Here is a 142188-nt window from a genome sequence, read left to right on the forward strand (position 1 = left end):
CCTGGAAGGAAGCTGAACAACAAAAAATTTTTTTCCTCTTTTATATTCACAAGAGATAAAACCATATGCATTATTTGGTAGTCATAGAGATGAGGAAAGTACAATGTTTGTTATTTTCTTTCTCCACCATATAAACATCTCATGTCTAGAACACGAAGGGTAAATCTTTTGACGGTTGTTCATAAACTGTTGATCCAGCAAGCTGACGGCTGCTTAGATAAATGGAAATCTTCAAAAAGAGAAGGGAATAATGTACCTACAGAATTAAGTTAACTCCTCATCTTTTTTTTTCTCCCAAACATAAATTACACACAAACTAAACCCAAATCCTATTGTCAGACTTGAACCAAAACTCCTACCATGATAAATTTCTCATATAAAAGATTCAAGGTCTGGTCAATAACAACAAAATAAATTCTTGAGTATGAGTGGAAGTGTGTGTTGTTGTTGAATGTCAAAGAATGTCCAAACAACTGATTATACTCAAAAAAAAGAAAAGAAAGAGAGCCTAAAAAAGGGGGAAAGAAAGACTGTCTATCAAGGTTTATTAGTGATTAAAACTTATGTGTCAAGAGTTTTTCCTTTTTGTTTGAATATTTGGTATACACACGCCCATTGTGAGACTTAAACCAGAACCTCACATTAGCATAATCCTCTAGTAGCCATTGAGGTAAAGGCCCAGTCAAATTTATTCGCTAGCTTCTTTAAAAAAATATTTCAAAACAAAGTCATCTTATGTATCAGAAGACATAAACAGATATAATCCAATTTTCTATTGCCAACCAATTGCACTATCCCACCACCATCAAATGGATCCAAGAGAAAAAAGTGATAAATTTGCAGGTCTATTAGTATCATTGCTTGAAATGATCTATGTTCTTTCATTGACATTGACCTGTCTCAACTAGTATATTAACTTCAAAAACTATTGTGGAATCAATATGGGAACAATTTTATCCTGCACATAGCTTATCAAGGACAAAAAGAATACCCATATACCCCACAAGGAGGAGACCAACCTAAAAGGAATTTATTAAAATCTCAGAACAAAAAAGAAATTTATATTGCAACTATATAAGACCAAACCGAACAAATAAAATGTTTCATAAGAACGTAGAAGTGGTTTTGAATACAGAATTATCAATGAATTTCAAATTAAAATACAAGAGTTTGAGTCATACCAAGCAACGCAAATTGCCCTCTTTCCATCATACATTTTCTTTTAAAGTGTGGAACTTCACAAGTTCACTCCAATGAAGGAAAGACCACATAGTGAAACAAGGGAATTACCTAATGGAGGAGATAAGAAAGAAGTTCAAAACAACTTTCTAAAATATCCAAGGAATCTTCTGGATCTTTCTTAAACTTAATAATTTCCTAAAATTTTGAAACTTCTGGAGAACTTCTAACATTTTTTGGGCCTATCAAGAGAATTAGGTGGCGTAAATTTTGATTTGTTAGGGCATTTGAGACTTTTCTAGGATTTCTAGATGTGTTTCTGGAATTTTCAGAAGTTTTTAGTCATTCTTTTGAATTTTCTAGATAATTGTATAAGAAAAAATTATTGAAATTCAAGATGAACTTTTGGAAAAAGTAAATTTCTGGAAAACACTGTCTAGAAAATGATACTCTGTAAACATGATTTCATGGAAAACAAAATTCTAGGAAAAATCAAGAAAAGAGAATGTTGAGAAAACAGACTCTTTAAAACAGGAAAAGAAAATATTCCCTAATATAGTCATACTTAGGAAACAAGCCATCTAAAAAAAATTGGATACATTTCACTACAATGTTTACAAATTTTCGATATGGATTTGTAAAAAAAGAATTTATTATATTAAAATACGAATTATGGCAAACCCAACAATAGATATTGAGCAAGTGTACAGATACAATATTTTATGACATCATATTTTGCAGCTTCGAGTTGAGCCCTTAATGAATTGATTTCCTGCAAGAAAATTCAGAAATCCTAAACTTGATTTAAATACATTTTATTTAGTAATGGACAATTTCTATCATACCTAAAACATTTTCTACAATATTATCAAATTCTAATTGGCGGCGAACACAGAGTTTTCTATTTTCTATTTTCAAATTTCTACGTTTATACTAATTTTTTCTAGTTTCTAATTCTTATTCTAATTTTCTAATAATTCTAAATTTCTAGGTTTTTGTAGGAAATTTTTATTTAAACGAAAAAATGACATGGATGGAAATTTCAAATATAAATTATTAACACATATTTTGGTAACACATACGAATTCCCAAGCAAAAGTGCAACAAATATTGCTAAGTTTCGTCACTTCATGCCTTCTATGCTATCTAATTTGTCTTTTTAGTGTGAATCCTGTCAATTAGTTACAGTATTGAACTAAAAAGAAAGCATGAGTACAAGGGATGAATATATTTTTGACATCGGATATCCTCAACAAAAAATGGATACATTTCACTGCAATGTTTACAATTTTTCAATATGGATTTGTAAAAAAAGAATTTTTTACATTAAAATACGAATTATGGCAAGCCCAACAATAGATATTGAGACAAGTGAACTGATACATTATTTTACGACATCATATTTTGCAGCTTCGAGTTGAGCTATGACATCATATTTTGTAGCTTCGAGTTGATCCCTTAATGAATGGATTTCCTGCAAGAAAATTCAGAAATCCAAAACTTCATTTAAATACCATTTATTTAGCAATGGCCAGTTTCTATTATACCTAAAATATTTTCTACAATATTATAAACCTCACCCTGTCAAGTTTGTCAGTAAGATTAGAAGTTTCTGCACTTTGATTGGCAAAAGCCCTCTCGAGATCATACCTCAATTCACCCCTTGATGAATGGATTTCCAGCAAGAAAATTCAGAAATCCAAAACTTGATTTAAATACTATTTATTTAGCAATGCACAATTTCTATCATACCTAAAACATTGTCTACAATATTATAAACCTCACCCTTTCAAGTTTGTTTGTAAGATTAGAAGTTCCTGCACTTTGATTAGCAAACGCCGTCTCGAGATCATACCTCAATTCACCCCTTAATGAATGGAATTCCTGCAAGAAAATTCAGAAAATCAAAACTTGATTTAAATACCATTTATTCAGCAATGGATAGTTTCTATCATACCTAAAACATTTTCTAAAATATTATAAACCTCACCTTGTCAAGTTTGTTAGTAAGATTAGAAGTTTATGCACTTTGATTGGCAAACGCCCTCTAGAGATCATACCTCAATACACTACGCATCTTGTCAAGATCATACCTCAATTCACTGCATATCTTGTCAATATCGCCATGTAGTTTCTCTGTCTCACATTATAGCAATGAAAAAAGGTGCTCCTATACAAAAAAAAAAAAAAAAAAAAAAAAAAAAAAACAAACGAACCCTTGAAAAATGTTATTGTTGCAAACATCACATAGAAGTTAAAAAATGTTATTATTTCAAAGAATTGTATAATATAAACAAACAAAATTCCTGTTAAAATTGATTCAGAAAAAAATAAATTAATAAGTGCACAAACCAGTTTATCCAGTCAATTAGTTCCACTAGGAAAGTAGATATTTGTTGACCTTGGCAACTAGTGTGAGTTCATATCACCAATTATATTAAAGAAAAAATTGGCTTATTAAGGACATATGGCTCCAACAACTATGTTATGTGAATCAGTGATGATCTTCTAGTAAGTTTGTTATCCTTTTATGTATGAAGGCTTTAACTTTGTATATGAATTGTTTGCTTGTGACTTCATTCCCACATGGACTTTGTTTGTCCTTGGGGAGTTTGGACATTGGAAAATAAAAATAACAAGGTAATGGAAATTGTTACTGATGTGTGAAGTTTATGGTTCTTTTGTAAGCTCTATGTTTCATGTCTTGGTAGGAATACATGCAGTACTATTGTGACCCTCCAATCCTTATGATATTTTTTTTTTTGGTATCTCCTCTTTCATTTTCTCTTTAAGAAACATGACAGATATTTAAAGATATATTGATGTCTAGCTGACAAGACTTCAAAAATCTTTCTAACTTTACTGATGAACTGATGAAATTGTCTATCTGGTAAAGTAAGGGGGAGGGGGGGGTTCTTCTCCCCCCCTCTCAAATTTTTTTTTTTTAAGAACAACTTATTTTTTATTCATTGTCTACTTGTTATGAGTTTTAAATGGCCGGAAGGAGGAAAGGTAAAGACAATATAGATAACACTACAAAGAGGTCATACGACACATCGACGTTTGACGAAGACTGTAAAATGCTTGATTTGCTCATTGAACAAGTAAATTTGGGTAACAAATTACCCAATGGAGTTTGGAAACACGAAGTTTTCAACGATTGTGTCAGTATGTTCAATTTGGACGCAGTGAACCAAAAAATAGTAGAACAATTGAAAAACCGCGTGAGGACTTGGAAAAGAATGTATATGGTTGTGAGTACATGCCTAAACACTAGCGGCTTTGGGTGGGATCCAACAACCCAGAAAGTCACTGCTAGTAAGACAGTGTGGCAAGACTACATAAAGGTTTGTAAATGTTACATAGATTGTTATGTTTCTTGCTTTATTAATCATGTTTTTTAGTATTTTAAACGTTAACTTTTCAGATAGATGCATAGAGAAGCCAACAAGTATAGGCGGAAAGGTTGTTCGCTCTATGAAAAATTGGCTATTGTGGTTGGAAACACTATGGCCGCGGGGAAAACGAGTAACACAAGCGTAGAGTCAGATGATAATCTTTCGAATTTTGTAGAAGGGACAATGATTGAGGACATTGATGAAGATGATGCAATCAGGGAGATCCCAGTACCCAACATTACAGAATCTCCAAGTGATGCACCTCTAGAAAGCAAAGCACCAAGCAATGATCGGGATAGAACTTCTTCTATTGATGATATCTACTGATATCATCAATAAACGAAAGAAAATACTTGTAACCAAACATGCTAATCATTGGACAAGGACCCCAAACATCAAAATGACCAATGTCAAATAACTGACTGCTCTTGGAACGACTTAATGGAAATGGTGTCTTATGATGCATGCCTAGTTGGCATGAGTCTCACTAAATTGAAAGAGGAAAAAGTGAAACCAATTTTGTTGGAGAAAGGTGACCTAACCGTATGTGCCATTGTAGAGGTGAACCTGTAGAGTCCATAGCATGTAGTGACTGCTCTATGAGTGGCTCGCTAGATAATATAATTCACCTCTCTCATGTGTGGAACCAATTGTCTTGCTCGTCATAAGATCCTGAAACACAGAATGAGAAGGATAATATGTAATGGAACAATTCATATACTTTGTGAGTTGACCAATATATAACAAATTCAAAGGAAATTTAGGAACATATAGCACAAACTGAGGATAATGAAGGAGGCTAAGATTAAGGTGTTGACTCCTTGATCTGATGAAATAGAACAATTAGCTAAGATGACGTGTTTAATATTAGAGGACTCTTTCAAGTTAGAGAACAAGGGCGACATACCTGACATGTGGGTAGTGGTACCTGAATGAAGAACCCAAGTGGATGATGGACACACATGAAGAGTTGATGTACCTGAACTCACAAGAGTTGTTTTAAGAGTGGAACTTTGAGTCATAGATGTCGGGAAAGAGGCAATGGTCGACTGAGCCCGTTGTACTAGTTGGTCTATTTCATCAAATGATCCTTGTATAATATTTCTTACCACCTCAATAGGAGTCTCAGTGTTCTCATGAATAGTCGAGTTCAAGCATGTTGACTTACCAAACTTGATCAACACTTGTTTGAAAAGTGGTTGAATTTGCCACAAAAATTACATTTCCTCTCAAATTTGCAATCACCTTGGCTTCGACGTTGTCCATGTCCATCTCTACCTTTGCCTCTACTGATACTCCCATGACCTCTAAAAGATTCTATGGAACTAGAAGTATTATGTACAGAAGGATTAACCATCTTAAGTCCTTTACCACCTCTGGGTACAACAGTAGTTTCAACACACATGATTCTATTAAATGTTATAGACAAAGTAGGTACATCTGATGCAAGTAATTGTGCCTTCATCCTATCAAATTTTGAACCCAGATCATCAAAAAATTTAGCAACCAACAAGTGGCTTTGTTGCTTTCTTAATTCTTGTTCATGAGTAGTGAATGGGTGATATACATTTATCTCTTGCCACGCCCCTAAAAATTAACGGTAATAATTTGCAACAAGTTCTTGAAGCTAGAAAAATTGCTATATATCTCATACACTTGAAATGAATTACTCTCTTGTCATACAAGGATTCCACGGACTTCCACATCTCTTTTGCGGTCTCATAATTCATAAGTTGATTCCTCAATTTGGAATTTACGCTTTATCGTCCATGTCATAACCTGACAGTCTTCTGCCTCCCAATCATTATTCATAGGCATCGGGGATCATCTTTGATATAGTGGCATGGTTGTTTCATTTCTAGGTGCATTAATCAAGAAGGAAAATAGAAAGAAAATTATCTGAACATCATGTTACCTGCACTTTATAATTCATAGTTTTCAATTAAAAAAATTCATTGTTTTCTGAATTGGAAGTTTTAAAGTTAATCCTTTTTGACTGGTCCATCGCTTGGTTATATACCTTTTGCTCTGCAAATTGTTTGCAGTTAAGCTTGCAGAGGAGGGTGTGGACCTCCACTCTTTCCTTTCCTAGTATTCTTCTTTGTTAGTGATTGCTTTCTGCATAGTTTTTATTGGTGAAGATGAGAAAGTTTACTGAGCAACAAAGCACCTAACGGCAAGAGGAGATACACATGTTTACAAGAACAATAAAACAAGAAACAAATTAGAAACCAAAAGTACATTGACATAGTAAATCCATAAGACATGAAGAAAGCTAGGAAAGTCAGCCCACCAGAGGAATGAATCTCCTACAGCAATGCTTTGATGGAGGACCGCATCCTTTGCGAGGGAGTTGGCCAAATTTGTTCTCAGCATATTTGGTTGATTGGTTATGTTGCTTTTGTTTGTTCATCAATCATTCCATTACTTTATGTTTTAAGAAAATAAAAGCTATTCCTGTTTGTTGTCCTGTATAAAATTCTAACCTAATTAGGAATCATGGAAATTCCTTGATAATGAGCAGGCCTAAATAAATTTTTGTTTCTGCTTATTTGATTATTTATATCCTTTGCATTAGTATTTTTTTTAAATAGTGAAGACAATATTCAGAGGAGGTGCCTAATTGTTGTTTCAAACTTCCTCTCCCCTTTGCAATATTTTGAAGCTGAAACTTGCTTGTTGAAACTTACATCAGGTAATTTACTTTTTTTTTTCTTTTTGATCAACCATTTTAGGTTTGGAGAAAACTTCATTCAATAGGCAAATCTCTCTTTGACCATGTATTTCTGTTGCCAAATCTCGACTCGATGTTGAAATAATAAATAATCACTCACTAAATAAGAGGGCATTCAGTGACCTCTTTGAAATTCGTATCTCTTAGGAAAACCCATTAACCAATTATCAGTGATGATTGAGTCGGATGCATTTTTACAAGGTCGAAATGACGAGACTTTCCAATTGATACGGGATGATTGTTTTCAATCAGTTTTCTGTGCTTTGTTTTTGTTTTTCTTGTAATTCTGTTTGTTCTTTTCGTCTTTTAATGAATTCCCATCATATTTAGGAAAATATTTTTTGATGAAAATATGCTATTCATTGGGAGAGCTAGAGGAAAAAAGATACTGAATCCAGCTGGATCTTTGTTTAAGAAATTCAGACATAGATTCAGCAGGATCTTGTTCTTTTTGGAACAAAGAGAACATGTTTTCTAATTTTTTTTCTGGAGTATCAATTATGGTTAATTGTTTTACCAATAAAACATGGCCTTGGCTGGTTGACCTGTCATTTTCCACAAGACTACTCCCCTATCCCATTTGGACAACTTAATTTGTACTTGAGTATATGTTTTGCAACTAACATCTTGCTATCTTGGAGGTCAGCTACTGGAGCAGGACTTACTGGGGCTAAAATGGCAAGAAGAATAGGAAACATAGAGGAGTTTGAATTTATTTCCATAGGAGAAAATCATAATCAAGGGGTGAGTTTGTCGTCTTGTTGAAAAATTATTAAGCAATGTTAGAACACCATTGATTATGTCTTACTATCAGAAACTATTCTATGTATTGATAGATTCATGCATCCTTATTGTCTTTTCCTGTTTCCTCCCTCAGCGCCTAGCAGTTGGTATCTTCATCTCTGGTTTGGTTTTTGAGCAAGAAGATTTCAGAAAGCCTTGGGAGGGACGAGAGGACAAATTGGAAAAGTACATCTCCCTTTACTATTCAAATTTCAAATGAAACCTTTAAGTATAAGAGCATTAAAGATAATACATAATGTTTGATCTAGTTCGTTTGCACCTCAATAGTATTCTTGTTGCTTCACCATATTTGTATTTAGGTTCTGGCCTTTACTTCAAAGTCGCTGACATTTTTTAAGGTGTAATGGTATTAATTTAAACAATGTTGTATCCTATTCCTTTGACATCCAAATTCTTGATGATGACCTGCCTGAATTGTTAGGTACGTGTTACAGTGGGAGTCAGAAAATTTAATTGCAATTAGTACTGCAATTCAAGACTGGATCACATCAAGTAATTGACCTAAACCTTTGATTTTTCTGGTATTAGTTTTCTTGTACAACCTCATTATATGCCAATAATATTCCCTGCCTTTCCCTCTTCAGAGATTACAATCGAATTGATGAAGCAGGGTGCTATGGTGACTGTCTTGAGTTCACTATTAACAGCATTGTCCTGGCCCACAACAATACTTGCTGCAACTGATTTTATTGACAGCAAGTGGTCAATTGCCATTGACACGTTCCCCAACTGGCTTATTCTGGAGGACATTCTAGATTTTTGAAGTTGTAGATTTATGAATGATTTCCGTATTTAGTCTTGAAAAAGATGAGAAATGAGATTTCAATAAAATAAGAGAGACAGATAGTATACATCAACTCCTTAAAGAAGGGACATCGAATAATTTAAAAAATAAAATACAATAATAAGGAACCACGTTTCTGATAGTAATATGACATTTGGTAGAATCTGATTTTTTTGTGACTAATTCATTTGGGTATACAGGTCAGACAAGGCAGGAAAGCTCTTGGCGGAAGTGTTGATTAAGGGATTGCAGGGAAATAGGCAAGTTGGTTGAAAAGCTATATTTTTGTTTTAAGGAGAACATATTAAATGAATTTAGTGATTTTTTCTTGGGTTTGGTGGACCTTTTCAGGCCTGTTACTCTTTGTGGGTTTTCATTGGGAACATGAGTAATATTCAAATTTCTGCAGCATTTGGCTGAAGTAGGAAGTAATGGTAACATATGTATCTCTTCTCTATCTCTACTTCTGTGCCTTTTAAAATATCTTGCTAGTCGCATTGTATTGGCAACATGCAATGAAGTAATGACCTCTGAAATATTGACATGTTTTGAAGATCGTATAGTCTATAATCCTTAGCTTCTAACATTTATACAACTTGTATCATTCACATAATAGACTATATTTGAATGTTTTAATGGTATACATGCCTAAATATGAATGTTAATCATATCCATAGAAAAACTTTACAATGTGACATGATTCATGAAAGCTTCAAAGAATGAATCTTTCTCACTCACTTTTCTCTCTCTCTCTCTCCCACCTCCAAGCCCAATCTGAGGCTCTAACCTCACTTATGTACCTCTAAGCAGAAGCACAAAAAAAAAAAAAAAAAAAGCACTACAGAATATGAGGAGTTTCATTTATTTCATGGAGGGTACAAACAGGCTTATTGTGAAAAGCATTCCTTTAAGAGGACTGTCGAAGTCTTTCCAAGGGAAATTTTTATGTGAATTCAAAAAAAAGGAAATATAATATTTAATTAGGTAAACGAAAAATATTTTCTCAATTGAATAGCGAGAGGGTTAAGGGTATTTGCTAAGTGAGATTACTCATTTGTCTGTTTTCCTGCTTGCTATTGAATCTTTACAGAAGGCATTGTGGAACGTGTTGTCCTCCTTGGAGCACCAATTTCACTGAAATATGAGGATTGGGAGAGTGTGCCAGAAAGGTATTTCATATTTGAAGCATATTATACTCTGGAAGATATAGTTAGGACACTGAAAAACTGTTGTCGTCATGAAACTGAAGGCTCTTTAAAATCTCATCTTGGAACTTGACTGCAGAAGCACAAAAGTTTGTTTTTAATGTAGTTGATGTCTTGCCAAGAGGTGGTTGTTACTGGAAGTGTGAGCATGGTACCTTAACTTACGAAGGCTAAATGTTTTATTTCTGTATGTAGTCCATCTGGAATTACTGGTGCCATGAATGAGCAAGTCCAAAGGTTGCCATGTACTCCATTTTTTATGTCATAACATAACTAAACCTTTAAATATCACAGAGACAAGATGATTTATATCTACAAGCCACATAATTCATTCTAGATGATACATATTTGGTCTATTAGACTTTTTACTAGCTTAAACATTTAATTATATATGACATCCTGTTCTTCTATCTTTTATCCGTGCACAATTTAGTCTTTGTGACTAGAGTGAGCTTGAATTTCTCGGCCTCCTACATGGTTTCTAGCTTTATCCTGGCAGATTTTAGAGCCTCTGCTTATGGAAGGGTATTTGGTAATTGCAGTTGCTGGGTGTTTAGGAAGGTGGTTTGCTCTTGGTGTTTTTAGTGAGAACTGGTGACCATCCCTTACATCCACACTCGTAGAAGTTTATCACCTGGAGCACCTGGTTGATTCTTGGCTAGAAATAGTTATCTTGCAATTACACCTTGGTGTGGAGATTCTATCCTCTTTAACAGCTTTTCAGTTTTGACTTTGCACCTCCCTCTGTTTATTAGCTTTTCTTCTTCCTTCTACTTGTACTTTTTAGAATGTGTTGTGCCTTTCTCCTTGTAATGAAATTTTATCCCTGCTGATTGGAAAAAGATGCACTTGTTCAGACCACATTTGAAGCTGGCCAAATTGGTAGTTTGGATCTAAGACAGTTGGGTATACAGTTTAGAGTAGTTTTTGAGACTTGCACTTTGGATTTAGTACCAAAATACCTGTGCAATTTTATCCATCTTCATCTCTACCTAATTGTGGTTCTTATCAATGTTATAAAATCTGTCCTGATGGGTGATCGGTTCATCTGGGTTTAACCGGGTTTGACCTCCAGTCGACCTGGTATAATATTACTTAGAAAAAAAAATTCAGGAGGAAGAAAGCTTCGTTTTTGAAAAAGCCCTCCCCTTGGAGCCTCCTCCCCCTAGGCTTTTTTTTTATGCTTTTTTAATTTTTTTATGTGGGAGGGATTCCCTGCGTTTTGGAAACACTAAATGAGGGGTAGAGGGGGAGGGGGGCCACCAACCCACTCATCTGCTTCTTTGGTGCAGCTGAGGAGCAGCACCCACTCTCCTGGCCATCATGGCGGGGAGGGCCATGGCTCCACCCCCCGCCGTTGCAGAAATAGAGGGGTGTTCTGGTGTGCATGGGGGAGAGCAACCCGGCTTACCCAGTTGCCCTTCCCCAGGGTTTCCTCTTAAGCAACTCGGATAGGGGGTCAGGTCTGGTTGTGGTCCAGTCCGGGTTTCATGACACTGGTTCTTATCCTGTTTGCGATAAATGGTTTATGTTCTGAAGTCTCTCCCCCTTTTCCCGTACACAGTTACTGGTGGTTCTTATTGTATTTATGAACACTATTATTTTTATCCATCTCTTTCTCTCTGTATCTCTCACACACGCACAGACACTCCCAGCATGTTGAATCTTCCATGTGATTGCAGATGGTGGCTGGGAGATTTTTAAACTTCTATTCTGGAAAGGCTTAATCGATAATTAGAAGTTAGAATTTTTTAGCTCCTGATGTGTTATTACTATTGTTTTATTATTTTATATTATTTTTTCCTGCAGTCTCCTAAGTAGAGGATTAGCTGGGATACAACCGATTGAAATTACTGGTATTGAAAATATAAGCTCTCTCTCTCTCTCTCTCTCTCCAGCTCTCTCATTTTTGCGTTAAAAACTGAGAGAACTCTTCCTACCTATGGGCCACGGGAAAACTCCTAGAGTTGCTGCAACTGGATGCTGCTCATCCCATTTTCCCTAGACCTCCCTCGAAGACCCCATAGGAAGCCAGCCACTTTTGAGCCTGTTGATTGCAGCGGGGAGTGAAGTTTTTTTTTCACCAACCACAGTTTTCTTAGACATTGCATGCTACTCTCTTTTTGTTCTTACATATTTTAGTACATGACTGCGTTTGATAGAAGCAGTTTTGCAGAATTACAACGCTATAAGGTTGGCGTTCAACCGAGACGAGATAAGCCTTCTATTGTTATAATAATTACAACAATTGGAAATTGGAATGATAGATTAATGGTAACATACTCTTTTTAAGTAGCCCCTTTCTATGCTTTTACTCTCAAAACGACTTAATTTGATGCAATTGTCTCAAAAAATGTCAAGTATGTCTGTTGCAATTTGAATATAAAGTGTTCTAATTAACTATTTTTAACTTTAGCAAGGACAAATTTCTCAGGAACTGGAGCAGTTTCAAGTAGCCAATAAACTGACTGGGCGGCAGAGCTGGTTTATTGGTTTCCTTCAACCCAGAGGCCTCTTTCCCGAATATCCTAAAGCTTGTTGGGTTATTGTCTAAGAGAGCCATTTCACATACATTACGAAGTATAGAAATTTGGAATAATATCCGATGGAACTACATGAGAATATAACCTTATTTTCTTAAAAGAATTTATTACATCAAGGCATATTCTGACAGAAAAACCCTCAAGAACGGAAAAAATAAGGGAAAGAGGATGAAGCAGGGCGACGCCGTAATCGGCAAAATCCGGCAAAAGGGTGGTCAGGGACGGCCAGAGACGGAAGAGCAGCGGCGAAAAAAACAAAACTCTGGTTTTACAACCCTTTCCACCAGGCGAGTTCTTGAACAGGTGACCTCACTCTAAAATCCCAGCAAGTAACCATTGCACAAAAACATTCTATCCACAAAATCCTCAAATATTCTAAACCAACAAATTTGGGAGGCAAACAAATCATTAGAGATATAATAATGGCTATCAGATCCAAAGTTGGCACTCATCATCTCTTCAAGAGACCTCCAAAGAGTCAGAAGCACTCGAAACTGTAAAGACTCTTTTCTCAATAATCTCCATTTACTGTAAGTGGGCTCTTCAATAATTCACACATTCAATGACTTGGATTCACAATACAAATACCTTACAGTACAATGCACCTCCAGTTACTGTTTGGCCGTGCTTCTGTGGCTACCACCCACGAAAGAGCCTGTAGCAATTACATATAAAGAAATCATCTCCATACAATATAGTTTCAGACTTTGCTTAATCTTGGGTGAAATCCCCACCTATTTCATGCCATAAAAACTGATATTATAGCAGGATAGTGATCCTTTGTCCCCATAAATTTGATAACTTTGCCACATAATTGAAGAAGTTAGGAATGAGCAGGGTTGATAGGGTTGGTTCATGGTTTTCCTTCCTTTTGCCTGGACTTAGTTCAAGCTTTCAATAACAAAAAAGAAAGAAAGAAAAGAGAATCATCAAGCATGTGTTCTTGTTTTTGCAATTTTTAATATCAAGGACAATGACCTATCGATTTCATTGTCTGAGTAGGGCCAAAGTCACATTCAAGGGAGTTTAGCTGCCCACATATCCCAATAGCTAGATTGCAAAGTGATTCTGATTTGACAACATTTAGATCCAGGAATGATCCTTGAGAGGAAAAAAGATTTAGATATTGGAGATGGAGAATGCTCAGCTGACGACCCCAAGTAGTCAGTCTGATGCACCAACTTTCTCCTGTAGATACGCCTGCTTCATGGGTTATAAATAAAAGATCATGTTTAAGCTCTGCAATAAAAAACTCTCCAAAATAATCTGAAAATTGGCGTCATCATCATCATCATCATACTCTTATCCTTATTTAAGTAGGTTATCAGTCTGTTGATCTTTCATTAGTTGTATCTATTTTCTTCAAATCTATCCACGGGATTATCCCTGGGTCCTTCAACCAAAAATAGTTTTACTCAACCAAATCCAGTAAATCTTGCTGGTTTTCTTCAGTACTGAGTATCAGCCATAGCACGAGTACGATGAAAAAGAGTTGAGGGGAGAGTTTCTTACTCACAGGAGCTGCTTGGACTCTATGAGGTAAATCTTCAAACAGTTGTTATCCTTAAGCAGGGCTGGGACGACAGCAAAGAAATCCTTCGTCGATAGGACAATATAATGACCCCGCTTGCACCCGGGATGCACCCAACTGATCCTTCCAGAAAAGCTTCATATGTGTTGTTGGATAGAGCAAATTGATCTTCTGAACACCAACTGGTGCTTCTGCTTTGAACTGGGCAGTCGTTGGTAGTGGTAGTAGAAAGTGGTTCCCGAGGTTTTAAGCCCCAAAACCCGACTTTTCTGCAATCTATGCAAGGAGGGAGACGACAATCGAAGTAAACTCGATCTCATTCTATAGCTAGCCATCCTCCCCCGAGTGCACCGATATACCTGTTTCGCACTTGTTTTCATCTGTTCTTTCATCTAAGACATCCGGAACCTTTCTCTACTGTATCATTCATAGCCGATTCTACAAGAAATTCAAAGTTCTATTGGCATCTAGGAATGACTCAAGTTCTTTTCCCTAGTTCCAAAATATGATGGGAAAGGTGACTTTATAAAAAGTTTGATATGAAACACTTTGATCAAAGTTTACAAGGGTGTGGAAAAGGTCCAAGAGCTCCATCTTCAGAATTTGATCCAATAGTTCAAGCTCTTGTAGCAACAGTTTGGATGTCATATTCGATTTCTTTACCAAATTTGGATTCATTATGACTGTCATTATCGAACTCTGATACTCCAAACTCGTAAGCTTTAAAATATCATTTTCTTTTCGAAGGGTTCCAAATCATGGCTGCCGGAAGAACTCCCACCTCCCAAAACAAACAGGAGGTAGAGAGGACAAAGAAACTCCACCTCATCTGTCCACGGCCACGCATCTGACTGGCCAGGCTCATGCTTCAAATGAAAGTCAATGTGCAAAATTATCAAATCTTTCGGCGGAAGAATTTACGCACTGGGTGGGTCGGAATCAAAACAGTGGGATGGAGACCTACAGATTTCAACAAATTGTCGCCCTTATTCGTTGTTTCAACTTTTCACCAAATAAAAATGGACAGTATTTGAAGGAGACTTCGAGAGGACTCAAGGGACTGATTTGGCTTCTTCCCTTTTCTGGTTTCTACTTCTTTCTTGTCCCACCAACCCATTACTCCTAGTTTTTTGCCTGTGTTCTTGTCGCCATGGTCCGTACTTCCATTAGTATGTAGGCTTTGCTTCTGTTCAGACTTGAAGTTAGATTTAGAAGTACGTTTGTCGCTGCTCAATGTAATTTCAGTAACCTCTACCAGATTAGGAAAAAAGGGAATCAAGCATAACAAATACAACCGGTGTGAATCACCTAAAACTAATATAAAGAAGTTTAATCTTTCACAGTTTTCACAGTTGTAAGAAAGAATCAGCTAGGGAATGATCTAAACCTCACGTCATGAAGATGCAATGCTCCTAAGAGGAAAGGAATGAGGTGACAAGGACGGTTTCCCACTACAAATTTAGTCTTCCCCACTATCAGATCTTCGACCTGGCTCATTACGAGAAGACTTGTCTTTTTCTTACATGTTTTTTTTTTTTTAATTCCGTGATGAGATTTCAGATCCATGGAGATAAGCCCTGTTGTCAGTTTGTCACCCTCTCACGAGATTCCCTCGAATGAATGAGACCCTCACCAACCAAATGCTGATTCATAGTTTTTTATTCAGTTGATGGAGTAGGAGAAGACAACATTTCCATGAGTATTACTGCTAACACAGTGAGGTAGGATTTACTTGGGAAGACTCACTTTGTCTCTCATGCATGAATCAGGTTTCCTGTTCAAGTTCTCGGGGGAAAAGAAAATTTAAAAACGGTGGCAAGTTCGGATCGATACTCACTTCTAAAAGAGATGAAATCTTTGATGAGAATCATGTTTTCAAAACATCTGGGTACATGATAAGTTTGCATGATCAATCTTATTTTGATATGTCTATGGGGCTTTAGTATGAGATATGACATAACATTTTGTGGATCAAATATTATCAAATTGGCATTAACTTGCTATATCACAACCTCTTATGATTCGTGTAAAGACAGAGATACTTTGACTTTGTATACATGAATTTAGCTAATTAGTCGAGTTTTCCATAAGAATAGGACTACTTTGAATCACCTTCTGTTTATGTGATTGTTGTTGTAAATCTGTATATAAATATGACTTTATATTAATACAAATCGTGGTTTCGTTCAATCAATAGTAGTATCTAATATGGTATCAGAGTAGCATATTAATCCTCTTCTCAGTATTTGCATTCTTCTGATTTTTTTATTTTTTTTTTGAGATCTCTTGTTCTTCCTATCCGCCTGTAGCATCATCTATGAACCCTTGACACTTCATAGTTGTATTGAACTTTAATTTTAACAATAGGAAATTTGTGTTTAGTTTCTTTTGTATTGATAAAAGAAATTACAAAAAAATATTATTGTTAGTTAATATTGTTTAGTGCTTTATTACTCCTATACTAAGGGCATAGCTTTGTTAATACAAGTGAGTGTATATTAAACTTGATTTACTAAAAAATCTGGGTTGGCTCACCCTCTGGGTTGAATACAACTTGCCCATCTCCTCTTTTTTTCCAAATAAAACCAAATATTATAAAATAGAGGACTTTTTTTTTCTTCTAAATTATGGTTTTGAGATTGAACCATTTGCTAAGGGAACATATTTTGATGGTGATATGACAAAGAGGGGAGGAGGGTCTTGGGGACAAGCATAAAGTGGTCACAAGTGGGTCTCCTCATTGCAAGTGGTGAAGACTATTTTCCTTATGCAAATTAATGTAAGCTTAATCAAGCTTTTCACTTGTCTGCTCAAGCCACATTAATCGGAAAAATAAGTTCTTGCTTAGTTGGGAACAAATGCGACTCAACGGACCAGCCTTTGTCAACAAGTTTGAACTACTAGTATGGTCCAATTAAGTTCCCTAGTCACATCGACCTGCTTTATGGTTGAGTACACTCCAGTGACCTGTGGACCCCAGACAGCGCAATGTCTATTTTGAATGCCAATCTGGCTGATTCTCTCCTCACTTGTAATTCGTATTGGTTTTTATGGCTACAAAAGTTGTTACACGTTGAAACGGGCAAACAAAGAAGAGATGTGAATGCAAATATGCCAACACCGTGCACGTACTCCAATGTGCCTATCTTTGGAGGCAAATCACGCAAGAAAAAGAATGCTCGACATCGCTCTGTTGTGGCCAATGGCCAATTCGTCAATATCGGTGGAACCGGACCTATATGGACATGTCACTTTAAGTGAGGCAAAATGAAGAGATTTAAATCGAATGGAAGGGTATCACTAGGGAGGAAATAGCTAGGTGCTACAAGTCCCCCTGTCAGTTCAATTCAAATTGATAATTTCTATCAAGCGTACGTTGAATATGTTCACTCAGTCTCCACTAGCAATGGAAACATTTTTGGGAAACATTTCAATGCAATATTTACAATTTTTCAATATGAATTTGTATTACTTTAAAAAACAAATTATGGCAAACACAACACCCATTGAGACACATGAACCCACAAAGTATTTTATGAAATCATATTTTATAGCTCGGACAATAGCTAGGACATCAGATTCTGAAGCTTTGTGTTTAGCATTTGATGCCTCAATTTCCTGCAAAAAAATTTAGAAATCCAAAACTTGATTTAAATATAATTTATTTAACAATGCACAGTTTCACCTAAAACATTTTCTACACTATAAACTTCACCTTCTCAAGTCTCTTAGAAAGAATAGAAGTTTTTGCCCTTTGATTGATAGACTCAACTTCGAATTTAGCCCTTAATATATGGATTTCCTGCAAAAAAATTCAGAAATCCAAAACTTGATTTAAATACCATTTATTTAGCAATGGACAGTTTCTATCATACCTAAAATATTTTCTACACTATAATAAACCTCACCCTGTCAAGTTTGCCAGACTCAACTTTGAATTTAGCGCTTAAAGAATCGATTACCTGCAACAAAATTCAAAAATCCAAAACTCGATTTAAATACAATTTATTTAACAATGGACAGTTTCTATCATACCTAAAACATTTTCTACAATATTATAAACCTCACCGTGCGCATCTTGTAAATATCGCCACGTAGTTTATCTCTCTCACATTGTAGCAATGAAAAATTGTGCTCCTACAAAAAAAAAAAAAAAAAAAAAAAAAAAAACAAACTCTTGAAAAATGTTAGTGTTGCAAACATCACATAGAAGTTAAAAAATGTTATTATTTCAAAGAATTGTATAATATAAATAAACAGAGTTTTTTTAGACAATAACAAAAGAACAAATAAATATACACTAACAAAAAATCACTATTCTTGAATATAACTAAGATGAGATCAATCATCATACAGAGACAAAATGGCAAAAAAAAAAAAAAATTATTTAAAGAGAAAAGTAGAGAACTTGTTTACGATCATGTTAAATATTAACAACATTATTCAATTAAGTAATTCCAGCCACTCACTCAACAAAGTAGTTACTAAAAATGTAATGATCCAAACCAAGCAATATAGTAATTTGCACTTGTTAGTGAAGGTAGTGAAGCCCCCATGAAGAAATTTGTGCATTGCCAACATTTAATTGAAGCCTAGAAGGAAGCTGAACAACAAACTCTTTTTTTCCTCTTTTATATTCACAAGAGATAAAACCATATGCATCATTTGGCAGCCAAGTTCCAACAAAAGGTTTGAAAGGTGGTTGGCTAGATGGAAGGGTAAGCACCACTACATGCCTAATATGGCCAACCTTTTCAAATCAACTCAAACTGGGTGCCGAATCACTCATTGTATTTTTATCCCCAATTGGCAGGTTTCATCTCAGATTTGAAGCCATGCAAAAAAGACCAAATAATTTTGGTACCTGCTTCTGTCATGTGAATACATATGTAAGAGGAAGAAGATTGTAGATGGGGAGTCACAAGTCTTAAACTAGTTAGCTCCACGTGTCTTAGCCTAATGGCTAAACAGGTTTACATCTAACTGCCTTATGGAGGTTGTTTGTAGTAACCTAAGAACAGCCTCTACCTAGAAACTGGACCCATATCAATGTTCCTCTATATAGTATGCCAAGACTTTGGCAAGCAATCTGTAGAAAACAGCCCATTTCAGTAGCAAGCTGAGATATCAAGTAAAAGGATGACAGTTAAATTCTGGATTAGATCCAATCCACTATGCAAATTCTTCCTAAGGCTATTAAGATTTTCCCAGGTTCAACACGTACTCAAGGGCAGCCTAAGACTCATTCACAGGATGCCAAATCTCAGAAAAACACTGAATGAAGGTGAACCAACAGATGGCTAGGCTCCTAGATTATCTTGATAAGATTTACATAAGTGAAAGAGGTTCAAACTGAGCAATCTGGAGCACATCTACTTCTGGGATGTTCTCAGTTCCATCGTTCTATGACCTTCTAGCACCTACTTTTCCCTATGATTAGCATCATACATCAGCCTTATTTGGAAGCTTTGTCATGGTCCTAAAGTTCATTTGACCAGTAGTTCACAAGATAATAGTTACCTAAAAAAAATTGAGAAAAGAAGGTGTTAAGTAATTAACAGTGTATGCAACCTATGTGGTGAAATAGAAGAACAGGCCAAAGTAAACTCCTCCACTGCCCATTTAGCTTCTCGATGAGGGGAAGGTAATCGGTTTAAACTGCAACTAAAAATTGAGGACATACACAAAGTTGCATTCCCCAAAATTTTATACCTTAGATTTTGCAAGGCAACTAACTCTCTTTCCATTAATACTTCTGTTCTTTTTCATATCTATTAAAGTATCAATTCCGGGTTATTTTGGTCATTTGTTATATTGTGTTTTATCCTAGCTTATATCTGTTGGATAGACAGTGTTTTCATATGCCTGTGGTTCAAATTTCATTCAATTTAGAGCTGTATTTTAGAGATATATGTGATTTTATGTAAGTAGGGGTATTTCTGTCTTTTTGCAATTATCAGTTAAACCATGAAATAAAAAGAGGAAGCTCATGCCTTTCTGGCATGAACATCAACGCAGACAAGGCTGCTTGCTTCCTTTTTCTCCTCTCTTATTTCTCTCAATTTCTTCCGCAAATTTCTTAATTTTCAATATCTACTAAAATGAACACAACTACTTTTAAGGACTCGGTCACCAATTTGCCTACTAGCTTAGTTTTTATGAAAAATAGAAAACGAAATCTAGTAATTACTTGGACTGTTCCTGAAAAAAAAGCACAAAGAGCATTTGAAGGTATGAGCCGCTCTATCGAAATATTGGTGGTCAGCCTTCTACTCTCCTCCTCATCTCAACCATCCCTCAGTCCTTGGTCTTCGGTTGGAAGAATGGCTGAAGCTAAAATTTGATGACAGCGATAAGGATAGTTCTTACTAGTGGTGGTGATGTTATTAGGGACACAATGCAAAGCATTCATTTGATGTCCTTTTTTGCCCTTTGGCATTGCAACTCCGTTAAGGGCCCTTATCCAAGTTTGTTGAGGCACAAGCGGCATCGATTTGCTCACCCTCTTGTGGTGGAAGGTAATTCTATGATTATCACCAGCTTGGCATCAAGGAAAAAACCTCCCAACAAGCTTCTTGCACTTATTAGATAAATTAGAAGACACTTCAAGGAACTTGGTTATACCTTCAGCATAGATAGGCCAAAACACTAATAGTACAGCCAACTCATAATCTGGAAGAGGTGTGGCCCACCAACATCTACTTAAAGTAATTCTTGCCAGATGGACAGATGACCTTTGTATTCTTATATGTTCTTTGTAAACTTATGTTCTTGCTAGTCCTTTTGTCACATTGCTATGTTGTTCCTCTTCCTCAAATAGCTTCTTAATATAAACTCCTTCAATACCATTAGAGAAAGAGGGAGATTTTTCCGACACACCGTACATTTTTGTAATTTTAAGTAACAGATTTTAAGGGCGGCTTGGGGCTTGGGATCAATAGAGACATATTGGGGGTTTCTAAAATGAGGTAGTGGATTCAAGTCTCACCAACAGGGAAAGGTAGGAGAGTGTGCATCTTTAGAACGACAATTAAAAAATAATTATAATAATAACAGATCTAACAATACTAAGAAGAGAAGCTAGAAAAATTGCATAAGCTGCAAGTTTTTTACATAAAATTTGGCAGAATGTCATTCGATTCAAAACCAAATTATTCTCCTTCAAAGAGTCATTTTTTCTGTTTTACACAATCAGGGATGCGTCATGTTACTCATGGTCCGTTATTAGATGGTTAAAATGAAGCCAATTGTAGTGAGGGCAAAACACGCAAAAACAACATCAGACCATCCATCTATTCTGGCATGGACTCAAGAGAAAAAGGAAACATCCATGAAAGACAAGCATAGCATATATGAGCATATTGAAACGAACATGTGGGAAACAAGGTGCAAAAATGAACTGTTGCCAATAGCTTGTTAGTGTAGATTGAGAAACTGGAGAGCTGTAAAGAAGGCAGCCAAAATGACAGTTATGGAAGTATTAATCTGACAGAGTGCCAATAACATGTTGATATCAACCAAAAGAGCAACTACTGCATATTCTTTTTCCTAATATTACCTAGTTCAAAAGTAAAGAAGTATGATACCTTAATTTGGATGGCCAAACCACTACATCTTTATAAACAAATTTGCAAGTTATCAGACAAAAGGTAATAACTCAGTTCATACAAACATATATAAGAAGTCTAATATAAACCTCCTAACAAACAAAAGCCTCACAAGAAGTCTTAGGTGTGAAAGGATAAGCTTCTTCCTTCCATTCTAAATGATATAAACAACTATAATGTTAAATGTAGGGGTATTTATCTTTCATGCAAACAAAAACTTTAAAAAGCAAAAGAGAATGTAATACTAGACTTCAAAGTAATTAAACCACTTGAAAGAATTCCAAAGAAATTGCAATAGCACTTAGCATAAGAAAGCACCTATAAGATATCCCACTAGCAAAAGAAAGTTGCTATTTAAGTTATTTCCATGTTTCCTAATATGGATGACACTTTATTATAGATTTCAGCAAGTATTTAGAGGATTATTAGTTGTGAATTCGTAATCCACTATAGTTGGCTCTACAGCATTATAGAAGTAATAGAAATCACACACATGCCACTTAACCTATAGTCTTTCACCCTAAATTGCAAATATAATTAGATACATATCAATACCATTCTTGCAAACAGCCAAAATTGCAAAGTATGGAACTGGCATTAGGAGTAATATACCTGAGAACTATTTGCTTCAGATATAAACTTGGAAAGGTTGGCATCTTGAATCATTTCGCTCTGCACCAGCAGATAATTTCAATTTTAAAAAAAAGAAAAATAAAAAAACTTCACATCTAATATGGCAAGATTTAGACAACAACATTCATAGATAACTACATAACTTAATAAATTAAATAAGGTTGTTATTGTTACCATGTTTAAATAAAAATATTTAAAAAATGACTTGCACTTTTAAGTATATAACAAGAAAATAAAAAATAAAAAATCCAATGACTGACATAGGTATACCTTCTGCATTTGCCCCTTTGAAACAAATGATTGAGCCACATTTTCCAAACTATCATTCAAGACCTCAGTTATAGCTCCAGTAATTGTCTCAGCTTGTTTTGATGGTACACCCTGGGCTTCCAATCTCCTAACCTAAAGTTTAGTAGTAATTCAGAAACGAGGCCTGAGCTACATTAGTTAAAATAAAACGATAAATATGAACATTCTACTGGTTAAATTACCAGAGCTAAAGTATCAACATGAAAGGCTCGTTTTCCATTGGTTTTAACAAGATCTTGTATGGTTCTGAACTCAGATCTATTATATGGGGGATTCAAATGTGACAAACAAATTGAAGACCGGAAGAAGTTGTTGTCTGTCAACTTGTTCACTCTCAAAGCACCCCCAAGTTGTGTGAGCACCAACCGTCTATAAACAGCAGCTGCCATTCACTAGAAATCAAAGCTCTTGCAAGCAACCTGCAACGCAGGGGAAATGAATCAATGACTAAGGATTTTCTGCCAAGTCAATTAATAGCCTGGGTCTAATATCCTTATATGCTCATCTTTTACAATCCTTTTATGGAAGACAGGAAACAAATAAACAAGTTTCACAAACTACTCTTCTTTCTCATCTTCACACAAAAAAATGGATAGATCAGGAATGTGTGACAGATGTGAGGTGCAAAATTTCGAATAATACAAGACAGTTCCTGAAATGTAGAAAATGAATAAATATTGCAAGTCGATTGAAAAAAAAAAAAACGATATAAGAATCTACTATGAAAAAAATGACAAAGAGAGTCTTCCAACGTGCAGGCGACTCAACCTAGTTTGAACTGGATCCAACCTATTCTTAATCAGATTCTCTACCCATCCCTAGGGACGATTGGAAACTCAATAAAATATAGACAAAAAAAATACCATGTGGTGGTTATGTATAACACCCGAAGCTCCTCACCACATGGCAAAATCATTCCATAACACTTCAAAATTATTCAACAACATTCTACAACATTTAAAAATTAATCAAACTAATTTTATAACAGATGACTAGTCTTAACAATGCAAAAACACACCTAAGTCCAAATTCCCCGAACACCCCTGGTAGAGGCCCCATATGACTTCGCAGTCACTACGAACCGTACCTCGTCAGTGATGGGGGTCGGGTTTCGTTGGCTAATGGACGCCCGTGCAGGCAACTCAGCCTAGTTTGAACTGGACTCAACCCACTTTGCATTACCCAACCTACTCTTAATCAGAATTTGTACCCATCCTAGTAACTAGGGCAAACATAAGAAAACATAAAAAAACAAAAAAAACCATATGGTGGATATTTATAACACCCAAAGCTCCTCACCACATGGAATGATCATTCCATGACACTTCAAATTTATTTAACAACAACTAGCAAGTAAAAATCCTGCAAATCTTATCTCAATAGAGTAAAATGCAACTTCATAAATCAGAAAATTAAACGAAATTAACTAAAATTAAATTAGCAACTTCAGAAAATACAACATTCAATGGCATAGGAATCCATAAACTAAAATACAGCAAATTATACAGAAAATCCATAAACTAAAATTAAACTTTACAATAATTTTAAATTATATGCAATTGACAGAAATTACAAAAAAATAAACACAGTAATTAAACACCTAAATTCAAATCAACATTATAATTAAACACAGTAATTAAATTCAATTAACAAACGCCGTAAAAAATCACCTTGCTAAATCGGCTTCTGAAATTCAAATTAGGGTTTGGAGGGTGAGTAGGGCTTCAGTTTTGAGAGAAGGGGCGGCGAGAGAGTGAAATAATAGGGTATTAAGAGAGGGGGCGCTGAGAGGAAATTATAGGGTTCGGTTTTGAGAGAGGGGGCGACGAAGAGATGAAATGATAGTTTTCGGTTTTGAGAGAGGGGGCGACGAAGAGATGAAATGATAGTTTTCGGTTTTGAGAGAGGGGGCGACAAAGAGATGAAATGATGGTTTTTGGTTTTGAGAAAGGGGCGGCGAGAGGATGAACGAAGGGGAACGGAGAAGAAGAACGAGAGATGAGGCAGAGACGAAGTCTGGGTTGAGACGAAGAGAGAGCGGTTGAGAGGGGGGCGTCGAGGGCAAGGGCGAGGCCGAGCAGCGGCAGCAGGGGAGCGGCCGAGGCCGAGCGGCGGCGGCAGCAGGGGAGCGGCGAGAGGAGAGGGGCCGAGACGAGATGCGAGGAGAAAGATCGAGGAAGAGATACGAACGAAAAACATAAGTGAGGGTTTACTTGGCGGGCGCTTACGTGGCCTTAGATGACAGGGCAAAAAGAAGGTAATATAAAATGACATGGCAGATTATATGTGGTAGATGATGTGTTGGGATAATAATGTGGCCGCCTATGTTTTAATATACTCACGTTACAATGATGATGTGGCAACACGTAATGCCTTTGACTATACACGTTGTCTTTTAAAATATGTTTTTTAAACCGTTATTTGTTAAAAAAACTCTTTATTTTTTCGAGATCTCTAATTCTTCCTATCTGCCTGTAGCATCATCTATGAACCCTTGACACTTCATAGTTGTATTGAACTTTAATTTTGACAATAGGAGATTTGTGTTTGGTTTCTTTTGTATTGATAAAAGACATTATAAAAAAATATTATTGTCGATTAATATTGCTTTGTGCTTTATTACTCCAATACTAAGGGCATAGCTTTGTTAATACAAGTGAGGGTCATGCCAACCAGCCACCAACCTTCTACTTCAACCAAACACGTACACACATACATATATATAAACACAAATTTAGAAATTGTGGGAATGACATAGCCACATTCCACCCCAAATAAAATTGTAGCAATGCTCTTATTCATACATGTTATTAAAATTAAAAACTATTAAAAATGAGACAATGTTTTAGGTCGAGTGCATAGAAATACTAAATGGGTCGCGTACTAACTAAAAAAGGTTTCTATAATACTTTTAATTATTTTTCTCGTGTGTAAATATAAGTTAGAAGTCGGAAAGTGACATTATTTTTTTCCCTTGAATCTTAACACAAAAAATTCAAGATTAAATTATACAATTTGTGGGAGATTAAGACAAACTATGTTCACAAGTCAATTAGATATGACTTTAGATTTTATATCAAGAAGGTCCCTAAGCTGAATATGGGTAAGCATGAAGTTAGAATATAGTGTCAAGGTGATGCCAATCATCCACTAGAAAATTAATTCTTCAATATTTAGAGTAATTGATCTTTCATACTCATGAACAAAATTTCTTCTTTTCTACAATTTAAATGTAAATGTTTCACCCTACACAGGAATAGGGTGGGAAAAGGAATGTCATAGTGACAAAAATGAATTATAGTTTCTTCTTAACACTATATGTGTGAAGACTTTTTCATATAAAAGCAAATGTTGATTTTTGTTCTCTATTTTCCTCCTTCATTGTCAATCAAAAAGTTGGTTGGAAGAAAGCTAATTGGAAGGTCATGTTCTATCAGTTTTAAAATTTTAATGCATTGTTAGTGCCTTTTTCACAAAACGTTGGAAATACATTTCTAGTAAAATAACCATTAGTGCCTCATGTTTCTTGGAAACACTTTTTTAGTTCGAGATTTTTACCAGAAAAATCATATAATTTTCCAGGTAAGATTTTTCAACCAAGATGGGTCGAAAAACCATATGGAAAAATTTCTAATAAGTATTTGACAACTGATGTTATAAAACTTTCGCAACTTTTCATGACAATTTTATATTTGATATTTTATTTTACTAAAAATTTATTGGATAAGTATGATAATGTTTGAGATTGATTATTAATTTTTATTTATTTCGTTGGAAAAAAGTACTAACAGGTCCATTAAATTTTTCATAGAGAAAAACACAACAGGAGGGACCTTGCTCTCCTTATAGTAATACATAAATTAGACTAAGTGGGACTTTCTTGTGGATGTTGGTGATGGGAAGGGCGGAGGCAATTTCTTCAAGGAATACGTTTCTAAACCCTAAACCCTAAAACCAATCTTTATAAAAAAAACATGGATCAGATAGATATAGTTCATCTAGATGCAATCCCTTTTCCAGTTCTTGAAAGGTAGCCAAGAGAAAGGTCAAACCCTAGCCAACTTACTCGATTTGGACACGATTTATTTCAGAGACGAAAAGCGATAATATTTGCGATTCCTCGTTGAAATGCAAAATCGAACACAACGATCTCAATCCCCCTAAAAGTTGGCGAACAACTGTTGAATTATATGATTACCCGAGCTCTAATTTCCTGTATTGGCATCAAAATCTTTCAAGTACAGGTACAATGATACAACTACGGACAACGAACCGATCTAAACGTTTGAAGCACATTTATGAACCTATTTTGAAAGGAAATAACTGCAAGGGGGTCAGCGACATGAATCACAATAATTAAACGAAAAATGCCTCTGGATTTAAAAAAACCAAACTCCACCTAAATTCTCACCCAGAAGTCGCAACGACAACTGGAAACAGCAGCATCAGGGACAACTTTCATCTTTCGTAGTAATCAATCTTGCTCTTCCGAAACCCGCATCGCCCACCAAGCCATCTACAGAGAGAAGCCGCTCGCCATGATTCTTTCCCTTGTGGATGGCAAGTTCGCTCTGGGATAGAAAAGTGCGGCTCATGCGTGGTGATTCTTCGCCGTCGAAGACGAGGTGGTTGCTCGCCATTGGAAGGTTTAAACAAATGTCTTATGATGCTTGTCTAGTTGGCATGAGTCTCACTAAATTGAAAGAGGAAAAAGTGGAAGCAATTTTGTTGGAGAAAGGTGACCAAACCGTATGTGCCATTGTAGAGGTGAACCTGTAGAGTCCATAGCATGTAGTGATTGTTCTATGAGTGACTCCATAGATAATATAATTCACCTCTCTCATGTGCGGAACCAATTGTCTTGCTCGTCATACGATCCTGAAACACAGAATGAGAAGGATAATATGTAATGGAACAATTCATATACTTAGTGAGTTGACCAATATATAACAAATTCAAAGGAAATTTAGGAACATATAGCACAAACTGAGGATAATGAAGGAGGCTGAGATTAAGGTGTTGACTCCTTGATCTGATGAAATAGAACAATTAGCTAAGATGACGTGTTTAATATTAGAGGACTCTTTCAAGTTAGAGAACAAGGGCGACATACCTGACAAGTGGGTAGTGGTACCTGAATGAAGAACCCAAGTGGATGATGGACACACATGAAGAGTTGATGTACCTGAACTCACAAGAGTTGTTGTAAGAGTGGAACTTTGAGTCATAGATGTCGGGGAAGAGGCAATGGTCAATTGAGCCCGTTGTACTAGTTGGTGTATTTCATCAAATGATCCTTGTATAATATTGCTTACCACCTCAATAGGAGTCTCAGTGTTCTCATGAATAGTCGAGTTCAACCATGTTGACTTACCAAACTTGATCAACACTTGTTTGAAAAGTGGTTGAATTTGCCAAAATGATTACATTTCCTCTCAAATTTGCAATCACCTTGGCTTCGACCTTGTCCATGTCCATCTCTACCTTTGCCTCTACTGATACTCCCATGACCTCTAAAAGATTCTATGGAACTAGAAGTATTACGTACAGAAGGATTAACCAACTTACGTCCTTTACCAACTCTGGGTACAACAGTAGTTTCAACACACATGATTCTATTGAATGTAGTAGACAAAGTAACTACATCTGATGCAAGTAATTGTGCCTTCATTCTATCAAATTTTAAACCCAGATCATCAAGAAATTTAGCAACCAACAAGTGGCTTTGTTGCTTTCTTAATTCCTATTCATGAGTAGTGAACGGGTGATATACATTTATCTCTTGCCACGCCCCTAAAAATTTACGGTAATAATTTGCAACAAGTTCTTGAAGCTAGAAAAATTGCTATATATCTCATACACTTGAAATGAATTACTCTCTTGTCATACAAGGATTCCACGGACTTCCACATCTCTTTTGCGGTCAACTAATTCATAAGTTGATTCCTCAATTTGGAATTTACGCTTTATCATCCATGTCATAACCTGACAGTCTTCTGCCTCCCAATCATTATTCATAGGCATCGGGGATCATCTTTGATATATTTTGACTTTCAGCTGACCTTTAAATACATCTGTACTGATTTAAACCAGTTAAGATAGCTCTGCCCAGTCAATTTAATGAAAGTTATCGTAATGGTATTTTTTCCATCAAAATAAACTACCTCTCGTAAGGGGGTATATATCTCACCGGAATCAGCCATGAGAATCACAAAACAATCAAAATTCAACATCTAAAGACTTCGTCTAACAAGCTAGGTAGCAAGATAGGTGGGTCCCACTTCACAAATAATTAAGATTTTTATGCATTGTTCGCACAAACCCAAGTTGACCCAATTTCACCAATATAGAGTTACTTCACACTCAAGAATCACACAAGACTGCAATCCAGGGTTGAGGTCACCTTTTCAGAAGGTGATGCAGTAAAAAAAACCCGGTATAGGGTTACACACCAAGCAGAGAGGGAGAAACCCTCAACAATGACTCCTTCTAGGGCTCTATATCCTAATTAAACTAATTAAACTGTACTAAAGGCAGTAAAAACCAACAACCCTTGGGTTATGGCAGAAAAAAGAGGGAAAAAGATGAATATTTTTCCAACGAGTGGGGCACACACTTCAAGAACCCTTCCTTCTGAAGTTGCAGTCATTAATAGGGGTTAGAACACAAAGAAAAAGGGCTATGAAACCAGGATTCCCTGCTTTGATACAATGAAAAAAGGTAAAAACTCACGAAGAGAGAGAATTTGAGAGAAAAGAGAGAAGAGAGACAGATGAATGAAGGGACTTCTAGAAAAGAGTCTCCTTAGGGGTCATACATGATCTCATTCCCCCCTCTCAACACTCCCCCTCACATCCAGACTTACACATAATGAGTATGAGATGTGCGCGCAAACTCCTAACTGAACACATAAAACACAAATAATCCGATTCTCACTTCATAGACCCACAACATAAAAATGACCTAGGGGGTAAAAATTGGGCTTCATCCTACACATACATCCTTCTCCCATACCACTACTAGGTTGAGCATGTTCCATCCTGAAAAGATTTGTTACTTAGGAGGCCTATTGCGCACTCTCACAATCTATGAACTTTCTTAACACTTTTCAGTGTGGGACTTTTCTGAGAATACCAGAGGTTACAATCACATTTAAACAGAAGGCAACACACGCTTTAATTAGATCGTACTATGTAGTACACGTAAAACAAAATGTTATTTTTTTTTTTTTGTGGGATTGATCACAGCCTAAAGGTACAGAAAGTAGACCAAAAGAGCGCCCCAAGCCAAACTTGAAAACTTCATAAAAACCTAACTAGTTCGAAAATAGCGTAATCCAATCCTAATCAGAGTCAAACGTGACTACCTAACCTAATCCAAACCCTAAAATCATGTAAGCAAAAACAGTTCAACGACGATGAACAAGTCATGCTTCAGAGGACTAAAGACAAACAGATGAAAGAAACTCACAAGAACTCAAATACAGAACAGAAGAAAAGAACGATTGAACAACAGATGAAAGATGGGCGAGACGAACCTTCAAATCGGTGCCGCCGAGAGAATCCTGGCTCTCAGTGTCCTCCGCTTCAGTTTTGTGATTCAAAAGAGGCTTTTAGGGCTTTTGTGAACGCGAGCTAACGTTCATAACGCTGCTGTTACACCACCGTTACTTAAATAGTCGCGCGGGACTTCAGTATGAAACACGAGCGGTGCAGCGCCGTGGTCCTGTTAGGCATCGTGAGGGAAATTGAGATTGAATTCTAATTGAACTCCAATTATCCAAAATCGTAGTTTGTACCACGAGAGTGAAAATGAATGACCTATGTAATTCAATTTCACTCAATTCCCATATAAAACAAGTGAAAGTGAAATCCGATTGTTCACCCCTTGAATTCACTTTCACTCGCTCTTTCTCAATGCTCCTCGTTGTTTCCCTCTCAACCCTCGTCTCTCTCGACACTTCTCTCTCAGTTTCCCTCTCAACCTTCCCTCTCTAAATGTTGTTCTCTCTGTTTCCCTATAAACCTTCGTCTCTTTCGATGCTTCTATCATGAGTCAACTAAGTCGGTTCAAATTGGAGAGTGAGTTGTGTTATAGTGAGTCATGATTTGACTTGGATTCTCATGTATATAAGTCCGATTCTGAGCTCAAATCAGAAAATCCTATTCACAATGCAAGTAGGGACGAGTGTCCATCGGATTTTTAGAAAATCCATCCTCCTTCTATCAACCTTAATTGGGTTTCAAGTCAAGTTCAAGGATAAAATATAAAAAATAATAAATTTAAAAATATTTAAAATCTACAATAACTTGTTGTAATAATCTATAGATATCATTAAATTATTCTCACAATAATTAATATAAAAAAATTATTTTTTAGCTTCATAATGCACATTTAATCATTTATGATATCAAAATACATAAACAAAAAATGCAATAACCTATGGAGTAATTAATAGTTTACATGTTATATATTTATATATGGAATGAAATTAATTCTAATTATTTCCAATTGTGAAAATTAACAAATTTGCTTGTACCCCTATGGAATATTTAATCACATCTCGCTGGTACTAAACTTTGAGTTTGGAGATAATACTCACTATAGAGTAGTCAAGTCCCATGGGGATCTTAGTCTATATTTGGTCATAATATATGTAATCATGATTCACCATTAACAAAATCACACAACTCATTGATTTGAAAATGCAAATCATCCAAGGTAGAGAAATTATCATTATTTTAGATGTCAAAGATTTAAGTTCTTTTTATAGGAACCCACTTGTGAATGGTTCTTATCTTTTCTTAAAATTGAAGGAAGTCTTAAAATCTATGGAATGCAATTACGCGAGTGATTTTATAGATAATTTTATTTCTGAGAATGAAATAATATATAATAACATTAAAAAGGGCCTAAACCAAAGTTCAAAGCTGGAGAGTAGCTACTGGGGATGGGAGACTCATCTCAAAGTGTACTGCCGTCTGACATTCCTATGAGAATATAAGGAGGAAGTTTCATCATAGTAATGCTTAAATTTCCATGAGTAAGGCCTGCAATTTGCAAACCATGAGATGTCCATTGCAGAGTCACCTTCTATGATTACTGGAGCTGATAATTTCTGAGTATAGAGATGAACAATTTCTAGAAGGGCTAGAAATTCTGCTTCTAGGGAGTTACGAAAGCCTGGTGGAAACGAGAAGATTAAGAGAAGTGACCCTGATTTGTCCCTGATTGTACCTCCTAAACCAGAGGGGCCAGGGTTCTCAACACTGCTGCATCAAAGTTTAATTTCAGATAATCTAGAGGAGGCTGCCAAGGAGGGGCTTCTTGAAGTCTTGACTTCTACAATGGACACAATAGATCTCCAATTTCTGCGGCCGGTTTCTTGCCCGAGAGGAAGGGCTGCACTAGAACTGAAAGATGTAGCTTGAGAAGTGACTTGGGACACATGCTTCAATACCAAATTTAGCAAATGTAACCCTAATCCCCCATGATGAAACTCCTTGAACAATGCGGCGACATGCGAGAAGCTGTCTCCTGCATGGAGCTTCATAGTTTGCATACGTTACTTACCAGTGGGCAACCATTTTTCTCTAGTTCACCAAATGTTAGCATCTTACCATGGAAAGCAGTCCAAAGGAAGTGTAGGACCTTAGGAAATCTTTGATTAGGAAGAAAATGTGGCTATCTTCACCTTGATTAGGAAGAAAATTTGATTCAAGAGAGAAGGCTTGACAACTCATTCTTGTCTGCATCTGAGAGGGGTTTTCTAAATTTGAAATTCGTTTCCCCTGAGCTTCTAGATTGAATCATTGAGATGTTTTTGTCTTGGGCCAATATTAAATTATCGGGTAAAAGCAGCTTGTAGAGTAGAGTCACCAGTCTGTCCAGAAAGTTACATTTACCCCTTGTTGCATGTGAAATATTAGGTTTCTGATTTGGAGTTTTTTCTGATTTGCAGTGACTCTCCATAGACTAGATCTGCTGATACGAATGTCCTAGGGGTTCCAATTTCAGAGTTAAAATTGTAGATAAATTAGTAATCTCCGTTGTGCTGATTCCAGTAGAGAATCTCCATAACCATTTAGTCAGAAAGGCATTATTTATTGCTTTCAAATCTCTAATTCTAAAACCTTCTATTTTTTGCTCTGAGAAACCTTTTCCCTCCTCTCCAATGGATACCGGAATTTGTCTTGAGAGCCCCACCATAGAATTCCATTGCTTCAAATCTTGGCAAAAACACTAGCTCGGCACAGTAATGAGAGGTAGTTGTTGGGTAAGCTGCTAAGGTGGATTTGATGACCGTAACTCTTTCGCTAAGGGGAGCAACCTGACTTTTCATGAAGCTAATCTGTTTTCAAATCCTTCTAATGTAGGAGAGTGGGGCTGCTTGACAGATGGCCGAAAAAATATATGTAGACTTGAATGTATACAATCATATTAAATGCTAGCCTCTAGGACCATTTTAACTTGCTGATTTATTTATTTTTGATGACTTGGGTCTGTGCTTAATGGTTACTTGAGGTGGTTTCTTGTATGAGGTGTAAGAACTAAGTCTCACCAGGTGTTGTTTTTTTTTTTTTTTTTTTGAAATACTCACCAGGTGTTAAAAGGAGAGTCAACAAAATGCACAAAAAAAAAAAAAAAGATTTTTTTTTGTGCAAATCCTGACTTGCCTCACTTTACTTTGTCCTGACACATTTTCATTGATTTTGTGTAAAATCTTGACATTAATCTCTTGATCGTCTAATTCTTGCTAAAGATGATAGTTCCTTACCTTCAGAAACAATGATAGTGTCGCAAATTGTAGCCAGGGAATGTGCATGGCTGAAACTAGCCAGTCATCCATTTTGTTTCCCAGTGAGAAATAGAGAAGTCATAACTTACATTCACCAAATTGAAGAGGAGGGGGAATAGAGAGTCCCCGTCTGATCCCTCAAGAGCTTTCCAAGATAAGTAGTTTAATGATAGGATGATTCTTTTTATTCATAGAAAATAAAGATTCTGTAGTGCTTCAGTAAATGTTTTGTGTGCATGTTTTTCTATCTGTTTTCTATGGTTTTGTATGTGTTTGTGAGCCAATGCGGCCTCTTTCAAAAGAAAAAAAGAAGTGTTTTTATGATCTTTTTGCTTATTTTGTTTTTTCTTAACAGGTCTAGCAGCTCCTGCAATTGCTGCAGGATTTGGTGCTTTGGCTCCAACATTAGTCACCCTAGTCCCTGTAATTGGAGCAAGTGGCTTTTGCAGCAGCAGCAAGTGCTGCTGGATCTATTGCTGGTTCTGTGGCTGTTGCTGCGTCATTTGGAGGTAAAGAGGTGGCATGGTTGTTTCATTTCTAGGTGCATTAATCAAGAAGGAAAATAGAAAGAAAATTATCTGAACATCATGTTACCTGCACTTTATAATTCATAGTTTTCAATTAAAAAAATTCATTGTTTTCTGAATTGGAAGTTTTAAAGTTAATCCTTTTTTACTGGTCCATCGCTTGGTTATATACCTTTTGCTCTGCAAATTGTTTGCAGTTAAGCTTGCAGAGGAGGGTGTGGACCTCCACTCTTTCCTTTCCTAGTATTCTTCTTTGTTAGTGATTGCTTTCTGCATAGTTTTTATTGGTGAAGATGAGAAAGTTTACTGAGTAACAAAGCACCTAACGGCAAGAGGAGATACACATGTTTACAAGAACAATAAAAGAAGAAACAAATTAGAAACCAACAGTACATTGACATAGTAAATCCATAAGACATGAAGAAAGCTAGGAAAGTCAGTCCACCAGAGGAATGAGTCTCCTACAGCAATGCTTTGATGGAGGACCGCATCCTTTGCAAGGGAGTTGGCCAAATTTGTTCTCAGCATATTTGGTTGATTGGTTAAGTTGCTTTTATTTGTTCATCAATTATTCCATTACTTTATGTTTAAAAAAAATAAAAGCTATCCCTGTTTGTTGTCTTGTATAAAATCCTAACCTAATTAGGAATCATGGAAATTCCTCGATAATGAGCAGGCCTAAATATTTTTTTTTTCTCCTTATTTGATTATTTATATCCTTTGAGATAGTTTTTTTTTTAAATATTGAAGACAATGTTCAGAGGAGGTGCCTAATTGTTGTTTCAAACTTCCTCTCCCCTTTGCAATATTTTGAAGCTGAAACTTGCTTGTACTTACATCAGGTAATTTACTTTTTTTCTTTTCTTTTTGATCAACCATTTTAGGTTTGGAGAAAACTTCATTCAATAGGCAAATCTCTCTTGGACCATGTATTTCTGTTGCCAAATCTTGACTCGATGTTGAAATAATAAATAATCACTCACTAAATAAGAGGGCATTCAGTGACCTCTTTGAAATTCGTATCGCTTAGGAAAACCCATTAACCAATTATCAGTGATGATTGAGTCGGATGCATTTTTACAAGGTCGAAATAATGAGACTTTCCAATTGATACGGGCTGATTGTTTTCAATCAGTTTTCTGTGCTTCGTTTTTGTTTTTCTTGTAATTCTGTTTGTTCTTTTCATCTTTTAATGAATTCCCATCATTTTTAGGAAAATATTTTTTGATGAAAATATGCTATTCATTGGGAGAGCTAGAGGAAAAAAGATACTGAATCCAGCTGGATCTTTGTTTAAGAAATTCAGACCTATATTCAGCAGGATCTTGTTCTTTTTGGAACAAAGAGAATGTTTTCTAATTTTTTTTCTGGTGTATCAATTATGGTTAATTTTTTTACCAATAAAACATGGCCTTGGCTGGTTGACCTGTCATTTTCCACAAGACTACTCCCCTATCCCATTTGAACAACTTAATTTGCACTTGAGTATGTTTTGCAACTAACATCTTGCTATCTTGGAGGTCAGCTGCTGGAGCAGGACTTACTGGGGCTAAAATGGCAAGAAGAATAGAAAACATAGAGGAGTTTGAATTTATTTCCATAGGAGAAAATCATAATCAAGGGGTGAGTTTGTCGTCTTGTTGAAAAATTATTAACCAATGTTAGAACACTATTGATTATGTCTTACTATCAGAAACTATTCTATGTATTGATAGATTCATGCATCCTTATTGTCTTTTCCTGTTTCCTCCCTCAGCGCCTAGCAGTTGGTGTCTTCATCTCTGGTTTGGTTTTTGAGCAAGAAGATTTCAGAAAGCCTTGGGAGGGACGAGAGGACAATTTGGAAAAGTACATCTCCCTTTACTATTCAAATTTCAAATGAAGCCTTTAAGTATAAGAGCATTAAAGATAATACATAATGTTTGATCTAGTTCGTTTGCGCCTCAATAGTATTCTTGTTGCTTCACCATATTTCTATTTAGGTTCTGGCCTTTACTTCAAAGACGCTGAAATTTGTTAAGGTGTATATGGTATTAATTTAAACAATGTTATATCCTATTCCTTTGACATCCAAATTCTTGATGATGACCTGCCTGAATTTTTAGGTACGTGTTACAGTGGGAGTCAGAAAATTTAATTGCAGTTAGTACTGCAATTCAAGACTGGATAACATCAAGTAATTGACCTAACCTTTGATTTTTCTGGTATTAGTTTTCTTGTACAACCTCATTATTTTCCAATAATATTCCCTGCCTTTCCCTCTTCAGAGATTACAATCGAATTGATGAAGCAGGGTGCTATGTTGACTGTCTTGAGTTTACTATTAACAGCATTGTCCTGGCCCACAACAATACTTGCTGCAACTGATTTTATTGATAGCAAGTGATCAATTGCCATTGACAGGTTCCCCAACTGGCTTATTCTGGAGGACATTCTAGATTTTTGAAGTTGTAGATTTATGAATGATTTCCGTATTTAGTCTTGAAAAAGATGAGAAATGAGATTTCAATAAAATAAGAGAGACAAATAGTATACATCAACTCCTTAAAGGAGGGAACATCGAATAATTTAAAAAATAAAATACAATAATAAGGAACCTCGTTTCTGATATTAATATGACATTTGGTAGAATCTGATTTTTTTGTGACTAATTCATTTGGGTATACAGGTCAGACAAGGCATAAAAGCTCTTGGCTGAAGTGTTGATTAAGGGATTGCAGGGAAATAGGCAAGTTGGTTGAAAAGCTATATTTTTGTTTTAATAAGAACATATTAAATGAATTTAGTGATTTTTTCTTGGGTTTGGTGGACCTTTTCGGGCCTGTTACTCTTTGTGGGTTTTCATTGGGAGCACGAGTAATATTCAAATGTCTGCAGCATTTGGCTGAAGTAGGAAATAATGGTAACATATGTACCTCTTCTCTATCTCTGCTTCTGTGCCTTTTAAATTTTTTTCATATCTTGTTAGTTGCATTGTACTGGCAACATTCAATGAAGTAATGACTTCTGAAATATTGACATGTTTTGAAGATCGTAACGTCTATAAATTCTTAGCTTCTAACATTTATAAAACTTGTATCATTCACATAATAGACTATATTTGAATGTTTTAATGGTATACATACCTAAATATGAATGTTAATCATATCCATAGAAAAACTTTACAATGTGACATGATTCATGAAAGCTTCAAAGAATGAATCTTTCTCACTCACTTTTCTCTCTCTCTCTCTCCCACCCCCAAGCCAAATCTGAGGCTCTAACCTCACTTATGTACCTCTAAGCAGAAGCACAAAAAAAAAAAAAAAAAAAAAAGCACTACAGAAGGATATGAGGAGTTTCATTTATTTCATGGGGGTTACATACAGGCTTATTGTGAAAAGCATTCCTTTAAGAGGACTGTCGAAGTCTTTCCAAGGGAAATTTTTATGTGAATTCAAAAAAAAGGAAATATAATATTTAATTAGGTAAACGAAAGATATTTTCTCAATTGTATAGCGAGAGGGTTAAGGGTATTTGCTAAGTGAGATTACTCATTTGTCTGTTTTCCTGCTTGCTATTGAATCTTTACAGAAAGCATTGTGGAACGTGTTGTCCTCCTTGGAGCACCAATTTCACTGAAAGATGAGGATTGGGAGAGTGCCAGAAAGATATTTCATATTTGAAGCATATTATACTCTGGAAGATATAGTTAGGACAGTCAAAAACTGTTGTCGTCTTGAAACTGAAGGCTCTTTAAAATCTCATCTTGGAACTTGACTGCAGAAGCACAAAAGTTTGTTTTTAATATAGTTGATGTCTTGCCAAGAGGTGGTTGTTACTGGAAGGGTGAGCATGGTACCTTAACTTGCAAAAGCTAAATGTTTTATTTCTGCATGTAGTCCATCTGGAATTACTGGTGCCATGAATGAGAAAGTCCAAAGGTTGCCATGTACTCCATTTTTTATGTCATAACATAACTAAACCTTTAAATATCACAGAGACAAGATGAATTATATCTACAAGCCACATAATTCATTCTAGATGATACATATTTGGTCTATTAGACTTGTTTACTAGCTTAAACATTTAATTATATATGACAGAATGTTCTTCTATCTTTTATCCGTGCACAATTTAGTCTTTGTGACTAGATTGAGCTTGAATTTCTCGGCCTTCTACATGGTTTCTAGCTTTATCCTGGCAGATTTTAGAGCCTCTGCTTATGGAAGGGTATTTGGTAATTGCAGTTGCTGGGTGTTTAGGAAGGTGGATTGCTCTTGGTGTTTTTAGTGAGAACTGGTGACCATCCCTTAAATCCACACTCGTAGAAGTTTATCACCTGGAACACCTGGTTGATTCTTGGCTAGAAATAGTTATATTCCAATTACACCTTGGTGTGGGATTCTATCCTCTTTAACAGCTTTTCAGTTTGGCTTTGCACCTCCCTCTGTTTGCCAGCTTTTCTTCTTCCTTCTACTTGTACTTTTTAGAATGTGTTGTGCCTTTCTCCTTGTAATGAAATTTTGTCCCTGCTGATTGGAAAAAGATGCACTTGTTCAGACCACATTTGAAGCTGGCCAAATTGGTAGTTTGGATCTAAGACAGTTGGGTATACAGTTTGAGTAGTTTTTGAGACTTGCACGTTGGATTTAGTACCAAAATACTTGTGCAAGTTTATCCATCTTCATCTCTACCTAATTGTGGTTCTTATCAATGTTATAAAATCTGTCCCGACCAGGTATGATATTACTTAGAAAAAAAATTCAGGAAGAAGAAAGCTTCATTTTTGAAACACCCCCCCCCCCCCCCCCCCCCGTGGAGCCTCCTCCCCCTAGGTTTTTTTTATGCTTTTTTAATTTTTTTTTATGTGGGAGGGATTCCCCGCCTTTTGGAAAAACAAAATGAGGGGTAGAGGGGGAGGGGGGCCACTAACCCACTCATCTGCTTCTTTGGTGCAGGTGAGGAGCAGCACCCACTCTCCTGGCCATCATGGCTGGGAGGGCCTTGGCTCCACCCTGCCGTTGCAGAAATAGAGGGTGGGATGTTCTGGTGTGCATGGGGGAGAGCAACCCGGCTTACCCAGTTGCCCTTCCCCAGGGTTTCCTCTTAAGCAACTCGGATAGGGGGTCAGGTCTGGTTGTGGTCCGGTCCGGGTTTCATGACACTGGTTCTTATCCTGTTTGCGATAAATGGTTTATGTTCTGAAGTCTCTCCCCCTTTTCCCGTACACAGTTACTGGTGGTGCTTATTGTATTTATGAACGCTATTATTTTTATCCATCTCATTCTCTGTATCTCTCACACACTTATGTTCACTCCCCTCACACACGCACAGACACTCCCAGCATGTTGAATCTTCCATGTGATTGCAGATGGTGGCTGGGAGATTTTTAAACGTCTATTCTGGAAATGATTGGATGCTTGGAGTGTCCTTTCGTGCTAGGTATGATTAATCGATAATTAGAAGTTAGAATTTTTAGCTCCTGATGTGTTATTACTATTGTTTTATTATCTTACATTATTTTATCCTGCAGTCTCCTAAGTAAAGGATTAGCTGGGATACAACCGATTGAAATTTCTGGTATTGAAAATGTAAGCTCTCTCTCTCTCTCTCTCTCTCTCTCTCCATCCCTCCAACTCTCTCATTTTTGCGTTAAAAACTGAGAGAACTTTCTCATTTCTGTGAGCTAGGTTGACGTAACAGATCTCATTGATGGACACTCTTCCTACCTATGGGCCACGGAAAAACTCCTAGAGTTGCTTCAACTGGATGCTGCTCATCCCATTTTCCAGCGGGGAGTGATGTTTTTTTTTTCACCAACCACAGTTTTCTTAGACAATGCATGCTACTCTCTCTTTGTTCTTACATATTTTAGCACATGACTTCGTTTGATAGAAGCAGTTTTGCAGAATTACAACGCTATAAGGTGGCGTTCAACCGAGACGGGTGTTATAATAATTACAATAATTGGAAATTGGAATGATAGATTAATGGTAATATACTCTTTTTAAGTAGCCCCTTTCTATGCCTTTACTCTCAAAACGACTAAATTTGATGCAATTGTCTCAAAAAATGTCAAGTATGTCTATTGCAATTTGAATATAAAGTGTTCTAATTAACTATTTTGAACTTTACCAAGGAAAAATTTCTCAGGAACTGGAGCAGTTTCAAGTAGCCAGTAAACTGACTGGGCAGAGCTGGTTTATTGGTTTCCTTCAACCCAGAGGCCTCTTTCCCGAATATCCTAAAGCTTGTTGGGTTATTGTGTAAGAGAGCCATTTCACATACATTACGAAGTATAAAAATTTGGAATAATATCCAATGGAACTAAATGAGAATATAACCTTATTTTCTTAAAAGAATTTATTAGATCAATGCATGTTCTTAAAAGTATTCTGACAGAAAAACCCTCAAGAACGAAAAAAATAAGGGAAAGAGGATGAAGAAGGGTGACGCAGTAATCGGCAAAATCCGGCAAAAGGGTGGTCAGGGACGGCCAGAGCAGGAAGAGCAGCGGCGAAAAAAACAAAACTCAGGTTTTACAACCCTTTCCCCCCGGTGAGTTCTTGAACAGGCGACCTCACTCTAAAATCCCAGCTAACCATTGCACAAAAAAGATTCTATCAACAAAATTCTCAAATATTCTAAACCAACAAATTTGGGAGGCAAACAGATCATTAGAGATATATAATAACGGATATCAGATCCAAAGTCGGCACTCATCATCTCTTCAAGAGACTTCCACCATTACAAAAGAGTCAGAAGCACTCGAAACTGTAAAGACTCTTTTTCTCAATAATCTCCATTTACTGTAAGTGGGTTCTTCAATAATTCACACATTCAATGACTTGGATTCACAATACAAATACCTTAACAGTACAATGCACCTCCAGTTACTGTTTGGCCGTGTTTCTGTGGTTACCACACACGAAAGAGCCTGTAGCAATTACATATAAAGAAATCATCTCCATACAATATATTTCCAGACTTTGCTTAATCTTGGGTGAAATCCCCACCTATTTCATGCCATAAAAGCTGATATTGTAGCAGGATAGTGATCCTTTGTCCCCATAAATTTGATAGCTTTGCCACATAATTGAAGAAGTTAGGAATGAGCAGGGTTGATAGGGTTGGTTCATGGTTTTCCTGACTTAGTTCAAACTTTAAATAACAAAAAAGAAAGAAAGAAAAGAGAAGCATCAAGCATGTGTTCTTGTTTTTGTAATTTTTAATATCAAGGACAATGACCTATCGATTTCATTGTGTGGGTAGGGCCAAAGTCACATTCAAGGGAGTTTAGCTGCCCATATATCCCAGTAGCTAGATTGCAAAGTGATTCGATTAGACAACATTTAGATCCACCTGGCAGTAGAGAATGATCCTTGAGAGGAAAAAAGATTTAGATATTGGAGATGGAGAATGCTCAGCTGACGACCCCAAGTAGTCGGTCTGATGCACCAATTTTTTCCTGTAGATACGCCTGCTTTATGGGTTATAAATAAAAGAACACGTTTAAGCTCTTCAATAAAAAACCCTCCAAAATAATCTGAAAATTGGCGTCATCATCATACTCTTATCCTTATTTAAGTAGGTTATCAGTGTCTGTTGATCCTTCATTAGTTGTACCTATTTTCTTCAAATCTATCCATGGGACTTCGTCCTTTAACCAAAAATAGTTTTACTCAACCAAATCCAGTAAATCTTGCTGGTTTTCTTCAGTACGAGTATCAGCCATAGCACGAGTACGATGAAAAAGAGTTGAGGGGAGAGTTTCTTACTCACAGGAGCTGCTTGGACTCTATGAGGCAAATCTTCAAACAGTTGTTATCCTCAAGCAGGGCTGGGACGACAGCAAAGAAATCCTTCGTCGATAGGACGATATAATGACCCCGCTTGCACCCGGGATGCACCCAACTGATCCTTCCAGAAAAGCTTCATCTGTGTTGTTGGATAGAGCAAATTGATCTTCTGAACACCAACTGGCGCTTCTGCTTTGAACTGGGCAGTCGTTGGTAGTGGTAGTAGAAAGAGGTTCCCGAGGTTTTTAATTTTTTTTTTTAATTCCGTGAAGAGATTTCAGATCCCTGGAGATAAGGCCTGTTGTCAGTTGCTCACCCTCTCACGAGATTCCCTCGAATGAATGAGACCCTCACCAACCAAATGCTGATTCATAGTTTTTTATTCGGTTGATGGAGTAGGAGAAGACAACATTTCCACGAGTATTACTGCTAACACAGTGAGGCAGGATTTACTTGGGAAGACTCACTTTGTCTCTCATGCATGAATCAGGTTTCCTGTTCAAGTTCTCAGGGGAAAAGAAAATTTAAAAACGGTGGCAAGTTAGGATCGATACTCACTTCTAAAAGAGATGAAATCTTTGATGAGAATCATGTTTTCAAAACATCTGGGTACATGATAAGTTTGCATGATCAATCTTATTTTGATATGTCTATGGGGCTTTAGTATGAGATATGACATAACATTTTGTGGATCAAATATTATCAAACCGGCATTAATTTGCTATATCACAACCTCTAATGATTCGTGTAAAGAACAGAGATACTTTGACTATGTAAAAATTTGTATACATGAAATTAGCTAATTAGTCGAGTTTTCCATAGGAATAGGACTACTTTGAATCACCTTCTATTTATGTGATTGTTGTTGTAAATCTGTATATAAATATGACTTTATATTAATACAAATCATGGTTTAGTTCAATCAACAGTAGTCTCTAATATGGTATCAGAGTAGCATATTAATCCTCTTCTCTGTATTTGCATTTTTCTGATTTTTTTTTTTTTTTGAGATCTTTTGTTCTTCCTATCCGCCTGTAGCATCGTATATGAACCCTTGACACTTCATAGTTGTATTGAACTTTAATTTTGATAATAGGAAATTTGTGTTTGGTTTCTTTTGTATTGATAAAAGAAATTACAAAAAAATATTGTTGTCAGTTCATATTGCTTAGTGCTTTATTACTCCTATACTAAGGGCATAGCTTTGTTAATACAAATGAGTGTATATTAAACTAGATTTACTACAAAATCTGGGTTGGCTCACCCTCTGGGTTGAATACAACTTGCTTAGTTGGGGACAAATGCGACTCAACGGACCAGCCTTTGTCAACAAGTTTGAACCACTAGTATGGTCCAATTAAGTTCCCTCGTCACATCGACCTGCTTTATGGTTGAGCACACTCCAGTGACCTGTGGACCCCAGAGCGCAATGTCCCGTTAGATATTTTGAATGCCAATCTGGCTGATTCTCTCCTGTAATTCGTATTGGTTTTTATGGCTACAAAAGTTTTTACACGTTTAAACGGGCAAACAAAGAAGAGATGTGAATGCAAATATGCCAACACCACGCACGTACTCCAATGTGCCTATCTTTGGAGGTAAATCACGCGAGTAAGAGACTGCTCGACGTCGCTCTGTTGTGGCCTATGGCCGATTCGTCAATAATATCGGTGGATCCGGACCGATATGGACATGTCACTTTAAGCGGGGCAAAATGAAGGGATTTAAATCGAATGGAAAGGTATCACTTGGGAGGAAAAAGCTAGGTGCTAAAGGCCCCCGTGTCATTTCAATTCAAATTGAAAGAGAATTTCTATCAAGTGTACGTTGAATATGTTCACTCATCTCCTCTCCACTAGCAATGGATACATGATGATATCCATGTTAGTTACATTAAAATACAAATTATGGCAAACCCAATACCAAATATTGAAACAAATGTACCTATACAGTATTTTATAAGATCATTGTCTGAAGCTTACTTGAGCTTGGACATCAGATTTTGTAGCTCTGAGTTTAGCACTTAATGTCTGGATTTCCTGCAAAAAAATTTAGAAATGCAACTATACAGTATTTCTATACAGTATTTCCTGACTCAGCCTAGTTTGAACTGGACTCAACCCACTTTGCATTACCCAACCTACTCTTGATCAGAATTTGTACCCATCCTAGTAACTAGGGCAAACATAAGAAAACATAAACAAAACAAAAAAAACCATATGGTGGATATTTATAACACCCAAAACTCCTCACCACATGGAATGATCGTTCCATGACACTTCAAATTTATTTAACAACAACTAGCAACTAAAAATCCTGCAAATCTTATCTCAATAGAGTAAAATGCAACTTCATAAATCAGAAAATTAAACGAAATTAACTAAAATTAAACTAGCAACTTCAGAAAATACAACATTCAATGGCATAAGAATCCATAAACTAAAATACAGCAAATTATACAGAAAATCCATAAACTAAAATTAAACTTTACAATAATTTTAATTTATCTGCAATTGACAGAAATTTCATTAACATAAAATCAGAAATTAAACAGTAAATCACAAAGAAATAAATACAGTAATTAAACACCTAAATTCAAATCAACATTATAATTAAACACAGTAATTAGATTCAATTAACAAACGCCCTAAAAAATCACCTTGCTAAATCGGCTTCTGAAATTCAAATTCTGGGTTTGGAGGGTGAGGAGGGCTTCGGTTTTGAGAGAAGGGGCGGCGAGAGAGTGAAATAATAGGGTACTAAGAGAGGGGGCGCTGAGAGGAAATTATAGGGTTCGGTTTTGAGAGAGGGGGCGACGAAGAGATGAAATGATAGTTTTCGGTTTCGAGAGAGGGGGCGACAAAGAGATGAAATGATGATTTTTGGTTTTGAGAAAGGGGCGGCGAGAGGATGAACAGAGGGGAACGGAGAAGAAGAATGAGAGATGAGGCTGAGACGAAGTCTGGGTTGAGACGAAGAGAGAGCGGTTGAAAGGGGGGCGTCGAGGGCGAGGCCGAGGCCGAGCAGCGGCAGCAGGGGAGCGGTGGCGGCAGAAGGGGAGCTAGCGGCAGCAGGGGAGCGGCGAGAGGAGAGGGACCGAGACGAGACGCGAGGAGAAAGATCGAGGAAGAGATAAGAACGAAAAACAAAAGTGAGAGTTTACGTGGCGGGCGCTTACGTGGCACTAGATGACAGGGCAAAAATATTGTAATATATAATGACATGGCAGCTTATGTGGCATATGATGCGTTGGGATAACAACATGGCAGCTTATGTTTTAATATATTCACGTTACACTGATGATGTGGCGATACTTAAGCAGTCAAAGCTTATGTGTTACCTTTGATAGACACATGTATAATTAATCGGTCAAAGTTCGGTATTTTTTAAAATAAGTTCTTGCGTCGTTGTTTTTCAAAATATATTTTTTGAAACCATTTTTTGGTAAAAAACTCTTTATTTTTTCGAGATCTCTTGTTCTTCCTATCTGGCTGTAGCATCATCTAGTTGTATTGAACTTTAATTTTGACAATAGGAGATTTGTGTTTGGTTTCTTTTGTATTGATAAAAGACATTACAAAAAAATATTATTGCTTAGTGCTTTATTACTCCTATACTAAGGGCATAGCTTTGTTAATACAAGAGAGGGTCACGCCAACCAGCCACCACCCTTCTACTTCAACCAAACACGTACACACATACATATATATAAACACAAATTTAGAAATTTTGGGAATGACATAGCCACATTCCACCCCAAATAAAATTGTAGCAATGCTCTTATTCATACATGTTATTGAAATTAAAAACTATTAAAAACGTGACAATGTTTTAGGTCGAGTGCATAGAAATACTAAATGGGTCGCGTACAAACTAAAAAAGGTTTCTATAATATTTTTAATTATTTTTCTTGTGTGTAAATATAGGCTAGAAGTCAGAAAGTGACATTATTTTTTTCCCTTGAATCTTAACACAAAAAGATTCAAGATTAAATTATACAATTTATGGGAGATTAAGACAAACTATGTTCACAAGTCAATTAGATATGAATTTAGATTTTATATCAAGAAGGTCCCCAAGCTGAATATGGGTAAGCATGAAGTTAGAATATAGTGTCAAGGTGATGCCAATCATCTACTAGAAAATTAATTCTTTAATATTTAGAGTAATTGATCTTTCATACTCATCAACAAAATTTCTTCTTTTCTACAATTTAAATGTAAATGTTTAGCCCTACACAGGAATAGGGTGGGAAAAGGAATGTCACGGTGACAATATTAAGCTCAATTAGAGCGCAATTATTGTTTCTTCTTAACACTATATGTGTGAAGACTTTTTCGTATAAAAGCAAATGTTGATTTTTGTTCTATATTTTCTTAACACTAAGGTCATGTTCTATCAATTTTAAAATTTTAATGCATTGTTAGTGCCTTTTTCACAAAACGTTGGAAGTACATTTCTAGTAAAATGACCATTAGTGCCTCATGTTTCCTCGAAACACTTTTTTAGTTCGAGATTTTTACCAGAAAAAATCATATAATTTTCCAGGTAAGATTTTTAAGCCAAGATGGGTTAGAAAACCATATGGAAAAATTTCTCATAAGTATTTGACAATTGATGTTATAAAACTTTCGCAACTTTTCATGACAATTTTATATTTGACATTTTATTTTACTAAAAATTTATTGGATAAGTATGATAATGTTTGAGATTGATTATTAATTTTCATTTATTTCGTTGGAAAAAAGTACTAACAGGTCCATTTGATTTTTCATAGAGAAAAACACAAAAGGAGGGACCTTGCTCTCCTTATAGGAATGCATAAATTAGACTAAATGGGACTTTCTATTGGATGTTGGTGATGGGAAGGGCGGAGCAATTTCTTCAAGGAAAACATTTCTAAACCCTAAAACCAATCTTTATAAAAAAAAACATGGATCAGATAGATATAGTTCATCTAGATGCAATCGTTTTTCCAATTCGTGAAAGGTAGCCAAGAGAAAGGTCAAACCCTAGCCAACTTACTCGATTTGGACACGATTTATTTCAGAGACGAAAAGCGATAATATTTGCGATTCCTCATTGAAATGCAAAATTGATGACAACGATCTCAATCCCCCTGAAAGTTGGAGAACAACTGTTGAATTATATGATTACTCGAGCTCTCGTTTCCTGTATTGGCATCAAAATCTTTCAAGTATAGGTACAATGATACAACTACGGACGACGAACTGATCTGAACGTTTGAAGCACATTTATGAACCGATTTTGAAAGGAAATAACTGCAAGGGGGCGGTGACATGAATCACAATAATTAAACGAAAAATGCCTCCGGATTTAAAAAAACCAAACTCCACCTAAATTCTCACCCAGAAGTCGCAACGACAACTGGAAACAACAGCATCAGGGACAACTTTCATCTTTCGTAGTAACCAATCTTGCTCTTCCGAGACCCGCATCACCCACCAAACCATCTGCAGAGAGAAGCCGCTCGCCATGATTCTTTCCCTTGTGGATGGAAGTTCGCTCTGAGACAAAAAAGTGCGGCTCTTGCGTGTTGATTCTTCGCCGTCGAAGAAGAGGTGGTTGCTCGCTATTGGAAGGTTTAAACAAACGTCTTATGATGCTTGTCTAGTTGGCATGAGTCTCACTAAATTGAAAGAGGAAAAAGTGGAAGCAATTTTGTTGGAGAAAGGTGACCTAACCGTATGTGCCATTGTAGAGGTGAACCTGTAGAGTCCATAGCATGTAGTGATTGTTCTATGAGTGACTCGCTAGATAATATAATTCATCTCTCTCATGTGTGGAACCAATTGTCTTGCTCGTCATACGATCCTGAAACACAGAATGAGAAGGATAATATGTAATGGAACAATTCATATACTTTGTGAGTTGACCAATATATAACAAATTCAAAGGAAATTTAGGAACATATAGCACAAACTGAGGATAATGAAGGAGGCTGAGATTAAGGTGTTGACTCCTTGATCTGATGAAATAGAACAATTAGCTAAGATGACGTGTTTAATATTAGAGGACCCTTTCAAGTTAGAGAACAAGGGCGACATACCTGACATGTGGGTAGTGGTACCTGAATGAAGAACCCAAGTGGATGATGGACACACATGAAGAGTTGATGTACCTGAACTCACAAGAGTTGTTTTAAGAGTGGAACTTTGAGTCATAGATGTCGGGAAAGAGGCAATGGTCGACTGAGCCCGTTGTACTAGTTGGTCTATTTCATCAAATGATCCTTGTATAATATTTCTTACCACCTCAATAGGAGTCTCAGTGTTCTCATGAATAGTCGAGATCAACCATGTTGACTTACCAAACTTGATCAACACTTGTTTGAAAAGTGGTTGAATTTGCCACAATAATTACATTTCCTCTCAAATTTGCAATCACCTTGGCTTCGACCTTGTCCATGTCCATCTCTACCTTTGCCTCTACTGATACTCCCATGACCTCTAAAAGATTCTATGGAACTAGAAGTATTATGTACAGAAGGATTAACCATCTTAAGTCCTTTACCACCTCTGGGTACAACAGTAGTTTCAACACACATGATTCTATTAAATGTTATAGACAAAGTAGGTACATCTGATGCAAGTAATTGTGCCTTCATCCTATCAAATTTTGAACCCAGATCAACAAAAAATTTAGCAACCAACAAGTGGCTTTGTTGCTTTCTTCTTGTTCATGAGTAGTGAACGGGTGATATACATTTATCTCTTGCCACGCCCCTAAAAATTAACGGTAATAATTTGCAACAAGTTCTTGAAGCTAGAAAAATTGCTATATATCTCATACACTTGAAATGAATTACTCTCTTGTCATACAAGGATTCCACGGACTTCCACATCTCTTTTGCGGTCTCATAATTCATAAGTTGATTCCTCAATTTGGAATTTACGCTTTATCGTCCATGTCATAACCTGATATATTTTGACTTTCAGTTGGCCTTTAAATACATCTGTACTGATTTAAACCAATTAAGATAGCTCTGCCTAGTCAATTTATTGAAAGTTATCGTAATGGTTTTTTTCCATCAAAATAAACTACCTCTCTTAAGGGGGTATATATCTCATCGGAATCAGCCACGAGAAACACAAAACAATCAAAATTCAACATCTAAAGACTTCGTCTAACAAGTTAGGTACGCAAGATAGGTGGGTCCCACTTCACAAATAATTAAGATTTTTATGCATTGTTCGCCCAAACCCAAGTTGACCCTATCACACAAGACTGGCAATCCAGGGTTGAGGTCTCCTTTTCAGAAGGTGATGCAGTAAAAAAAACCCTGTATAGGTTACACACCAAGCAAAGAGGGAGAAACCCCCTCAACAATGACTCCTTCTAGGGCTCTATATCCAAATTAAACTTATTAAACTGTACTAAAGGCAGTATAAATCAACAACCCTTGGGTTATGGCAGAAAAAAGAGGAAAAAAAATGAATATTTTTCCAACTAGTAGGGCGCACACTTCAAGAACCCTTCCTTCTGAAGTTGCAGTCATTAATAGGGGTTAGAACACAAAGAAAAAGGGCTATGAAACCAGGATTGCCTGCTTTGATACAATGAAAAAAGGTAAAAACCATGAAGAGAGAGAATTTGAGAGAGAAGAGAGAAGAGAGAGAGATGAATGAAGGGACTTCTAGAAAAGAGTCTCCTTGGGGGTCATACACGATCTCCTTCCCTTTTACTAAGTGAGATAGATACAATTTATAGAAATACCCCTATTCACTTAAATAGACTTAATCACTTATATCTCCTAATATACATGCTCAATTATATGAAAATGAGTTTAGTGACACATCTATACATATTGATTGAGATAATGTAAACTATAGATACTCCAACGTATCTTGAAAGGACGAGATTACCCTTCACTATTTTTTAACAGGTTTCACCTTATTAATACACGGATTTCTTTCTCATTATGGAACTGGTATCAGTTTAGAGTTTGAAAATGAGAACTTCACTTGTGGGGGTATTTTAATTTTTTTAGTTGAGCTAACACTAGATGACTAAATTTGTCTTCTTTTCTTTTTTCTTTCATCATTCTTCTTGGGTTGTCTTCCTAATTTCTTTCCTCTTTTACAGGCTTTCTCCTTTGAGTTAGATAAGGAAAATTACCATAAACTCTGTTATCAGTCATGATAACTGTTGGTTGTGCCTGATTCTATCCCAAAATGACTAACTATTTAAGATATCTATTGCTCAACCTTATAAACCATTAACTTTTCTTAACATTTCTCAATGTGAGATTTCCCCCCTCTTAACACTCCCCCTCACATCCAGACTTACACATAATAAGTATTAGATGTGGGCGCAAACTCCTAATTGAACACATAACACACAAATAACCCAATTCTCACTTCATAGACACACAACATACAAATGACCTAGGGGGTAAAAATTGGGCTTCATCCTACACATACATCTTGCTCCCATACCACTACTAGGTTGAGCATGTTCCATCCTGAAAAGATTTGTTACTTAGGAGACCTATTGCGCACTCTTACAATCTACAAACTTTCTTAACACTTTTTAGTGTGGGACTTTTCTTTAAATTACCATAAAGTTGTTATAGTTAATTGTTTTAATGACAGATAATTTTATTTCTGAGAATGAAATAATATATAATAACATTAAAAAGGGCCTAAACCAAAAGTTCAAAACTGGAGAGAAGCTAGTGGGGATGGGAGACTTATCTGCCGTCTGACATTCCTATGAGAATATAACGAGGAAGTTTCATCATAGTAAGGCTTAAATTTCCATTAGTAAGGCCTGCAATTTGCAAACCATGAGATGTCCATTGCAGAGTCACCTTCTATGATTACTGGAGCTGATAATTTCTGATTATAGAGATGAACAATTTCTAGAAGGGCTAGAAATTCTGCTTCTAGGGAGTTACGAAAGCCTGGTGGAAACGAGAAGATTAAGAGAAGTGACCCTGATTTGTCCCTGATTGTACCTCCTAAACCAGAGGGGCCAGGGTTCTCAACACTGCTGCATCGAAGTTTAATTTCAGGTAATCTAGAGGAGGCTGCCAAGGAGGGGCTTCTTGAAGTCTGACTTCTACAATGGACACAATAGATCTCCAATTTCTGCGGCCGCTTTCTTGCCCGAGAGCAAGGGCTGCACTAGAACTGAAAGATAAAGCTTAAGAAGTGACTTGGGACACATGCTTCAATACCAAATTTAGCAAATGTAACCCTAATCCCCCATGATGAAAACCCTTGAACAATGCGGCGACATGCGAGAAGCTGTCTCCTCCATGGAGCTTCATAGTTTGCATACGTTACTTACCAGTGGGCAACCATTTTACTCTAGTTCACCAAATGTTAGCATCTTACCATGGGAAGCAGTCCAAAGGAAGTGTTGGACCTTAGGAAATCTTTGATTAGGAAGAAAATTTGATTCAAGAGAGAAGGCTTGACAACTCATTCTTGTCTGCATCTGAGAGGGGTTTTCTAAATTTGAAATTCGTTTCCCCTGAGCTTCTAGATTGAATCATTGAGAGGTTTTTGTCTTGGACCAATATTAAATTATCGGGTAAAAGCAGCTTGTAGAGTAGAGTCACCAGTCTGACCAGAAAGTTACATTTACCCCTTGTTGCATGTGAAATATTAGGTTTCTGATTTGGAGTTTTTTTCTGATTTGCAATGACTCTCCATAGACTAGATGATCTGCTGATAGGAATGTCCATGGGGTTCCAATTTCAGAGTTAAAATTGTTGATAAATTAGTAATCTCCATTGTGCTGATTCCAGTAGAGAATCTCCATAACCATTTAGTCAGAAAGGCAAAATTTATTGCTTTCAAATCTCTAATTCTAAATTTTCTATTTTTTGCTCTGAGAAACCTTTTCCCACCTCTCCAACGGATACCGGAATTTGTCTTGAGAGCCCCACCATAGAATTCCATTGCTTCAAATCTTGGCAAAAACACTAGCTCGGCACAGTAATGAGAGGTCGTTGTTGGGTAAGCTGCTAAGGGGAGCAACCTGACTTTTCATGAAGCTAATCTGTTTTCAAATCCTTCTAATGTAGGAGAGTGGGGCTGCTTGACAGATGGCCGAAAAAATATTGGTAGACTTGAATGTATACAATCATATTAAATGCTAGCCTCTAGGACCATTTTAACTTGCTGATTTATTTATTTTTGATGACTTGGGTTTGTGCTTAATGGTTACTTGAGGTGGTTTCTTGTATGAGGTGTAAGAACTAAGTCTCACCAGGTGTTGTTTTTTTTTTTTTTTGAAATACTCACCAGGTGTTAAAAGGAGAGTCAACAAAATGCACAAAAAAAAAAAAAAAAAGAATTTTTTTTTTTTGTGCAAATCCTGACTTGCCTCACTTTACTTTGTCCTGACACATTTTCATTGATTTTGTGTAAAATCTTGACATTAATCTCATGATCGTCTAATTCTTGCTAAAGATGAGCTTTTTGTTTCGCAAATTGTAGCCAGGGAATGTGCATGGCTGAAACTAGCCAGTCATCCATTTTGTTTCCCAGTGAGAAATAGAGAAGTCATAACTTACATTCACCAAATTGAAGAGGAGGGGGAATAGAGAGTCCCCGTCTGATCCCTCAAGAGCTTTCCAAGATAAGTAGTTTAATGATAGGATGCTTCTATTTATTCATAGAAAATAAAGATTCTGTAGTGCTTCAGTAAATGTTTTGTGTGCATGTTTTTCTATCTGTTTTCTATGGTTTTGTATGTGTTTGTGAGCCAATGCGGCCTCTTTCAAAAGAAAAAAAGAAGTGTTTTTATGAGCTTTTTGCTTATTTTGTTTTTTCTTAACAGGTCTAGCAGCTCCTGCAATTGCTGCAGGATTTGGTGCTTTGGCTCCAACATTAGGCACCCTAGTCCCTGTAATTGGAGCAAGTGGCTTTTGCAGCAGCAGCAAGTGCTGCTGGATCTATTGCTGGTTCTGTGGCTGTTGCTGCGTCATTTGGAGGTAAAGAGGTGGCATGGTTGTTTCATTTCTAGGTGCATTAATCAAGAAGGAAAATAGAAAGAAAATTATCTGAACATCATGTTACCTGCACTTTATAATTCATAGTTTTCAATTAAAAAAATTCATTGTTTTCTGAATTGGAAGTTTTAAAGTTAATCCTTTTTGACTGGTCCATCGCTTGGTTATATACCTTTTGCTCTGCAAATTGTTTGCAGTTAAGCTTGCAGAGGAGGGTGTGGACCTCCACTCTTTCCTTTCCTAGTATTCTTCTTTGTTAGTGATTGCTTTCTGCATAGTTTTTATTGGTGAAGATGAGAAAGTTTACTGAGCAACAAAGCACCTAACGGCAAGAGGAGATACACATGTTTACAAGAACAATAAAACGAGAAACAAATTAGAAACCAAAAGTACATTGACATAGTAAATCCATAAGACATGAAGAAAGCTCGGAAAGTCTGTCCACCAGAGGAATGAGTCTCCTACAGCAATGCTTTGATGGAGGACCGCATCCTTTGCGAAGGAGTTGGCCAAATTTGTTCTCAGCGTATTTGGTTGATTGGTTATGTTGCTTTTGTTTGTTCATCAATCATTCCATTACTTTATGTTTTAAGAAAATAAAAGCTATTCCTGTTTGTTGTCCTGTATAAAATCCTAACCTAATTAGGAATCATGGAAATTCCTTGATAATGAGCAGGCCTAAATAAATTTTTGTTTCTGCTTATTTGATTATTTATATCCTTTGCATTACTATTTTTTTTGAAATAGTGAAGACAATATTCAGAGGAGGTGCCTAATTGTTGTTTCACACTTCCTCTCCCCTTTGCAATATTTTGAAGCTGAAACTTGCTTGTTGAAACTTACATCAGGTAATTTACTTTTTTTTTTCTTTTTTATCAACCATTTTAGGTTTGGAGAAAACTTCATTCAATAGGCAAATCTCTCTTTGACCATGTATTCCTGTTGCCAAATCTTGACTCGATGTTGAAATAATAAATAATCACTCACTAAATAAGAGGGCATTCAGTGACCTCTTTGAAATTCGTATCGCTTAGGAAAACCCATTAACCAATTATCAGTGATGATTGAGTCAGATGCATTTTTACAAGGTCGAAATGAGGAGACTTTCCAATTGATACGGGCTGATTGTTTTCAATCAGTTTTCTGTGCTTCGTTTTTGCTTTTCTTGTAATTCTGTTTGTTCTTTTCATCTTTTAATAAATTCCCATCATTTTTAGGAAAATATTTTTTTGATGAAAATATGCTATTCACTGGGAAAGCTAGAGGAAAAAAGATACTGAATCCAGCTGGATCTTTGTTTAAGAAATTCAGACATAGATTCAGCAGGATCTTGTTCTTTTTGGAACAAAGAGAACATGTTTTCTAATTTTTTTTCTGGAGTATCAATTATGGTTAATTGTTTTATCAATAAAACATGGCCTTGGCGGGTTGACCTGTCATTTTCCACAAGACTATTCCCCTATCCCATTTGGACAACTTAATTTGCACTTGAGTATATGTTTTGCAACTAACATCTTGCTATCTTGGAGGTCAGCTACTGGAGCAGGACTTACTGGGGCTAAAATGGCAAGAAGAATAGGAAACATAGAGGAGTCTGAATTTATTTCCATAGGAGAAAATCTTTATTTCCATAGGAGAAAATCATAATCAAGGGGTGAGTTGTTCGTCTTGTTGAAAAATTATTAAGCAATGTTAGAACACCATTGATTATGTCTTACTATCAGAAACTATTCTATGTATTGATAGATTCATGCATCCTTATTGTCTTTTCCTGTTTCCTCCCTCAGCGCCTAGCAGTTGGTATCTTCATCTCTGGTTTGGTTTTTGAGCAAGAAGATTTCAGAAAGCCTTGGGAGGGACGAGAGGACAATTTGGAAAAGTACATCTCCCTTTACTATTCAAATTTCAAATGAAGCCTTTAAGTATAAGAGCATTAAAGATAATACATAATGTTTGATCTGGTTTGTTTGCACCTCAATAGTATTCTTGTTGCTTCACCATATTTCTATTTAGGTTCTGGCCTTTACTTCAAAGTCGCTGACATTTTTTAAGGTGTATATGGTATTAATTTAAACAATGTTGTATCCTATTCCTTTGACATCCAAATTCTTGATGATGACCTGCCTGAATTGTTAGGTACGTGTTACAGTGGGAGTCAGAAAATTTAATTGCAATTAGTTCTGAAATTCAAGACTGGATCACATCAAGTAATTGACCTAAACCTTTGATTTTTCTGGTATTAGTTTTCTTGTACAACCTCATTATTTGCCAATAATATTCCCTGCCTTTCCCTCTTCAGAGATTACAATCGAATTGATGAAGCAGGGTGCTATGGTGACTGTCTTGAGTTCACTATTAACAGCATTGTCCTGGCCCACAACAATACTTGCTGCAACTGATTTTATTGACAGCAAGTGGTCAATTGCCATTGACAGGTTCCCCAACTGGCTTATTCTGGAGGACATTCTAGATTTTTGAAGTTGTAGATTTATGAATGATTTCCGTATTTAGTCTTGAAAAAGATGAGAAATGAGATTTCAATAAAATAAGAGAGACAGATAGTATACATCAACTCCTTAAAGAAGGGAACATCGAATAATTTAAAAAATAAAATACAATAATAAGGAACCACGTTTCTGATAGTAATATGACATTTGGTAGAATCTGATTTTTTTGTGACTAATTCATTTGGGTATACAAGTCAGACAAGGCAGGAAAGCTCTTGGCGGATATGTTGATTAAGGGATTGCAGGGAAATAAGCAAGTTGGTTGAAAAGCTATATTTTTGTTTTAAGGAGAACATATTAAATGAATTTAGTGATTTTTTCTTGGGTTTGGTGGACCTTTTCAGGCCTGTTACTCTTTGTGGGTTTTCATTGGGAGCATGAGTAATATTCAAATGTCTGCAGCATTTGACTGAAGTAGGAATTAATGGTAACATATGTATCTCTTCTCTATCTCTACTTCTGTGCCTTTTAAAATATCTTGCTAGTTGCATTGTATTGGCAACATTTAATGAAGTATTGACCTCTGAAATATTGACATGTTTTGAAGATCGTATAGTCTATAATCCTTAGCTTCTAACTTTTATACAACTTGAATCATTCACATAATAGACTATATTTGAATGTTTTAATGGTATACATGCCTAAATATGAATGTGAATCATATCCATAGAAAAACTTATGTACCTCTAAGCAGAAGAACAACAAAAAAAAGCACTACAGAAGGATATGAGGAGTTTCATTTATTTCATGGGGGGGGGGGCGGTACAAACAGGCTTATTCTGAAAAGCATTCCTTTAAGAGGACTGGCGAAGTCTTTCCAAGGGAAATTTTTATGTGAATTCAAAAAAAAGGAAATATAATATTTAATTAGGTAAACGAAAGATATTTTCTCAATTGTATTGCGAGAGGGTTAAGGGTATTTGCTAAGTGAGATTACTCATTTGTCTGTTTTCCTGCTTGCTATTGAATCTTTACAGAAAGCATTGTGGAACCTTGGAGCACCAATTTCACTGAAAGATGAGGATTGGGAGAGTGCCAGAAAGATATTTCATATTTGAAGCATATTATACTCTGGAAGATATAGTTAGGACAGTCAAAAACTGTTGTCGTCATGAAACTGAAGGCCCTTTAAAATCTCATCTTGGAACTTGACTGCGGAAGCACAAAAGTTTGTTTTTAATATAGTTGATGTCTTGCCAAGAGGTGGTTGTTACTGGAAGGGTGAGCATGGTACCTTAACTTGCGAAAGCTAAATGTTTTATTTCTGTATGTAGTCCATCTGGAATTACTGGTGCCATGAATTAGAAAGTCCAAAGGTTGCCATGTACTCCATTTTTTATGTCATAACATAACTAAACCTTTAAATATCACAGAAACAAGATGATTTATATCTACAAGCTTCGTAATTCATTCTAGATGATACATATTTGGTCTATTAGACTTGTTTACTAGCTTAAACATTTAATTATATATGACAGCATGTTCTTCTATCTTTTATCCGTGCACAATTTAGTCTTTGTGACTAGATTGAGCTTGAATTTCTCGGCCTCCTACATGGTTTCTAGCTTTATCCTGGCAGATTTTAGAGCCTCTGCTTATGGAAGGGTATTTGGTAATTGCAGTTGTTGGGTGTTTAGGAAGGTGGTTTGCTCTTGGTGTTTTTAGTGAGAACTGGTGACCATCCCTTAAATCCACACTCGTAGAAGTTTATCACCGGAGCACCTAGTTGATTCTTGGCTAGAAATAGTTATCTTGCAAATACACCTTGGTGTGGAGATTCTATCCTCTTTAACAGCTTTTCAGTTTGACTTTGCACCTCCCTCTGTTTATCAGCTTTTCTTCTTCCTTCTACTTGTACGTTTTTAGAATGTGTTGTGCCTTTCTCCTTGTAATGAAATTGTATCCCTGCTGATTGGAAAAAGATGCACTTGTTCAGACCACATTTGAAGCTGGCCAAATTGGTAGTTTGGATCTAAGACAGTTGGGTATACAGTTTAGAGTAGTTTTTGAGACTTGCACGTTGGATTTAGTACCAAAATACCTGTGCAATTTTATCCATCTTCATCTCTACCTAATTGTGGTTCTAATCAATGTTATAAAATCTGTCCCGATGGGTGATCGGTTCATCTGGGTTTAACCGTTTGACCTCCAGTCGACCTGGTATGACATTACTTAGAAAAAAAAAAATCAGGAGGAAGAAAGCTTCATTTTTTGAAAAAGCCCTCCCCTTGGAGCCTCCTCCCCCTAGGCTTTTTTTTATGCTTTTTTAATTTTTTTATGTGGGAGGGATTCCCCGCCTTTCGGAAAAAATAAATGAGGGTAGAGGGGGAGGGGGGCCACCAACCCACTCATCTGCTTCTTTGGTGCAGGTGACGAGCAGCACCCACTCTCCTGGCCATCATGGCGGGGAGGGCTCCACCCCCCCCTGCAGTTGCAGAAATAGAGGGAGGGGTGTTCTGGTGTGCATGGGGGAGAGCATCCCGGCTTACCCAGTTGCCCTTCCCCAGGGTTTCCTCTTAAGCAACTCGGATAGGGGGTCAGGTCTGGTTGTGGTCCAGTCCGGGTTTCATGACACTGGTTCTTATCCTGTTTGCGATAAATGTTTTATGTTCTGAAATCTCTCCCCCTTTTCCCGTATACAGTTACTGGTGGTTCTTATTGTATTTATGAACACTATTATTTCTATTGTTATAATAATTACAATAATTGGAAATTGGAATGATAGATTAATGGTAATATACTCTTTTTAAGTAGCCCCTTTCTATGCTTTTACTCTCAAAACGATTAAATCTGATGCAATTGTCTCAAAAAATGTCAAGTATGTCTATTGAAACTTGAATATAAAGTGTTCTAATTAACTATTTTGAACTTTAGCAAGGACAAATTTCTCAGGAACTGGAGCAGTTTCAAGTAGCCAATAAACTGACTGGGCGGCAGAGCTGGTTTATTGGTTTCCTTCAACCCAGAGGCCTCTTTCCCGAATATCCTAAAGCTTGTTGGGTTATTGTCTAAGAGAGCCTTTTCACATACATTACGAAGTATAGAAATTTGGAATAATATCCAATGGAACTAAATGAGAATATAACCTTATTTTCTTAAAAGAATTTATTAGATGAATGCATATTCTTAAAAGTATTCTGACAGAAAAACCCTCAAGAACGGAAAAAATAAGGGAAAGAGGATGAAGAAGGGTGACGCAGTAATCGGCAAAATCCGGCAAAAGGGTGGTCAGGGACGGCCAGAGCAGGAAGAGCAGCGGCGAAAAAAACAAAACTCAGGTTTTACAACCCTTTCCCCCCGGTGAGTTCTTGAACGGGCGACTTCACTCTAAAATCCCAGCCTATAACCATTGCACAAAAAAGATTCTATCAACAAAATCCTCATATATTCTAAACCAACAAATTTGGGAGGCAAACAGATCATTAGAGATACATAATAACGGATATCAGATCCAAAGTCGGCACTCATCATCTCTGCAAGAGACCTCCACCATTACAAAAGAGTCAGAAGCACTCGAAACTGTAAAGACTCTTTTCTCAATAATCTCCATTTACTGTAAGTGGGTTCTTCAATCATTCACACATTCAATGACTTGGATTCACAATACAAATACCTTAACAGTACAATGCACCTCCACTTACTGTTTGGCCGTGCTTCTGTGGATACCACCCACAAAAGAGTGTGCAGCAATTACATATAAAGAAATCATCTCCATACAATATAGTTCCATACTTTGCTTAATCTTGGGTGAAATCCCCACCTATTTCATGCCATAAAAGCTGATATTATAGCAGTATAGTGATCCTTTGTCCCCAAAAATTTGATAACTTTGCCACATAATTGAAGAAGTTAGGAATGAGCAGGGTTGATAGGGTTGGTTCATGGTTTTCCTTCCTTTTGCCTGGACTTAGTTCAAGCTTTAAATAACAAAAAAGAAAGAAAGAAAAGAGAAGCATCAAGCATGTGTTCTTGTCTTTGCAATTTTTAATATCAAGGACAGTGACCTATCGATTTCATTGTCTGAGTAGGGCCAAAGTCACATTCAAGGGAGTTTAGCTGCCCATATATCCCAATAGCTAGATTGTAAAGTGATTCCGATTAGACAACATCTAGATCCACCTGACAGTAGAGAATGATCCTTGAGAGGAAAAAAGATTTAGATATTGGAGATGGAGAATCGCTCAGCTGACGACCCCAAGTAGTCAGTCTGATGCACCAATTTTCTCCTGTAGATATGCCTGCTTCATGGGTTATAAATAAAAGATCATGTTTAAGCTCTGCAATAAAAAACTCTCCAAAATAATCTGAAAATTGGCGTCATCATCATCATCATCATACTCTTATCCTTATTTAAGTAGGTTATCAGTCTGTTGATCTTTCATTAGTTGTATCTATTTTCTTCAAATCTATCCACGGGATTATCCCTGGGTCCTTTAACCAAAAATAGTAGTTTTACTCAACCAAATCCAGTAAATCTTCCTGGTTTTCTTCAGTACGAGTATGAGCCATAGCACGAGTACGATGAAAAAGAGTTGAGGGGAGAGTTTCTAACTCACAGGAGCTGCTTGGACTCTATGAGGCAAATCTTCAAACAGTTGTTATCCTCAAGCAGGGCTGGGACGACAGCAAAGACATCCTTCGTCGTCGATAGGACGATATAATGACCCCGCTTGCACCCGGGATGCACCCAATTGATCCTTCCAGAAAAGCTTCATCTGTGTTGTTGGATAGAGCAAATTGATCTTCTTCTTGCTGAACACCAACTGGCGCTTCTGCTTTGAACTGGGCAGTCGTTGGTAGTGGTAGTAGAAAGAAGTTCCCGAGGTTTTTCAGCCCCAAAACCCAACTTTTCTGCAAAATATGCAAGGAGGGAGACGACAATCGAAGTAAACTCGACCTCATTCTGCAGCTAGCCATCCTCCCCCGAGAGCACCGATATACCTGTTTCGCACTTGTTTTCATCTGTTCTTTCATCTAAGACATCCGGAACCTTTCTCTACTGTATCATTCATAGCCGATTCTACAAGAAATTCAAAGTTCTATTGGCATCTACGAATGACTCGAGTTCTTTTCCCTAGTTCCAAAATATGATGGGAAAGGTAACTTTATAAAAAGTTTGATATGAAACACTTCGATCAAAGTTTACAAGGGTGTGGAAAAGGTCCAAGAGCTCCTTCTTCAGAATTTGATCCAATAGTTCAAGCTCTTGTAGCAACAGTTTGGATGCCATATTCGATTTCTTTACCAAATTTGGACTCATTGTGACTGTCATTATCGAACTCTGAAACTCTAAACTCTAAGCTTTAAAGTCTCATTTTCTTTTCAAAGGGTTTCAAACAGACCGCAAGGGATAAAAAGGAAGGACCTTAGCTTCCCAGAGTAAAAATGCGGTCCGAACAATGTAAATGTTCTCATTTTTGTCATTATAAGGGGTGGTAGGAGAGGGGGTGGGGAGAATAGCATACATCTCTCTGCCCTCTTGTCCGATGGCGGGTAGAATAGCATACCTCTGTCTTCCCTCTTCGCCGGTGGCGGGGGGAGAGGGCAAGAGGCCCTGCCTTCCCTTTTTCTTTATATAAAGAAAGGTTGGGGAAGGGGGGGCCCTTCCTCCCTCCCCTATAAGTAACAACCTTGCTATTCTATCAAAACAAGGGGGAGGACCCACTTCACCCTTTACACTTGTATAAACAACAAAGAAACAAAGAAACAAAAGAGTGTAGGGTGTTCTCTTATCATTTTGCTAGAGAAATTGAAACCATCTTTAATGCATCATCAACAACTGATATGTTACGGAACCACTCTCCATCAAGAACAAACTCGTCATCTCGTACCCGTTTGACGTTTTGTCTCTGAGAGATCGTTTCCATGCAACAGGAAAGCAGTCGTCTCTGTAGCTCCAAATGGGAGAAACGAAGTCCTGCTTCGAGACCCTTTCGTATTACATTATATATAATATTGTTTAAACCAGATATGATCAAACACCAGTTTGAATCATAATGCGGAATTCCTGATATATCAGCAGTGACAATGGGAATTTTAAAACTAACATTTTTTGCTATATGGAAAAGAGACGAAGGTGAATGACTTGGTTTTATGGATTCGAGTAGATAAGTAGAATTATTTTGAGGAAAATGTAGGCAAAAATTAATAAGTCATTTTGTTCTATTCGTTAAGTTGTGGAGTTTAATCAACGCCTTACGTTGAGTCATTACATGGATCAACCTTTGCGGTAAGGTTACCCAGGGGTTGGAAGGGGTGTTGGGAACCCCCATCAGGTCCACGATATATTAACTATTAAGGGCAATTTGGAAATTTTAATTTTGTATTGAGGTTACCCCTAGTTTTCTCTGTATATTTTGGGGTGTTAGGGTTATTATTCATCACCGAGAAGGATCACCACTTAGAGGTTAGAAAAGCGATTTCTCTTGTAAATTATTTCATCTTCATTGTGAATTACTATAGTAAAAAAAAATATAACGTAGTCTCACCTTGAAGTAAACCTGTATAAATCTTATTTATTTCTTCATAATTGATTTTTCTTCTTCTATAATTAATATTACTTTGGATAGTTTTGAATTAAGCCTCTAATTCTTAACACTACTTTCAGGCTTTCATTATGATTTCTGTTTGTCCCATCCTTTGTGTCTCCAGTTTCTTCGGTTCATTTACCTCTTCGTGGAGACAACCAGAAGCCTTATTGCTTTTCCCTGTTTGAATAAACACATCTGTGTTTACATTTGTTTTGAACACGTGTTGTTTAAAGCAGTTTGGATGGCTCACCATTCAACCACGGCAACTCTAGGGTTTAACCATAAAAATCAAGAAAAAACAAAACAAACCAAGAACAATGTTACTCAAACTTCACTTCGTACTAGGTCAAGAACCTGTTCACAAGAGATTTTTTAACTCACAGATCACAGAGCAAAGTGGGACAAACCGCCCATCAGCAGCACCGTTCTAGACAACCAGAAAACAGGACCAGATGCCATCAATGTCTCGAAGCAAAAAGATCCACTGAAGATTGCTTCCTTCCCCAGGCATCCTGGACACGAAAAATCTACACAACCCACTACTTCGTCAACGGCGGCAAAGAGCTTTCACAAATATCCGCCTTTCATGGCTGCCGGAAGAACTCCCACCTCCCAAAACAACAGGAGGTAGAGAGGACTAAGAAACTCCACCTCATCTGTCCACGGCCACGCATCTGACTGGCCAGGCTCATGCTTCGAATGAAAGTCAATGTGCAAAATTGTCAAATCTTTCGGCGGAAGAATTTACGCACTGGGTGGGTCGGAATCAAAGCAGTGGGATGGAGAACTGCAGATTTCAACAAATTGTCGCCCTTATTCGCTGTTTCAACTTTTCACCAAATAAAAATGGACTGCATTAGATGGCGACTTCGAGAGGACTCGAGGGATTGATTTGGCTTCTTCCCTTTCTGGTTTCTACTTCTTTCTCGTCCCACCAGCCCATTACTCCTAGTTTCATTGCCTGTGTTCTTGTCGCCATGGTCGGTACTTCCGTTAGTATAGGCTTTGCTTCTGTTCAAACTTTAAGTTAGATTTAGAAGTACGTTTCTAGCTGCTCAATGTAATTTCAGTAACCTCTACGATTAGGAACAAAAGGGAATCAAGCTTAACAAATTCAACCGGTGTGAATCTCCTAAAATTAATATAAAGAATCAGCTTAGGTTTTTACAGAAAGAGAAAGAAAAGAATGATCTAAACCTCACGTCATGAAGACGCAATGCTCCTAAGAGGAAAGGAATGAGGTGACAAGGACGGTTTCCACTACAAATTTAGTCTTCCCCACTATCAGATCTTCGACCTGGCTCATTACGAGAAGACTTGTCTTTTTCTTAAGCTTTTTTTTTTAATTCCGTGATGAGATTTCAGATCCATGGAGATAAGCCCTGTTGTCAGTTTCTCACCCTCTCACGAGATTCCCTCGAATGAATGAGACCCTCACCAACCAAATGCTGATTCATAGTATTTTATTCAGTTGATGGAGTAGGAGAAGACAACATTTCCACGAGTATTACTGCTAACACAGTGAGGCAGGATTTACTTGGGAAGACTCACTTTGTTTCTCATGCATGAATCAGGTTTCCTGTTCAAGTTCTCAGGGGAAAAGAAAATTTAAAAACGGTGGCAAGTTAGGATCGATACTCACTTCTAAAAGAGATGAAATCTTTGATGAGAATCATGTTTTCAGAATATCTGGGTACATGATAAGTTTGCATGATCAATCTTATTTTGATACGTCTATGGGGCTTTAGTCTGAGATATGATATAACATTTTATGGATCAAATATTATCAAACAGACATTAACTTTGTATATCACAACCTCCAATGATTCGTGTAAAGAACAAAATTACTTTGACTATGTAAAAATTTGTATACATGAAATTAGCTAATTAGTCGAGTTTTTCATAAGAATAGGACTACTTTGAATCACCTTCTATTTATGTGATTGTTGTTGTAAATCTGTATATAAATATGACTTTATATTAATACAAAATCGTGGTCTAATTCAATCAACAGTAGTCTCTCATATGGTATCAGAGTAGCATATTAATCATCTTCTCTGTATTTGCATTCTTCTGAATATTTTTTTTCGAGATCTCTTGTTCTTCCTATCCTCCTGTAGCATCATCTATGAACCCTGACACTTCATAGTTGTATTGAACTTTAATTTTTGACAATAGGAGATTTGTGTTTCTTTTGTATTGATAAAAGACATTACAAAAAAATATTATTGTCAGTTAATATTGCTTAGAGCTTTATTATTCCTATACTAAGGGCATAACTTTGTTAATACAAGTGAGAGTCATGCCAACAAGCCAACCAACCAACCAACCTTCTACTTCAACCAAACAAATACACACATACATACATATATAGACACAAATTTAGAAATTGTAGGAATGACATAGCCACATTCCACCCCAATAAAATTGTAGTTATGCTCTTGTTCATACATGTTATTAAAATTAAATAATATTAAAAACGTGACAATGTTTTAGGTTGAGTGCATAGAAATATTAAATGGGTCGCGTACTAACTAAAAAAGGTTTCTATAATATTTTTAATTATTTTTCTTGTGTGTAAATATAGGTTAGAAGTCGGAAAGTGACATTATTTTTTCCCCTTGAATCTTAACACAAAAAGATTCAAGATTAAATTATACAATTTGTGGGAGATTAAGACAAAGTATGTTCACAAGTCAATTAGATAATACCTTAGATTTTATATCAAGAGGGTCCCCAAGCTGAAAATGGGTAAGCATGAAGTTAGAATATAGTGTCAAGGTGATGCCAATCATCCATTGGAAAATTAATTCTTCAATATTTAGAGTAATTGATCTTTCATACTCATGAACAAAATTTCTTCTTTTCTACAATTTAAATGTGAATGTTTCACCCTACACAGGAATAGGGTGGGAAAAGGAATGTTTCTACAATATTAAGCTCATTAGAGCGCAATTATGTGTGAAGACTTTTTCATATAAAGCAAATGTTGATTTTTCTTCTCTATTTTCCTCCATTGTCAATCAAAAAGTTGGTTGGAAGAAAGCTAATTGGAAGGTCATGTTCTATCAGTTTTAAAATTTTAATGCATTGTTAGTGCCTTTTTCACAAAACGTTGGAAATACATTTCTAGTAAAATGACCATTAGTGCCTCATGTTTCCTGGAAATATTTTTTTAGTTGGAGATTTTTACCAGAAAAATCATATAATTTTCCAGGTAAGATTTTTCAGCCAAGATGGGTCAGAAAACCATATGGAAAAATTTCGAAAAAGTATTTGACAATTGATGTTATAAACTTTCGCAACTTTTCATGACAAGTTTATATTTGACATTTTATTTTACTAAAAATTTATTGGATAAGTATGATAATTTTTTAGATTAATTATTAATTTTTATTTATTTCGTTGGAAAAAAAGTACTTACAGGTCCATTTAATTTTTTCATAGTGAAAAACACAGAAGGAGGGACCCTTGCTCTCCTTATAGTAATGCATAAATTAGATTAAGTGGGACTTTCTTGTGGATGCTGGTGATGGGAAGGGCGGAGGCAATTTCTTCAAGGAAAACGTTTCTAAACCCTAAAACCAATCTTTATAAAAAAAACATGGATCAGATAGATATAGTTCATCTAGATGCAATCCCTTTTCCAGTTCTTGAAAGGTGGCCAAGAGGAAGGTCAAAACCCAGCCAACTTAGTCGATTTGGATACTGTTTATTTAAGAGATGAAAAGCTATAATATTTGCGATTCCTCGTTCGAAATGCAAAATCCGAAGACAACGATCTCAATCCCCCTGAAAGTTGGCGAACAACTGTTGAATTATATGATTACCTGAGCTCTCGTTTCCTGTATTGGCATCAAAATCTTTCAAGTACAGGTACAATGATCCAACTACGGACGACAAACCGATCTGAACGTTTGGTTGTTTTAAGGTTTGAAGCAGATTTATGAACCGATTTCGAAAGGAAATAACCGCAGGGGGGCGGCGACATGAATCACAATAATTAAACGGAAAATGCCTCCGGATTTAAGAAAACCAAACTCCACCTAAATTCTCACCCAGAAGTAGAAAACGACAACTGGAAACGGCAGCATCAGGGACAGCTTTCAGCTTTCGTAGTAATCAATCTTGCTCTTCCGAGACCCGCACCGCCCACCAAACCATCTGCAGAGAGAAGCCGCTCGCCTTGATTCTTTCCCTTATGGATGGCAAATTCGCTCAGGGACAGAACAGTGCGGCTCCTGCGTGGCGATTCTTCGCCATCGAAGACGAGGTGGTTGCTCGCCAGTGGAAGGTTTAAACAAACGTCATTAATTATGGGAAATAGTTCGATAATTTTCTGTCGAGGAAAGGAAGTGAGAGGATTTATACCGTATATTTACAGTTAATCTCCAGCAAAGTTGGAGTTCTCTATTTTATTTTTTTAAAGGTAACACTGTTAATTAAAATTTAATGGGACGTCGTCTAATTGGAAGCTGCATGCGTACAATAAAACCAGAGAAATACTGTCCACTGTTTCTGGGCCGAGAGAATTCGAATTCAAAGTTTCAGTAGAAACCCAATTAAGTATGAGAAGATATTTACCATAAGCGTTCCTTTATTTTCGCGTTTGATTTGATTTCCTACCTTAAGAGTGACTGATGTAGTGGTGATCGTGCACCAGTATAAATCCACCACGGGCAGAGCCTTATCTTCTCAGGACAGTCCTCTGCTTCATTCGAGTCTGGTTTCAGAGAAAAAGGATGTGCTCGTCGGTGCTCATGAACTCGCTCCTCAAGGATTCATTGTCGCTGCCTCTTTCGTATTTCATCGTCTTTTCCTTGTCATTCTTTTTCCTGTATGGGTTTCTTCTCCGGCGCAGGAAGCTTCCGCTGCCACCCGGCCCGAGGCCGCTACCCATCATCGGCAACATGTTGCTGATGGATAAGCTGACTCATAGAGGGCTGGCGGAGCTTGGGAAGCAGTACGGAGGGTTGGTTCATCTTCGGTTGGGAGTGCTCCACAACGTGGCAGTTTCGACGCCGGACATGGCTCGCCAGGTGCTTCAGGTCCACGACAATGCCTTCTCTAATCGGCCGGCTACTGTCGCCGTTCAGTATCTAACCTACGACCGGGCAGACATGGCGTTCTCCCACTACGGACCCTTCTGGCGCCAGATGCGCAAGCTCTGCGTCATGAAGCTTTTCAGCCGCAAGCGTGCCGAATCGTGGGCCTCCGTTCGGGACGAAGTGGACGCCATGATCGCGGTTGTTAACGAGAGCTCTGGCAAGCCGGTTAACGTCGGGGAGCTGGTCTTTGGCTTAACTCGTAACATCATATACAGGGCGGCCTTCGGGTCGAGCACACACGATGGGCAGGAGGAGTTTGTCACCATCTTGCAAGAATTCTCGAAGCTCATGGGCGCCTTCAATGTCGCAGACTTCATCCCGGCATGGCTGAGATGGATCGACCCCCAGGGTTTCAAGAAGCGTCTCGCCACTGCTCGTGGCTCTCTCGATCGATTCATCGATAAAATCATTGACGAACACATAGCTAAACGTAAGGAAGGCCGCATTGAAGAGGATTCAGATATGGTGGACGATTTACTAGCTTTCCTGGACGATGGACAGGCCGCCGGAGGCTACTCAGATGACCTTCAGGTCTCCCTGAAGCTCACCAGGGATAACATCAAGGCCATGATAATGGTACTATTCTCATATTCTTTCGATTATTATCTCTTTTCCTCTTAAAACATGAAAATGCTCGACAGAGTGATGATCGATAAGTGGGTTTTCGACAGGACGTGATGTTCGGGGGAACAGAGACGGTCGCGTCGGCGATCGAGTGGGCGATGGCTGAGCTGATGAAGACCCCGGAGGAACTCCGGAAGGTGCAAGCGGAACTGGCAGATGTGGTCGGATTGGAGCGGAAGATGGACGAGAGCGACCTCGAGAAGCTTCCCTACCTGAAATGCGCAGTGAAGGAGACCCTTCGCCTTCACCCGCCCATCCCTCTCCTCCTCCATGAGACCGCTGAGGACTCCGAGATCAACGGCTACTTCATCCCCGCCTGCAGTCGCGTCTCCGTCAACGCATGGGCCATCGGTCGCGAACCCTCCGCCTGGGAAGAACCCGATACGTTCAAGCCCTCACGGTTCGTCAAAGAGGGCGCCGTCGACTTCAAAGGCAACTACTTCGAGCTCATTCCCTTCGGCTCCGGCCGGCGTTCCTGCCCTGGCATGCAGCTCGGCCTCTACGGCCTGGAGCTAGCCGTGGCCCAACTCTGCCACTGCTTCAAGTGGGACCTACCCGACGGGATGAAGGCCGTCGATCTCGACATGAGCGACGTATTCGGCCTGACCGCGCCACGAGCCCACCGCCTAATCGCCGTCCCCACCCCGCGGCTCCACTGTACCGTCTCCTGAATCGGCTGAAGTCACCCGCACGAGTGGCATGGGGAGAGTGTGGGCCCCACTTGATTTGATAAGTGAAAAATGTTTTTTTTTATTGAATTTGGGTTTTTTAATGGAAAGTGTATATTAAACTAGATTTACTGCAAAATCATGTGTCAGAAGACTCAGATTATGAATAAATAAAAATAAATTTATTTACCAAGATTATACCTACTTGAGTTAGTTGGAGGTAGCTTGGATTCTGTTGCTTATCGACCTTTAGATAGAGCTTGCTCCATTGGTGGGCCCTCCACCGAACCTTCTAAAACCCTAATGCTTTGATTATGACAGCCATTTTCATTACATGGCCACACTGAGATCCACATTTACAACCACCCAAAATATTGAACCGACTCGGATTCAGGATTTGACTCGGTGTCCATGAAATCTGGGTTGGGGATTAAGAAAATCGATCTTTTGTTAAGGTAAAGTCGATGCATTTAAAAAATAATGATAATAAAGACTATAGTTACTCTTCGAATTGAGTTGAGATTTATAGACTTGTGTAAACGGCGTACCTAGAGACCCAAGAATTGAGTAGCATGCCTACCCTTGACTTAGAGTTGGTTGCGAAAGAGGTGAGAATAGTTATCTCCCACATGCACTAAGGTCCTCCCTAACTTGGCTAACAACATTTAAGAAAAAAATTGTTTTGTCTCAACATCTATAAAAACCTCAAGGAACAAACTTGCCTCAGCGATTAACACCCTGTGGAGTTAATAGTGGAGCCTTTTGGTTTTTCCTTCGAATCAGAATTCTCTTTTGCATGGTTTATGGCAGAAGATGAAAAAACAGAAAAATTGATGACCGTAGAATATGAAGAAGAGTTATCTCATAAATGCTGTGAGATTTTATTTCGTAAAATATCTCAATGAAACAATGAAAATTTTCCCAAACAAACAGATTGCAGAACCCTGCAAAGGGCATGCAATTCATAGAGTGCTCACCTGGACCAGCTGCAACTGGTCCAAAATGGACCACACCTCCATTGAACTTTCTGTTTTTGTTCCTTTTCTTCTTTTTCTTTATAGAAACAGAAACTCTTATTGGGGTGGACACGGTTTACACCACTTATGAGTATGAGACTTTGACTACTTTTCATGAATCATTTGATTCTGCATCAAAATAGAAAAACAGAGAGATAAAGGGAGCTATCTCTAGGGAGCCATCTCTTTTCCCTTCAGGACAGAAATTGCTTCTTTTTTTAATTCGAATCCTACCCTTAACCAGATTCTTGTAGCCTATCTCTGTACTTTTATGCTCGAGTGGATTTGTTGAACACTGGATTATATAATGCAACTTATAAATTCACTAATAAATTTATAAATTTATAAATGGGAAACAAAATGCAATAAAAAAAATTAAATGAAATTATTAATAAACAATTAGTTACAGTATGGAATTAAAAAGAAAACATTTATGACATCAGATATCCTCAACAAAAAATGGATACATTTTACTACAATGTTTCCAATTTTTCAATATGGATTTGTAAAAGAACTTGTTACATTAAAATACGAATTATGGCAAGCCCAACAGCAGATATTGAGACAAGTGTACCAATACAGTATTTTATGACATCATATTTCGCAGCTTCAAGTTGAGCTCTTAATGAATGGATTTCCTGTGAGAAAATTCAGAAATTCAAAACTTGAGTTAAATACCATTTATTTAGCAGTGGACAGTTTTTATCATACCTAAAACATTTTCTACAATATTATAAATCTCACCCTGTCTAATTTGTTAGTAAGATTAGACGTTTCTGCACTTTGATTCGCAAGCTCGTCACGCAAACGCCTGCAAATCATAATGACATAGAGCAACACAAAAATGAAAAATCTCTCTCAAAATCATAATTAAAGCCCCAGCCTACACTTTTAGCACATGCTAACATGTTTGATCCTCAGTATTATCCATCAAATTCATAATGTCTTTCACTTACCCCCTCTCGAGGTTTAGATCCAACCGTTGACCCGCAGTAACTTTGTCAATCTCATACCTTTGTAAAAAATTAAAAGAAAATGTTCAATTAAAGCTATTGGAAAAATCCCAAATAGTTTCATTTTTTAAGATATAGTTTTGAAATCATACCTCAATTCACTACGCATCTTGTCAATATCGCCACGTAATTTCTCTGTCTCACGTTGCAGTAATGAAAAATGGTGTTCCTACAAAAAAAAACAAAACAGACAAACCCTTGAAAAATGTTAGTGTTGCAAACATTACATACAAGTTAAAAAATGTTATTATTTCAAATAATTGTATAATGAAAACAAACAGAGGGATTTTTTAGAAAATAACAAAAGAACAAATAAATAAACACCAACCAAAAGTAATTATTCTTGAATATAACTAAGATGGGATCAATCATCATACAGAGACAAAAAGGCCAAAAAAAAAAATTAAAGAGAAAAGTAGAGAACTTGTTTACGGTTATGTTAAATGTTAACAACATTATTCAATTAAGTAATTCCGGCCACTAACTCAACAAGGTAGTTACTGAAGATTTAATGATCCAAACTTAGCAATATAGTAATATGCACTTGTTAGTGAAGGTAGTGAAGCCCCCATGAAGAAATTTGTGCATCGCCCACATTAAATTGAAGCCTGGAAGGAAGCTGAACAACAAACATTTTTTTTTTCCTCTTTTATATTCACAAGAGATAAAACCGTATGCATCATTTGGCAATCATAGGGATGAGGAAGGTATAGTATTTTTTTATTTTCTTTCCCACCATATAAACATCTCATGTATAGAACACGATGGGTAAATCTTTTGACGGTTGTTCATAAAATGTTGATCTAGCAAGCTGACGACTGCTTATAAAAGATAAATAGAAATCTTCAAAAAGATAAGGGAATAATGTACCTACAAAATTAGGTAAACTCCTCATCTTTTTTTTTTCCTCCAAAACATAAATTACACACAAACTAAACCAAAATCCCCTAATCAAACTCGAATCAAAACTCCTACAATGATAAACTTCTCATATAAAAGATTCAAGGTCTGGTCAATAACAACAAAATAAACCCTTAAGTATGAGTGGAAGTGTGTGTTGTTGTTGAATGTCAAAGAACGTCCAAACAACTGATGATACTCAACAAAAAGAAAAGAAAGATAGCCTAAAAAAGAGGAAAGAAAGACTATCTATCAAGGTTTATTAGTGATTAAAACTTATGTGTCAAGAGTTTTTCCTTTTTGTTTGAATATTTAGTATACACACACCTACTGTGAGACTTACATCGGAACCTCACATTAGCATAATCCTCAAATTTATTCGCTAACTTTTGTATAAAAATATTTCAAAACATAGTTATCTTATGGATCAGAAGACAAACAGATATAATCCAAAAGTCTTTGTAGCCAACCAATTGCACTATCCCACTATCAAAAGGATCCAAGTGCAAAAAAGTTACAAATTTGCTGGTCTATTAGTATTATTGAATGAAATGATCTATGTTCTCTCAATGACACTGATTTGCCTCAACTAGTATATCAACTTCAAAAACTATTGTGGGAATCAATATGGGAACAGTTTTATCCCGCTCATAGCTTATCAAGGACAAAAAGAATACCCATATACCTCACAAGGAGGAGACCAAGCTAAAAGGAATTTATTAAAATCTCAGAACGAAAAAGAAATTTATATTGCAACTACATAAGACCAAACCAAACAATGTAATAAAATGTTTTATAAGAACATAGAAATGGTTTTGAATACAGAACTATCAATGAATTCCAAAACAAAATACAAGAGTTTGTGTCATACCAAGCAACGCAAAGTGCCCACTTTCTATCATACATTTTCTTTTAAAGTGTGGAACTTCACAAGTTCACTCCACGGAAGGAAATACCACATAGTGAAACAAGGGAATGAACTGATGGAGGAGATAAGAAAGAAGCTCAAAATAACTTTCTAAAGTATCCAAGGAATCTTCTGGATCTTTCATAAACTTAAGAATTCCTAAAATTTTGAAACTTCTGGAGAACTTCTGACATTTTTTTGGGCTATCAAGAGAATTAGGTGGAATAAATTTGGCTTTGTTAAGACATTTGAGACTTTTCTAGGATTTCTAGATGTGTTTCTGGAATTGTCTGAAGTTTTCAACCATTCTTCTAAATTTTCCAAATAATTGTATAAGAAAAAATTATTGAAATTTAAGATGAACTTTTGGAAAAAAGTAAATTTCTAGAAAACACTGTCTAGAAAATGGTATTCTATAAACAGGATTTCATGGAAAACAAATTCTAGGAAAAATCAAGAAGAGACAATGTTGAGAAAACAGAAAAAGAAAATATTCCCTAATATAGTCATACTTAGGAAACAAGCCTTACATGGTAATGATACAAAAGAGTCCTCTAATGTACATAACTTTAGAAAGGAGTCCTGAATCTATGTGAATTCATATAAAAATAACCTTGTCTTCAACTCTGGCAACCATTAATTGCAATTATTTGGGGCAAGGATAATTAAAGAATAAACAACCATAAGAGAAAACAGAATGAATTGAGGATAGGGGATATCTAATCCATCACCATGTTAAGCAAGGCATGGAAGGGTTGGATCTAGGGGTGGCATCGAACTGAGCCGAGCCGAGCCGAGCTCGAACCTGCCTATGTTCAAATCGAACTTGATTTAAATATTTCGAGTCGAGCTTCGAGTAGAACCTCATCACGAGCCTAAAATTGTTATCGAGCTCGAGCCCAAAAATTTTAACTGAGTTCGAGCCGAGCTCGAGCTTCAAAATACATTTAAAATTTTTCAAAATATATATATATATATATATTAAATAAATTGTATATAAAATTATGCATACATTTTACATAAAATTGAGCATGACCTCTACATAAAATTAGGCATAACCTATATGTATAATACATGAATAAGATTGGGCATAACCTCTACTTAAAATTGAGCATAATCTATGTATATAATACCTATATAAAATTCGGCATAACCTCTACTAAAATTAGGCATAATCTATATTTATAATACTTGCATAAACACTTCATAAACACTCCATGAAATTGTTTATACACTCCATAAAATAGTCTAAACACTCCATACACTACATAACGTTAAATAAACTCTATACAATAATCAAACACAATAAAATTAAATGAAATATCACTATTAATTTACAATCACCCAAATAAAAACTATAAATCCTTTAAATAAAATTCTATTACTATTAGAGACTTACTAGAAAATTACAAAAAATATTTTAAATTTTTCTTAGGAAATAAATAAAAAATTAATAATTAATCTAATATATTACCATACTTATCGATGAATTTCTAATCAAACAAAATATCTAACACAAAATTGCTATGAAAATTACCTCATGCTAAAAGTTTTATATCATCAACTGTCAAATACTTATTCAAAATTTTTCTATACGGTTTTCTAACCCATCTTGGTAAGAAAATCTTACTTAAAAAATTATATGATTTTTTAAGAAGAATTTATAATTAAAAAAATATTTTCAATAAACATGAGGCACTAATAGTCCCTATATTTCTACTAAAAATGACTTTTCAACATTTATTGAAAAAACCACTAATAGTCTTTAGAAACGTATTTCTACTAAAATATCTTTTCAATTTCTTCAAGAGCCATGAGGAAGGGACAGAGTTTTTTTTTCCCTTGTTTATGATCTCGCATGTGTGACTTTCACATGCGTGAACCCCACCCCCCAAATAAGGAAAACACGAAAAAAATACTCAACTAAAGGAACTGGAGCCCATTAACTTTAGCTAAATAAAATGATCTTCAAGGGCAAATGATGACAGTGGATATACAATTGTGACTCTTTATCTACTTTTTTTCTTTTCTTATTATCAGTGTCATGAAAGAAGAGAGATATGAAGGTTCTCAGGCAAGGAGATCTCTCCTCTGTTTATTCTAATATCACCGGGAAAGCCCCTTGTACCATGTTCATGATAGCCTCTCTAAGAAACCCTTTGTACTATGTTCATGATGGGTCGACTGGAAAAGGTTCAAAGCTTGGTGGGGATTCTAGAACATCAAGTTATTAGTTTTCACACCTGCTTATGGTTGCTATTCATAGGTCATTCTTCTTAAGCAATTGTGGACTCTCATCATATAAAAGTGTTGATTTTCAGGACTTCATGGATTTAGCTCATGGAGAAAAAGAGAGAGACACCTATTGGGAGAAACAAGAAGAATAAGAGGTTATGGAGTTATGTCCTAACCCTCCCCCTAAACCTCAATTTATAGATTGATAAAACTACAATATAACAATTATGACCCTAGAACTTAAACTAATTACATCAATGTCATATTTATGAAATGACTCTTTATTTACCATCTTGCCATCACACTGTGGGGTTGTTGGCCTTCTCCTTGAGCCCATCTTCCACATCTCTTGGATGTGTGAGCCGTCCTCGGTCTTATGAGCTTGAACCCATCATCTAACACACTTGGATGTGTGGGCCTTCCTTGATCGTGTGGGTTTGGGCCCATCTTCCAACATTTCCCCTCAAGTTGGGAGGTGAGAGAACATCATAAACACCCAACTTGCTGCAAATGGTGTATAGGATCTTCCCATATAAAAAGACAACCCCCCATATGTTCCAACAAAAGGTTTGAAAAGTTGTTGGCTAGATGGAAGGGTAAGCACCACTGCATACCTAATATGGCCAACCTTTTCAAATCAACTCAAACTAGTTGCCCAATCACTCATTGTATTTTCATCCCTAGTTGGCAGGTTTCACCTTAGACTTGAAGACATGCAGAAAAGACCAAATAATTTTGGTACCTGCTTCTGACATGTGAATACATATGTAAGAGGAAGAAGATTGTAGATGGGGAGTCAGAAGTCTTAAACTAGTGAGCTCCACATGTCTTAGCCTAATGGCTAAACATGTTTACATCTAACTGCCTTATGGAGGTTGTTTGTAGTAACCTAAGAACAGCCTATACCAAGAAACTGGATCCATATCAATGTTCCTCTATATAGTACGCCAAGACTTTGGCAAGCAATCTGTAGAAAACAGCCCATTTCAGTAGCACGCTGAGATATCAAGTCAAAGTATGACAGTAAATTCTGGATTAGATCCAATCCACTATGCAAATTCTTCCTAAGGCTATAAAGATTTTCCCAAGTTCAACACGTACTCAAAGGCAGCCTAAGACTCATTCACATGATGCCAAATCTCAAAAAAACACTCGGTGAAGGTGAACCAACAGATGGCTAGGCTCATAGATTATCTTGATAAGATCTACATAAGTGAAAGAGGTTCAAACTGAGCGATCTGGAGCGCATCTACTTCTGGGAAGTTCTCAATTCCATCGTTCTATGACCTTCTAGCACCTAGCTTTCCCTATGATTTGCATCATACATCAGCCTTATTTGGAAGCTTTGTCATAGTCCTAAAGTTCATTTTGACCAGTAGTTCACAAGATAATACTTACCTGAAAAAAGTTGAGGAAAGGTGTTTAAGTAATTAACAGTGTACGCAACCTATGTTGTGAAGTAGAAGAAAAGGCCAAAGTAAACTCCTCCATTGCCCATTTAGCTTCTCAATGAGGGGAAGGAAACCGGTGTAAACTGCAACTAAAAATTGAGGACATACAAAAGTTGCATTCCCCCAAATTGTATACCTTAGATTTTGCAAGGCAACTAACTCTCTTTCCATAAGTACTTCTGTTCATTTTCATATATGTTAAAATATCAATTCAGGGTTATTTTGGTAATTTATTATATTGTGTTTTATCCGCGCTTATATCCATTGAATAGACAATGTTTTCATATGCCTGTGGTTCAAGTTTCATTCAATTTAGAGCTGTATTTTTGGGATATATGTGATTTTATGTAAGGAGGGGTATTTCTGTCATTTTCAGCAATTATCACCTAAGCCTTGAAATAAAAAGAGGAAGCTCATGCCTTTCTGGCACAAACTTCAACGCAGACAAGGTTGCTTGCTTCCTTCTTCTCCTCTCTATTTCTCTCAATTTCTTTCCCAAATTTCTTAATTTTCAATACCTACTAATAAGAACACAGCTACTACTTTAAGCACTCGGTCACCAATTTGCCTACTAGTTTAGTTTTTGTGAAAAATTGAAAATAAAACCTTTTAATTATTTGGACTGTTCCTGAAAAAAAAAAGCACAAAGAGAATTTGAAGGTATGAGCCTCTCTATCAAAAAATTGGTGGTCAGCCTTTTGCTCTCCTCATGACCTCAACCATCCCTCAGTCCTTGGTCTTCGGTTGGAAGAATGGTTGAAGCTAAAATTTGATGATAGCGATAAGGATAATTTTGTTCTTGCTAGTGGTGGTGATGTTATTAGGGACACAATGCAAAGCATTCATTTGATGTTCTTTTTGCCCTTTGGCATTGCAACTCCGTTAAGGGCCCTTATCCAAGTTTGTTGAGGCACAAGCGGCATCGATTTGCTCACCCTCTTTTGGTGGAAGGTAAAAGCTTGGCATCAAGGAGAAAAAGCTCCCAACAAGCTTCTTGCACTTATTGGATCAACTAGAAGACGCTTCGGTCACACTAATAGCACAGCCAACTCATAAGCTGGAAGAAGTGTGGCCCACCAACATCTACTTAAAAGCAATTCTTGCCAGATGGACCGATGACCTTTGTATTCTTATATGTTCTTGCTAGTCCTTTTTGTAATATTGCGATGTTGTCCCTCTCGTCCTCAAATAGCTTCTTAATATAAACTCCTTCATTATGATTAGAGAAAGAGAGATTTTTCCGACACACCGTACATTTTTGTAATTTTAAGTAACAGATCTAAGGGTGGCTTGGGCCTTGGGATCAATAGAGACATATTAGGGGTTTCTAAAATGAGGTAGTGGATTCAAGTCTCCCCAAGGGGGAAGTAGGTGTGTGTGCATCTTCATAACGACAATTAAAAAATAATAATAATAATAACAGATCTAACAATAATATGAAGAGAAGCTAGAAAAATTGCATAAGTTTTTTACATAAAATTTAGCAGAATGTCATTCGATTCAAAGCTAAATTATTCTCCTTAAAAGAGTCTCTTCTGTTGTTTTACACAATCAAGGATGGAACATGTTACTCATGGTCCATTATTGGATGGTTAAAATGAAGCCAATTGTAGTGAGGGCAAAACACACAAAAACAACATCAGACCATCCATGTATTCTGGCATGGACTCGAGAGAAAAAGGCAACATCCAGGAAAGACAAGCAAAGTAGATATGAGCATATTGAAACGAACATGTGGGAAACAAGGTGCAAAAATGAACTGTTGCCAACAGCTTGTTAGTCTAGATTGAGAAACTGGAAAGTTGTAAAGAAGGCAGCCAAAATGACAGTTATGGAAATATTAATCTGGCAGAGTGCCAATAACATGTTGGTATCAACCAAAAGAGCAGCTACTGCATATTCTTTTTCGTAACATTACCTAGTTCAAAAATAAAGAAGTATGATACCTTAATTTGGATGGCCAAACACTACATCTTTGGAAACAAATTTGCAAGTTGTCAGACAAAAGGTAATAACTCAGTTCATACAAGTACCTTTAAAACTCAACATATATGAGAAGTCTAATATAAACCTCCTAACAAACAAAAGCCTCACAAGAAGTCTTAGTTGTGAGGTGTGGAAGGATAAGCTTCTTCCTTCCATTCTAAACGATATAACAACTATAATGTTAAACGTAGGGGTATTTATCTTTCAGGCAAACAAAAACTTGAAAAAGTAAAAGAAAATGTAATACTAGACTTCAAAGTAATTAAACCACTTGAAAGAATTCCAAAGAAATTGCAATAACACTTAGCAAAAGAAAGCACCTATAAGAGATCCCACTAGCAAAAGAAAGTTGCTATTTAAGTTATTTCTATGTTTCCTAGTATGGATGAGACTTTATTATAGATTTCAGCAAGTATTTAGAGGATTACTAGTTGTGAATTCTTAATCCACTATAGTTGGCTGTACAGCATTATAGAAGTAATAGAAATCACACACATCCCACTTAACCTGTAGTCTTTCATCCTAAATTGCTTAGATACATATCAATACAATTCTTGCAAACAGCCAAAATTGCAAAGTATGGAACTGGCATTAGGAGTAATATACCTGAGAACTTTTTACTTCAGATTTAAACTTGGAAAGGTTGGCATCTTGAATCATTTCGCTCTGCACCAGCAGATAATTTCAATTTTTTAAAAAAATAAAAATAAAAAAACTTCATATCTAATATGGCAAGATTTAGACAACAACATTCATAGATAACTACATAACTTAATAAATTAAATAAGGTTTTTATTGTTACCATGTTTAAATAAAAAAATTCAAAAGTGACTTGCACATTTAAGTATATAACAAGAAAATAAAAAATAAAAGACCCAATTACTAACATAGGTATACCTTCTGCATTTGCCCCTTAGAAACAAATGATTGGGCCACATTTTCCAAGCTATCATTCAAGACCTCAGTTATAGCTCCAGTAATTGCCTCAGCTTGTTTTGATGGTACACCCTGAGCTTCCAATCTCCTAACCTAAAGTTCAGTAGTAATTCAGAAACGAGGCCTGAACTTCATTAGTAAAATAAAACGATAACTATGAACATTCTACTAGTTAAATTACCAGAGCTAAAGTATCAACAAGAAAGGCTCGTTTTCCATTGGTTTTAACAAGATCTGCTATGGTTCTGAACTCAGATCTATTATACGGGGGATTCAAATGTGACAAACAAATTGAAGACCGGAAGAAGTTGTTGTCGGTCAACTTGTTCACTCTCAAAGCACCCCCAAGTTGTGTGAGCGCCAACCGTCTATAAACAGCAGCTGCCATTCACCAGAAATCAAAGCTCTTGCAAGCAACCTGCAACCCAGGGTAAATGAATCAATGACTAAGAATTTTCTGCCAAGTCAATTAATCGCCTGGGTCTAATATCCTTCTATGCTCTTCTTTTATAATCCTTTTATGGAAGACAGGAAACAAATAAACAAGTTTCACAAACTAATCTTCTTTCTCATCAGCACACAAAAAAATGTATATATTCAGGAATGTGACAGATGTGAGGTGCAAAATTTCGAATAATACAAGACATGTTTCCGTTTAGGATTAATTCATACCACTTTCTAATGAATGACTCACAAGTAAACAATAAAGAGGAATATAAAGGCCAAAAAAAAAAAAAATTGTATCGTTCTTAAAGTTCCTGAAATGAAGAAAAAGAATAAATAATGCAAGTCGATTTAAAAAAAAAAACGATATAACAATCTACTACGAAAAAAATGACGAAGAGAGCCTTCTCCGGGAAGACTCCATTCACCATTAAGATGTCCGTCTTCATACAACGAACAGCGTAGGAAAAGATAAGAATACTCTGCAATCACTTACTTCCTGCAATAACAATGGTAACGACAACAACAGAAAGAAAAGGCAAACCTCCTGGTTCGCGATTGAATACTTCAGCCCAAACTCGAAACTACGCTGTGTAAATGCAGGCGCTGGAAATGAAATCGTTTCCCGTCCACTTTATTGTCAAATCCTCCCGCTCCAACGAAGATCAGGAACAGGAGGAAATCACAGAGCAGGAGGCTCCTTCGCGGACTTTAACCTAACCGCGTGGTGGCGTAGACTCGTTATTTCTTGAAAAACGCTGTGTAAATGCAGGCGCTGGAAATGAAATCGTCTCCCGTCCACTTTATTGCCAAATCCTCCCGCTCCAACGAAGATCAGGAACAGGAGGAAATCACAGAGCAGGAGGCTCCTTCGCGGACTTTAACCTAACCGCGTGGTGGCGTAGACTCGTTATTTCTTGAAAAACGCTGTGTAAATGCAGGCGCTGGAAATGAAATCGTCTCCCGTCCACTTTATTGCCAAATCCTCCCGCTCCAACGAAGATCAGGAACAGGAGGAAATCACAGAGCAGGAGGCTCCTTCGCGGACTTTAACCTAACCGCGTGGTGGCGTAGACTCGTTATTTCTTGAAAACAAGAAATCCGCCCCTTTTGACGGGCTGAGGCGTCCCCCTTCTTTTCGCGTACGCAGGTGCGGCGAACTCTCGGGTAGTCGTGTTTCTCAAGTCATCAAATTCTAATCTACAATATCTAATTCCTCTTTCATTGGCATGCTAAAATTCCTATTGGCGGCATACAAAGAGTTTTCTATTTTCTATTTTCTAATTTTTACGTTTAAACTAATTTTTTCTATTTTCTAATTTCTATTCTGATTTTCTAATAATTCTAATTTTCCAAGTTTTTGTAGGAAATTTTTATTTACACGAAAAATGATATGGATGAAAATTTCAAATATATATTATTAACACATTTTGTTAACACATACGAATTCCCAAGCAAAAGTGCCACAAATATTGATTAATTATATTTTTTTAAAATTATTAACAGAGTGTGATTCTTTTGGTTGGGGCATCCATTGTAGCTAAGTTTCGTCACTTCATGCCTTTTATGCTATCTAATTTGTCTTTTGAGTGTGAATCCTGTCAACTTGGAAATATCATAGATCATATTTCTCAATTAGTTTGACTCAAAATACTAGTCTTTTTTAATTGGTTCATTCAGATGTAAAGGAACCATGTAAAGTGCACAAGTGCCTTTGGTTTTAAATATTTTGCGTCATTTATAGATGAATTTAGTAGAGTAACTTAGTTGTTTCTCCTTTAGAATAAAAGTGTTATTTACTAAGTTTTTCAATGAAATAAAACCCCAATTTGGGGCATCTATTCATAATTTCATAATGGTTTGGAATTTCTTAATCAAAAGTTCAAATCATTTTGTATCTTGTATGGTATTCTACATCAAACATATGTGATGACAAGTCTTTGTCGAATGGGGTGGCTAAACACAAAAATAAACATGTATTTAAGGTCACACGTACTTTGTTGTTTCATATGAATGTCCCTTTGTCGTTATGGGGTGATGTGGTTCTCACATTATGTTATTTACTTAATTGTATGCCATCATCTGTTCTCCCATTCTTGATGTCTTTCTATTATGGTTCTAAAACATCAGCGCAAGGTATTTGCTGTTTGTCCATAGGTTTTTGAATCCACTTGTTTTGTTCATTCTCTTGATACCAAGAGTCTTAAATTATTCGCAAGGTCCATTAAATGTACTTTTTCTAGTTATTCTTGGTATAAAAGGATATAAATGTTATAATCCTCTTACAAGGAAAATTTATATATCTATTGATGTTACATTCATCGAGAATATACCATGTTTCTAATTGTCAGATGACTCCTCACTTCCTTTGGATCTTGGTACGGATAATCCAGTTCCTATAGTTGTTACGGATGACTCCATAACAGGTATGCGTCAACCTCCAAAGCCACTCTAGGTGTATCAATGTTGTTGCTTATAGCAACACAAACCTCCTTCTCAAGTTCAACCATTAGATTCTTCATATGCAGATTCTTCTCAAGCAATGGAGGCTTTGATTTTTTGGTGTACATAAACACTTTTTCACCCACCTAAAGAGGCAACCATTGTCGGAGGTTGATGGGTATATACCATTAACTATCAAGTTAATGACTGTATTGAGAGGTACAAAGCCTAGTTATTAGCCAAGTGATACACCCAAACCTATGCATTGATGTCTTCCAAACATTTTCTCGTGTCATTTGTTTTACTTTGGTTTGCATTCTAGTGTCTATGGAAGACTAGGACTAGTCCCCACATTAAGACATCAAGAATGGTTTTCTATATGGTGACTTACAAAAAGAGGTATATGAAACAACTTCCTGAGTATGTTGCTCAAGAGGAAATAATTATAGTCTAAAGCATAGCCCTAGAACTTGGTTTGAAAAGTTAAGTACTGTTGTTTTGAAGTTTGGTTTATACGAAGCCATTATGACCATTTCATATTCATATTGAAAAGACAGTTGGGAGTTGTGCGAACAATATTGTGTTGAAAGGAAGTGATTTGAAAGGAATTATTGGGGTCATAGATTATCTGACACGATAATTTTAATAAAGTATTTAGGATAGTTGTAATTTCTTGTATTGAGGTGGCAAGAAACAAGAAAATAATTGTTTTATTTAAGAAGAAGTATGTTCTAGACATGTTATAGGAATATGGTCTTCTAGGTGCACATCCAATAGATACTCTATAGAAGTCAATGTTAATCTTCACAATGATCTGAGCCCTGAGCTTGAGGATAAAACTCAGTATAAACCTTAGTGGGTAAATTAATTTATGCTTCTATTAGAAGATCATATATACCCTTTGCAATGGTTGTAATAAACCAATTTATGTAGCAACCTCACAAAGTACACTTGAGGTTATACATAGAATCCTAAGATATCTTTAAAATGTTTTAGGAAAAGGTTTGTTATGTACCTCTCATAAGAAAATTGATGTGTTATGCTATTCCGATGTAAATAATGCAAGTGTAAGATGGATGGAGATCCGGAATAGGTTCTATAGCTTTGTTGGAGACAATCTAGTTAGTTAGAAGAGTAAGATACAAAATATAGTGGTCAATTCCAACGTTGAAACCAAATATAAAACAATGACTCATACCGTGAGTAAACTCATGTGGGTTATATCTATTTTGGTGGAGTTAGATTTTGACATCATTGAACTTATAGTTATGGAGTCTGACAATCAAGCAACAATTTTTATAGCAAGTAATCCAATTTTTCACGAGAGAACCAAATACATTGAAGTATACGATCATTTTATCTAAAATGTTATAACACAAACTAACAAAGAAAATAGACAAATAATGCTTTTCCTGCTAGTTTGAACCATCTCTCTTACAACAAATGACAACACCTGAATCACGTACGATCAGCTCAAAGTTACAAATTCTTCACCAAAGCTTGTCAAAATAAATCAATTGAGGAATATAAGAAGCTTCCGTTGGCCTTACATATAATTCAATATTGTCACATGATTATACAGTAACTGAGAATCCTGGATTTCTCCACTTTTTTAACTACTTGGGTCGACGACGGTATGGGTACAGCATATCATCCACATAGTCCTTGACATGGTTGCCCACTCGCTGTACATTCCTTGCTACACCCCATGCAATAAGACTAGCATTTCTCTTAAACCTGAAAATTCTAAACCTTCAATATCTCTCCTTTGGCATGGACAATAGAAACCTAAATCTGTTGAGAGCAATGAAGAACCAGAATTGCTGCGTTACCTGGTCAGGAATTCTTCTCCCATTGGATGAGCCTTCGGTTTAGAGAAAGTATGTCCATCTGCAAAACAACCAACGTCGATGAGCTACACGAATTGACGAAGTGATTATCTGAAAAAATATGTTGTAGAAAACTGATATACTATATAAAATTTATACTTGCTGAGGTACTCTGTTATGTTCTCCCATTCATTTGCAATAATCTTTTACCATGAATCAGACCAAAATCACCAAATATATAACATGAAGGTTCAAAATATCAACAATAAAACAAACAAATGCACACAATTAAAAGGCCAATATGTTCAGCTCCTTCAAGCAGGATTCACTGACATTATTTTATTTTACATTTTTTTGAATGTTGACAACCCCCCATGCTGCATACACCTGTGAAGCTGGAAACTAGTACCTCATTACAGAAATCCCCGATAGCGGACATTGAGTCAAAGGCAAGGGCTGCATCTAGGATTTGTAGACAGGATTGTAGTCATCAATTTCAAATTGAAGAATGGCATAAGGTATAGTTCAAACAAACAAACAAAAAGGCACACGGTGTTGCCATCTGATTGTTCACCATCAACATCCTCTAGATCTGCCACACTTTCTATCTAATAAAGAGGTGATCCACAATTTGCTTCTATGCATAGAAGATGGTTTCTAATGGCTCTTCCAAAAAAGGCCTCTTTTTTTTGTTTGAAATTAAAATATTTGAAGACTTTCCCCATGGCTAGGGGGTAAGTGAGAAAAAATGCAATTAGACTAGGGTAGGCCGTTCAAAAGCATTTACAGTCTGGGACAAGCAACATTCTTAAATAACTTCATCTCACCAAATTTGAAAGGCTTGTCCAAGTCTCAGATTACCTTCTCTGTTGTTAGCATGAGTATGAACACCATCAGAACTTGAGACTCTCCTATCTATCAAAACCTGTGACAATCGAATAGTACATAAGATTGCAATTTCCTTAAACTAAAGACATGGAATTGCCAAGAAAATATGAAGTCAATGAAATATGCTTATTTTTTAGAAGAAACTATTTGGAGAAAACACCAGAGTAGCATACTTGCACTGGATCACACCTTAGTAAGCCTCAGATTGGAACTCTAGTTTCTTGATACCAGTAATGAGAGAGCTTATCAGGTTTAGAACTCAGATAACTATCACTGAATGACTGTACATGTGAAGCTTTAACTAAATATACATTTTTGTTCTAGCTTGTCTGTTCCTCAATCACAAGAAAAAAAAGTAATGAATTCGATCTCTCACAACCAGGGATTCAAAACCAATAAGTGCTCAGACAGTGGATGTGTCCCATATACATGGTTGGACACTCCATGAAAATGAACCATTGTTAAAAATTACAAATTCTTGACATTTTAGTTCTTTTTTAAAAATTTCACAAATAAGACTCTCTTTACAACTCCACAAACAAGAAAACTTGCTTCTACTCTTTTGGAATTGTTTTATAAAAAATTTCTGCTTCAAATTTCTCAAAACAAATGGAAAGAGTGTTTTTTTTTGGAAAGAAATAAAGACACTGGAAAGATGGTATGGTCCAGAAGAATGAAAAATTCAAGCAAAACATCTTATTGATGACACATCAAATTGATACTATCTACCGCATAGGACAAAAATTAGGACAGGAATGAGAAAGAAATAACCTCAAGGCCTACACAGAAGGGCAGTTCTGCTTTTGTTGTTTGCAGCTCTGTTGGGCTCCCATTGTTTTCAAGGAATACTGAATAACCAACACACACATACTTGAAATCAGACAAGTTACGGCCTTCTTTAGAAGCCTCCATCTCAGATTCTCCCACTAGGTTAGGTCCAGGTACTGTTGACATAGCACAAAAGAAAAATAGTGCTTCATGAGGTCACTTAATGGATTCACATTGACTTAGGGCAGAAAAAAAGAAAAATGAGCAGCAATTTTCCATAGACCAACAAATGGAGTCATTAGTAACTAAATATACTCAATCAGCTACAATTAGAATAATGAAGAACAGAAAATATCGAACTTCCTGTTCACTCCATCTCTAGTTTGACTAGGCTAGGTCTAGGTACAGATCACAAAGTTAAAAGAAAAAAGAAAGAATAAAAGAACAAAATGGCTGTAAAGAACTCACAATTTACTCACAGCAAGAAGTAGAACCTTAAAAACAAAGAAAAAACCAGGCTCCCAGTTCAAAGAAATTTCAAGATTATGTGCCACTAAGTACACAACATTTTCTAGCGTATGTTGGGACAGAGACTTCTTTTAAGTAGGGCACCAATTCTGTTTCTACCTTTTCTTCTTTGTTTTTGGCAAAATAGATAAATTTGAAATCATACTGTGAACCATTAGCATCTAATTAAAAAATTTTAGGCATGCATATTTGATATTAGAACAGTTAGTATCTATTTGAAAAAACTTAATGTATTTTGATATTAAAACAGTTAGCATCTATTTTAAAATTTTTAGGTATGCATATTTGGTTTAAAATATCATAAAAAAATGTTGTTGTTCTGCTTCTAATCAAATTAAAATTGATATTCTCTCAGTTTGTATGCACTTGCAATTAAAGAAATTGTTCTGCTACAAAGGTAGCTAGAAATATATATATATATATATATATATATATATATATATTTTTAATTATCTAAGTTTTTATGCTCTCACTATTACAGAAAATACAAAAGTTATAAGCAAAACCCACACAACAAAGATAATTTTACATTGCTCAGTTTTTATGCTCTCACAATTACAGAAAATATAAAGGTTATGCAAAAATTATACAAATTCAATTTCCTATGGAAGTACCATATTTTACTTATTCATAGAATGAAAGGAAAGGAGCTCAACCAGCTGTAGTTAGAATAAAGACAAAGTTCACCACACTTATCCAAGACAAAAGAATCAAACAACTGACTCTTCTCATGAATTCTTCAAGAAGAGATTGCAAGTAACGCATTTAGAAATGCATATGCAGGCAATGAATTGACCATATCTCTAAAACTCTCATGCACACGACAATTAGATTGTAGAATACACAGCACCAGACCATGTAAGACACACAATAAGAAGATAAGAATCTACTGGTCACATAAAACTGACTCTATAACTACATTAGTAGTTTGTAATTCAGTTAAAACAAAAATGAAGGAAAAGAAAGAAGCAAAATATTTCATTTAATCTAAGCGATTCAGGGAATTGTCTTAACCAGTAGAGTCTACATGTGATGGTTCCAAATGACCATCTGAGGCCAGAGCACCGTAGTACTCGTCAATTTCGGCCTACACCAACACATATAGTCTGCATGATGACAGTAGTGGGTCCACGGGTAATTAACCACCTCAACCATAAAGTTGCAAAAGATTGGAGCATTGACTCCCTACATATCCATTCATATGCAGTCATTTTCTTTACAGCAGAAGTTTCTTAACACTTCCAAATTTTTGCATTCCAGGCTCTTTTGATGCCTTCAGTCTAGACTTCCCACGAGACAATTATCCCATATAGTAGATCAAACATTCCATTTTCTCAATTAAATTTTCCTGCACATTCTTCAACCAGCTCTTCGCCGCATATACAAACAATATGCCCTCACCATTCCATTGATATATAAAATTGATATTTGCCTCCGCTATTCTCTTCAAAGTAGCAACTCCAATAGAAGGCGTCATTTTCTCCCACATGCAACTCCTATGTACATTAATTTCATTTGCGACACCAAAATCATGGTACTTATCATCATCCTACAGAAATCAGAAACAAATACCGACGATATAAAGTTACATTTCATGTACAAAACAATGGTTCCATAGCCAATCACTTTTTACATGATAATAGCTTGAGTTTTAGGTATACCGATCCCTTTTTTGTTCATTCTCAAAAAAAAAAAAAGAGAGCCGAATATTGATCAAGAACCGATTAACAAAGTCGAGCTAACCATCGGAAATGCCCACACCGAGTGCAACCGAATTCACCGAAAAGAGCAAACTGTGAGAAGGGAAAACCTGTATTGAGGGTTTTGGGGAGGCCGACACAACGGGGGTTCCGGCCATCGGATCTTAAAATAGAGGAGTAATAGAGGCATCCTTTGCAGGATTTGGCCTTTGGCGATTCGAATTCTGCAGTTGGGCGTTCATCTATATCTTCTTCTTTCTCCATGGCTTCTCTCTCGCAGTCTGGCGTTCTGGTATGGTGTTGTATTTGTTTGCCTTGGGAGTTTTCGCAGGTGAAGACGGACGCCGAGGCCTGAACAGAAGAGACACGGTTCACCGTCAGCTCAGTGTGGGAGCTCTTGAGGCAATTTTATTTTTATTGCCAAAACTAAAAAGTGCACGTAAAGGGAAAGCAAATTCTCTTTCATTTACCCAAAATCCTATGTTAGTGCACGTTTAACGAGTAAAAGAATTACTTATGGGGGTTAGTCAACTTAAAGTCCGAGATGAAGATCAACCGCATTACGCCTTTCATTAGTTGAAGTCGTCAGTGGAGTGTAGATGATATTTCATCTGGATACTGGGGATGAAACGGTCCTTCATCTCCACGTTTTAAAATCCTTCATCTTGTTGAAGACCATTTTTTATCTTCTTCGAGACGAAGGACACGCGCGGCTTCATTTTTTTTTCCCCTCTCTCGCGTGTCCTCATTTCCCTTTTTTCCTCTCTCTCTCTCCTGCACCCCCTCTCTCATCTCCCTGCACTTCGTCGCTGCTCCCTCTCTTCGCCACTGGAGGAGGAGATTTTGTCGGCGTCGTAGGCGAAATTTTTGCAAGGGGTCTCTGTTCCGAGGGGCTGAGAAGCAGTGATTCACACGTTTCCGAGAGCCCTCTGTCTCGAAAACTCTCCAGGCGGCGAAGCCCCAACGGGCTGCGATTCACCACCGAAAAAGCAGGTGACTCCGTCAGTGCCGTGAGAGAGGCAGGAGATGACCGTCTTGCCGCGAGGAAAGGATCCGCTTTCACAACCAACGACCGCAATGTTCAGGAGCTGCAAAAGGAAGAAAACGGGTTCCGATTAAATTTTCCTAAGTTAGGAAAATTTAATCAGCATCAACGCAGTAAGCTGAGTCTCGCGCCGGACCGGGCGGACCGAACCGAGTCAACCCAGGCCAATAAACTTCATATTAAATTTCATATTTAAGTCTCTGGTAAATAAAATATAATTAAAGTATGCATTTGATTAATTAATTACTTTTAATTTTGTAAAAATATATTATTAATTAATACCATGTAGAAAATCTATCTTATGTTATTAATATAATATATTTTTATTCATTAATCATATTTATTTTTTATTTACTCTATTGTATTAGTGATTTAATAGTGGTAATTAAAATATTGTTAACTCAAACACTTGGTTTAATTAATTTATTTTTATAATTAATAAAATCAATGATTTTAAATTTCGAAGATGAAGTTGAAGATGAACTTGTCCACGCTAATACCCTATTTCGAAGATTTCGAACATGAACTGTCTACACTAACACCCATTTCGAAGACGAAGATCATGTAGATGCATGAGATAAAGATAAAGATGAAGATGAAGATCAAATTTCCAGTTTGTTGACTAACCCCCCTATATAATTCACTTTCACTTATGTAAAATGAATAAAAGTGAAATCCTAGTATTTACCCTCAATTTCACTTTCACTCGCTCTTTCTCGACCCTCCTCATGCTCCTACTCTAGACCTCTCGCCCACCTACTTCTTCTCAACTGCCCTCTCTTCCTCTCAGTAGCCAATCATCATCTCAACCACGTCTTCTCCTTTCTCTAGCTATCGTCTCTCACCCTGTTCCATTCTGTTTATCCTCTCGCCTCCCTAAACCCTAAACTAATGATATCATCAACTCCTCTCAGCCTCTATCAAAGCTGAATTTCATAAGCCGATTAAATTAATTATTTTATTTTATTTTGTAATTATTTTATTAATTTAGACGAAACTAAAATCATTTGATTTATTAATAAAAAAAGTTAAATAAAACCATCTTATAAAAGTTTAATCTATCAATATATTTTTATGTAATTAAATATCTTATTTAATAAAACTAAACCTTTTTATTATTTTACATTCCATATGAACAAAAATAGAATTGAAGGAAAAACGATGTACTAACAATAAACAATAAGGCAGAACAAGGTCATTCCTGTTAGTGATTAATATCACTCTTTTGTATTTTCAGTCATTTGTGTTGGTTTCGACTCTTTTTATTTTATCACCCATATTTTTTTATTTTTTAAGAGTTTAAGTTTGATCGAGTACTTATCCTTGGGACACCTTGATGGAGAAGATAATTACTACAATTATTTTTTATTTCAAGTTGGGATCACTGCCATCACCCCCCATATTGAGGGAGAGAATAGAAGGAAATGTGAAGGATGAGGTAAGTGACAGAATTTACCATGAAGAATTCTACACATTGTGATAATCAATTTTTCTGTGATTAAAATATCTAAATTAGGGGTTATACAATATGAAGACTTTTTTCTTGAAAACCAAAAATCTCTCTCTTGGCAAGTTAAAGTTATAAACTCTAACTCGAGGGGGAGTGTAGAAGAGCAAGTATGAAAGAGTGTTACATGACTCTCACAAGAAAAAGTCTCATAGAGTGAGATTAATATGGTCTAGTCTAACATGAGTCTCATGGTAAGAAGTCTCACAAGAGTTTTTCAATTAAAAGGAGTTTTAGTTATTTCAGTCTTCTATTTATATTCAATTATTTAATTATTCTATGACTATAGGTGTAAGTGGGACATGTGTAGTTCAATTGTAATATGATTTTACTTATTCTCTTCCTTATAAAGAGAGGCTCATTATACTCAATTAATGATCAAGTTAATGAATTATTCTTCTTCTCCATAAGTTCAACATATGAGTTTCTCTTGGAATAAAAATCTCCTAACTTCGTAGAAAATATAAATTATCAAAAGTGGTTAAATACATCAAATAATCTATTTATGCACTTGTTTCCACTTCAAAAGAATCACATATCTAAAAAAAGTTAGGTCAAATCCTAAAACAAAGGAAGTGAAATCAAGAGGTGACTGGGTTCATAGGTTTGAGGCGTAATTACCTAATCAAGTAGCCACCTGTCATATGTGTTATAAACATACAACATCGTATGATAATGTAGCATCAAGTCAATGCATGGTCTCACGCTTAGTACCCCATACGCAACCATCTAAATATGCAAAGGTCTAAGTGAATTATCCTACTTTTCACCATTAATGACATGGACCAAATTTTGAGCATCAGGAAACATTCAATATGACCTCACATCCACTACAAGAAAATCCATCTCTTCCAACAAAAAACCTAAACTTAAAGTCTAGATCCACAAAGGGATTTCAATTTAGACCCGTAAAGGGTATCACAATAACAACTCTTTAGCCACAAATGTTTTCTTTCTCAATAATAAGAAATGAGAAACAATATTTCCTCCAAGGCTTGACAAATGCTTGCAACTAAACACAAATAAAGCGTCCCAAAATAGGTTGATTTTACAATAAAAGCATAAATAAAGAGTAACAACCAATTCTATGTAATAGCAGTTTAATAAGTTGTTTAATAACTTTATTTGAAATTTAAACTCAAAATAAATTTTGAATTGTTTTTTTTATATTAGGGAACACACTTAATGCAGGTCATTATACATACTACTTTTAAAATTAAGCCTTACAAGTACTAAGAGAACTCTAGTTTAGATTTACTTAACTAAGTATAATTGATTGATTTCAAAATACATGCATTTAGATACTTGAATTTTATTAATTTGGCTAAAAAAAATAATATTATACAAAACCCCTTCAAATATGATTTTTACAATGAACAATTTGATTTCAAAATAACAGTGCAACTATTCTAGCAATAATAATGCTAAGTAGATTTCAAAATAATGGCCCAAAAACACAAAGCTCCTTATGAAATTTCAAACACCCAAATTCAATCCCCGGGGAGGGGGGGGAGGGGAGATTGTTAGAAATTACTTAATTTTTATGAGCAACTCATTATATAGATCAACCACTTACAAAATTTAGATTGAAGCTTATCTTTGTCAATAACTTTTTCTAGAACATGTTGGTAAGAACAACCTTCATAAAATGCCTTTTGCTTTGTCCACCTGGACAAATGGTTAGCAAAATTCTAACAATACATTTTCTCTCTAATGTCCATTTAGATGTTGTCTGTTTGGTAGAACAATCTTCTTGCCAATGTTTGTTTCCTTCTAGCCTTTTTTGGGTTGGTCCGAACATTTGAGCGAGCGGACTTTAACAAAGAGCTTTATCTTTCTCATCCATTGAAACTGGAGCTATTAGGCTATTTGGACCATGTGCCAACTTTCTAGCTTGAATTGTTTGTTCCCTTTTTTAGTAGGTAATTCAAATGCTTCTAGGTCGGCTAAATGGTTGTGCTGTCAGGTTTGAACTTTTTGAGTTGTCTAAGCTTACTTAATATATATCATTAGTCGATTAAGTATTTTTCATCTTTACAATTATTTAGTGGGGATCTTGAGAGCAATATAGAGCAATGAAAAAAACCTTGATTCAAATCGACATAATTTGGGTAGAGCCAAAGGATGATGCAATTTATATATATATATAAAGCAAGCCCCGAAGTTTCTACAGATTCCAAATAGCAAATGCTCGGGAAAGAAGACACAAAGTGGAAGAAAATAAAATTAGCTCAATTTCAAAAATTCTTACTCACAAGCTGAGCTCAAGTTTTGTCAACTTCATAGTTAACTCGAAGTTTTTTTCATAAAAAAATTATTCTATATAAAACACAATACAAAATCATCAACACCTATTTTATTTATACTAGAATGTTTTTGTACTGTTAAAAGTTTGAGACACTTGAGCTCAAGCCGAGTGATGTCAAATTTAGTGCTAGAGCTTAACTAATTAAGAGACTCGAGCTGACCTTGAACCTAGAAATGCTCAATTCGGACTTGGTCCTAATCATTTGGGTCACTACTCATTAGAGTGTTATCAGTTAGGATAAGCAATAATAAAAATAAAAGAAAAGAAAAGAAAAAGAAAGCATAGTAGCACCATAGTCTAGGAAGTGTAAACGGAGGAGGGAACATGTCCAGCAATAGGTAGCATTCCTTTTATTAAAATAATAATTCTTTTTATGTATAATGGTAATTTTATGCTCATTGTCACTACAAGGTGATGAGGTCATGAATTCAACTAGAAATAATTATCACATGAATCCTAACTTGTCCTCCTCTCATAACTCTATGAAGTTATGATTGAAAAAAACATCTGAATAACTATAGATGCCAGATCAAATATGGCTGCCTAGGGTTGAAAGTTGAAACAGATGTGAAGTGCACTTGGCTAAAGCAACACATTGTCATATGTGAAAATAGATTTTCAAGAACTTGGGAGAACCCAATGGTCAATTGCATGCTCCAATATGCCTACTAGTTAAGGAATAAATAACCAGAGAAATTAAGTAGAAGCTAGGCTGTTTGGTTGAGAAAATAGACAAGGCTGAATCTTGCCAACTCAAACACCATAGGTCAAGCTTGAGAGCTAAGCTACCTTTGGCTTCTCGGTTCAAGAGATAAGATTTCTTATCTTCCCTTGTTTAGGAGATAAGATCTTTGATGATTGTATTTATCTTTTCTGTTGTAAATTTTATATAAATACCACTATTAATCAATGTAAAGATGTGGTTCAATTCAGTTTCTCATACGGTATCATAGGAGATTGATTAATCCTTTGCATCTGCCTTCTTTTGGTTTTTTTTAAATCCTCTTTGCCCATCACTCCCACGAAAACTCGAACCAGGCGAGCTTCTATGCACCTTTGACAACCCCACCTGAGCCACCAGAAGTGATGGATTGAATCCCCACCATCTCTTCCTCTTCCTTTTTTCCTCTACTCATGCGACTCTGATCCATGCTACACTGATGATATCATCATACCCAAAATTGATCGCTCAGTCTTCAACGAGTTCAAGTGCACTGCAAAACAATTTCCAATGTTAGTGCTCCAAAATGAAACTTTGTGAATTTATCATTCTCACAATACTGGAAACTCATCGTGTGAGATATTAGCCAAGTAGGCCATTGACCACATCCTGTTTTGTGGTCCTACCAGATAATAGAGAATAGTTAGCTTGGCACTAAAGCAGTGACTTTGCATGTGTTGTCCCACCTTGTGGGAACAATAGACTTATGAGACATTTCACAGAATAAAGTTAAACATTATCAACCTTGCCTTATGCTTTAGCACTTTAAGAGGGCGGCCCTCGGCAAGCTTGATTTTTATTTTCTTTGTTTTTTTGTTGAATGGTGGCAAGCTTGAATTTTAACTAAATGAAAAGTTCAAGTCGTATTTTGTTCATTGTCTCTTTTCAAATCACCTTTTGTCTGGGTGACATTGAGAAATTCCATACTACCACTGCAACAATTTTATTCTCCCCATGTGAGATGCCCAATTGTTCTTATGCCCACCGCATAAACACAGACATTGGTCTATGCATGAGTTCTCCTCAAGCCACTTCTGAATCACCTTATGCTTCATAACTCCAGCATGTACGTTTGGAGTTACATTGAAGCTATTTACCATGGGTGAAGAGCAGTTGTTTTATTCAATGAATGTATTTGATTAACATTTATTCTTCCAATCATTAAAAAAAAATGCCTAGTGATTCTTCTAGAACGATCTCCACATAGATGCCCTTCCTCCTAAAAGGATGTCATTGAGCTAGTCAGTCATGTCTTGCAAAAGTTTTAGGTTTTCATCAATATAAATTTGTATCTATTCCATTGACTCATCAAGCCAGATAACAATAGATCAAATGGCCAAAAAGTATGATGTTAAAAATTGAAATAGGGTGTCAATACCTATAGGTCATATGTAGTTCTGGAAATGTGTTTGCTCGTGTGCACCATATGATCCCCTTATGATCAATGTTTATACGAAGAACATATTCATATACAAAAGCATATTTGATGTATCACTGATTTAAGCTTCACATGAAAAGCCTTGCCAAGTAAAGCTCTGACACAGTGAATCCTATACTACATAATGAATGGAGTTTTTACTTCATTCTCTAGTAAGTTGTTAAGGTAGGTGCACTTTCTGCTAGTTTCAGAAAATCTTAACAAAATCTATTCTCCTCAACAAAAAAATTTTTTATTTTATTTTGGCCACAAAAAAAAAACCACATTTCCTAATGGGTTCAAGTCAATGAAGCATTTAATCACATTGAAGTTCAAGTTCAAGTTGACTAACAACCCCCCCCCCCCCCCCCCCCCCCCCCCCCCCCCTTCCCCTCAAATTCGTTTATACAACTCTCTCTTTTCCCTGTCATTCTCTCCTTTGGTTTCTTCTTTCATCTCTCCCAAGAGCTAGAATTCCTCTCTTCTCTCTTTCCCTTGAGATCTCTTGTGTTTATGTTTTGACCCTAGAAATCAACATCTCTCACACTATCTTGATTTTTCTTCTCACCGTCTCATTTTTTTGTCCCTATGAAATATTTCTCACACTCTTCTCCTATAATCTATTGTGATAATATTGGTGCCACTTAGTTAAACTCTAATATCATGTTTCACACCAAAATGAAACTTGTAGCAGTTGATAATCACTTCATTCGTGATCATTGCTTTTGTTGACCAACTCGCTAATCTTCTTACAAAGCCATTGCCACGTTCACAAATTCTGTTGCTAAGAGACAAGATTTGCATCTCTAATCGTGGCCTATCTCGAGGGTGTGAAGTTGGGTTCAAGGCTCATCCCAAAATGACTAGCTAACTTACGAAGCCTGTTTCCCAACTAATAAAATCAATATCTTTGCACTCACTAATCCATGTGGGACTATTCCTTAACACTCCCCAATTTGGGTGGAGGCCCACATATGACTCTGATACCATGTGAAGTTGGGTCCAAGGCCCATCCAAAAATAACTAGCCAACTTAGGAAGCCGCATTTCTCAACTAATAAACTCAAAATCTTTGTGTTCACTAATCCATGTGGGACTATTCTTTAACAAAGAGGGCATGATAAGGGATCATCTTCCCTTCGGTTCAGGAAATAAGATTTCTTATCTTCCCTTTGGTTTAGGAGATAAAATATCTGATGATTGTATTTATCCATTCTGTTGTAATTTTATATAAATACCCATTGTAATCAAAGCAAATATGTGGTTCAGTTCAACTTCTCATAATGAGAACCAAATGGTTAATTGTATGCTCCAATATCCTCGCTAATTAAGGAATAAATAACCAAATAAATTAGGCAGAGGCAGAGCTGTCTGGTTGAGAAACAGGCAAGTAAGAAGCTTGCCAATTCATACACCACAGGCCAACTTTGAGAGCTAAGCTAGCTTTGGCTTCTGGATTGCCCCATATGTTTGAGCTGTAACCTGCAACACGCCTCGAAAACAATGGCAGATGCCGTAGATCACAAGGCCACTTAGCAACCAAATGGGGTGTTGGTTCCTCCGATACAGTTAGAGGCTGTAGGATATTATAGAGGGTGGCAATGAGCACCATAATGGCAGGGACAAAAGTGCCGCCCAAGGCAGTTCATTAGGTTATTATTTGGCGATTCTGTGTTAATTAAATGGAGGTGTGATTGGAGAGCTTGGTCTAGTCGTGAAGCGGTGAGCTGACAGGCATGAAGGACGTTTTCTTGGTTCTTGCCATTTTTGCATGCTTGCTTTGGAGACAAGGTGCCGGTACTTCCAGATCCAGTGGCCTTAGTGGGATGATGCAGATTTCACCACCGAGGAATGATAGTGCTCATGAGTGGGAACAACAATCAAGAAGTACGCTGATGCCTAGTGGATATGAGGTGGAAGATGTTATGGGAGGAGTGCATTTTGTAGATAACATGAAGAGCGGAGGAAGCGGTGGAGGTGAAGGAGGCCGAGGTTGTAGTGGAAGTAGGGAAGGTGTGGTGGAGGAGCAAGAGACAGTGGTAAAGGAGGAGGAGGAGGAGAAGGTGGAGTTGGCGGTACATCTAGTTGAATTGGATATAATCAGACCAAATCATCTCATCCTGTCAAATTTATAACATTAATTCTACTATAAATTTAGAAATTCATTACTACTCTTTTGCTTCTCTTGGCTAGGAAATTCCATAAAATTTGAACAGACCGAACTCTAATCACCAAATGAAGGGATTTTTTATTTACTAGGTAATTTGAAGTCATTTTCCCTTGAAAATGAAGTTCAGGAAAATGTTCCTTCCGGATTAGAAGCTGGACGAACAACTAACAAGTTTCTTATGAAGCTACTCCGAGAAGATAAACCCAGAAGAATGTAAGATGAGCAGTTCCGCCAATTCAAAGTAGAAAATCGGCCCAGGGAATTCCCAAGCTAGATTCAGCTTCATCGCCTGAATGATCAGTTGCCAATGCCTTGGATCCCGATAATCACGGCGGTCATCGACGATGCCTTGCTTTGCCGGTGTTCACAAATCAGAAGATAATCAGGTCGCGTTCCTGCAATATGCAGAGACCAATCAACGACCATCCAACCAACTCTTCACGAACCACGAGGGCATCCAATCATTTCTCTCAGTGGACGCACCCCACATTCCAAATAATATAGAACTCCAAGCGATTCAGTGGCCAATCCTCTGACTGATGCAGTAAATCGCAAGTAAGCCCTGGCAGGGAATTGGGCGTGCAGTCATAGTGGTCCCTCTGATAAAAGAGGAGCCAGAAGACAGTTATACCAGACCGTAGAGTACCTGCAACGCCTCATGCCGGTGAAAATGGACCACCTCTGGTCGGCGCTCGCATGATTCATCGGCATGGGTAGCAGACCCCTGTGGGGACAAAGTGCAAGAGAAGGAAGCTCGATGGATCTTGATTCGTTCAACCAACATGTTAACCGGTGTTGCCCTCGCAGATCAAATAGAACTGGACGTAGAGAACTTGGGCGAGCTTGCGTTGTGAAGTACTGGTGACTATTCCAGTTTGCCATGAGGCAAGTTCTCCTTCTTCTCGCCGTTTTATGCTTGTTCTGGAAACATGGGGTAGGGGATTATGAACTCCATCCAGCTGGGCTTCATCAGAGAAGCGGCAACATTGATGGCAGAGATCGTTCCTCTGGCTCCTTGATCCCTCTTGGCAAGCTTGACGATGAACCCGAGAGCACAAAGCCTGGGACCAATGAGCTACAAAGTGTGCACCGAGGAAACGGCGGCGGTGGTGGAAGGGGTTGGGGTTGGGGATGGGGAGGCGGTGGGGGAGGGGGGTTTAGTTGGGGTTGGGGTGGAGGCGGAGGCGGAGGGTGGGGCACAAGGCCGGCGCGACGGACCACCCCTAAAAATAATAAGGGGAATAACAGTCACAATTACGGCTACTACAAGATGGGAGAGTACGCACGTTGCATGAGGAAAGGCCCATGCAAGGGCATGAAATTAATCTGTCCTCTCCACTGCAACGGGCCTTGCTTCTACGACTGCGAAAGATTCTGCCGCCCTCGCTGCCAACCAAAGACACCTTAGCCACGTCAGAGTGCGAGTCTCTTCTTCCTAGAGACTACAATGAAGCACGTATCTTCTCTAGGAATTTTAGGGTCTTCAAGATGTATCAGATAATGCTTTTATTTAACTTTTATTTGTATTTATTAGTTTTAGATTATCCATATTTGGTATTTTTAATCGCTTCACACTCAATGAGATTCGGTTAGTTTTAACACATTCAATTGACTTTTGCCTTCTTATATCATATGCCACTCTCTGATGAAATCGTAATAGAAAGAAAGGTACCATCCTAGGGTGAAGGGTATAATTATAATATTAATACAAAGATTTAGACCAAGTTCATGATCCTAATACTTTTCCACAATTCTCGTATTTTTTATCTCATAACTTAGGGTTCAATAATTGGGTAATTAAAATTAATCCTACCGTGGGCCGTGTTCAATAATTTTTTTTTTTTTTTTGACGGCATCCTCTGCCACCCCGATAATAGACAACTGACACGCGGCGGCGGAAGGTCAACCGCCATCATCCCGCTCGACACAATTGAACGGTCTCAGATTGACTAAGAACAAGTCCACATCCCTCGGCCGTCCAACTTGACTGCATTCCCTTGCGGTCAAGATCGCGTCAAACTTACTCGGGCCCACTTTCGACACGGTCCACTGACAGGCTCTCTCCTAGTGCGCGTAGGAGACAAGTCAACAGAACATTAAATGGGACCCACCGTGCTTTTTCCTCCTTATCCTCTCAGCTTCCACGTAGCATAGAAAAAAGATATTTAATTAAGCCAATTAATTAGACTTTGATTATGTGTTTCAACGGTTTAGGTTGGATTTAGTTGGCGAGCCGGGCCCACAAGCCCACAACCCTATGTCGCCGTCTCGCCTGCGCAATAATTAATTATTAAATCGTTCTAGTCGTCTTACACGTGGATGAGAGCCTTGTCGGGCTCACCGATGTCTGGTAAAGCAGGAAGAAAAGAAAACGGTTTCGCTCCGGCGGGCACTAATGAGTGGAAAAACGAAGGCGTCACCTTCTTTTGGTAAAAAGCTGTTTCCATCTATTTCTCCTCAGGAAAAAAAAAAACACAGTCAGCAAATGAATACTATAAATCCTAAAAATCCTAAATTTAGGCTACAAATAATTGAGAAAATAATGAAAATCCTATAAATCCCAAATCTCGTCTCTCCTGAATTCCTAGCTAAATCCGTTACACAGTAACCGACCAAATGTACACGCGGACCGAACCGGTTCTGTTTCTGCTCTTTTCCTGCTGGCCGCTTTCCAGTGTCTTTTTTCGTTTTTTTTCTCCGTCTTATCGATGATTTCTCCTCCTCTTGTTAAGCTTTAAAAGGTCTGAACCAGGATCGAACCCGGTTCGCACGTCGGGAGCTCCTTCTTCCGTCGCATCTCCAGGACTTTGCGGTGGCTATTGGAGTGAACCTCGGTCAAGAAAGTGGGGCTCCCGGCGGGGCGGTACTCCGGCAGGAGCCGACCCGATTTGTACCGGACGCCACAGGCGTTGCAGAGGGTTTTGGACCCGAGGGGTCCGGTTCGCCACTGCGGGGTCTTCTGGACAAGGCAATGGCTGCACCGGCGTGGGGCGGTCTGGCTCTGGCCGTGGCCGTTCTCTTTTTCTTTTCCCTTGTTTGGTTTCCTGGAATCCGGTTTCTTGCAAAGATCATGGGGCTGCTCCAGGATAAGACAATTCGACGACTGCGACGAGGAGGACGGTGACATCGAGACGGTGGAAGAGGTCGACGAGGCGGAGAAGACCGTCGGGGTTTCGGGTAGGACCGGGACGGTGAACGGCCGGATGCGTGGGCAGGGGCGGGGGCGTTTGCTCCGGGCCTTGGCCGGGATTTGGGTCTCCAGAGCGAAGCCTCTGGGGCGTTTCTGTGTTTCGCTGTGGCTGTCTGCGTCTGGTTTTTGGGTGATGGGCTGTGAAGGGAGGGAGTGGCTAGACGTGGGGAATTCTGAGAAGGAGTCGTCAACAAAGTGGGATAACCATTCGAGGTGCGCGACATCGTCCGACTGTGAAATTGTCGTGAAAATTCGTCAATAAACGGGACGAGTAGGCTGAAGAACAGCAGATTTGTTACATAAAAACAATGATAAACATGCAAATATTGAGACTATAATAAAGAGCTGAAATCGTTTATGATGGGAAAAACAGTCCAAAACGAGAAGAAGCAGTTTGGCTAGAAAAATAAACAGGAAAAAAAAAATTCTGCTGGAAACAGAAACGAAACGGTTTTCAAATGAACAAACACGGATTTGAAGCAAAAATTTATTCTGCAAGAAAAAATCAAACCGGCAATGAACTCTTCAAATTTAGAGGCGGAAATTAAAGCTTTAACTGAAAATGAGAAAATAAAAGAGAATTTCATAATTGACGGCAGAAGAAAAAAATCTTAACAGTTTCGTTCTATCAATGAAAAATAAATGAGAAGATGTTCTGCGTAAAAAATTCATACCGGTACACCAAGTTCGCTGCCGGGGATGTTCACAAACTCCTCCTGAACCGAAACCGTCGAGCAAGAATCAGCCTTCTCGCCGGCGGATTCCAAATGGATTTCCCCCAAAGAAGAAACACACGCCAGCCTCCCCTTCTCTTCTTCGTCTTCCTCCTCCTCTTCGTTAGAGAAGTCCAGAAGGTCCTCCACAAAAAAATCCTCCCCCACACCATTCCCCACCCAAACCTCCTCCGTAAACGCCTGCTGAGACGACAACCCGGCCACCATCTCGTTCCAGAAACTCGTCTTCAGCGCAGCAGATTCCACGCACTCCATTTCCGCTTCTCTCTGCACCCCAAAACGATTCCAAACAATGAGAAAAAAAAGGGATAAATCCTAGCGAAATGAAACACGGGTTATTTTCAGTTTTGGCTCCCGAGTCTGTTAATTTTCAGTGGTTGTGGTTTTATTACCTGAGTGGGACGAAGAAGAAAGGAGCTTGCAGAAGGGAGGAAATGGAAGGCAATCGGGTGCGTTTGGTAAAGCATTGAATGGTGGCAGCAGAACGAAAGGCAAAAAAAATACTCTCTCTCTCTTGATTGATTGATTAATTTTTCGGGACTTTTCAATTTATGCCGCAATATTTGTACGTTTGCCGAGTCAGAGTCCACGAGATTTTGAATCCCGTCCCACCAAAACGGAACGTCTTCCCACGGAAACCGCCACTTTTCCGTTTACCCTTTTTTTCCTTTTTTCCTTTTTTCCTCATATTTATTAATTTATCTTTTTATCTTTTAGTCCTTTTCGCCACTACTTTTGACTGATTATTACTGTTGTACCAACCCCACCCACCTATCTCCGTGATTTGCTCCACGCCTTACCTCGGCCCCATCCCTGTCTTTTCGTCTCTCGCTTATAGCGAAGCCTCGCGATGGCCCACCACGTGACCCGGACCCACCTTAGAATTTGTTGATTAGTGGGGCCTACCAAATAAGTTGGGTTTAGATTAATTATTAAATATTTTGAGAAATGGTAAAATTACGGGAGCACCATTGGGGTGATAGAAAAAGCCGGAATCCGGCATTTGTCGGGATCGGCAACGAAATGATCGTGTCCACGGATCTGAGTTCTCGTCTCGATATCCTGATATTATTAGACTTCCGTTTCGCGCTTTTTCATCTTTGAAAATTCAAAAATTTTCAACAGACGAGAAAACGAGTCCCGGTTCTCACTTTCTCAGCATTTGACCAGGAAAGGTCGATGTGGTTAATGACTCACGAGTCACGGGTCAGGGTTCGGTTCGACAGCTGGCTTGTTATTTTCTATGAGTTCCAAGCCGGCTAGATGATCCGACGACGCGAGGCAGGTGGACACCGGAGAGAGATGCGTGGACGTGTCGTTTTTGGTGATGGGAACTGGGAAAAGTAAGAGATGACCGGGAAAGGTCATTTCGGAGCTGGCGGTAGGGGGAAGAAGACAGGTGGAGGGGGGAAGCCGGCATGAAGCAGGCCCGCATTTGAATTCAAAAGACCGGGCGCTTACCCTACGCATTGGGTGGACTGCAGGCTGGCCGGTGGGTTCAGTAATTTCCACTGATGTTGATGGTGTGCGTTGTTCCTTCTACGCGTCTCCAGTCCTGCAAGGGTTTTGGTTCCTAACCTAAATCTTTGGAAGGAAAAGAGAAGTATTATGTGTATGAAGTACAGATCCAACTGGAGTCGCTGCCTGCTCAAAGATGATAAAAAAGAAGAAGAAAAAAGGTACAATTTATCATCATTGCTCCGATATATTAAGCAGAAACACAACAGACTTGAATCGATTTGATTCCAGAAAGTGAACTCCCACTTTGAGTAAATGCCATTTGACTTGAAACTTGAGAGTGCTCTTCGCTCGTTTAATTGTTACTTCAAGTTGGTAGTGGAGGGAAGAGAATTGATGGCACTGAAGGAAAACAAAGCCGATTATGAATGCAAGAATGTAATTCCAGCGATTCTCATGTCCCTTTTCTCTTTTTCCTTGAATCTAAGCTGTCTGAAACTAAACTTGTTGGAAAGCTAGAATTCAGCTGGTGTGGTGAGAAAAGGTACATCTTCCCCACACGTCTAATGGCTTTCCTTTCTTATGTGGGAACGTCACGAGCATATCCTTAGGGAGAATTGAGAAGCAATGTAGCGGGGTTTCAACTTTCAAGGATCGAAATTCTGAGGCTAATAAATGTAAGAATAAATGAGATGATGAGTGTTGATTAAGTAATATGCATCATTTTCTTGCTGAAACGGAGGGTTTAATCAGTTCTTTTCATGCATTAATTTGCTGTCATTTATCATCCCTGTTTGGCCTTCAATTTAATGCTTAGTTACTCCAATAATTCTTTGAAGCTTGTTAAATTATATATTTCATAGAAGCATCCTTATGAAATATTTACAGCTTTTGATAAGTCAAAGTTATAATTAATGGACCAAATTTAATGTGTAGGTAATTGTTGTGATATTATTGAAGTAGGAGAGTGCAAGTCTTTATAACATATGTCAGGATTTTCATGCAATTCAGTCCTTTCCAATTATATCGGTTAGAGTTTAAAACACTCTAATTACAATCATCCAATTGTTCTCTTTTGCTGAAACCACAATAAAGATATTTCTTTCCAGCAATTTATTAACTCATTCATGTATGGAATGTGTGAATACTCATTCACTGGACAACAGTAAAGATATGCAGAAGCAAGAACTAAATTCACTGTGACCACTTAAGAATCTTCAGTGTTTGCTCAAGTGTCTGAATAGAAATCATCAATAACAATTCTAACTGCTAAAGGTATCCTCACTATATGAATTCCATCCCACCAAGACAGACTTCCAAAAGAGTATCTCCCTTGAACTTTCAGTAGAGCATGGAAGCTGACTCTGAAGGTCAGCTTCTTGATAGTAGAATTGAATGATAAGATTGATGGGTTCACTCCAACCCACGCTCCTGGAGGATGCTCAACGTGAACAGCGTACACGGAGTTAACTGGACCAACATTTGTGACTGTTCTGTAAACTGTCAAGCTCTTCTTAAGTCTTGGAACTGAAATTGATGGCAGATTGAGATCTATTTGAGACTTAGGTTTCTTGGGGCAGACAGTCATGGCCCTTGTCATTAAACTAATAGCAGAGTTGTTATAGCCCATCGAACAAAGAAAGTGTTTATACTCCGAGAGATCCATATCATATACTAAACCAGGATCTGCAGCTCGGTTAGGGTTCACATGACCACCTCCAAAGTCAAATGGGTCAGCTGGTTTGTGATTCCCTCCTTCTGCCACTATGTTCTGGTAATATTCATCTCTTGACGACGCTAAGTAATAGCCAACTATGGAATTAGCATTCAACCATCTGTAAGCAAATGTCAATTTAACTCAGTAGAAGCAGAAAATTTACCAGTTGTAACCAGTGCAGACTTTATCACAGCAGGGCTCCATCCATGGTGGATAGATTTCAGCAAAGCAACAACAGCAGATACATGAGGACAGGACATGGATGTTCCTGATTCGATATTGAAACTAAAATCGGGTAATGTTGAAGCTGGGGACCATGAAGCTAAGATGTTCACTCCAGGAGCAGCGACATCAGGCTGTGTTGAAACAATTGAAAAAATAATTGAGTAAATATAATGAAATAATAAAGCTCATGTGACTAAGCTCATTACATGAGGAAAAATGGAGTTACCTTCAAGATCGATGGAGAAAGGGTGCTGGGTCCTCGAGAGGAGAAGAAAGCCACTTCAGGGGACATTGATGTCCCAATTGATGTCATTGTACGGCTAAATCTAACAACTGGATCTCTGTTACGGAACACAGTTAGACACCGTTTTCTACCTAGAACAGAGCATAGAAGCCCTTCACTGGAACTACCAAAAGCTATATTGTAACATGCAAGTGATAAAATCTCTATCAATCTTAAGTTTGACATTTGATATTCAGTGACAAAGCAGTATCCAAACATTTCTAATTACATATAACCTCATTTTTAACGGTTGGAAATGCACCTTCTTATTTTCAGCCTTAAGACATAAAAGCCATCCGATTTAATAGACACTCAATCAAGTCCATGATAGATGATCAATTTAATTGTCAGGTTGCTGACCAATAATATGAACAGTAGACACTAAACTGGAATTTCTACTCGAGTAAGCTCTAAGTTAGGTCTTCAAGTTACCTTGTCTTCTCCATGTAGCTCAGTATAAGTGTTCCTACTTCGAAGTCAACTTGAACGCATGGTGTGCGAAATGATAAAATAACATCCTTAGCTGGAAATTGAGCAAAGACAACCCCAATGCCCCCAGCGGAATGCACAGTTTTTATGGCAACAGCAACAGACCTCTGTATTCGAGATTGGAAACATAGCACCACTTTCCCTCTTGCTAAAGTAGAATTTAGGGATCCCTCATCGCAGCTTCTGCATGGATTATCTCGTTCAGTTCTATTGAAATGATGGGCTACTAGTAAAAGTAGCTTAAAGATAGAGATGAAGTGAAAGATAAAATACAAGGACACCATACCCTGCTTTATTTTCATCCATGTTAGCTGAAGCAATGTCTTCTCCATACACTATTTGGTAAAACTTGTCGACATGCTCCATGATATACAGAGCTTGCCCCTTGATGGAATGATACTGGATTAGTTTATAATTTGCAAACTGCTAAACTAGATATTCTCACAGAAGGAAAAGATTACCACAAAGGTGCGGTTGTTTCCCAGGGTGATTGCGGTCGGGAAAGCCCTATCAATTGTACTTGCAGCCACGGTTACAACCCATGGTGCAGTGTTTATAACTGTCTGTGCATAAGGACCAGAATTCCCTCCTGAACAAACTACATTAATACCTTTAGCTACTGCATGGTAGGACCCAATAGCCAAAACATCGTCTATATAGGGAGTTAGTGGAGGGCCTGACCCAAGAGACACTGAAATCACATCTACTCCATCAAAAATGGCATCATCAAAGGCAGCAAGAAGGTCAACTGAGCTGCATCCTCCAGTGGCCCAACAGACTTTGTACACGGCTAAGTGAGCTTTGTAGGCACCTCCTCGTGCCAAGCCATGAGCAAGACCCATAAAACTTGCATTATTTATGAAAGCACCAGCCGCAATAGATGCGGTGTGGGTCCCATGTCCAACAGCATCTCTGGGGGATAAAAACTCAACTACGTCGCTTGTGTTGAGCTTTCCAAATTCAGCTTCATAGCCTTTGATGTACCATCTTGCACCAATTATTTTCCTGCAGAAAGAACCCTAGCAACTCTCATATGTCAGCTTGATGCACAATCTAATTGTGCTAATACTGTTTTACAGAAATACAGATGACAGCAGAACATAAGCCCACAACTTAAATATTAGATTTTGAGGAAAGAGTTATTTGATACTGAAGGGCAAGAAGCAACTTCTAAAGGCCTCTCAATGATCAAACAAAAGCAAGGAAAAGAGAGGGGATATCAGAAATGGGAAAAGAAACCCTCCCTACTCAGTGACAGCACCACAGCTAGTGAAGAACAGGAATTGGAGAAAGTTATTTGACCTATTACAGCTTGAAGAGATGAATTCCTGTCCTTCCTGACAAATACCATTCCAGTGGGAGGGAACTTCTGCCATCCCAGTATCCTTGAAGCTTGCAGATTCCGGCCAAATTCCTGAATCAGACAACCAGTAAACTCCAATCTAAGCAGCACGTTTACAGCTTCAATTGCAAACTCACATAAACAATACCACAAATTTACCAGTATCCATGATTCCAATAATGGAGCTGCCACCTGCCTGGCTTTCTGACAGAATTCCAACTCTTGAGTTGAGACCTAGTTTAAGAAAATCCCAACTTCTTGTAGTGTGCAAACTAAAAATTTGATTGGGCACAACTCGAACTACTCCAGGTAAATCTGAAGTCCAACGCAATTAATAAAACTTCATCAGTACATTAAAAATCCTAAACATTCCAACGGAACAAAATTTATTCAGCATAACAACAGCATGAACATCAGTATTCTCACAAAACTATGCTACATACCAGCAACAAGTCGAGCTTGGGCCTGAGTTAAGACGGCGGCAAACCCAGAAAATCCATGTTTGTAGTGGTAAAGAATGGCCGACGCAGCAGCTTCTTTGCTATATTTGTCACAGGAGAATTAAAATTAAAAAATGCTATAACAAAAGATCAACAATCAAATTTTTCTGTTCAAGTTTCACAAGAAAAAAAGAAGAGACCTTCCGAGAACAGTGGAGAGTATTTCACGATGTGAATCCCTAGCCACTGTCGGTTCAGCATGTTGGGTACCTCCCATATAAACAATGTGAACCTACACAAGCACGAGAAAGGAATCTAACCACCACTTCTGAAATCGCTGAAAAGGAAAAAGGAGAAGAAATGCTACAACTATAGAAACAAAACTCACATTGCTGGCAGAGACTGCGAAGAAGATGGATTGAACGAGAACCAGTGCAAGAAGCAGAGAAGAAACACGGCACATCTTCGAGCCTTGTAGAGGAGGAAAGAAGATGAACAACAAAAGAGCAGGTAATGAATTAAGCAGGAAGCAGCGTTTTACCCATAAAATGCTGGCGAGAGTACAGGGCCACCATTGTTGGGTTTGGTGGGCAGGAGTTGTGGAGCATCGACGTGGGTGGTGTCGCATTCGCATTGAGAAGGAAAAGAGCTCCACTTTGTTAATGGCAGAAAATTGCCTGGGGAACGAGCTACAGTCCAAAAGCATGAATGCTGATAATTTTGATATTGACTCCGTTGCTCCTGTCTCTCTCAATTTCACGCCCTGCCGAGTCTCGAAAAGTAAGGTCAATCAGGCTCTCTCTCTCTCCTTCTCTAGTGTCTTTTATGTTGGCGAGTTTACCCATAATTCGGACGAGTCGGCTCGCCTTTAGAAGCTACGGAATCAAGTTCAGTTATGTTGTTGGGCGATTTCCCCTAAATCCATTGTAAGGAATTAGAGTAATAATAATAATAATAACACAAAAAAGACAACAAAATTTATACAATCACCTATGTCCTATCTTATGCTACTATAGTAATCCTATAAAGATGAAATAGTTTACAAAAAAAAATTAAATACACTTACATGTGTTTTTCTCTAATCTCTCTCGGGCTACAACTAAGAATCATTCTCTTTGATAATGATAAAACTCTAATAACGGTACACCCATATTATAAAAAAAAAATTAGGATAACCGTTTTACAGTAGTAAAATTTCTAAATTATCACAAATATTGATCCACGACTCGATGTAAAGAGTTGATTAAGCTCCACGACTTAACAGCCTAATAAAATCTAATAAAAAAACATCGAGTCATGGTAAGTAATTATAGTTCTTTCACCAGAGTCTGCTTTAAGAAGTCCTGAAGTTATGATGTAGCTTGAGAAAGGATTACAAGGCTTGGCCCCATAATTTATTTTCTTCGACAAAATGGAGGCTCTTGATTTAATGAATGGGAAGAGAAACCAGACGTGCATACATTCTTCAGAGACAAGATACAAACACTTTTGTAAAATCTGAAACAACATCGTTATCCATACAGCAAACATGGGAACTGATCCAGAAACTGACATTTCATCGCACAATCTCACCCTCTGCTAACATGTCTGTAACAACCGCATAGTACAACTCACATACATATTAAATACTTCAGCCAAAAGTATTTAGAAGACCTCAGCCATCTTGCTTGCAAGAATCCGATCCCGTCTTTCGATGAATCCAAAGGGGAACCAACCAGCCTTACCTCTGCATTCACCTTCTGCCCAGCCATTGTTCGATACCTGGAGTTTAAAAAAAAATAAAAAAGGAAATGGGTGATGTATAAAAAAGACAGTTTGTCTAGTTGATGAACCAAATGCAGCAGAAAAGGTTTCAGTACCAACTGCCAAACAGTTCCAACAGCAAAAATGAAACAAGCACAAAGACAAGTTCAAGTTTAACTACTCCCTCAAAAATGACAGATAACAATCGAAGAGCACAAAGGAGACAGGGACAAGACAAATGAGTTCAAAATATTAGCATTGGAGAAGACGTTTACAACATGAAACCCATTAAAGTAAAACTCTTTAGTAACTACTCCCTCTTAGATATCATATTTCCAGTTACAGGCTTATAACTAAAATATGGTGATGACAAATGAAATCTTGCGGTTTGTATATTCTAATAAGTCAAGATCGTGTAAGTTTGTTTTATTACCCCTAATTAATTCTTTTGAAAAAGGCTTTAACAGAAGGTCCCACCAATATGAACATCATCTTATACATAAAGACACAAGAGAGAAGGGGAGGGGAGCTGGAACCACCTCTGGCTTTTCTTTTCAAAACATTGCCAACAAGGGGTTACAGACTAGGCTGAAAGAGAGGGCCCACCCCATCTACAACAAATAATTAAATAAAACACAGTTATACCCCTCACTTACAGGTTAGAGTCTTCAAAGTCATAGTAGGCAATCACCCAAAAGTATATTTTAGTTCTTGATGTACTAAAATTGAGATGCAGAGAGCAGACAAAGCACTCAAAAGTTCAAAGTTCAATATAAGAGGACAGCAGACATCAAATACTAAAGAAAAAAATGTCATGCAATACCTTTCGAACAACAACATAGTCACCAACTGACAAGTTCAGCTCAACATCTGACTCAGCTTGGTAAGAATGCACAACCTGAACCAGAAAAAAAAAAAAAACAAATGACACCATAGAATACAATGAATTCACAACCTACTAACATAATTATGTGAGAGTTAAGAAAAATCTATTACCTCTCCTAAGAAGTAGCCCATAGCATCAGTTAAACCATCATAAGTGGGAGAAGCAAAAACACCATTGGCTTCCTCATACGACGGAGGAGGTGGAACAGGGTTCTCTACAACTGGATAAGGAGGAGCTTCAATCCGCTGCCGGTCTGACACCATCTATCAAACAAAAAGAAAATTTAAAAAAAAAAACTAAATGACAGGAAACGTAAAGAAGTATCTTGAAAGTGTAGCCTATAAGCACCAACCTCTCCTTCAAGCTGATCAAGGATCTGTAGGACCCTCTGGTGATATGCACGTTCCGATTCAACCTTCAACAAAGAAGACAAAGCAAGTTTATACTTCTCAACCTTGCATTGAAATATCAGTGGAAAGGGGGAAAAGGACCAAAAACTATTCAAATGACTTATCATCAATGAGAGATCCACATCCACACTTACCATCGCAATAAGTCTTTGGAGAGTTAAACGCTGCTGCTGAGCTTCCACTGCTGCCATGGCTGCTGCAGCTTCCTTGCCCAACACTGCCATGCTTGACTTCAACTCTTGCAGCTTTGCTTCTGCAGCTTCCAGCTTAGAAGTGTTTTCAGGATTGCCCGGTGCTTCCCTTGCTTTAATTTGGCGTTTGGAGACTTCAATAGCCTGATCCAAATTACAAGTGTAAATTTTAATTCCAGATATACAACAAGAGGCCTGTTAAAGCAAAATGACTGACGATTAACCTCTAAATCCACAGCACTGTTTACATTTATCCACTCAGAAAATATAAAACAAAATTTGAATACGATATTTAAAGCCACAGTATTGCAGCCTGCATCCTCTTATAATATATGAAAGAAATTTTTGAACTGAATCAAGGTCGCCTAGGCCAGATGTCATATCATATGGACATGCAGCTAGAAAAACTCTAATTTCTTTTTTTTTTTTTGTCTCAGAAAATATAAAACAAAATTTGAATACGATATTTAAAGCCACAGTATTGCAGCCTGCATCCTCTTATAATATATGAAAGAAATTTTTGAACTGAATCAAGGTCGCCTAGGCCAGATGTCATATCATATGGACATGCAGCTAGAAAAACTCTAATTTCTTTTTTTTTTTTTTTGTGAAAATGAAAAAATTCTATTAACAAAAAACGATGGGGAGTGAAAACCTCAAGCCCCAGGGAAACAGAGAAAAATCCAATTTCAGTGCTAAACTACCTGAGCTTCCGCTTCTTGGCGCATTCTATCATACCGTTGGGCAAGATGTCGAGCATCTTCAAGTGGTGCTCCCATCACCATTGCTCTTAAAGGTTCTGCAACCTGAAAACAGGAACAGCTTTTGAACACTTGAAAAGTAAAAAAAACCAGAAAAAGTAGAGTAGATATAATGAAAAAATTCTTTCAATTCTTTGAGGGTTAAACAACCTGGGTCTAATACTTCCTTACTTACCTCAAATAAGTAATAGAGGTAATATTTGAAGGGTTTACTTGCTTTCCCAGAGGAAAAACATTATAGCAGGGGCTAAAGTATTGCCTGTTTAGAACTCCTCTAGTTTGAAAAGTACTTGAGAGAAGCAGAAATAGGTCGCACGTGTTCCAAGTGGAATGGTGAGACAAAATCCAAAAGAATTGCTGGTTGACCCCCCCAGTAGCAAGGGGGGTCACCTAATGACTTTCAATTAACACACAACATCATTGAGCATAAGGTGGAATAATATGGGGCATCAAGTGGTCTTCAGTTCTTTTTTAGAATTTGAACCCCTAGGTATCAGCACCTTGCCACCGGGAACTAAATTTGCATCCTTCTATTTAGATTTGTATAAACAATGCCGTGCATGTCAAACACAACAGTGTTCTCAACTTGCAAAGTGACAACAGTAGTCCAACATAATATTGTGATATGTATACAAATCACAAACTACGATGCACTTATCAACTCTACATCCCAAGTACAGTATGAGATAAGACCAAGAAAAGAAATCAGAAACCATGAAAGAAAAGAACATGAAACATACCTGTGTCCCCAGGGCTTTCAGCAGATTCCCACGTTCTTTTTCCATTTGACCACGGGCACGCCCATAACTCAATGCAGCTTTAGATAATGTACTGCCACTGGTGCAGGTATTTTCAACACCATATTTACGACTGTCCTCACATAATTTTGTACCTGCACATTAGGATCATATTGTACATAGTATATAACCAGAAGAGAAAAAACAAAGAGGTAAATTGAAAATCAATCAGAAGACCCAGCCCACCGATTTCCACTTGCTTGGAGCCAGTCACAATAAAACCTTCCACACCACGGACTATATCCCTTTGAAAATGCTGAGAAAACAAACAAATATGGGAATAAGACAAAAGTAATATTTAGAAAAAGCATAAATAACAAAAAAAGAGGAATATTCTTGAAATTTTAAAGAGAAACAGTATTGGGAGGATTAGGATTTACAGACCCCTCTAACCTATTTATAACTTAAACAATAATCAAAATTACAACCATGTCCTTGCAACCCGTAAACAATTAGGAACCTACTTTCTACTAGAAAACACTTTCCTAGATATTATAAGAAACTAAAATAACTCGAATTATGACTTCTAACAAATATGAACTCAGTCAGGTGCACCCATGACCTAACTTAACCATCAGGCTTAGATCTACTGGCCTAAACTTCATCTCTACCGCTCTATATTTTTTCATGTGTACTGTTACATTTTATTTTTTAAAGATAAAAAAAAAATCGTAGCAAACTATTCAATGGAATAGATTAAATGACAATCTTGTATATACCATGAGTTTAAATAATGAAAGAGAATTGAGCAACCAACCTTGACTAGACTTGTGAGAGAGAGGAAAGGAAAGAGAAATTAGACAAACCTTGCCGGCACGAGTGGATATGTACAGCTTCTCAAGTTTTTGGTGCTGTAGTAGTTCTGCTTCATCAGCAACTACGTTATCTGAGCTTCCATATCCAAATTGCTTGAAAACAGCCTGAAGTTGATGTAGATAATAAGAGATTATTAACACTATAATGAGACATTATCAATAAATAAATCATGTCGTTAAACATCCTGATACACCACAAGGAGCACTTTGCCACATAGAGGATATGGGCCAAATGATTGGATTACAAAGAGAAATCTACTTTCCAAGTGCTATATCGGAAAAAAAAACTAGCAAATACAGCAGATACTGCTAGTAAACTAGTTTGACACTAAAAGATTCATTTAGTTTATTGAACAAATTTTATTAACATGAAAAGTATGCAAATACTGACGCTGCATTGGAACCTTTCAAGCAAGAGAAAATTAAGCAGAATGAACCACTGGCAACATAGATCCAAAAGTAGAAGCTAGAGCTGCATTCCTTGAAGAACAAGCCGTCTTCTCCCCTCTTTGATCTTGAACCTTGTTAAAACTCTGGTACCATGAGCAACCCCCCAAATTTTTAATTCCATGGTTTGTCCATAACACGGGATAAGATGAGAATGAAGCTCCATACCAATCCTGAGCCCCCACTTCACCACTACAGTCTGTTAAAGGAAAAAATGGCTCACTAAAAACACTGATAGAAGTATCAGAAAGAGATGAAATCACCATGAAGGCATCATCCAACTAGAAACTAGATCAAGCCCCAAGAAGACACTGATGAGGGGCAGGGGGCTCATGAAGATCCTTGTTTGCTGGCAATAGGACACACCTCCCCACTAACCAAGGAACATTTACATAGGCTCATTCAGTTTAACCATTCGAAAAAGAGCAAGTCTCTCCTGACCTCATACCAAAGTTATGTCCCAGTACAACAAAATCTGTAAATTTAAGGTGCAAAGAATGCCAAAATTAAAAGTTCTTATCTTGACATAAAAAATGAACAATAATTGGACACTTATATGTTGAAGTTCAATTTCATCAGCATCCAATACAACCATTTTACCCTGGAGAACTGGGCCACGCGACAAAATCTAATATCCCCCAACGTGGACGCAAAATACTATTCATACGAACCAAATGTCCCCATTACCCAATCATGCGAAGTCATCGGAAGATTCAGCTGAGCGGGAAAAAATCGAGAAATCGGAGAAATAAAACTCATAAACCCACTCAGGTGTTTCATGATTCATCATCAGGAAAAGACACCCAAAAAAATAAATAAATAAAGAGGAAGAGAAAATATGCGAATCCGTAAACCAAAAATGGGAGATCGAATCGAACAAGAATATCTACCTGTTGCTGCTTAGCGACCTGTTCTCTTAACTTCGTGGCCTGCTTCCTAATGGCATCCATTCAACGAACAACGTGTACGTGAGCAGCTCGTACCTTTCCTTCCACCAGAGGATTCTTAAGAAAGACGAAAGATCTACCGGTAACGAGAGATCTACCGGTAGTAGGAGACGGAGTTTCAAGTACGAGTTCCAAGCTCGCTCCTCGCAAACGACTTTCAAAAATTTTCTCCTGCCGCAGAACGGAAATTTTCAAGGTGTCATTTCTTTTTCTATTCGCTTTTCGAAGCTGTCTGATTGCCATCGTGTACCGCTACTCCGCTAGTAATCCCGCCGTTCAATTTTAGCACCCTCATGATGGGCTTGATAACAATTAATTTATAATATTCTAATTAAAAATGCTTTTATGATATAAACTATAGAAGTATAAAATGATTATCCAAAAAATTATTTCTAAATTTTTTTTCTTAATGAATGAATGTGCCCAAAGATTATGCTTGTTTTTTATTGAAAAAATTAGGGATTTTTACCATTAAATTTATTTTTTTTTGTTTTTAAAATACTTAAATACCATTTTGCTTGAATCATCTTATAAAATAAGATAAAAAAATTTATTAGTCTTGCAAAGGAACACTAGAATAATCTCAACCGATCGGAAAAAAGAAAGGCAGAGTAGATTGGACTTATTTTTCTCACGTGAATAGATCTCATTCACTAGTTTATATATTTATAGAAATTTCACTTCACTAGTTACAAGTATCCACCTTTAGTTAGTGTTCTTTTATTTGTACTTTTTTTAATCAAAATACAAATTTAAATTTATATAAAGCTTCTTCATTTCCGTTCTAGAGGGGAAAAAAATCACATGAAAAATTGTAACAAAGTGAAGGATCATAAGTAACAAAGTAGTGAAAATGTCATGAATTATTTTAAAGGGAAGAACCTATGATGGTGGTGTTACTTACATTTGGGGCCGACGATATTTCATATGGTTTATCTTCGATTTTATGTAAGACTAGTGAGCAAGTTTGTTCAATGGATGGTAACAAAAAATAATTATATTGATAATTATAAACTTATCAATAAAAAAAATAAAAAAAAAGATAAATACTTTGCATGATCCAAATAAAAAAGTAAGTTTAAAAAGTTGAATTTTTGGTTTTTTATTTTTATTTTTATACATAGTGACATTAATAATGAGTTAAATAATGATCGAACTTATTGAACTAGGTTCAATTAGATCCCATCAACTTTCCTGGATACTAAGGGTGTTAGATCTTATAATTAAGTTAAAAGAGAAATTTTGAAACAACTTTTCACTTATTTTAAAGAAAAACTTCATTCCCATTGGGGGGTTGCAGATTTAGGATCACAAGTATAAAGTATAATAGTATGAGGATTTTATGTTGGTTAGTAGGGGAGAAGAAAATAACCACCCCCTCCCCTTCCCTATTCTCTAGGCGTTGGTGGAAGAGGAGAGCCCAACCTCCCCAAATGTCAATGTCAATAGCAAGGAAGTTGAACTCCTGTGTTTGGAAGGGACTTGATTTATTTTTCTCAATCAATTCTTGTTGCTAGATTTTTGTTACAACGTAGAGAGGAAGGAGAATGAGGTAACCATCAATGCATGGGCCATCGTCAATTTATTTTCAACCAAGTTCAAAGATAATGGGGTAATTCATTCAATTAGGTCGTTAGTGGTGCACCAACGCAAGTGTCATATGAAAAACACAGGTGTCTTAGGCTAAAATCGTAGAATTATGATTCAACCCAAAATTGCGAATCATCCACTTGAAGCCATTGTTCGGGATGCGTCAATTTTTTTTTTCTATCTCGCTCTCTCTTCTCCCTCTCGGTCTTCCTCCCCCAAATTTTTTCTCCCGCTCTCTTATTTCTCTCGTCTTCACACTCCTTCTCCCTTCTCCCTTCTCCCTCTCTTGTCTCCCTCTCTCTTCTCCCTCTTGGCCTCCGTCACAGAGCCGCCATCACCGAACCTTCGTCGTAAAGCATCTAGTTGGAGCGTCTCTGTTGCATGGCTCCGACATACTGTCGCCTCTGGCTTACCGTCGAAGAGCCGCCTCCATCGCTATTGCATGTTGGCTCATCGTTGTCTCCCTGCTATTATCGACGACGTGAGGAATACGACGTTGTTGATTTAATTTTTCCTAAGTTGCATAAACGTGTGTGTGTGTGTGTGTGTGTGTGTGTGTGTGTGTGTGTGTGTGTGTGTGTGTGTGTGTGTGTGTGTGTGTGTGTGTGTGTGTGTGTGTGTGTGTGTGTGTGTGTGTGTGTGTGTGTGTGTGTGTGTGTGTGTGTGTGTGTGTGTGTGTGTGTGTGTGTGTGTGTGTGTGTGTGTGTGTGTGTGTGTGTGTTAATAATCTATCCTATTAATAAAATAATTTATTTATTAATATATTATATTCATTAATTTTATTACTATATTAAATTAGAAATTTAAGATTGGTAATTAAAATATTGTTAAAGAAAGCATTTGATCAACTATTTTGGTTTAATTATCCTATTTTAATAATTAATTAAACTAACCATTTTTTTAATTTTAAAAAATATATTATTAATTAATACTACATAAAAAATCCATCTTCTATTATTTTTTACTTATTTATTTATTATAATTTATTATACTCACACGTAATTATTATATTATTTTATAATAAATTGTAATCATTAATTAATATAATATACTATTTCATTAATTATTATATTAATATATTTTAATACTACATTAAATCACTTATTAGTGCAGTAACCATGTTTATTTTGGTTAATTATTTGTTTAGGTATACGTTCTATTTAAGTATATTATAAAAAATTACTCATTCTCTTGTTTACATCATATTTTTCATTTTGAGGCACTAACACTAAAATCTGTTTTACTATGCATTTGAACTTTGTTTTCATTTTGGGGCACTAACACCCAACCTAAAATTGAAGTTGAATTAAATCATTGCCTTGAATTTGAAGTCTAACTTCAACTTCAACTTCAATGTTGACTAACCCCCCAATGTAAAAAAATGTAATTGATAGATTTCCAGGTCCAAAGTTCAAACAAGAGCATGAATGGTTATGGTTCATGAAACCTATTGTTATTTTATACTATTTACTGTAGAATAATAAAAATTTATAAAATTTAGACTATATCGTAGAGCTTCCACAATTATACTATGTTAAATATAAATTTTGTAGCAGAGAACTATATTTAATTCGATAGGCTATACAAATATATTTTATACTGCTACAATATTATTTTTATGTTTTTTTAAATAATGTTGATTATAATATGATATTATGTTATATATGTCATATATATGAATATGTAATATATCATCTAATTGTGTATATATATTTATTTATTTTAGTAATTTTCTTTTATAGCACATTATTTATAATTTTAATGATTAACTTTGATAAGGTCTTATTCAACATGGTTCAACTGGGTTTCACTAGTGGTTGACCCAGATGACATTCACCTAATATATTGATCAAAGAAGTTTTTTCTTCTTGTGATTGCATCCATTTTGCAAAGGGGAAGGGAGGTGGAACTCTACCCTCTCCCACTATTTCCTAAGATAGGGGAAGAGTCTCTTTCCCTCATTGCTATCAATGTAAAAAGGGCAACAACTCTGACCTAGCAATGAATGAGAAAAAGGGGGGAGAGAATAGGTGGTGAACTTGGTTTGGTCCTATCCAAGTTTTATAACTTAGACAAAATACTAATGCTTTTTTATAATTTGTTTAAAAAATTGGCATGTGGAAAGGTAAAAATACCCTAAAAGCAATAAATAAACTTCTAATTGTATAGAGACAAGTCTTCCCACTCAGGCTCAATGAAACAATTATAAACTCATTGATAGATGATAGATGAGTATTGTTATTTTGAGTAATTTTCAAATGCAAGCTTCTTAGATACACAAAGAATTGCAAGTTTGGCTCTCTAGATGTTGCATTTTCATATTTAACCAAATTTCGAATAAAACCCTTAGTTATTTGATAGAAACCATCAAAGGTAAGGTAAACTTATTTTTTGTGTCACTAACTACATTTTTCTAGATGACTAAATACACTTCTAAATGGTTAATTTAGAAGTTCCATTATTGCTTCTTCAAAATGGAGGAAGTGAGGAATTCTAACAGTTTGAGAAAAAAGAGAGTTAATTTAGTACAATGGTTCTCGGAAAATGAAGAGAGAAGATAGAAAGTGAGCCAAAGTTTTGGTATTATTAGAGAATTGAGGTAATCTATAGATAAATTGTATCCCTTATAATCAATATCCAAGAAAACTTGGATCTCCGATATAGTAAACTTCCGGTCCTTGGAGGTTTTCTCGCACAAATATGACTTAGCCATATCTCTAGAGCCCTATCATCTCCTTCATGGTCTTCTCTTCTTCTTTCATCTTCTCAATTTCTTCTATCCTTCCCTTCTTTCTATTCATCTCAATAATATTCATTTTTTATTTTTCCCTCTTATCCTACAATTTTCTCAAGCACCAATGTTATTCAATTGAACCCAACTCACTAATGATGTTCAATCCAATAGAGATCTCTCTTCACTATGATCTAACTTCAAAACAAATTAAGACTTTCTTGAATGACAAACCCTACACTAGTCTGAAGTGTTAAAAGTAGACAAACGCTTGAGACAACTCAGACAGGGGAAAAGATCAGAGGAAAATGATGTTGTACAAGAAAGCCTAGGGATAGTTTTATCATTTTGAAAAAGGGTGTTGTAAATGAAAGTAAATTTGTCCTTTCATTTAACACTTAAATGTCCTCTCTCCACTCTATTATGGTAAACTAACTTCAAGTCTTTAGTTGTCCATTAAATAATGTTAGATTCTAGGATTTAATCCATAGGAAGCTTAGGTTAAAGAAGAAAAAGAGTAGATAAGAAGGAAGGAAGGGAGAAGGAAATGAGAAGCTAGAAGAGACTAGGGATGAGTTGATAAAGGAAGATGATTAGGGTTTGGTGTGAGCTTGTGAATGAGCCTCCTCCCCCTCTTTCTTATTTATATAAGTGGGGCAAAGATGTGCTAATACATATGAAAGGAAAAAAATACTTAATCTCTAACTTAATTACACCTTATGTCACTCACTCTCATATTTACATAGTATACCCTTTATTCTTCTTTAACACTCCCCCTCAAGCTGGTGAGAAAACATCAAATATTCCCAACTTGGAACATATGTCCATTAGAGGTCCTACTCCAATGGAATTTGTAAGTATATCAGGTAATTGACTCTTGGAAGATACCATCTTGCATGGATATGATCCTAGCTTGAAGTTTTTCTCGAATGAGATGGTAGCCTATCTCGATATGTTTGGTCTATTCATGGCATACCGGATTGGTTGCAATGTAGATAGTTGTTTGATTACCACATTGAAGTTGCATGGGTTTAATTGTCCTGAGCCCAAGTTCAATCATGAAGGATCTTAGCCATAATAATCCACTCACTACAAGTGCCATAACACGATATTCAACTTCAACACTTGATCAGGCTACAACATTTTGTTTCTTGCTTCTCCAGGTAACTAAATTGCCCCCAACCGTTGTCCAATAATCGAAAGTGGATTTTCTATCATCAGGGGAGTTTGCCCCGTCTTCTTCAACAAAGCTTCAATATCAGTGTGCCCATGACACTTGTACAATAATCCATGACCTGGATTCTTCTTTAAGTACCGTAGAATTATTTCCAATGCTATCTAATTAGATTGTTGTAGTTGATGCATATACAGGCTGATAACACTAACTGAATAAGATATATCCGATATTGTGACTGTTGAGATAGATCATTTGTATATGGTCTTGTAATTATGAGAAGAGGCAAATTATGAAAGTGAGTGGCATAAGGTGTAATTAAGTTAAAGATTAAGTATTTGTTTTCCTTACATATGTATTAGTACATCATTGCCCCACTTATATGAATAAGAAAAAGAGTGGGAGGAGGCTCATTCATGAGCTCACGCTATGCAAAATTATGAAAAAACTCCAAGCCAACAAAGGAGGGTTATGCCACTTTGAAGGAAACCAAGGACTGAATTCAGAATTCTAACAATGGTCTCTTTAATCAATTGAGTTTCTCATCTTGTGCCTTCACTTGTAAGTGATCAAATTCATGTTTTGAAATTAATTACTTTGCCTAAACTCAAGTCATAACCTTCTCTCAAAATTCGATAAGTTTTCATTAGTTTCAAAAGGTTGAAAATTCTAGACACATGCATCCATGTTGCCTTGTTTTTATTTCAATTTAATACAAAAAATTCACTTATAAAATTTTAAAAATTCCTCTATAAGGTGGCCTTTATTCATGTCTATTTGAATGAGTAACATGTAAATTAATTCTATGAAACCCTAAGTTAGGGTTTGAAGAGATTGTTTTAAAAGTAATCTCAAATTTCATTGCCTTTGAGATTACCTACAAACAAGAATTCAGTTTGTTTGTTTTTCAGCCAAATTAACATTGATTCATGGTTCATTAATGTTCTGGTTTAGAGTCCCAAATTGACATTGATCCTTAAGGTTATCTTTGTTGATGACATTATTATTATTTTCACTGATTACAAAGGTATTCATCAAGTTAATAAGGACCTAAACGAGGAATTTCAAACAAAAGATTTTGGACTTCTCAAATACTTTATCGATATAAAAGTTCTCCAATCCAGGCATGACATCATTCTATCACAAATGAAGTATGTTTCTTAATGAAACTAGAATGCCCGGGTGTAAGCCACCAAATACACCAATGAAACCTAATGTCAAGCTATGTGTTGGTACTGGCAGTGATGTTGATGTTGGTCGCTTCCAATGGTTAGTTAGAAAACTAATCAATCTCACATTCACAAGATCATATATATCCTATTTAATTAGCATTATCAACCAGTATATGCATCAACCACAACAATCTCATTTGGAAAGAATTCCCCAGTACTTAAAGAAGAATCTAGGTCAAGGATTATTATACAAATGTCATGCACACACTAATATTGAAGTTTTACTGATACAAATTGGGCAGACTCTTCTAATGATAGAAAATCCACTTCCAATTATTGTACAATGGTTGGGGGCGATTTAGTCACCTGGAAAAACAATAAACATAATGTTGTAGCCCAATCAAGTGTTGAAGCGGAATATTAGGCTATGACATTTGTAGTGAGCGAATTATTATGGCTAAGATCTTTCATAACTGAACTCGGGTTATGGACAATCAAGCCCATGTAACTTCAATGTAATAATCATGCAGTTATTCACACTACAACCAATCCAGAATTCCATGAAAGGACTATGCATATCGAGAAAGACTACCATTTCATTCGAGAAAAACTTCATGTTGAGATCATATTCATGCAATTATGTACCTTCCAAGAGTCAATTAGTTGATATCTTCCTGGGGTCATTGGTGTAGGACCACTCACATACACATGCTCCAAATGGGAATATTCGATGTTTTCTCACCAGCTTGAGGGGGACGTTGGAAGAAAAACAAAAGGTATTTTATGCAATTATGAGAGTGAGTGACACAAAGTGTAATTAAGTTAGAGATTAAGTGTAATTCATCCTTTCATTTAACACTTAAATGCTCTCTCCACTCTATTAAGGTAAACTAACTACAAGTCTTTAGTTGTCCATTAATCTAAAAATCAAATATAGAAATAAAACATACAATACTTGAAAATATGGTATCTAAGAAGGTTGTATTTAATAATTACCCTTTAGGTTTTTATATGCCAAAGTGAGATGTAAGCATACTTTGTGATATTACAGAGACTGGTAGGGCATCTATTTGAAAGCCAACAATATTTCAATGAAAGGGGGTGCCCACTGGAATATTTTGATGACTGATTTATATTTTACTGTTGGTGGTTGCTGCTGCAACTCTTCAACAAGAAGGGTTATAAACAACTGTTTCAATCAATTCTGTAACAACTCTTGTTTTTAGAGTTTTGTTGATCCTGGAAATATCTACTCCAACATTGAGAGGATGATACAATGGAAAAAGAAAATTTTAAGTTATTCACATCTCTTCAAGGAGACAAACTATGTCTTGTGGGATCTACCAATCAATTCATCTGCCATAATCAATTATTCAAAACCAACATGTGACCATTCTCCAAAAAGACAAATCCGCCCAGGCATATTTAAGAAAAGACTGATAGAATTCCAAGTTCAATCAGGATGATGATGATCACAGAAGATATGAAATAAGGACAACAGAGGGCATTGTGGCAAATTCCAGGAAACAATATGACCGGATAAGCAACCGCTGTTTCTGGGAGTTTGGCAGCTTCAAATCCAATAATTGGATGTAGAATTGCAATTATCCATGGTTATGGAGAGTGAATGAAAGAGAACTGGCTCTTGGGTAGTTCGAAAGGGCGCACTCTTGGGTGGCTATAAACGGAAGACGCGGAGACCGGAAAGCCAGAAAGAGCCAACGGGAGCAGAAAAGAAGCTACCATGTTGATCTCAAGATTCAAAGTATGCGTGGATGTTATGCAGATCACCTTCGAATTGCTGTTCGCCATTCTGGAAGCAGCACAGGAAATTGCAGGACGAAGGCAGGGGCTTCTCTATCCTGCCTCTCTTGTTGAGATCCTCCTGTAAAACTCTATTTTATTTCCCTATAGAGGAATTTTATCGAACAGGTGTAGGCATGCTCTGTTGTGCCCATTGTAAAGAACAGTGCCAGATTTTGTAAAAAGAGGTTTCAGAGAGCTTGGTTTGAGATTTAGTAAAAAGACGTTCAGAGAGTTTGGTTTGATGTTTTCAAAGGAGAGTATAGAGCAACATGAATTGAAGAGAGTGGAATCGATTGCGGCAGCAGGGAAGGCCATGGCAGGGTGTTTGATGTATAAAGAATTTAGGACGGAACGCGTTGAATGAAAGATTTTCTACAGAACCTATAACAGGAATCTATTGATTAAAAGTAGGTGAAGAAACCCAGAAGAAAATGGCTCAGTTAAAGCGAAGGAAAGAGGATAATTAGTAACGGTATGAGGAATGGTTACCTGCTATATAGCTCTTCTCAAATGGGATCGCAATGGGCAATCTCTCGCATATTTCAGTTTCAATTGAGGGTTTCTCGAAAGGAAAAAGATAGTTAATACAACTGATCTTTTTCCTACTCGGCGAATGATTGTGGCGTTTCCAGCAGGTCTCTGCGAATAGTAACACAAAAGAACCCTTAATTAGTTTATTACAAATCATTCTTGTTCTAATAGAAAGAATAGAAATAAAAAGAAAACATAAACGGTTAGCGGTACAGGGAAAGTGAAAGTGATACGGAAAGTAAATCAGTTTTTTCATATTAGCAGGTCTCTGTGTTATATTGCCCAAAATGAAAAATTTTAGTGTAAACAAGATAACGAGTTACTTTTTATAATATACCTAAACAGATAATAAACCTAAACAAACATAATTATTTTTATAATAAGTAATTTAATGTAATTTTAAAATATAATAATTATAAGTTAAAATTAACTGTGCACTAATTAATAATAAAAAATAAAATACTTTAAACAAAAATGTATACTTTTATAATGTTTAGATACTTGATCATATTCTTACTTTAATAATATTTTAATTATCACTCTTAAATCACTAATTTAATATAGTAATAACAATAATAAATGTAATAAATAAATAATTTTATTAATAACATAAGATATATTTTAACGTTGTATAAATTAATAATATAATTTTAAAAAAAATAAAAATCATTAGTTGATTGATTATAAAAAATAGAATAATTAAAAAAATACTTGATCAAATGCATACTTTAATAATATTTTAATTATCACTCTTAAATCACTAAAATAATATAGTAAATGAATTTAATAAATAAATAAATAAATATAGTATTTTATTAATAACATAAGATAGATTTTAATATAGTATTAATAATAATTACAACAAAATAGTTTAAATAACTATAACAAATAAATACATAAATAAATATGTTTATTTTTTATAATTTATAAATAAAATCTATGTTATCTAATATAAATAAATAAATAAATAGAGAGAGGGAAGCATAGAGGTTTCGGTAGAGGGCGAGAGGTGAGAAGGGAAGCAAAGAGGGCCGAGACAAGGTTTCAATAGAGAGGGCGAGGCAATGTTTCGACAAAGAGCAAGAGACTAGAGAGGGTAAGCAGAGAGGGTTGAAAGAGAAAGTCGAGCGAGGGAAGGTGCGAGAACGGGACATAGAGAGCGTCCAAATGAAAATGAATGAACCCGGTTTAGGGTCGAAATTCACTTTCTCTCGTTTTACACCGGAGCGAGTGAAAGTAAATGAACTGGTTCATTCACTTTTACTTTCACTTACCCTCCGGGTGCACTAATATGGCCAAAGTAGAGATGGCGATAATAAGGCTTCAACTAGGAAGAAAAATAGAATAAAATGATGTTAATCACATTGGTTACCCAAAAATGATTGCTCGACGGACGAAGTTCTTAGATAATCCTCTCCGCTCCTAACGGTACCCACCTCTCCATGAGAACACGCGACACACCCATATTATATTTCCAAAAAAACTTGCCATCCAAGTGATTTCACCTCTATAAATACTCTTCATTGTTCTTCTCTTTTACCATTTCAACTTCGTCCCTGTTGCAATTTTTTTTGCTTCCATGAAGGTCGTGATGATTATGCGAGTGCACGACAATGATTAGGAGGAGTTCTTCCTGAGAAGCCTTTGGGGATTACATCGAATGACAGTTTCGACATTAATATGGGCTAAGAAAGAAATGTATGTGAGAAAGGAGTCGGATAGAAGACTCAACGATGAATACAAACTCAAAGTTTCTGAAGTTTTTTATGCTCACTACTCAGCTCATTGTATCATTCAGGAGGAGGTCTTCTTAATGCAAGAGACCAAGATAAGGGCTGATGCTACCTTTAAATAAAGTAAAAAATAAGATTATTGCTGAACTGAACCACACATTTGCATTGATTAAATGTAGTATTTATACAATTTAGAATAGAAAAAGTAAATTTTACATGAGAACATAATTGTAACATGAGATAAATACAATGATATCTTATCTAATAACTAAAGAGATTATGTTAATCCTTTATCATGACTCCTCAAGGTAAGCCACGGTTAGAGAGGTTAATCTTGTCTCGTAGAAACTGAATTTGTGAACTTGGCATTGGCTTTATAAGGAGATTTGTTTCAAGGGTTCTTGGAAATAAAAGGACGGGAAGAAACACGACACTAGTAGCAACTGAGGCTCTGATACCATATTAGATGTTGAATTAAATTACACATTTATATTGATTAAGGGTGGGTTGTATTTATACAATTTAGAATAAAAAAGATAATATTTACATGAAAATATAATTACAACACAAGATAAATATAATAAGATTTTATTTGATAACTAAAGGGATTGTGCTAATCCTTTATCATGCCCCCTCAAGATAGGCCACGGTTAGATAGACCAATCTTGTCTTGTAGCAACTGAATCTGTGAACTTGACATTAACTTTATAAGAAAATTTATTTTGAGGGTTTTTGGAAGCAAAATGACGAGAAAAGACGCTATACTGATAGTGACTAGAACTCTAATACCATATTAAATGTTAATCTGAACCACACCTTTGCATTGATTAAGGCTAATATTTAGAATAAAAATGATAAGTTACACGAGAAGATAATTACAGCATGAGATAAATACAATAGGATCTTATCCGATAACTGAAAGGATTATGTTAATCCCTTATCATGCCCCCTCGAGATAGGTTACGATTAGAGATGCCAATCTTGTCCCCTAACAATTGAATATGTGAATTTGTCATTGTCTTTGTAAGGAGATTTGTTTCAAGGGTTCTTGTTAATCCCTTATCATGCCCCCTCGAGATAGTCTATGATTAGAGAGGCCAATTTTGTCCCATAACAATTGAATATGTGAATTTGTCATTGTCTTGGTAAGGAGATTTGTTTAAAGGGTTCTTGGAAGCAAAATGACAGAAAGAGACGCTACACTAGTAGCGGTTGGGGCTATGATACCATATTAGATGTTGAATTGAGCCACAGATTTGCATTGATTAAGAGTGGTATTTATACAATTAATAATAAAAAGGATAATCTTTACATGAAAATATAATTACAACATGAGATAAATAAAATAAAATTTTATCTGATAACTAAAGGGATTATGCTAATAATTTATCATGTCCCCTCAAGATAGGCCACGGTTAGAGAGACCAATCTTGTCTAGTAGCAATTGAATCTTGAACTTGGCATTGACTCTGTAAAGAAATATATTTTGAGGGTTTTTGGAAACAAAAAGACAAGAAGAGACGCGACACTGGTAAAGGTTGAGGTTCTTATACCATATTAGATGTTGAACTGAACCACACCTTTGCATTGATTAAGGGTAATATTTATACAATTTAGAATAAAAAAGATAAGTTTTACATGAGAAGATAATTACAATATGAGATAAATACAATAGGATCTTATTCGATAACTGAAAGGATTATGTTAATCCCTTATCATGCCCCCTCGAGATAGATTACGATTAGAGAGGCCAATCTTGTCCCATAACAACTGAATATGTGAATTTATCATTGTCTTTATAAGGAGATTTGTTTTGAGGGTTCTTGGAATAAAATTGATGGGAAGAGATGCGACAGTAATAGTGATTGGGGCTATGATACTATATTAGATGTTAAATTGAACTACATCTTTGCATTGATGAAAGGTGGTATTTATAAATTTAGAATATAAAAGACAAGTTTTATATGAGAAGATAATTACAACATGAGATAAATACAATAGAATTTTATCTGATAATTGAAGGGATTATGTTAATCCCTTATCAAGCTTCCTTAAGATAGGTTACGATTAAAAAACCCAATATCGTTTTGTAGCAACTGAATCTATGAACTTAACGTTGGCTTTTGAAGGAGATTTGTTTTGAGGGTTTTTGGAAGCAAAAAGACGGGAAGAGACGCGACACTGATAACGATTGGGGCTCTGATACCATATTAGATGTTGAATTGAACCACAATTTTGCTTTGATTAAGAGAGGAATTTATACAATTTAAAACAGAAAAGATAAACTTTACATGATAAAAGATAATTACAACATGAGATAAATACAATGAGATCTTATTCAATAACTAAAAGGATTATGTTAATCCCTTATCAGAGACTACAACAGTCTCCAAGGCAACTCCTAAGTTAGCTGAAGTGGTAGTAGTATAGGAGGTAAAGAAGAAAACTACTGTTCATCGAGTTAAAAAAAATCCTTCAGTAGCTACATTGAAAATGGAGGAAGAAAGATTTATGAAAAAAAGGATTCTTACTGATTTGTATCCTCACACAAAGACTACAGTATAATTCGAGGCAACTTCTAAGGAAGCAGAGGTAGTAGTTTTAGACGAGGAAGATAAAGTTATTAATCATCGACTTCAAATGAAGTCTCCAGTACCCACATTGAAATCGGAGGAAGAAATACTTAGGTTTTACAAAATATTTGCTTAGATGAATGACAATTATAGTCTATATGCTTTTCAAAGCTGCAGGCGTCAGATTGCTCGATAGACAAAACAAATTTATGAAACAGTGGAAAATATCATAGCAAAAACTAGTGATCTTGTTAGGATTATCAATGATCTTCTCTACTTGCAGTTTCTCCCTTGCTTTGTTTGCGAAGAGATGATCGCTTTATGCCAAGATCAGATAATGAGGATTACTTATATGACATTTGCTTTTGCCCGTGTGATTGCTCTTATCTCATCACAGTTTTCTAGTTGCCATGAATCTTGTTCTTCCCAAGCTCAATAGAGCTTGCTATTCCACAGTGTCGAAGCCCATTAACTACTATTTGAGGGAAAATGTCAAAGTAGAGGAAACATACTTGGAGAATTTGGAAAGGTATATGATGAGGTGGAGATGTTGCACTGTTTCAGACGAAGGTGGAGGGTGTGAGAAATCCTCACGAATAGAAGGAAGAGTGGGCATGGTTTGCTAGGCTTTTAAACACTATCCCCGTGAACTCTTTATCTACGGTTGCACTACTGGCCTTTTTGAAGACGGTAGGATTTGCCCTATTCCGCGAGTACAAGGTTCAGTTCAAGAAACTCCGCAACGTCATCTCCTAGGAATTTCTAGTGGAGTTGAAACCTCTTTTGGACCCATAGTTGAATCACATGATAATGGCAATCGAGACTTACTTGACCGATTCTCAGTTTTTTCAACAACCTGAAGTCATTCTGTTGTCGAAGATACACTGATACTTGGTGATCTTTGTACCCAAAACTAGCAAAAGGCAATGTTAATACTTCAATTTTTTATAGTGAAAACCAAAATCATATTCTGTATTTAGCTCATGCAGTGAAATTTTTGTATCTAAATTCCAAGGCTTGCGGATATACGATGTAAATACTTTAGTTTTTCATAGTAGTACAAAAGTCAAATTCATGTTATCTTTTTCATGCATTGATCTAACTAATACTCATTGCTGAATGGGACAAATAGAATTTGAAACCTTTGTCATATTTTAGAGATGTTTACGTAGACTAGAATCAAATTTGGTTACCCAAAAACAACCTATGAATCAAATTTGCTTTTATTAGAACCACAAACAATATGATCATAATAAAAATAAATGTTACATGCTTTATGGGAAAAAAATTGAGAACACCCATGTTTCTAATTTTTTGGACAATGGGAACTAGGAGGACATGAATGATACACATATCATATAATTTTGATACTGAAGTTATAGGGTAATGCCATTTATTCGAAGGTAAAGCTAGACTGAAGGAGTTTGTTAATTCAAAGGTGCCTTGTTGACCACATTCTGAACACAATGAACTGGCATGTACCTCCACAACCCTTGTAACCCGACTTAAATTCGACCCGTCCTTGCCCCGTTTTTGTAAACCCGACTTGTCTCAACCCTGTTTTATATCTTTGTCTCGTCTATTGGTTAGGTTTGGAAAAACCTCTCTTTGTCTTAAAACCTGATTAGTTTTTTTCCACTCCATCCCTGACCCGTAGGGTAAAATAAAAAACCAAACCCAAGTTATTGGGCTAGGTCGAGTCAAGTTCCTCATAAAAAATCCAACCCAATGACCACCCCTAAGTGGAAGGGTAAAAAACAGGAGCTTGATCCACCTCGACCCTTGACTCGATCAGAGATGGGGTTAGACACAAGTACATATTTTCCTAACCCCAACCCACCCACACCCGGGCACATTGGGTTCATTTACAATGCAAATGTTCATGATTTTTTAAAATATTGTTTAAGAAATTATATTTTAATAAGAGTAATTAAAAAAAATATAAAAAAATTAATGACATTAAATTACTTGGTGATATATGATTTATGATTTTTTAATTTTTCAATTTTATGTTTGTTTAAAAATACTAATGAAGTTAAGAATAAGATTTAAGAGGGTCGACGTTTGGATGCTTGGGCAATGTTGTATTCTCCGCAACTGGATTTTCTCATTTTGGGAAAAGTCAATATGAAAAGTCGCTTTTCCGCCAGACCCTTGCCAGTTCAATGCTTCTACACACGCACGTGTTAGACCCCAACACTTTCTCCATCGGACGGGTAGATTTGGGTATCTAGCACCATAGCAGCCGTCCGATTAAAGCGCAGTCTGAAGGGTAACGTCAGGATATTATAAATGATTGAGGGCATTTTCGGTAACAAGGAAGCTCTAAACTTGTCTCTGTATCTTTTATTTTTTCATTTCCCTCCTAGCTGGTTGTTCGGTGCCTCTGTTCGGAAAGGTAGGACATTTTGTTTCCGTTCGTTCTGTCTGAGAGAAATATTCTCTTATTCAGTTCCATTTTATTCCTGATCTTAGGTAGGAAGAGAGTAATCTCTGTTAACGAGTTCCACTTCCTTCTTCCTTCCGCGGTAAATATATTACCTGAAGTATTGAACCATTGATGGTCGTTCATTTTTCACTTGTTTTTTTTTTTTTTTAAATTTCGAATGTTTCTGATTTAATCATTCTAAAAAAAATTATTCAAATTCTGCCGCATCCTGCTTCAGACTTTGAAACCGATTAGGAAACAACAGAAGCACGACGAGACGTGCTTATGGGGGGATGATTAGATGGTCATAGAATCCCTATAGGATAAATGTTTCCTGAATTAGAAAGTTTCTCTTCATCTTCTTTTCACCGAATCACTCTCCAAATATGGATTCTAACCCGGGGTAGGCTTGATCGGAGGGAGAACAAACAACTTACAGCAATTCTCTCAAACCTCTCTATAAGGGATTACAGACGTTCTACATGGATTTATTGTGTAATTTGAGTTATTTGAATATTAAATTTCCAACATTTCTTATGTGTGCAGAGTCTTGAGTGAGGATGGTTTTCTTTCGGAGTGTTACGGCGCTTTCGAGGCTCCGTTCTCGTCTAGTAAGCAAATTGATTAGCTTCATTTGTCATGAGTGAGCGTTTCATTTGGTTACTCACTGTTTCGTTTTGCTGTTACAGGTGCAGCAGCCGTGCTTGAGCGGCTCTGTTCGATGGCTACAGATTCAAAGTGATTCTGAGATTGTAAGATTTCTCTGTTGCCTTTTATACTGAATCTTCGTTGAATTGAAATTACTAAATCATCAGTGAAGTGAAGTATATATAGACTGACAGCCTGCTGGCACCAGCTCAAATCTGCTTTCTGTGTTATCTGTATATTTCAAGTCTGTGTAACTTATTGAATTAGATAAATGAATTTATATTTCTATTCTATAATTTTTTGTTTCTATCAGAGATGAACAGTATGACATTCCCTTCCCGACTTGAAACAGAAGATCATGTCCCTGTTGAATTAACATATTTGTTGAACTGTAAAAAAAATATCTATTGTTTTTATAGTGAGGAGTTGTTTTGGATTCTATTATTCTTTTTATATGCGTTCCAGATCGTATCTATTCTATTATTTCATCAGATAAATCTTACTTGCTGAACTTCTAATTCATTACTACATTGTTTTATTAGTTTCACTGTTGAAATTAGAAGCCTTAAGGAGTGATTGTCTTTTAATCTTTAGCTGCATTGTGACATATTCATGAGTTTTAATTTTATGCAATTTTAACCACTTCTCTTAATCATATTGGTTGTTTAGGATCTTCATGCACAGTTGAAGGAGATGATTCCAGAACAGCAGGTTTGTCAGTTATCTATCTCTTGTGACCATTCTTGTTTTGAGCAGTTTTGATTGTTCATATATCATACAAATCCTTGAGTTTTATGGGAGTTTTAATTTTTCATTTACTATAATTTGAAAATGTTAGATACTTGAGATTTATGCACCCTTCTACGAAGAGTTATCTGTTTGTTTTCTTGGTTGGGGGTTTCTGTCTATCCCAGGCATGTAGTTTCATTTGGCTTCACTTGGATACATAGACAAATAATTATTTAGACAGTTTACTTTCAGCGTGTGAAGGCTTGTTTCTGAAGTTATTTTTTCTTTGTATATTTTTATTCTTATGGTTTCTTTGGCAAAACTACAATTTTTTCTATTCTCTGTTGTGGATTGATGTTTCATCTTTGCCTAATATGATATAGCTTTCTGTCTTTGCTGTGTAGACTGTAGGACTCCAGCACCATTTCTATCATTTAATTGTTCAGGTTCCTGAATTAAACTTGACATAGATAGAGTAATACTCAAGATTGTGCGCTCCTCTGCATCTTTCTAGTCCAGGTTGGGACATAATGCTATGAAGAACGTTAATGAGTTCATGCTTTATGCTACAGGAACGATTGAAGAAGCTAAAAACAGAACATGGGAAAACCCAGCTTGGGAACATTACTGTTGATATGGTATGGTATTTGAATATTTACTGTCTTATGTTAACTAATCTCTCTCTCTCTCTCTCTCTCTCTCTCTCTCCTTCTCTTTTTTGGAAACATAATTTGTTTTTTATCTTACCCCTTTTGTTATGTCAGAACTAAACCCTGGGAGAGCTGGAAGTATAACTTGAATATCTTTTCATTGACTTGTGGCTTGTCAATTTTGGAAGGTGCTTGGTGGAATGAGAGGAATGACTGGGTTGCTGTGGGAAACCTCATTACTTGATCCTGATGAGGTAGCTTTTCTTTTGATTTATACTTAATTTTTTTTTTCTTGTTTTTGTGTTACTTTTGCTTTTTCCTCTTCTTTTCACCGTAATTTGCTGTCAGGGAATTCGCTTTAGAGGTCTCTCCATTCCAGAGTGCCAGAAAGTACTACCTGCTGCGATCAGGGGAGGAGAACCGTTGCCTGAGGGCCTTCTTTGGCTTCTTCTGACTGGGAAGGTAATTATTGTGCATGCTTTATTTCTCTGAGTGCTGTCATTTTTTTCTTTTTTCTTTTTGTTTTGAATGTTGATTACAGGAGTAAACTACTTCCCAGACATCATTAGAAAAAAAGAAAAAAGAAACTACTCCCCAGACCTCTGTGAGACTTGAACGCCCAAATCATTCTGCTAATAAACCAAGCTCTCAGACTTTTTAAACTATTTTGATTTTGATTTTGTATTTTCTTGTCGGAATTCTGTTCTGTTACCTCTTGGAACAGTTCTTGTTTGTTCAAATTTCAGGCAATACAGAGATCTTGTCCAGGCTGGACAAAATCTTATTTCAGTTTGAGATCTCTAGGTTTCAGACAGTATAGAGGATTGCTTCAGGCTCTTCATTTAGTATTATTAAAAATCAAACAAAGGAAATTTCTGGGAAAGAAAAGCAGTCTTGCAAATACAAATAAAGGATATAATAGATATTGTGACCTGACACTATATCAAGGCTGTGGGTGCTAAAAACTGATCAACAAGCGTTCTATTATTTTTTGTTTAATCAATTTGAGTAGAACCTGACAAAGCACCCTAGGTACGGCGAATTTGTTTTGCACACAAGAAAAATGTTTTTTCACTAACAAAACGAATACAAGTAGAGGACCCTGTGCAGTGGGGGCAAGGCCAGTATAAAACTTAGAAGACAAATGAAAAGTGAACCAACTACATCCTATTGATTTGTAACCTGAGGACTCCATAAATTAATTTTTTTTTAATGTAATGTGTGAATTTTTATTCAAAAATAAGTGGAGGGAGACAACCTAACGCGATGGGCCATCCTCCACAACGAGGTGGACACCATAAAATGCTTAATAAATTGAAACTGAGGTGAATAAAATGATTTTGGTAATGCTAATAGTGGATCTATTGTTCGATGATTGGAAAGAAGAATCAAGGAAGGGAGGCAGGCTAGAGGGGAGGATAGAGTCCAAGCTTTTGAAACTTGTTAAAAAAAGCCCTCTGAAAAGTGGATCTCTCTTAGCCGTGAACAAGCTAGTTAGAGTTTCTTAAAACATTTGTGGATGAAGCTACTAAAGGGAGGGTTAGTCAACATTGAAGTTGAAGTTGAAGTTGAAGTTAGACTTCAAATTCAAGGCAATGATTTGATTCATCTTCAACTCTTCCTTGGGTGTTAGTGTAGACGAGTTCAAGTGCACTAGAAAACAGATTCCGGTGTTAGTGCCTCAAAATGAAAAATATGATGTAAACAAGAGAATGAGTAACTTTTTATAATATACTTAAATAAAACATATACCTAAACAGAAAATTAATCAAGATAAACATGGTTATTACACTAATAAATAATTTAATGTAGTATTAAAATATATTAACGTACTAAATACTATATTATATTAATTAATTATTACAGTTTATTATAAAATAATATAATAATTACGTGTGACTATAAAATAATATACTAATTAATTATATTAATTAATGATTACAATTTATTATAAAATAATATACTAATTAATGAAATACTATATTATACTAAAACCGGTGGCCGTTTGGTCTAGTGGTATTCTTCTTACATTAGGTGCGTCAGGTCGCGAGTTCAAATCGCGCCACGCCCCTCTAAAAAAAAAGAAAAACTATATTATACTGATTAATAAAATTCTATATTATATTAATTAATGAAATACTTTAGTATTAAAATAACGTTGGTTTAATTTTTCCTAACTTAGGAAAAATTAAATCAACAATGTCGTCTTCCATACTGGCCGATATGGCAGGGAAACATCGGCGGGCCAGTAGGCAATGGCGACGGAGGCGGCGCTTTGACGGTACGCCGAGAGAGAGAAGAGAGGGAGGCCGAGATGCTCTACGACGGAGCAGCGACATGCAACTGTGACGGAAGCTCGACGATGGCGGCTCTGCGACAAAGGCCGAGAGGGAGAAAAAAAATTTGGGAGAGGAAAGCCGAGAGGGAGAAGAGAAGAAGGGAGAAGAAGCCGAAGGGAGTGCGAAGACGAGAGGAAGAAGAGAGCGGGAGAAAAAAAAATTGAAGGGAGGAAGGCCGAGAGGGAAAAACAAATTTCGTTGGGGGAGGGAACGACGCGTCCTGAGTGACGTTTCAAATGGACGATTCGCAAAATTGGGCTGAATCACGATTCCACGATTTTAGCCTGAGACGATTACCTGCATTTTTCAGATGATGTTGGCGCTCATTTACCACTAACGGCCTAATCGAATGAACTATGTAATGCGCATGAACTTCATTGTTGACTAACCCCCCAAAGAATAGATAGATCTTCACTTTCTCCAATGATTTACAAGCATCCAAGATTTATGAAATCCTTGACATGGAGGTGACATTGGAATACTGAACAAGGTGCCAAACAAAGCTAAAACTTCAGCATTGGTTGGAGCAGGATACCAAGTGGGAGCTAAGGAGAATTGCAGAATGTCCGAATGACAAGCATGGAATGCTCAAGGAGGTTTCCAAAATGTGCCATGGAGGTTACCACATGAACTATGAACTAGAGGCCAAACCAAGGTGAGGCTTCAGTATGGGTTGAAGCAGAATACCAAACAGGTTATGAGGAAAGTGCACTACTTCTGAGATACTGTCTTGGAATGCATCTGCTAACCTGACTTGGGATCTTGAGAGGAGGGGGAGATTGGGTCCTTGTGAGCATAACATTTCTAAATATGAGGCAATATGGCCTTGTGAGGGTATCAATTAAGAGAAACTAGGATTTTTTTGTAATGTGCTTTAAATTATCCATGAACAACCGAACTGAGCAAGAGAGACTGTATGCTTTGATTCCAGAAAGCTGACGTTGCTGCAGTATTATAACTGATATGGAAATAATCTGCTTTCAATATTTTTTTATATGCATATGTAAATAATATTTTTGGAAAGGTGTCAGGAGTTATATAGTTGGTACCACTTCAATATCATACAGAAGTAGAAAAATATTTATCCATTTGTTTTTTTGCTGTAGATGGGTATTTTACTAAGAAATTTCACCTGCATCCTAGGTACCAAGCAAAGAGCAAGTCAATGCATTATCCAAGGAGTTGCAAAGCCGTGCTAAAGTTCCAGGTTTGCTAGATTTACTTTATGTCTTCAGTTGACAACTTGGCATGTTAATTTACTTACTTTATGTCTTCAGTTGGCATGTTATCTACAAAGTTTGGAGAATGAATAATCTGGATAAGTCATTCATTTATTTATCTCAAACAACTGACATTTTAAATTTATAATGACGTTAATCTTGCAAGAAATTCTGGCTTGCTAGAAATCTTACTTTGTCTTCAGTCTGCATATTATCTTTCAAGTTTGGAGAATGAATAATTTGATTTAATAATTCATTTATTTACTTGAAACAAATTTCTTTTTTGAACTTGCCTCAAACAACTATTTTTATAAATTCATAATGACATTCTTTGGCAAACTAACGGTGATACTTTGATCTACTCCCATCATGCCTAATATAACCATAGATTTGTAATGTTTCTTTTATTGTGACACTTATATAGTAAGTCTTCACTGTATCTATGCCTTCTATAATTAAAACATACTAGTTAAGTAGTCCCCGTGTTTAGCATGTCTAAGGAACTAGGAACTAGAACTTATTTTTTGTTTGACTGGGATGAATTGCAGATCATGTATATAAAGCCATTGATGCTCTTCCAACTACTGCACATCCGATGACACAATTTGCCACTGGTGTTATGGCTCTTCAGGTTGAGTTACTTATTAATTTTCCTTGTTAACTTTATCAAATTTCATTTCTTTTAGTAATGCTTGTTTACTTGGGATCTTTTAGGGATAGGGCTATGTTATCTAAGTGCATCTGAATGCTTTTTGCTCTGACTACTTTTGCCATTACACCAAATATTTGGAGGGAGAGAGGGAGAGGGAGAGGGAGAGAGGGTTGTTTCTACAAAGACATAGTTGTGGAACAAGCTGGTCTTTGTTTCTGCAGGGAGGGACAGAGGGAGGTGTTCATAAACTGGATTTTTGTGAATAAACTAGGATGAAAAAGCTAGGTCTGGGAATGGTTGCAGTGCTTTTTTGAGGTTGAAGACATCTGTACATCCTTGACTGTCACCTGGGTCTGCTCGTCGGGAAGTACTAAAAATTTATCTGATTCCTTGGTCAGAAGTAGATCTTAACATTTTGTTGTGGCAAATACTTACCGCCACAAGTATATAAATTAAATTACATGAGTTAGTAATTTTGTCAATTGGTCTAAGAAGATTTGCCTTTATTAATTCAATGATGCCCTCTTTTAATATGAGATCTCTTGAACATTTCTGACATTTCTTTTTTTTATTTGTTTGTTCTCTTTTCTCATCTCAGGTTCAAAGTGAATTTCAAAAAGCCTATGACAAGGGCATCCACAAATCCAAGTAGCCCCATCGCTTTTCTTGTTTCAACATCTCTCTTAAAATTGTTTTGTCTTATTACATGGTTGTTGCTTCTTTTTCAGGTACTGGGAACCAACTTACGAGGACTCCCTCAATTTGATTGCTCAAGTTCCTGCTGTTGCTGCTTATGTTTATCGAAGGTGAACATATGTCTGCTGAATATTTGTTGTTATTCTGATGTGAAACAGCGTGATTTTATTGATTCTGATGGTGAAATTGGGGAAGAAAAGAGGATAATTAAAGACAGAGAAGAGGAATTGAGAAGAAGAAGAAAGAGCAGATTAGAGGGGTAGAAGAAAAGATCGGGAAGGGGAGAGTAGAAAGATATTTTCAATTCTTCATCAATCTGTTTCTCTCTAATCCGATTACAATTCCTTAATAAAGAAAAAAAAACTGAAACTCAAAATTCAAAAAAAGAGAAATCACTAATCGATAAATCTCGTAAAATAAGGAAAAAATAAATTAATTACAAAAATATGGGGGTAGTGGGGTGGGCCTGATGCCTCCGATTGTAAACTCGTGTGATTGGTGGTACACTGGTGTCCCCACCATATTCACTTCAGTTTCTTATTGGATTGGCTGTTTTGATGTGGAGTTTTGAGTGTATCCTTCACTTCCCTCTCTGTCTCTCTGTCTCTCCCTCTCTCCCCATATCTGTGTCCATCCCATATCTACCCATTTTATGGCATTTACAAAAGTATCCGTTCATATTAAACAAAAAATATATCAGTTCCTATTAAACTTGTTTCACTAAATTAACAACAGTGTCTACTTTGCTTATTTTAAATGATACACACCCGTGTTGAAAGTGTTTCTGCTGATTTGGTGTTGAAGGATATATAAGGGTGGGAAAGTTATCCCATCTAATGACTCTTTGGATTATGGCGCAAATTTCTCTCACATGCTTGGATTTGATGATCCCAAAATGCAAGAACTGATGAGGCTATATGTCACCATTCATAGGTGAGTTCTGTAGACAGTTTTCTAACATGACAGACCTTTTAGCTGTTGTCGGTGTAAACTTCTTCCGTCACTTATTTATTCAAAGTGAAGAAAACATGTCTGCTTTTAGTTCAAGTTAGTGCTAACTATCTGGGTGATAATGTTGTAGTGACCACGAGGGTGGAAATGTCAGTGCTCACACTGCTCATCTGGTGAGTCATTGATGGTGGCAAAAGCTTTATTTTCTTTTTTTTCATCATAGGAGCTTGTTAGCATTATATTGCCACACTAAACAGTATGAAAGTAGTAAAAGTAGGCCATTTCTCTGCTTCAATTATTTGATATTCACCTTTCATGCTCATTTAACTGAATTCGTTTCTGATATGCCCAGGTTGCCAGTGCTCTGTCGGATCCTTATCTATCATTTGCAGCTGCTCTAAATGGATTGGCTGGTCCACTTCATGGCTTGGCTAATCAGGTAGGGTGATCCCATTTCAGAGCGTACTTTCCTCGCTATACTATTTCCCGTCCTTGGGAGGTGCAGCTGACAGTTTAGCAGTTTTACTGTATTTGTTTATTTTAAGTTTCTGTTCTATTTTGTTATGACTGTTATTCCCATAACACTCTGGCCTCACTTAATTCTATTTTATTATTATTTTATTTCATGTGCTGTGCTGAATTCCTGATGTTGGTTTTTATCTTTCTGCAGGAAGTGTTGTTATGGATCAAATCTGTTGTGGAGGAATGTGGAGATAATATGACAACTGAACAGCTTAAGGAATATGTCTGGAAGACATTAAATAGTGGCAAGGTGACGAATTTAATGAAGTGCCTATCTTAGATTCTAATGCCTTATACATCTTTAATATTGCTATTTATGTTCATACTTGTTTAAGACGCTGATTTGGAATTCAGACATTCCTTGGCTGAAAAATCTCTATTGCCTATTTATTTGATTGCCAGTAATAGGAGGTTCATCTCCTAAATGATCTTCTCCTTCACAGTGTGGCATTTCCCTTCTCTTCAAATGTTTTGGCAAACATGAATTGATAGATGATAACGTTCTTTGCTTAGTTTTCTTAAATGCCTCAAAATGGGTTTTTTCCTGTCAACTAATTATCTTGTATCAAGTTAAGTTTCTTATATTTAATTCCATGTTTAGCTAAGGAGATTTTACTGTTGAAGCTAGTCTTTATTAATTAAGGCTTGCTTGATACTTGTTCTTCGGTTGTTAAATCTGGCTTCTACAAAGACAGTATTGTCATTGTAGAAGTGGTTTTTGGTGGGTCAAATACATTTGTGGTCCTTAAGCAGTTCTTTTCATTATTCATGTGATGCTGCTTTAGCACAAGTTTAATTTGTTGCATTGCTCATTTTGTTACTTCCATCTTCATTAAGCCTAGAGACATGCTTTGCAGGTTGTACCTGGTTTTGGGCACGGAGTTCTGCGTAAAACTGATCCCAGATACACATGCCAGAGAAAATTTGCGTTGAAGCATTTACCTGATGATCCTTTGTTCCAGCTGGTTCACTCCTATACCTTCTAGTTTTAGTTCTTGAAGTGTGCTTCTCCAATTTCGTGTTGCTTCAATCTTGTTATTGTTTACATGACCCTTTTTTGTGCAGGTTTCAAAACTCTATGACGTTGTTCCTCCTATCCTTACCGAGTTGGGAAAGGTAAAATAGTCAAACTTGTTGCCCTTTCTTTCAGCTAGGGCATGGTTCGTTTGGTCTGGTATCTTCCTTGTTCACACGAACCTGGTTTGTTAGATGGAGACGTTGGTGTTGTTTGGATGAACTTCTCATTAAATTTTGAGCTGATTGTTCAGGTTAAGAACCCTTGGCCTAATGTTGATGCTCACAGTGGGGTATTGCTGAATCATTTTGGTTTGACTGAAGCCAGGTAACTTAACCTTGCAGACAACTTGTCAAAACATTGTTCTCTTTGTTTATATAAAAAATGAACGACTACTTCAAAAGAGAAGAAAATGGAAACCAGAAATGCTTCTGTTGGCTTCTATTCTTCTATTGATGCTATAGTACTGAGAAACTTGATATTGGGCAGATATTTTACTGTCCTATTTGGAGTCTCAAGAAGTATAGGAGTATGCTCCCAGGTACGATGCCCTTTTACTTGTTCGTTCCACTGTTGCAAATTATTCTTCTTTCCTTTTTCTGTTCAACGTCTCTGAACGTTTCTAAATCCACATCTTGAATGCAGCTGATATGGGACCGTGCTCTGGGCTTACCACTTGAAAGGCCTAAGAGTGTGACAATGGAGTGGTTGGAGAACTATTGCAAGAAGGCAGCCTGAACCATTATTAAATCGCAAGCCTGAGACGGCAATTCGTTGTACTGTGCAATAACAGGTAAAAAGTTTCAGTAGCCAGAGTTTACCTGCGAGCTCCAACTGTTACTTTTAATCATTCATAAATTTGCTAAATTTGCTGATCATAGGGCGACTGCCGCCTAAACTCAGGTCCAACAAATTTTCCTGTGATTATAGTGCGGATCCATCTCATTCTATAACATTTTCATGCTAGTGAATTAACCCTCCCGAAGTTCCATTACACACACTGTTCTGTCTTATTGTTAGCTCTCAAGATTAAACCTGCTTATTGTCAATGGAAACTGTTTTCAAGGTAGTGAACCCCTTTTTTACGAAAAGCCATCTCAGACTCGAAACAATAATTCTTGTTTCGCAAAGCACGTTTCGGAAAATTCTCAGTCTGAACAGGTTTTGAATGATAGAATCAGTGTTCTAAAATACGAACCAGCTGCTCTGGAGAAGAAAATTTTACTGATATAAAATACCTTTTATATTTTTTTGGAAAATCCAGTGGTTAAACCTAGTTGAATTAAATTAATCAAAATAGAGTTGGCTAATAAAATATTTTGATCAACGGGTGAGATACTGTTTCTCATGTTTTATACCATTAAAGAGAATTAAAATTATAAAACTGAGACCGCACCTCTATTCGGTAGGCAGCATGGGATGATCCCAGTTTTTTTCTTTTAGGCCGTTATCACGTCCGTAGAGTAAATCATGACTCTAGCTTTTCTTGGGTGAGTCTCGGGAGCCATGAAAACTCGGGTCGTCTCCTCCCGAAGCCAATAAGTTATTTAAACAGAGAGATTCAACAGCGAGATTATCGGTAATCATGATCTTGAGTTTCCCAGACGAAGCACAGAGGCGAGCTGCAACTAACGTCACTGGTTGTCCTTTCCAACACTCCCCACACGAATAACTGACTGTTACGATCCACAGGCAGCGAGAATGTCCTCGACAACGAGCCTCTCTCTCTCTCTCTCTCTCTCTGGTCTAAATCCAATGAAACATCTGCTACGCCGCTGCATTATTTAGTTTCAACCAGGAAAAACAAAACAACCCTGCCCCGAATCCATACCTCTTTAAATGCTCCATACGGTTCTGGAAAAATATTGCTTAAGACTCCTGTTTTTCTTACCCGGAAAGAAGGAGAAGATCAGAAAAGATCATGGAGAACAGAATTGGATCCTTTTCAACAGGAAGAAAATCTGCTCTACGGTTTCAGGTTTTTTTTTTTTTTAATTCTGTGTGCTTGTTCATGTTTTCGGAGAAACATGCGTGCAGAGACCAGAGAGAAGATTTTTAGGGTTTTTTAAAGCAGGTTGTCTGTTGAGAGACGAATTGAGGAGAATTTTGTCATCTCAGGCATTAAATGAAGCCGCCAGTCGTCCATGCATTTAATACCAATGCAATCTAATGATGAGATTTCTCTCTCTGATCTTTCGTCTTGTTTCTTCCTTCCTTTCTCCTCTCCTCAGAAGCCACTCCTCCCCTCCAGGCGTATATACGTGTTCCACTTGAAGCCGAAGCTGCAGAAGCTCTTGTTCTCTTTCCTTTCTTCTCGGAAGTAACTCTTCGGGCGTTTCTTTCAATTCTCGTGTTGACTATTCTTGGTTTCATGGCTGCCCTAAACCCTCAGGCACTGGAATTCTATCCCTGTGCCGGTGTAATTTCATCTCTACCCTTTCCACAGCCAGACTGTTTTTATCCTCCGCCACTTCCATCTCTTCTACCAACGAATGCGCTGCTTCCGGACCCTTACGGCATCTCTTGTGTCGGATCGCCTTGTTCGTTTACTGCACCTCTTTCTGTTTATAACAGCAATTTACATGTCTACTTGGGTTTTCCGTTCATGGAACCGCCTGTCAAAACTGATTTTCGTTATTCGGCCTTCTGCGGGTTTCCGCTTGGCGTGGAAGAAGAGAAGCTAGCAGATGAACTAGGTCGGAAATCAGAAGCGACGATCAGGCCCAACCGTCGTCGGAGAAGAAAGGACGAGTTGCCGCAAAGCGATGCCGGCCGTGAGAGGATGATGTGGGTGGCCAAAGGACGAAATAAATGGGCTGCTGCAAAGGAATCGAAATCGCAGCCAGAGTCGGTGCAGCTGAGTGGAGAAAGCACGACGCTAATGATCAGGAACATTCCCAACAAGTTTACGTAAGTAACTTTTTTTTATTTCGAAGTTTTCTCCTATTTCCAATCTGACATGCGTTGTTTCAGTAGGAAGATGCTACTAGATTTTCTGGACAGCCATTGCCGAGAAGAGAACAGCAGAGGCAACATTGACAACGAGACTTCCGCCTATGATTTCGTATATCTTCCCATGGATTTTGGGTAGGTTTTCCCAAACAAAATCAGACTCCAAGTTCATCGCGTACCTTCCCATTTTTAAAAGGACTTAAAGCTGCTAGGTTTTGTGTCTTGTGCAGGTCTGGGTGCAATCTCGGGTACGCTTTCGTTAACTTCACCAGCAGGAGCGCCACAGTCAGACTGCACAGGGTTCTTCACAAAAAAAAGTGGGAAATTTTGGGATCCAAGAAAATTTGTGAGATAACCCTCGCAAAGATTCAGGTGATGATTTACCATTCACCATCTCTTGTTATTTCTGAAAGAAAAGAAAATGCTGAATTATGTTTGAATCAGGGAGTTGAGGCACTCCAGAAGCATTTTGAGAAGTCCATCTTTGCCTGCGAGTCGGACGAGTATCTCCCTGTCCGTTTTGATCCGCATCGAGATGGCTCTTTCCCCTTCAAACTTCGGATTGTTGGAAGTCGAGTGCCTCGCCTTCCACTGCTGGCCGATTGACTGACTGACCGGAAAATGATGATTATCTGTTTGAGATCTTTCGTGTTCATGGGTTTGTACAGTTTAGACGAGGTGTTCTTGTGGTTTTTCGTTTTGCTAGGCTGCCCGCTCTTGCTGTTGTGCTAATT

General features: G+C 36.8%; 12 protein-coding genes and 1 pseudogene across 15 annotated transcripts in view; 7 read left to right on the forward strand and 6 right to left on the reverse strand.

Moving 5' to 3' along the window:
- The first annotated feature begins 4172 nt into the window (after window positions 1–4172).
- On the forward strand, window positions 4173–4904 carry LOC137943799 (uncharacterized protein At2g29880-like). The gene is made up of 2 exons (XM_068789232.1): window positions 4173–4526; window positions 4611–4904. The coding sequence occupies exons 1-2, from the start codon at window positions 4173–4175 to the stop codon at window positions 4902–4904; spliced, it is 648 nt and encodes a 215-aa protein (XP_068645333.1).
- Window positions 4905–6877: 1973 nt separating this feature from the next.
- LOC137943800 (uncharacterized) lies at window positions 6878–10834 on the forward strand. The gene is made up of 9 exons (XM_068789234.1): window positions 6878–6971; window positions 7156–7272; window positions 7958–8055; window positions 8189–8280; window positions 8537–8607; window positions 8700–9159; window positions 9251–9333; window positions 9990–10068; window positions 10647–10834. Exons 1-6 carry the CDS (start codon window positions 6878–6880, stop codon window positions 8876–8878), a joined length of 651 nt encoding a protein of 216 aa, XP_068645335.1. The 3' UTR covers window positions 8879–9159; window positions 9251–9333; window positions 9990–10068; window positions 10647–10834.
- A 6622-nt stretch (window positions 10835–17456) lies between these two features.
- Window positions 17457–30370, reverse strand: LOC137944860 (uncharacterized). Of its 2 annotated transcripts, XM_068790636.1 has the most exons (9): window positions 30265–30370; window positions 27139–27605; window positions 22910–23146; window positions 22689–22820; window positions 22398–22457; window positions 18247–18315; window positions 18087–18140; window positions 17894–17980; window positions 17457–17796 (listed from the first exon to the last, which is right to left on the reverse strand). In XM_068790636.1, the coding sequence occupies exons 3-9, from the start codon at window positions 23114–23116 to the stop codon at window positions 17647–17649; spliced, it is 759 nt and encodes a 252-aa protein (XP_068646737.1). In that variant the 5' UTR covers window positions 23117–23146; window positions 27139–27605; window positions 30265–30370; the 3' UTR covers window positions 17457–17646. The 2 variants fall into 2 exon arrangements, with proteins under 2 accessions (XP_068646737.1, XP_068646736.1); XM_068790635.1 differs by lacking the exon at window positions 27139–27605.
- A 3491-nt stretch (window positions 30371–33861) lies between these two features.
- On the forward strand, window positions 33862–40005 carry LOC137943801 (uncharacterized; annotated as a pseudogene).
- A 468-nt stretch (window positions 40006–40473) lies between these two features.
- LOC137943802 (uncharacterized) lies at window positions 40474–56692 on the forward strand. Its single transcript, XM_068789235.1, has 9 exons — window positions 40474–40592; window positions 50722–50870; window positions 52649–52802; window positions 53568–53668; window positions 54355–54474; window positions 54608–54699; window positions 54957–55027; window positions 55120–55255; window positions 56305–56692. The coding sequence occupies exons 1-5, from the start codon at window positions 40474–40476 to the stop codon at window positions 54465–54467; spliced, it is 636 nt and encodes a 211-aa protein (XP_068645336.1). The 3' UTR covers window positions 54468–54474; window positions 54608–54699; window positions 54957–55027; window positions 55120–55255; window positions 56305–56692.
- A 9797-nt stretch (window positions 56693–66489) lies between these two features.
- LOC137943991 (cytochrome P450 84A1-like) lies at window positions 66490–68396 on the forward strand. Its single transcript, XM_068789475.1, has 2 exons — window positions 66490–67541; window positions 67637–68396. The coding sequence occupies exons 1-2, from the start codon at window positions 66600–66602 to the stop codon at window positions 68258–68260; spliced, it is 1566 nt and encodes a 521-aa protein (XP_068645576.1). The 5' UTR covers window positions 66490–66599; the 3' UTR covers window positions 68261–68396.
- A 1243-nt stretch (window positions 68397–69639) lies between these two features.
- On the reverse strand, window positions 69640–80263 carry LOC137944190 (protein FMP32, mitochondrial-like). Its single transcript, XM_068789765.1, has 8 exons — window positions 79690–80263; window positions 78883–79119; window positions 78663–78794; window positions 78372–78431; window positions 70379–70455; window positions 70230–70286; window positions 70018–70084; window positions 69640–69911 (listed from the first exon to the last, which is right to left on the reverse strand). Exons 2-8 carry the CDS (start codon window positions 79087–79089, stop codon window positions 69792–69794), a joined length of 720 nt encoding a protein of 239 aa, XP_068645866.1. The 5' UTR covers window positions 79090–79119; window positions 79690–80263; the 3' UTR covers window positions 69640–69791.
- Window positions 80264–82980: 2717 nt separating this feature from the next.
- Window positions 82981–87676, reverse strand: LOC137944678 (uncharacterized). The gene is made up of 5 exons (XM_068790392.1): window positions 87411–87676; window positions 85076–85248; window positions 84278–84341; window positions 83420–83477; window positions 82981–83324 (listed from the first exon to the last, which is right to left on the reverse strand). The coding sequence occupies exons 1-5, from the start codon at window positions 87562–87564 to the stop codon at window positions 83204–83206; spliced, it is 570 nt and encodes a 189-aa protein (XP_068646493.1). The 5' UTR covers window positions 87565–87676; the 3' UTR covers window positions 82981–83203.
- Window positions 87677–98897: 11221 nt separating this feature from the next.
- LOC137944277 (GATA transcription factor 4-like) lies at window positions 98898–100887 on the reverse strand. Its single transcript, XM_068789913.1, has 3 exons — window positions 100784–100887; window positions 100332–100658; window positions 98898–99888 (listed from the first exon to the last, which is right to left on the reverse strand). Exons 1-3 carry the CDS (start codon window positions 100856–100858, stop codon window positions 99202–99204), a joined length of 1089 nt encoding a protein of 362 aa, XP_068646014.1. The 5' UTR covers window positions 100859–100887; the 3' UTR covers window positions 98898–99201.
- Window positions 100888–103049: 2162 nt separating this feature from the next.
- LOC137943992 (subtilisin-like protease SBT3.5) lies at window positions 103050–106956 on the reverse strand. 2 transcript variants are annotated; one of them, XM_068789477.1, is made up of 11 exons: window positions 106734–106956; window positions 106546–106637; window positions 106349–106446; window positions 106065–106220; window positions 105866–105977; window positions 105025–105568; window positions 104850–104947; window positions 104507–104743; window positions 104018–104132; window positions 103730–103922; window positions 103050–103646 (listed from the first exon to the last, which is right to left on the reverse strand). In XM_068789477.1, exons 1-11 carry the CDS (start codon window positions 106806–106808, stop codon window positions 103078–103080), a joined length of 2289 nt encoding a protein of 762 aa, XP_068645578.1. In that variant the 5' UTR covers window positions 106809–106956; the 3' UTR covers window positions 103050–103077. The 2 variants fall into 2 exon arrangements, with proteins under 2 accessions (XP_068645578.1, XP_068645577.1); XM_068789476.1 differs by having other exon boundaries at window positions 104507–104746.
- Window positions 106957–107770: 814 nt separating this feature from the next.
- LOC137943993 (SH3 domain-containing protein 2-like) lies at window positions 107771–113512 on the reverse strand. Its single transcript, XM_068789478.1, has 10 exons — window positions 113286–113512; window positions 111940–112053; window positions 111320–111389; window positions 111077–111228; window positions 110280–110381; window positions 109519–109719; window positions 109327–109389; window positions 109085–109237; window positions 108912–108986; window positions 107771–108106 (listed from the first exon to the last, which is right to left on the reverse strand). The coding sequence occupies exons 1-10, from the start codon at window positions 113343–113345 to the stop codon at window positions 107990–107992; spliced, it is 1107 nt and encodes a 368-aa protein (XP_068645579.1). The 5' UTR covers window positions 113346–113512; the 3' UTR covers window positions 107771–107989.
- A 15492-nt stretch (window positions 113513–129004) lies between these two features.
- LOC137943994 (citrate synthase, mitochondrial) lies at window positions 129005–139496 on the forward strand. 2 transcript variants are annotated; one of them, XM_068789479.1, is made up of 20 exons: window positions 129005–129050; window positions 129627–129691; window positions 129770–129832; window positions 130398–130439; window positions 131030–131095; window positions 131296–131361; window positions 131456–131569; window positions 134590–134653; window positions 135215–135297; window positions 135917–135966; window positions 136047–136124; window positions 136819–136947; window positions 137096–137138; window positions 137318–137404; window positions 137636–137737; window positions 138345–138452; window positions 138553–138603; window positions 138756–138829; window positions 138992–139043; window positions 139148–139496. In XM_068789479.1, the coding sequence occupies exons 2-20, from the start codon at window positions 129641–129643 to the stop codon at window positions 139238–139240; spliced, it is 1416 nt and encodes a 471-aa protein (XP_068645580.1). In that variant the 5' UTR covers window positions 129005–129050; window positions 129627–129640; the 3' UTR covers window positions 139241–139496. The 2 variants fall into 2 exon arrangements, with proteins under 2 accessions (XP_068645580.1, XP_068645581.1); XM_068789480.1 differs by lacking the exon at window positions 129005–129050 and adding an exon at window positions 129160–129180.
- A 1377-nt stretch (window positions 139497–140873) lies between these two features.
- The window catches only part of LOC137943803 (protein MEI2-like 6), a 1622-nt gene continuing 307 nt past the window's right edge, over window positions 140874–142188 (forward strand). Inside the window, exons 1-4 of the mRNA XM_068789236.1 lie at window positions 140874–141412; window positions 141479–141589; window positions 141685–142030; window positions 142123–142188. The exon at window positions 142123–142188 is cut by the window's right edge and continues 17 nt beyond it. Coding sequence (XP_068645337.1) covers window positions 140874–141412; window positions 141479–141589; window positions 141685–142030; window positions 142123–142188 — 1062 coding nt within the window. The remainder of the gene's footprint in view (window positions 141413–141478; window positions 141590–141684; window positions 142031–142122) is intronic.

The sequence above is a fragment of the Aristolochia californica genome, unplaced genomic scaffold, assembly GCF_029961685.1.
Source record: "Aristolochia californica isolate CCGP_79_NKW_82.1479 unplaced genomic scaffold, dmAriCali1.0.hap1 SCAF_11, whole genome shotgun sequence".
In the NCBI taxonomy this organism is placed as follows: domain Eukaryota; kingdom Viridiplantae; phylum Streptophyta; class Magnoliopsida; order Piperales; family Aristolochiaceae; genus Aristolochia; species Aristolochia californica.

Bases quoted from the DNA above. Each gene is read 5' to 3' on its own strand.
- LOC137943799 (XM_068789232.1), top strand. From the start codon at position 4,173: ATGGCCGGAAGGAGGAAAGGTAAAGACAATATAGATAACACTACAAAG. The intron at 4,527-4,610 runs GTTTGTAAATGT...CTTTTCAGATAG, and splicing joins TGTGGCAAGACTACATAAAG to ATGCATAGAGAAGCCAACAA.
- LOC137943991 (XM_068789475.1), top strand. From the start codon at position 66,600: ATGTGCTCGTCGGTGCTCATGAACTCGCTCCTCAAGGATTCATTGTCG. The intron at 67,542-67,636 runs GTACTATTCTCA...GGTTTTCGACAG, and splicing joins ACATCAAGGCCATGATAATG to GACGTGATGTTCGGGGGAAC.
- LOC137943992 (XM_068789476.1), bottom strand. From the start codon at position 106,808: ATGTGCCGTGTTTCTTCTCTGCTTCTTGCACTGGTTCTCGTTCAATCC. The intron at 105,978-106,064 runs GTAAATTTGTGG...TGTCTGATTCAG, and splicing joins TATTGGAATCATGGATACTG to GAATTTGGCCGGAATCTGCA. The intron at 104,747-104,849 runs GTATGGTGTCCT...TAATCCATGCAG, and splicing joins ATGGATGAAAATAAAGCAGG to AAGCTGCGATGAGGGATCCC.
- LOC137944860 (XM_068790635.1), bottom strand. From the start codon at position 23,116: ATGGCAGCTGCTGTTTATAGACGGTTGGTGCTCACACAACTTGGGGGT. The intron at 22,821-22,909 runs GTAATTTAACCA...ACTAAACTTTAG, and splicing joins ATGTTGATACTTTAGCTCTG to GTTAGGAGATTGGAAGCCCA. The intron at 17,981-18,086 runs GTGAGGTTTATT...ATTTTTTTGCAG, and splicing joins AGTCTGGCAAACTTGACAGG to GAAATCCATATATTAAGGGC.
- LOC137943993 (XM_068789478.1), bottom strand. From the start codon at position 113,345: ATGGATGCCATTAGGAAGCAGGCCACGAAGTTAAGAGAACAGGTCGCT. The intron at 109,720-110,279 runs GTAGTTTAGCAC...AATTTGGATCAG, and splicing joins GCCAAGAAGCGGAAGCTCAG to GCTATTGAAGTCTCCAAACG. The intron at 109,238-109,326 runs GTTGGTGCTTAT...TTTGTTTGATAG, and splicing joins TTGATCAGCTTGAAGGAGAG to ATGGTGTCAGACCGGCAGCG.
- LOC137943800 (XM_068789234.1), top strand. From the start codon at position 6,878: ATGAATCTCCTACAGCAATGCTTTGATGGAGGACCGCATCCTTTGCGA. The intron at 8,281-8,536 runs GTACATCTCCCT...CTGAATTGTTAG, and splicing joins CGAGAGGACAAATTGGAAAA to GTACGTGTTACAGTGGGAGT. The intron at 8,608-8,699 runs GTAATTGACCTA...TTCCCTCTTCAG, and splicing joins TCAAGACTGGATCACATCAA to AGATTACAATCGAATTGATG.
- LOC137944190 (XM_068789765.1), bottom strand. From the start codon at position 79,089: ATGGCAGCTGCTGTTTATAGACGGTTGGCGCTCACACAACTTGGGGGT. The intron at 78,795-78,882 runs GTAATTTAACTA...ACTGAACTTTAG, and splicing joins TTGTTGATACTTTAGCTCTG to GTTAGGAGATTGGAAGCTCA. The intron at 78,432-78,662 runs GTATACCTATGT...CTGCTGGTGCAG, and splicing joins CTAAGGGGCAAATGCAGAAG to AGCGAAATGATTCAAGATGC.
- LOC137944277 (XM_068789913.1), bottom strand. From the start codon at position 100,858: ATGCTTTACCAAACGCACCCGATTGCCTTCCATTTCCTCCCTTCTGCA. The intron at 100,659-100,783 runs GTAATAAAACCA...TTTGGGGTGCAG, and splicing joins TTCTTCTTCGTCCCACTCAG to AGAGAAGCGGAAATGGAGTG. The intron at 99,889-100,331 runs GTATGAATTTTT...ACAATTTCACAG, and splicing joins GCAGCGAACTTGGTGTACCG to TCGGACGATGTCGCGCACCT.
- LOC137943994 (XM_068789479.1), top strand. From the start codon at position 129,641: ATGGTTTTCTTTCGGAGTGTTACGGCGCTTTCGAGGCTCCGTTCTCGT. The intron at 131,096-131,295 runs GTATGGTATTTG...CAATTTTGGAAG, and splicing joins GGAACATTACTGTTGATATG to GTGCTTGGTGGAATGAGAGG. The intron at 138,830-138,991 runs GTAACTTAACCT...GATATTGGGCAG, and splicing joins TTTGGTTTGACTGAAGCCAG to ATATTTTACTGTCCTATTTG.
- LOC137943802 (XM_068789235.1), top strand. From the start codon at position 40,474: ATGAAGAAGGGTGACGCAGTAATCGGCAAAATCCGGCAAAAGGGTGGT. The intron at 40,593-50,721 runs GTGAGTTCTTGA...AACAATTTCTAG, and splicing joins TTTACAACCCTTTCCCCCCG to AAGGGCTAGAAATTCTGCTT. The intron at 50,871-52,648 runs GTAATCTAGAGG...TTTTCTTAACAG, and splicing joins GCATCGAAGTTTAATTTCAG to GTCTAGCAGCTCCTGCAATT.
- LOC137944678 (XM_068790392.1), bottom strand. From the start codon at position 87,564: ATGGAGAAAGAAGAAGATATAGATGAACGCCCAACTGCAGAATTCGAA. The intron at 85,249-87,410 runs GTTTTCCCTTCT...CTATGTCAACAG, and splicing joins CCCCAAAACCCTCAATACAG to TACCTGGACCTAACCTAGTG. The intron at 83,478-84,277 runs GTAATCTGAGAC...GTTGTTTTGCAG, and splicing joins TCATGCTAACAACAGAGAAG to ATGGACATACTTTCTCTAAA.